Here is a 144,179-nt window from a genome sequence, read left to right as displayed (position 1 = left end):
AATGGGAATCTACAATGATCTCAGAATAAAAAGTAAATGAAATACACACAAACAATTTGGAAGCACCCTAGGTTTTGTCCTTTTAGCATCACATAAATATATTTCTTTGTAGCTAAATAGTTTATTTCATTAACAAGCAAATTTATTTAGTTTTGTCTAACCTGGTATTTTCAAAACATATCCTATTGAAGATTTCTTTCAACATTTATGGCACATTTTGCTAAACACTGTCTAGAATATTCCCAGCTGAAATGGTTATGTTTGAATTGCAAAATTTGGGACTCTCCAGTATAAATCAGATTTTTCCCATTTTTTTTTTCTTCTGCTACTTGAATCTTATATATTTGGGGATCACAGCTTATCCCAGTAACAACTAAGAATTTCTAGTTTGTCTGTTTAAGGATAAGAATGATTATATATTTTTTTTTGTGCCCCCAATGCCTAATACAAAGCTATGCACAGGATTGGGAATGAGCTAAGGATGCCTGTGCTGGTAGTTTCTGTTTTCCTTCCCACTATAGGGCATAGGAAGGGTGTAATGTTAGTGACCAGGGTGATTTACTAATGTAAATATCACCTAGTCCATTAGAGTCAACACTGGTTTTCAAATGAGGTTTAAGAAAAGTTACCATGTAGTTTTTGCTAGGGACCTGAAGCTTAAGAAAAAAGATATTAGGGAAATATTTCAATTATTACTTTTGATTCTGTGTCTGAAGATTAAAAAAATAGGACAACTAGATTAATGGAACACAATTTCAGATACAAAGTGAAATATATGAATAGTAATCCAGAAAATCAGAAGATAGAGGAAAGAAAGATGTGCTCTGAAAACTCATGATCTTTAATACTGAGAAGTATATGTATTTTAGTCCAAAAACTCATGTATAAGAACTATCAGGTTTTTTTTCCCCCTTCAAATCAATTTCATTGAATTTCTTTTTCACTTATCCTAAGGAAAAATAAATCTATTTTTTTTGAGGGATCACACCTTCTTTAATATTGTGCAACTTTTCTCACATAGCATGAAGACTGAGTGAATCACACCTTTCTTCTGTTCCCATATCTCTCTTATACATTGTTATTAATATTGGTGTTTCAAATGCTATTTTCATACCTTTGTATATTGCTTTTATTAACAACCTCAGGACAAGGACTATTTCTTAGTTATCTCTTATTTGATGATTTTTGGACATATCCCATTATACGATAGGCACTGAATATATGATCGATCTCACGTGAAGAGTGCTCAAATGATAATAATTGAGTTGTCACATATGTAAATGTTTTCTAAAGAAACTAAAATTTTTCAAAAGGGAGAATATTGTCCTGTGGAACTCAACATCTTGTTATTGGTGATATCATTATTTATATTTCAAATTTAATGCAACATAAATGAATTTATAGAATAGTGAAAAATAAAGCACTTCATTGAATTTATCTAATTGTGTCTGAGGCTGGAAAGGGTTAAATGCCCAGTCTAAAAGAAGAATGTTTCCAATTAAGGAGATTGAAAAAAAAAATTTAAAAAAGAGGCCACTAGAACACTGGAAAAATGTATCAGCTACAATTTGCCAGTAGGTTTTATAAGAACAAAAAAAAAAAAAAAAAAAAAAAGAAAAGAAAAAGAAGAAAGAAAGAATGGGAAAGAAAAGCAAAAGCAAAAGAAAGAACCTACTTTTCTGACTATGGGATACTATTTCTCTGCTTTATCTATTAAAGGCAAATGAAAGTAGAAAATATCATCTTTGCAAACCAGGAAACAGATTCTTCACTATAGAGAACACTTATGGGAGTGGGGGTGGGGATGGGTGAAATAGGTGATGGGTATTAAGGAGGGCAGTTTTTGATGAACACCAGGTGTTGTATGGAAATTGTATATCTGAAGCTACTATTACACTATGTGAACTAACTAACTGGAATTTAAATAAAAGCAAACAAATAAATGCCATCTTTAAACTGTTTCTCCATCTGCTTCCAAGAACAAAATGTCTCCTCATTCTCATTTCCATATAGTCAGCTTAAAATTGTTCTTCTTCACTCTTTGAGGTATTTACCTATCTCATCATCAAACTCTCTAAGCTAACCTTTCTCCCATTCTTGGAAAGCTCACTCTTATTTGAGTTCTCCAACAAGTTTCTCCACCTGCCTGTCATCATCTGACTTTTTCTTGTTTTTCAGTCACACCCTCAACATTACCTCACTGGGGACCTGGACAGTATCAGACATAGTACCAACCTAAAATCACATTTTCCAAAAACATTTCACTGTCAGTTTACAAGCTTCTGATTCATATACTTGCTTAAAATATATAATCAGACAAATACCAGAATTGTCAACCCCATAAAAGCAACTCTATTGATTTCCTAGGACTGCTGTAACAAATTACCACAAACTGGATGATGGATATAACAGAAATTTATTCTCTCTCATTCTCGGAGCTGCAAGTCTGAAACCACTGTGCTGACCTGGCCACATTCCAGTGGTAAAGTCTGTTGATTAGCTGCAATGCTTTGAATATCATCTTTCCTCCCTAAAATTTATGTTTACTCTATCCTCAGAATACAACATTATTGGGAAATACGATCTTTTTAGATTTCATTAGTTACAATAAGGAGATTCTTGTTTAGAGTGGGCCCTATATCTAGTAACTTAGGGTCCTCATAAGAAGAGCACAGTACATAGCCACAAGGAAGGCCATGAGCTATACGGGTAGAGATGGAGTGATGTTGCCACAAGCCAAGGAAACACAAGAAGTCATCAGAATCTGGAAGCTCCCTTCCTTTACTTTCTCCACGCCAAAAAAAATCCCACCAGGTTGTCTAAACCTTTGATTTTATTACCTTTTTGCTATTCTTCTCCTCATGTTCTCCTTTCTAACTTTAATTACTTAGAGTCTATGGTCCATTGATTTCATCCCTCTAGCATGTATGCTCAATGCTCTTCCTCCCCTTCAAAGGAAAATGTGTGAAATTAATCTTAGAAATATCATCTCACATTATTTGATACTCATCTTTTTAAATATGAAAGCAGTCATATATATGTGTCTTATGTTTATATGTGCATATTCACTTATAAAATAATCTGATCATAAGTCTAAGTCTCTTGAAAAATTCCAAATTATAAAACTAGTTATATAATATTATATTAGTCATATACATAAATTTATTTTAAAATGTATTTTCTTCCTTTAATTTTTTTCTTTTATCACTTTCTATTTTAAATATTTTAGGCTTATTACTCACCTCTGAAACACTCATATTCTTGTTTTTATAATTCAGAGACATTATAGATATAACAATCATACAGTGGATTTTAGAATTCTTTACTATTTATTTTATTTAGGTACAATAAATACACTTTTCCTTTTTCATGGTACAGTTTGTCTTGATGAGTAAGTTCCTTAGTAAGACTTTTATCTCACATTAATTTTTCTGACAGCAATACGTAGAAAAATATTCCAATTTTTAAAATGGAAAGTACTTGAATTTGTAAGCCATTTGGTATTATTCCTGATTTTCAGCGTGAGATACAGATAGAAATTATGTTTTTCCCCCCCTGTGGCTACCAAGATATCCTACCTCATTTTATTGAATACCCCACTTTTCTTTTTATTCATTTTTTTAAAAAATTTATTTATTCATGAGAGAGAGAGAGAGAGAGAGAGGCAGAGACACAGGCAGAGGGAGAAGTAGGCTCCATGCAGGGAACCGAATACCCCATTTTTTCCTGGCAATTTCATATTCTACTTTTACCATAATGTATATTGCCTTTTCCATTAATATGTTCTTTAATTAATGAAAATGTTTATAATATAAATTATTGTCAAGTCAATTTAGATTCTACCATCCTTTACTTTTTTCTGACATTTTCTGTTTCTACTTTTTTATTGTTCCATATGAATTTTATAATGAACTTGGTAATATTTCCTTTATATCTCAACAAATAAAGCACTATTGGGTTTTTGCAGGAGATATAGAACAATAAACAAATATCTCACTTATTTTCTGTTATCATAAATAGGCTCCTTTCTACAAATCTGTAGCTATTGGGCGATTCTTTTTTCAGCCTCCTTACTCTGATTACCTAAACCACTAAGTCAAGAACTTTGGCTAGGCCCTCTATCCATCCTAGTTCCCTCACACAATGTTGCAAAAACATGCTGGAAGAGAGTTTTGTTGGGACTCTTTGAAATCCATTACTCCCTTTGCCAGAAAGTCTCACCACTCATTTTTACTCTTTATGAGCTCCAGAGAAATTTAATTATTTAATTTTTCTGAATTTCCTATTTTAATTTTCTTGTAAATTATAGTTTCTTTTCCTAAAATCATTTTTGTGTTTCTTGGGATGGCTGCTAGTTAACATAATAATTTGCTTCCCCATTTTGTAGAAGAAAGGACAGTAAAAATAATTAGGTTTAGGGGCATTCGCCAAGTTATAATTAACTCATAACTATTATTAATAGCCTTTGTTTAACAAAATAAGATAAAAATGATAAAAAATTACATATTGAAAATCTAGTGTTCATACTTTCATCATATATTTGTGTACAAGCTCTCTATGTTTATATATATATGTATTATACATATATATAATGCCACTTTCTAAATTAAAGATATATACTTATATTAAAGTAACAAATAGTTGTCTACAAATACAATAACTGCACATTGTTTCTTTGTTTCTGGATTTTAATGCATCTGTCAGTTAATAAGACATAATTGTGGTATGTTTTATGGTATAAATTAAATGTCACTGAAAAATTGCTAATATCCTCACTGGGTAATCATGAAATCACCTTCCACATTTACTGTGTTAGATCTCAAGAGGGTATTCCCTTGCATTCTAATAATTTTGGCTAACACAATTTATTACCCAAGACTGTTAGTTTTATCTTTATAGTAGAGATTAATTGACATTCAATTTAAAACCACATTGCTAGGCCTACTTTACTCAAAACCACTGAGGATGTTTCTGGATTAGGTCCCATATGCCAAACTTGTAACCCCAACCAAACTATAAAAGTGAGACTTGGGTAAGAACTAAAGCTTTAAAATCTATTTAAATATTTGCAGATGGATTTTTTATCAATTATCTCTTGAATGGATATGAATATGTTCTTGCTATTGTCTGTCTATATTTTTCACAGCTAGAAGATTTTCTTATCAAAAGACAGCTACACAGATGGTAGGAAAATAAATGAACAACCAAAGTATCAAACTTTTAAAAATTTTTTCTAGGACTTCTGTTCCCAACTTCTATTATAGCAACTACTTTATCAAGTCAAAGAATTGCCCATTGATAGAAACTATGATCAATAAGCTTTGTAAGACACTGCTCACCATAGAGAAATGAATTGCCCTTATCATTGTAGGTCATCAATGAAAATTAAGAGAAAATGAGTCCATGAAGTCAAACTTGTGAGTTTATTTGTAGAGTTATTATAAATTATTAAATCCATATACATAATTTTTTATTAAAGGTATAGACAGTTTATTCCATGTTTAAGTACAAAAACTCCTGCATTCCTGCATACCATCAGCTCTTAGACTGCTGTTGAGCCTTATTGGAATGACTCATATCAGGAACTCTCATCTACTAACCAGTAATTAATTTAAAAACAGAGATCTTTGAATTCACATTTCATAATTATAAAAACATGACCCAATGGCATGATGTCGTCATTTCTCACAAACTTCATTAGGCATAACTTGAAGATATTGTAGGTTTGATTCCAGACAACCACATAAAAGTAAGCCAAATGAATTTTTTGGTTTCTTAGTGGATATAAAAGTTATGTTTTCATGATCCTGTATTTTGTGTGCGATAGCATTATGTCTGAAAAATCCCAATGTACATAACTTTATTTAAAAATACTTTTTGTTGGGTGGCCTGGGTGGCTCAGCAGTTTAGCGCCGCCTTTAGCCCAGGGTGTGATCCTAGGTATCCTGAAACGAGTCCTGCACTGGGCTCCCTGCATGGACCCTGCTTCTCCCTCTGCCTATGTCTCTGCTTTTCTCTGTCTCTGTGTCTCTCATGAATCAATAAATAAAATATTAAAAAAATAATTCATTGTTAACAAATGTCAATCATCATCTGAAGTTTCAACAAATTACAATCTTTTTTTCTGATGGAGGGTGTTTCCTTGATGTTGATGGCTGCTGACTAATAAGGGTGGTGGTTGCTGAAGGTTGGAGTAGCTGAGGCAATTTCTTAAGATAAGGTTCACCACATTGATTCTGACTTTTATTAACAATCTGTCTGTAGCATGGGATGCTGTTTTTTAGCATTTTATCTATAGTAGAACTTTTTTCAAAATTGAAGTCGATCCTTTCAAACTCTGCCATTCTCAAACCCTCTCAAAACCCTGCTTTAACAACTGAATTTATGTAATATTCTGAATCCTTTGTTGTCATTTCAATGACCTTCACAGAATCTTCCCAAGTTGTAGATTCCATCTCAAGAAATCACTTTCTTTGATCATCCATAAAAAGCAACTCCTTCATCCATCAAAGTTTAATCATGCAATTCAGTCACGTCTTCAGGCTCCATTTCCAATTCTAGTTCTCTTGCTATTTCCACCACATCTGCCCTTACTTCCTCCACTGATGTCTTGAAACTTCATTTGTAAAAAATGCAATATCTGCGAAGTGCAATAAAATAAGGTATGACTGTACTGAAGATCTCTCAAGATTCTCTGGGAACAGATGGCATCATGAAGGAGAGAACTTTCTCCAAAACTTCAGATTAAGCAGCAGACTTCCATATGTAGAGAGCTTCCATTCAAGATTCCCAGACAAAGACACTTCAATGCCAAGAGCCACTATCAAACAATTTCTTTGTATCTACCTTCTTTTTATAGGTATCTTCTTAATTTCTTATAGTTCAGATTTCTAGATTATTAGTTATCAATGATATAAACTTTTAATTTTAATTATGTGATTTGATTTTCAAAGTCTAATTCTTGGTATTTTATCAACATCTGACAAATACGATAAAGACTAAAACAAAATGTAATTAAATTTATAAATTGATGACTATGTCAACTTCTGGGTCCTCCAGTTAATAAGTTCAGATGAAGGATGGAGTTGGTGTTCTTTGTTAGGAACACATAATATAGGTGGGTTGCTAAGGGAAACATTTTAAAGCCTTTTAGCAAATCAACTTGCTATCCTTGGCATCTTAGTCCTATGTTCATTGAGTTCTGTGTCTACACAACAGCAAACTCAATATATGATTGAAGTCAACACACATACACACACACACACAAATGAAATCATACAAGAATATAGGATCTCACTCAAAACTCAACTATTCCTAAGCTTATGGATCTCATCAGTTTTTCAAACATATATATTAAGTAGCAGAGAAAATCTGGACTCTGACTCTTTCTTAAGCATGTCGGCCCTGAACCCAATGCTAGATGAAAAGAAAGTCTGAGAAAGACCTTGAAGAACTAAAAATTTCCCCACTGAGCCTTGCAGGACTTTAGCCCTGTCTTAGTTCTGTCTGTTATCACAAAAATACCATAGATTGAATGGGTTAGATAATAGAAATTGATTTCTCACAGTTCTGGAAGCTGAGAAGTCCAAGATCAAGGTGCTGACATATCTGGTGTCTGATAAGAGCTTACTTTGTAGTTTTCACATGGCTCTCTTTTTGTTGTTTCCTCATATGGAAGAGAGCAGAGGGAGAAGCAAGCTCTCTAGTGTCTCTTTTTAAAACGGCAGTCATTCCATAATGAGGGCTCAACCTCAGACTTAATTACCCCACCTCCAAATACCATTTATTGGACATTAATTTTCAACATATGAATTTCGGGAGAGACACAAATATTTGGTCAATGGCCACCCTTAATTGTTCATTTATGATACTTTTGTTAACCTCATATTGTCCTAGCAATATCTGCTAAACTGAGGCTAGTCTTGCTACATTTTTATCTTGGCCCATGACTAATACAACTTCAATTTCCCCATATCTACTGAGGAATTCAATGGCAAACAATTTTCAGAACAAAGTGTACTCTGACCAAATTTCCCCTATCTGTGCTACAAAATCTTTAAATTCTTTGCTTTCTGCAAAACAGTTATTTTAGAGTTTTTCTCAGGTTTTAATAATTTAACAGAGATTTAGCTAGAGGCTTTTGGTCTGTGCATTTTCTTTTCCTGTACACATATATAATAATACATAAACTAAAATTTCATGAAGAATACTTTCAAGTCTTTTAAAAATTTCTTAATTTCATGGAGAATACTTTCAAGTCTTTTTAAAATTTCTTATTTTCTTATTTAATGGGACTAAAGATTAATGCTACTGGTTATTTAAAATAGATGTGGACATCACATTGCTTCAATGGAAATTACTCAACTTTTAGTTAAAGAATAAATCATCAACTAAAAAGCAAGAAAAAAATCACCTTGAGTTAATTTTTCACTAACCATTAACTCTGGTCAAAGGTAGTCTGTGACTGAAATAAATACAAAATAGAGTCCATGCACAGTCTTTGGATTGTACAATGAATATTGAATAGATGATTTAATTATGCTTTTCTTCATTTTTGTTGAAATTTCTTTTTTTTTTTTTTAATTTCCAAGTATCTTTAATGTTTGCAGCTGAAGAACCTGGCACATTTCTATGGAAATACAGAAGGAAGAAGATAAAATACAAAACAGGACACAGGAACATGAAAGTGTTCAGTCTTCACTTGTTTCCATGTCCTGTGCCCAGAACTTTATTAGATTTACCTCAACCCATATATTATTATTAAACAAACACTGGAATTCACATATCACTCTTTAGTGTGCATTTAGAGTAAATAACTGTAACGGGTATAGAATATACAAATATGATTAATATATATGGCTGCTGCTTGTGAGAAGCTATACATTTCAGAATAAATTAACATAACTTTCATTTCACATAGTAAAAGGAATCTAAAATCCTTTAGTAACTTGTTTTTAACAAGAGGAATAATAACAATAAAATCCTAGATGAAGTTGACCAAAATTAGCCTAACTGTGTCTATCTCAGATTAAACTGTAGAATTTGTAAGGTAAGTATTAAGATAGTATCATAATAAGATATACTTTTTAGGTATTTATTCTTTAGAAATTATATTTCATTATAATCATCATTATCTACTTATATTTTTGTAACACATCTGGGCCACTGTAATGTTTAAAGAAAAACAAAATATACAAGGTAAATAAAGAGAGAAATAACTGAGTTTGAAAAGCAAAAACCATAATAAAAACCTGAATGTGTTATATAATGTGGTAAACCACAGAATGTCAAAGATAGTTAATAATGTCATTGCTAATTGCAATTTAAAGCATAATCTAGTTTGCTACCTACTTCCACATCTGGCTTTTCTCTTCAATATGCCTTCACATAGCCTTCCAAATTTTGTCCTAGATCAATGAAGATGACTATCCAGAGGCAAAATCAACTTTTACCCACAGGTTGAGTTGGACAGAAAGAAAAGGTCTTTGGATTCTGCACAGCCCCTAAAGTCTTTTTATGATACTTTAAAATTACTTTTTAGAAATTTTGTAGAGAATATTTAATGCTATTTATGGAAATGAAATCCTCCACAACTAGAACTCATATGTCATTAAATAAATCATTGATAATATACACATTTTACTTGCAAATTGCAGTTCTCAAAATGTAATGATAAAGCTAATATTATTTACTCAGTCTATAAAGGTGGACTTTTTTTGTAGTAATGCTACTACAAAAGAACAAGAGAAATGGTAATTTGTTATGTATCAATGAGTAATGGAGTCTGGTAAGAATAACAAACACTTCCATAACATTTATAAGACTCTAAGTACCCGATGTATTATTTACTTAAGGCTCTTAATTAATCCCAATTTAAAGAAGAGAACATTGAGAGCAATGAAGTTTTATAATTTGCACAAGGAAACACATGTATTAAAGGGGAAGCTTAGGTTGAATCCTAGACCACCTAGTCAGAGTCTGTGCTCTTAACAATGATGTCATACAAAAGAGATATGAGGAAAAAGAGTAGAAAGAGAGAACTAGGATGGGAGAAAAGAGAAAGCAGATACAGATGATGATAATGATAGATGATAGATAGATAGATAGATAGATAGATATAGATAGTAAATAAGAGGGAGAGAATAAATAGACAAATGGTAGGGAAGCTTACAAATTACTTTGCTTTCTGAATAGTCTCTTGAGATGACACTGACAGGCATAGTTAATCTACATAAGAGTGATGATGACTGGTCCTATCCCTCTTCAGCAGCCTTCCTGTCTGTCTATTCAGAAACACTTGGAAAACATCTCAAGTACAGCATCAGTGAAGCAGTGCCTAGCCTTATAGCCACACATATCACAGGTGGTAAATCAAATGTCCTCATTGTTGATACAAGTAATTTTAACATCTATATTTTAGTTCTGATGGATGAACAGAGGGCATTGGCCTCTTCCTGAATGATTGCAACTGCATAAAAGAGCCATGGCTTTGGGTTATTTTATTATAGAAAGCATCTTTTGCCATGGGTCACTGCAGGTTTTATTTCAAGGAGATTAATCCTCTTGAAGGAGAAAGATAAATTTGTGGTATATTACATCTGAGTAGCTCTCACGGATGTGCAGAATTAACTGGTAATGATGCTTACTGATGCTATTGAGGACAAGGGATATTCAGTCCAGAGCTGCATTCATCATGCAGAGAATAACAGGGACTGTTCAAGGATCCCTTGCGCACTTCTTTCCCTATTTCTGTGCAACGTCAGCTATGGACTGTGGGACAAGACTTGACATAGGCTTTAACCAGGGAAAAGAAGTAGATCACTGCTAGTGCAGATATTGTTTAACCTTGCACATACTTATGGATTCTACACAACAATATTCTCTCAGTTGTTTCAGAACAAAAATGGAGTCAGCTTTACCAATCCAATTCCATACACCAGAAGATAGATTTTTTTTTTTTCTGGTATATTCTTCTGAAGAGATAGAATTAGATTGACAAAGTGGCACCTGGCCTTGCCTCCAGCTTTCTGCTTAGTGGGGAGTCTGCTTTTCCTTCTCCCTCTGCCTGCCACTCCCCCTACTTGTACTCTCTCTCTGTGATAAATAAATAAATAAATAAATAAATAAATAAATAAATAAATATTAAATAAATAAGAATTAGACTGAAAAAAATAACTTTTATCTAACATCGGATTGCAATGATTATAGTCTTTTAATTATTCGAATCCTTTAAAAACTGAGTTGAATACTTTTGTATTCTCTTCTCATGTGGGTTAACAAGGACTTAGACTACATTATATATCAAAATGTTAACATATAATTCTTTCTCTTTATATTCCTCTAAAACTTTGTATATTTTAACAATTTTATTTAAATATTTTTTAAACCAATCTTTTTCCATTAAGTATGTCCTCTTAAAATGTTGATAGTCCTTTTAATCTCACCCAACCTGTTTCATGTCCTGCTATGGATCTTTGTACCTGGACTACAACCCACACACTAGAGATGGAGTCATATACCACCTATCCTCAGCCATTTTAAAAGAATCCATTTTTTATCTCTCTCTGTTTTTCTGAGTTACACCTTTTTCTGATTTTCCTCATTTCTTTTTTTCACTAATGTTTCATCCCTCTTTCCTCTAGAGGCATTGCAAAAGTCTTAGTCTCCCTTATTTGCTGTCTAAAATTAAATCATAATTCCTTTTTAAGCTCATTCATTCTGGATGAGACAAGAAGTCACATGCGGTGTTAAGATATGAGACTACCTTCAACAACTATAGAAACAAGAAAGAAATTGACAGTCCTCTTAGTTACAACAAGTAGCTCCTTACATGACCAGAAATTTCTATGTGAGCTTGATACCACTGAATAAACAACGTCTTCTAAAATTAAAAACAACAATAACAGCTACAAAAACTCGATAATCTCTAATCACCTATGCTAAAGTTTGGTATAATAAGAAGGTCCATGACTCTCGAGGGCTGTTAACTCCCAGTCAACCAAAATTCTGAGAATGAGAATAAACATTTCCTGGTTTAATGATACTTACAGTAAATGAGTATTATGAGTGATTTTTCTTTTACAAACATTAAAGAGTTTTTTTTTTTTTTTGAAAGGAAGTGAAGAAGGGGGGGCAGAGGGAAAAGGAAAAAGAATCTTAAGCAGGCTCCACACCCAGCAGGGAGCCCCATGCAGAATTCCATCTCACAACCCTAAGATCATGACTTGAGTTGAAATCAAGTCAGACGTTTAAATGACTGAGCCACCCAGGTGCCCCAAAACTTTAAATATTTCAGTCTGCAATCTGTTTAGGTTTTTGGAAAAACTTAAAATGAAATGGAGAGGAAATCAACTACATAAGCAAAAATCAACATTTTGTTGAAAAATATTGGTTTTCAATGACATCATATTATTAGTCTGTCTGGAAAATGTTATCTCAGTCCAAATAAAATTACATTTTATCACACTTTTACTGCCACGTGCCACAACTTTTGCAATTCAAAGTATATTCTTTTCTCTCTACCATGTAGTTATATTTTTAAGGTACATATTAATTCTAATATTTCTATTGTCTTTTAATGACCATAACTCTTCAGTGAAATAGATACAAAATAAATGCTGAAAATTATATGTTTATGTCCTGTATATACATATAGGTGTTATTTTGTATTTTATATATGTTTAAGCAAACTTTAAAACACCTAAACTTTGATAAAATTGTATACTTTTTTCATTAATCTGCAAATGCCACTCATCATATTCTAATATGATTTATGCACAGACTTTGATAAAAAATATTATATTCTAACTAACCTTTAATTCCATTTTAGAGCCTCTGCTCTCCTGCTCTGGGACATAGTATTGAGGCTTCAGGGTAGCCAGAGATTAACATTCTTTCTAGAATGATTTCTTGAATAGTTTTTAGCTTTTCCCATTCATTTGTACATCATTATTGAGCTCTCATGTGCATAAGATGCCAATCTTAAGTAAATGGAAGACATAGCCATTTCATCAAAGGATGCTTAAGTCATTAAGGGATTTATTAAATTTGAAGGGGAAGTTTCATTATATTGACAGTTTCATTATATTGAACGTACATTATAACAGAAATTTTTACTTTGTGCTATAACCTTACAGAAAAGAAATATTGATGCAGAGGTGTGGAGAAAGCTACCTGTTCTTCAGCTATCCAGAAAAACTGAATCAGAGTTGGCTTATCCAACTATCATTTCTCTCTTCTTATTTTTTCTGAAACCCATTTACACAATATTCAAATTTTCATCTAACTTTACAGATGCATTTGATACATTTGTTCACTTCCATCTTCTTAGACACTTTCTTCACATGGCTACTAGGAACTAACCTTCTTTTTTTCTTTCTGCTACACTGGTGTTTCTTATTTTCCTTCTTCACTGGTGCATCATTTCCCAGACCTCTGATGTTGGACTTTCCCATGACTCAGTGAACTAATTTCTTTCTTCTATCTGTACCCACTTCTTTGGTATTTTTATACTGTTTCAGGACCTTACTTGTCATTTATAGCTAATGATTCATTAATTTAAATCTTCAATTTAGTCTTCTTTCCTGAACTCAGGCTTCTAGATTTTTCTTTTTAAAATTTTATTTATTTCTTCATGAAAGACACACAGAGAGAGGCAGAGACATAGGCATAGGGAGAAGCAGGCTCCATGCAGGAAGAGTGATGCAGGACTCAATCCTGGGACTCCAGGATTATGCCCTGAGCCAAAGACAGATACTGAACTGCTGAGCCAACCAGGTGTCCCTCTGGCTTCTAGATTTTATATTGAACTGCCTCTTCCACATTTCACGGTATCTCAGAATTAATGTGTTTCAAAACAAAATCCCAAGATTCCTTTCCAAATGATCTCTATCTACAATCACCCCAATCTCACTTAGTGGACCTTCTTTGGTGGACTTCCCACCTATTCCGTTGCTCAGGAAAAAATATCTCTTGAGTTAAAATCAATCCTCATATTCTATTGCTGTGCAGAAGCTTTTTATCTTGATTAAGTCCCAATAGTTCATTTTTGTTTTTGTTTCCTTTGCCTTCATAGATGTATCTTGAAAGAAGTTACTGTGGCCAAGTTCAAAAAGAGTGTTGTCTGTGTTCTCCTCTAGGATTTTGATGGATTCTTTTCTCACATTTAGATCTTTCATCCATTTTGAGTTTATCTTTGTGTATGGTGTAAGAGAATGGCCTAATTTCATTCTTCTGCATGTGGCTGTCCAATTTTCCCAGCACCATTTATTAAAGAGACTGTCTTTTTTCCAGTGGATAGTCTTTCCTGCTTCAAATATTAGTTGACCATAGAGTCGAGGGCCCATTTCTGGGTTCTCTATTCTGTTCCAGTGATCTAGGTGTCTGTTTTTTGCGCCAGTACCATACTGTTTGATGATCACAGCTTTGTAATACAGCTTGAAATTCGGCATTGTGATGCCCCCAGCTCTGGTTTTCTTTTTCAATATTCCTCTGGCTATTCAGGGTCTTTTCTGATTCCACACAAATCTTAAGATGGTTTGTTTCAACTCTCGTAAGAAAGTCCATGGTATTTTGATAGGGATTGCATTAAATGTGTAAATTTCCCTGGGTAGCATAGACATTTTCACTATATTAATTCTTCCAATCCATGAGCATGGAATACTTTCCCATCTCTTTGTGTCTTCCTCAATTTCTTTCAGAAGTGTTCTGTAGTTTTTAGGGTATGGATCCTTTACCTCTTTGGTTAGGTTTATTCCCAGGTATCTTATGCTTTTGGGTGCAATTGTAAATGGGATTGACTCCCTAATTTCTCTTTCTTCAGTCTCATTGTTAGTGTATAGAAAACCACTGATTTGGGGGCATTGATTTTGTATCCTGCCACATTGCTGAATTGCTGTATGAGTTCTAGCAATCTTGGGGTGGAGTCTTTTGGGTTTTCTTTATACAGTATCATGTCAATCTTCATATTCTAGAATATAAGCTCCAAGAGGGCAAAAATGTTCTCTTTTTATTCACTGATGTTTCTCCACGACTTAGAAAAATGCTTAATGTATTGTAGGTTCTCAAAAATGTTGAAGTGAAATGAAGATTTATCTTTTAAAGTTTTTTTTTTTTTATTTTTAATTCATAGAGACACACACAGAGAGAGAGGCAGAGACACAGGCAGAGGGAGAAGCTGGCTCCATGCAGAGAGCCTGATGTGGGACCCAATCCAGGGTCTCCAGGATCACACCCTGGGCTGCAGGTGGCGCTAAACCGCTGCACCACCAGGGCTGCCCGAAATGAATATTTATCTTAAAGTTACACCTAATTAATAAGGATATAAAGTCAGCTTTATTTATTTTTTGAATTACAAAATTGAAGCACATGCTATTATCTACATGGATACTCCTGTGGTCCAAGTTACCATTATCCTACGGCAAGATTATTGCTATAGCCTATTGTTCCTTTTGTTTTCCTCTATAGTTTATTCCACAAACTGGTAGTTAAAATGGATTAAAACACATATAGCTAATCCTTCTACTCAAACCTCTCCCTTTGTACATCGTATAGCTAACAATAAGACTTATATACTTAAAGCAACCAGTCTGTCTCTTTATAACCTTTCTGAATGCATCTATTATTCTTGGTTTACTGTTATCTGGAATCACATACTCCTCACTGTTTCTCAAACTTCAGGTATACTTCTATCTCTGGGCTTCTGCACTCTGTTTGCTGTATCTGGAATGATCTCCTTTTAGATATCTGTAGGATGTATCCCCTCGATACTTTATTACAATACTAATAAAGTATTTGAATACTTTACTCAAATATTATGGATGAGGTCTTCTTTAACCTTATCCTTCAAATTATTACCTCTCTCTAAACTCTGATACAACTTCCTTGATTTATAGTTTTCTTTTTTACTTCCTTTGTCTGAACAGCTATTTTGATTTGCTTATTTTTTTATTACCTTTTTTTCCCCACTGAAATGTAAGCTCCATGAGATTAGGAATTTTTTTTTTATTTAATAATAAATCATCAGTGCCAAGAATGGTGCCCAGTACATAGCATGAAACTGCTGTTTCCCCAAACCTCACTTTCTTCCTGAGATTGCCCTGACAATCATATCTGGATCATCTTATAACTAATCTTCCTGTCTCCATTTTTATATCTGTGTAGTAAAATGCCTACAGATACATCTTTTTTAATCATGGCTTCTTCCAATTGCTTTCCATCTTTATCTTCTCCTCATAGCTATTTCCTTCACAGCACTAAACAACATCTGAATTTATGTTGTTTATTATCTTTCTCTTTCATTCTCTTTTCTTTCATTTTCTTCTTTTTGTTCCTTCCCTACCTCTTCCTTCCTTCCTTTCTTCCTTCCTTCCTTCCTTCCTTCCTTCCTTCCTTCCTTCCTTTCCTTTTTTCACAAGAAGAAAAAAAAACTGCTTTTAGTTTGCTTTATCCCATTATCTTAACAAAATGACTGATGCATAAGTATCCCTCAAAAAGGACTTTTTGAATACATAATTAAAATCGTAACTATAGATACAACTGAAATGTTAAGATTATGATACTTCTGAAATAAAATGCATCTCTATTGTAATAACATGTTTTTCTTTAAATAAAGGAATCTTTAATAATAATTTAAGTTCTATTATCATATGATTAAAATAAATCAAACTACTATAGAAGTATAACACAAATTTGGAACAAAATGAATGTTTAAATGTGATAAACGTCATTTTCTCAAGCATTTAAATTAAATTAGAATTGAATATTACTATTAAAACTTTCACATCTTTGGTACATAACTTTGGAAAATATTGATATGGTAACTATAATTTGCATCATTCCAATCACCTTCTGATGCTAGAAGGGAGTTTTCTTTGTGGACATTGACATGTTCTACTTTAACACATCTTTCAAATTCCCATAATGATTTCTATAGGGCCATTTATGTTTCCTTTCTGTCTGACAATATGGTCAGGCCATTGACCACTTCTCATGAGTTTGTAAAAACAGAGACATCATGTCAAGAAGCATGCAAATTAGCCCATCTTCTTAGATTAGAATGGTAGTCTTCCAAACAGGTTGTTGTCCATTTACCTTGGAACTGACATCCACAAACCAAGCAGCTCCTTGTTGGTCAATTGAATGCTGTTCATAGGGTACAATCCATGTGATGATAGAATCTGGCAGTTCCTCCCACTGCTCCAAAGTCAGTCCTAAAGAAAAAAAGAGTCTTCCTACTCATAACTCTTTCCTCCTTGCATTCCCTTCGTACCATGATCCTGTATAAACCATTTTCATTTTATTATAGAACTATTCTAATCATTGTTTCCCCATGAGAATTTTTTTTCTAATATTACCCAAGACATCATATGTATTTTAGATTTCAAGACTGCTTAATGCCCTTTGGTCATAGCGGCGGTTTCAATTAGTGTTGGATAGCAAGCTAGTAATTGGCCCTCAAATGGACAATATTTAGTGCAAAGTTCCAGCTGATGTCTTTGAAGGTGCTATCAGGTTTTGTCCATAAGCACCAGTCTATACTCTACATGGAGGTATCAAACAGATAATTTGTCTGTGCCTAGGCTCTATTCTACACTGTAGGGACTCAGGAAACCTTATTTTTCTCCATATAGCATGTTTAATTAATATTGCTTGAAGGAAAAAAAATATTGCTTGAAGGGCAGCTTTACATGCCTTATGTTTTACAGGAATAGTTTCCCTGTCAGATACAATGTATATCCCTAAATATATCCAGGTAAGAGACACAGTCACTTTAAATGTATCAACTTTGTCCCAGCTTTCACCTTAATTTTATTTTTCTTGTACATTGAAATTAAATTCAGAAATGGAATCTTACTATCAAAACTTTCACATCATTGATACATGACTTTGGGAACTGTTTATATGGAAACTCTAATTTGTATCTTCGACAGGATTCATGAATGTAATTTGTTAGGAGATGAGAGGATGAAAGTTAAACATCTGTAAAATAAAATGAAATGGAAAAAAAAGTATGCAAAGTGCAATCTGCTTATAACATATTTTCATTTGTTTCTGTTTGCTTGACTTTCCATCCGTAAAGCGAATTAGATTTTGATCTCATATAAATCTCCATAAATTCAAAACTGTGTGAATTTAGTTACAAAGTTTTTAGAGTCAATATAGGTCAATATAGTTCTCATAAATAACTATTTGGATTAAGATGAGTTCTTTGGATTTATATTGTTCTAATTTAAACAGAAATGTAATTTAACTTATTCTCTTTCATTTCATGTAGTGTTAACTAGACCTCAGCTTCATAATTTGGATTGCTCTCTATAAAGAGTCAGAAACAATATATCCACAACAGGAAAAAAAAATGTCAGACTGTGTCATTGTGGCATTTGTAAGAAATAAAGATGAATGGATTTTTGACATCCTGGATGTTTGGATAACATTAAATTCAATAGTTTCTCTAATAAAACCATACACATTCAAGTATTTACTTCCCCTTTCAGTTGCCTCTTTTGGACCTGGAGTCTCCTTAACTAATTTCATAAAGATTTGACAAAAGATAAAAGTACTTTGTAAGAATTTAGACAAGAATAATTCACATTTTTTTTTCCCAGAATTGTCCCTTAATAATACTCTTTCTTCTATTTCTGTATTTTTAATTACTCTTTTTTTTTCATCTTACATAAGAATGAGGTAGAAGATGTAGTGAAATTCCTTTTCAAATGATAATTTTAAAAACAAAATCAATACACTATACAAAAAAAAAAAAAAAGAAATACCTTTCTATCCCATTGGTTCATGAACTTGTCCTTTTATAAAATATCATACTAATTTTCTAATCTTATAATATTTTGATCAATTTTATATAAGTATATTAAAGGCATTCTATGACATCCTTAATGATTATCCAGAATGATTCTATGTCCTTCTTGCCTTTGGAACCAGATGCAGCCTCTCTTACCACATAAATTGGATGTGAGGCCTCAGCAGGTCAACCTAAATGAGCTCAGTCTCTATTGTTCCTAGTGACATACCCAAACCCAGGGAGTCACAACAGGATAATCATTCTGCTTTATGGCTTTAAATCATTTGACAGCTTCTGCTTCCTGTGTGGCAGAAGAAAGTACTGAATATCTCTTTGAGTCCCTAGAATATGCCATTAACATAAATAGTATTTATTCTCTGTTGGATACAAAACTGATTGAAAACAACATGACCATCTTGTGTCTGATTCATCAAGAATTGTTTCAATTAAAGTGTTAATGCCATGATATTTTCTGTATAGCACTCAGATGGATCATCTTGTACTTCCCAACCTATTATTAACTAAAAATTTATATCTGTCTCCATGCAATTTCCCTTAGATAAAAGGATGGCCATGGACTCGATATACAGTTATACAAAAAGATCTAATTTAACTTATGGTTCTTTTTATTTCACATGCTTATATATTTTTTAAATATTGAGTTAAGGGAAAGGATGGCTACATAGCTCACAGGCCTCCAAAGAGATTTAGAATATTCTCTAAATCTCTAAATATGTGTTTACAATTCCAAAAGGGAAAAAAATCCTGAATGGTAAACTCAGAGATACAGTCTTATCTACCCCCTGGAGAAATATATTTACCCTCTGACACGTAAGGACGTAGATTTACCCTCTGACACGTAAGACCTTCCTCCACTCTTAGGAGAGTAGCTATTCCCAATTCTATATAATGGAGACATTGGTATTTCTAATTTCCTTTCCTGAAGGGGAATCCTTCTGAACATGTAGGGTAATGACATCTGGCTCTCAGTATATCACCTCTGGGATGTTATCATAGAGGTCCAAACCCACCAAGTTACTTTGCCTAGTGTCTTGGTTCTCATCTCTGAGCAAGGTGCCTCATGTTTCTGCTAGTTAGCTAATAATATCTTTCTATAAGTACAATGTGCACATGTGTGTGTATTAGGTATACTTTAGAATATTTAGTAATTTTGATTTAATTGAGTATAGATTCCCAGGTTTAGAACCTGTGGTGTTTGTTACTGGGCAGCAGAGTTGATTGATGCTTTCCACCTATACTGAAGAAAAACAGCTCTAAAATTGAGATTCTTAAATAAGTAAATCTTGAGGGAATGTCATTCTTAAAGGCTATTTAAGTCAAGTTTCTCTTGGAAACTTGAAGTGGAAGAAAGAAATCTAAATATGTGCCACATTTTTGTCTTTGGTACAATAATATCATTCATCATTTTCTTAGCTTCAGCTTCCTTATCTCTTGGAAGATAATGCATGATAATTGTCTGATTTCATTCACAGGACCATCACTAAAATTAAGTTGCAATATGATAGGAACATTTTGTATGCTTTGATGTGTTATCCCAAGAAGTTATTTGAGATAAACTTACCTTTCTATTCTCTACCTTTTTCATGTTCTACATTCATAAAGCTTTGAAGAACAAATATGCAATTTGAGAAATGCTGCATATTTTTCCATTGCTTGAAGGTTTACAACATTGTATAATATAGAGAGTTCTACAAATTCCAATACTGATTTTTTCCTACTTGGAGTTTTACCAAGTTATTTGACCATAGAAAGCTGTTTTCCTTAACAGCTTTCCATGGCATACATATCTTAGTGAACGACAGCAAACCAAGAACTCTCAATAAGTTTTCTTTAGACTCCTTAAGGAATGATGAATATTAATGGCTCCTAGGTCCTGTTGTCTAGTAACTACAAGAAATATTCTCCTTTTGAGGAATCATGTCGACCTTTATAGCTTTCTTTGCTCTTCTATGGGTGGAACTGCTCTTTTTTCATTCCCATATTATTTCTTCTGTCAGCTTGACAGAGGATGCATGAGTCCTGTGAGAGCAGGACTGGAAAAGTCTGAGGGAGGCCCAGTAGTTGTGAAGGAATGCCCTCAATGTCAGCAAATTTTCCAATCTTTATTATATAACATGATTTCTTATTTTCTGAAGGTTAAGATTTCACTTAAAAGAAACAGAAAGATGTTGACTTTGACCGTTCACAATTTTGTTACAATTTCAGGTGTTCTGTAATGAAAAGAAAAGAAAAATCTAACTTCGATACCACTTTTATTTCTGTTCTCTGTGCCTCGTTATTTGGCACCAGGAGATGTGCATTGATGCCAAGCTGTTAAATTTTTGACATTGCCAGGTCTGTTGGACTGGTGCTATACGTCCTTAGATTGAAGCTATTACAACTCTTGACTACTTTTCTCCATCTCTTCCTTTCTATGCTTAGCTCCCTAAGGGCTGTTCAATCAAGACTCAATAAAAATTGTTGAACTGTTCAGCTTTTTATTGAGAGTCTTGATGCTTCAGCCCCATAGGAGCCCACTGAAAAGAGGATTAGCCTCGTTACCATAAAGAGGCAAAGAGAATGCCAAGGACAAAGAAAGGCATAAAACTTAAGACTGTAATTGACCAACTTAGTTGATTTTAGAAAGGAGGAAGGTGTGCAAGATACCAACATCAGAGGAAAGCTGATACTCTAAAAAGACAAAGCATTTATTAAAAAGAGCTTTCATTTATAGCTTTCATTTATCCATATTTATTTGTATTGATACAAGTGGTACCTGTTAAGTATAATAATTTTCTTCTACTAAATAATTCAGTGTACCTTGATATGGAGGAGTTTAATTATGTGCTAGTGCATACATAAAGCCCCACTACTGAGAGAGGTCATCTTTTGATTCTCAGGTAATAGAAATATAAACACAAAAATAAGGAAATTAAATTTGATATATTATGATCTTCTAATTCATCCTCACCATTTATGATTCACCAAATATTTCAATGATGTCTTTTAGAGTAAAAATGATTCAATTCAAATAATATGTCACATTAGGTATGTCTCTAGCTTGCTTCAATCTTAAACAGCTCCATGGTCTTGCATTGACATTCATGACCTTAAAACTTCTGAAGATTATCAGCAGTTATTTTGAAGAATGGGCCTCTGTTTGGATTTATTTGATGTTTCCTAACTATTTAATTCTGGTAGTGCATCTTTGGCAAAATATCATAAAAATAGAAATAATGATGTATTTTTCTCATTCCATGAGAAAATGGCAGGCACACAATTTAATTTCCCCGATCACTGATGATATTAACATTGATCTCTTGACTGAGAAGATGTCTGATGACTCCACTGTAGAGTTACTATTTTTTCTTTTGTAATCAATAAGTATTTTGTGGAAATATTATATAAATATTTCATTATTTGTCAAACTTTCATCCATTAGTTTTAACATCCTTTGATTTGTTTTATTTGGCTGAATTAATTATGAAAATAATGGTTTTGCCTTTGTGATACCCTTTAGCAAGAGATATTAAATCACAGAGTTTGGAACGTGTAAAAATAGTTCATATTTACCTCACTTGGTGGAATATTCCCACTTAGAAGGCATTTCCTCTTTTCCTAGACTGGGATTTAATCTATTATTGTCCTGCTAGGCTCTGTTTTAGTATATTAAATATATTTTGTTGCTAAATTTAGAAGTTAAGAATGTGAGTTTCTAAGGAATGTATGCTCAGATCATTGCTGGAACTGCAATTTCACCCATAATAATTGTGCCACCTGGAAACTCATCTGTGATGTATTGATCATTTCATAATGATCCATGTAATCTTCCCTTCACCAATGTGTCCACATTTCTGGTATAAGCTAAGAGAAAATATTCTCAGAATATTTTCACATTTCAGCCTGCTTCAGAGTAAATTATAAATAGCAAGATAAAAAATAATGAATGTAATATCTATTATTGTTATTGTTGATATTATTATTATTATTAAAATTATTGCCTTAATTAAACAGTTCTTCATGGTTTCCTTGATTTAGGTTTCCTAAGTTGTATTCAGTCCAGTCTGGTCCTTAGAATCTAGTCTCTCTTAATCTATTAAATTTCTTTTATGAGGGTCATTCTTTTTTTTTTTCTTTTTTTTTTTCTTTTAAAGCAGGCTCCACTCCGGGAGCCCGACGTGGGACTCAATCTCGGGACTCCAGGATCACGCCCTGGGCCAAAGGCAGGCGCCAAACCGCTGAGCCACCCAGGGATCCCCCGAGGGTCATTCTTTTTGATCTAATAGAGGCTAATATATCAAAATGTTTACTTATATTTTAAAAATTCATAAATGTCAAAACGATGAAAAAAAGAAATATTCTAAAATAAGACAATAGGCAAAAAAAATAATGAATGTTATGAGAACTATCAGAAAAATGCATAAATAAGAATTGAGGAGAGTTCAGAAATCCTTGTAAACAATCATGAAAACCAGTTATAATTCCAAATATAGGTACAACAGAAAAACTAATCAGTATGGGGGAGTTTTCTACCACACCGATTAGTGTGAAAATGAAACTGCACATTCAAGGTCACTCTGGGTGTTTTCCTGCATCAAAGAAACAAGAAGTCTGAGGAATTTCATACACACACCCCTTTTCCGCCTCTCAGACTGAGTTCAGGGACCTTCATTTTGTTTTCCTTCATGATTTCTATTCCCTGACGTGTTCTCAGCTCTCAGGTAATGGAGGTTGCTTTTCTTAAAATCACTTTTATATAATTTCAGAAACTAATCATGTCTTAAAAATATGAAAAGTAAGCATAAGTTTGTAGTATTCATTTACACAAGTGTGCAGATATTGAGTTTTAACTTTTATGTCTAAGGGCAGAACAGAAAAGACAAAGGAACTTTACCAGAGTAGGTCAGGGGTGTGTGTGTGTCTGTGTGTGTGTGTGTGTGTGTGTGTGTGTATTAACTTTTTACCAGATTGTGGAAGTTAGGAAGGGACGAAATAATTTAAATGAGACACAAAGCACTAGTAAGAATTTCAATTGAAGGGATGTTCAGTTTCTAAGAACAGATCGTGTGTTTATATTGAATACAAAGAATTAAGACAGCACATGGTATATGTAGGATTTAAAACCAATAGTAAATCTGAGTTTAGAGTTAGAAAAAAAGATGTGCCTGGAGAGAAAAAGCAGAAACTGAATTAGAAAAAAATAAAAACAAAAACAACCCAAAACCTTTTATGGTCATCTGGAGGAAACTGGAACTTAACCCAAAAGTTTTGAAAAGGTCATAAACACAGTGAGATATAAGCTTTCAGAAAAGGACTCTGTTGGTCATGCAGTGATAGGACTGGGAAGAGGATGTATCAATACACTTGATCTTGAGGCCAGTTGCAAAGCTGTCACTTAATGAAGAATAGCAATTGTTGGGGTATTAATGCAAGTGATCATAGGGAATTTGGATTAGTAGAGTATAGAGATTCTAGAGAAATTTTGGAATGATGTTTATAGAGCAAGATCATTAAATATGGCTGGTGGTTGGTAAATGAAGAATACAAATGACTTGGAGAAGACATACAGTAATCCCTCCTTTCCTATTTCAGCTACTAAATGGATGACGGTAACTTTCACTAATAGAAGGAGCAATAGAGCAAAGGTAGATTTATAGCAAGTTGGGGAGAATTCAAGTTCTGAATTGTCTTTGTTGTAAGTGCCTATAGGGCATTTATGTGGAAAATTTCAGTGGGCATTTAAACCTACAGTGCTAGAACTTACAGGAGAGATTGGAATGGGGATATAGATTTGGAAGTCATAAACAAGAACAAGAACAGTAAAATCTCCCAGGGAGAGCAACTAGAAGGATAGGAAAATAACTGTGATAAATGCCAATATTATTAAGGCAAGTCAGAGGGGAGGATGTCACAAAGTCACCTGAAAAGGAACAAGTGAGATAGTAGAGAGCTAGGAGAGAGTAGTGGCACATTATTGAGTGCAAGGCACTTAGCAGAACACTTCAAAGTTACTTCTGATGTTTGAAACCTCAAAGCAAAACAATGTGGTTTGTGCCACAGGGAAGCAATTCTGTGTGGATGCAATTTTTAGTGTAAACAGCTCCAGAAGGATAACATATAAATACAAGAGTATACTTATGTCTGACTCAGGATAAATAACATTGATGGCATGGGAAAGAGAACAAATTGGTTTCAGAATATTTTAAGAAAAATCCAAAACACTAACAGTATATGTGTTTTTTTTAATTGTCAGAAAATGTCTTACTACCTACAATATTTCTTATAGCATAACTCATTAGTGTTTTCATCTTGATAGTATATTTTATCAGAAAAAATAAATATATTGGAAATGCTTCTATTTATGCCTGTGTGGAATTTATTACTCAGGTCTTAATTACCTTATTAAGAGACAGAGCTAAACAGGATAGCACTTCAGATTTCAGCCAGAAATCCTGGCGGAAAAATTCTCACATCTTTCAAAATGACAAGTAAAATGAGTCATCTTCATATACAGTTCCTCCAACATTTTCATTGCCAGCAATTCCATTCTAATTTCAGTGTTTGTAGCTGGCATCACATGACACAATGGCAACTACTGTATATTTCTGATACAGCATGACTATGGCATATTTGATCTCCTTTATTTCCCAGACACACTCAAAGGAAAGAATCCTACTTCTAAAGATGGTGTATTTCAAAAGCGAGAGTTCATATATTGCTATGTAAGCAATGGTCTTACTAAGACATGATATAATTATTGGCTTAATAATACATGTATTTTCAAAATAGATGAGCCAAAAATATTATACTAAATATTGATGTATAACAGTAGATCTTAGTATTCAGTTTCCATCTCCCCTGTCCAAAATCCACTTTTATATGGGCAGCAATATGAATAAATAAATAAATAAATAAATAAACAAACAAACAAATAAATAAATAAATAAATTCCAAGTCTTTTACACAGCTAGTCAGGACCATGAGACTGAGTTCTTGCCAGTGAGCAGTGACCTAAAGCTTTTCGTTAGAATTTCTAGAAAAGTTCTCCAAAGAGGAAGAGACAGCTAATTTATATGTTTTTGCTCTTCTGTCATTCATTCTTCCTAACCCGTGAAATACAGAAATAATAGCTAAAACTCTAGAAGCCATCATTCAGGCATTTGAAAGAGGGTCATATCCTAGGGATAGTGTAGAGATTTCTTGACAACACTGTAGTCCTGTCATTCTAGTCTTTATCTTCTATTCTGGACTTTTCTTTTTAGGATGCTAAAATACTCTTCTTTTTCATCTGAGTTACTGTTTTGGGGTGAATGGTAGGCAGAATATTGAGGTCTCAATCCCGTGAATCTGAATATCACCTTGTATAGCATAAGTGACTTTGCAGGTGTGATTAAATTAAAAAATTTGAAAAGGGAAGATAATCCTTGATTATCTGGGTGGACTCAATTAAGTTGAAAGAATCCTTTAAAAAGGAAGCAGTAGGAGATTTGATTACAGAGACATGCTATCCTGGAGCTGCTGGTTTAGAGATGAGGAAAGGGACATGAGCCAATAGGACATGAGGGAATGCAGCTCTAGAGGTGGGAAAAAAAAAAACAAGAAAACAGATTCTCCCCTAATTTCCAACAGTAGTGCTGCTCTGCCAACACCTTGATTTGAGTCTAGAGAAATTGATTCTGGATTTCTGACTTCCAGAAATAAACGAAAATTAATTGGCATTGTTTTAAATCCCAAGTTTGTAATAATTTGTTATGGCAGCAATAGGACACTAATACAGAGTTCTTGTTATTTGTAAGGGAGTATAATTCTTAAATAATGCAGTACACAATGATACTCTTAAGCACTAAGGATAAATTGTTTTAATTTGATGTTTTAACCCCTTAAAGAAAAGGAGGATTCTATTAATCTATGTGGCTGATGCTAATAAATAGTAGCTAGAGCATAGGAGGTATTGAATAAACATTTGATAAACTAAAATGGATTTCAGCTTTCTTATCATTGTATGTGTAAGGAAGCAGTGCTTTGAAAAAGAAAACAATTGGTTATTTTCTCCTCCATAATGTGAATATGACATTGGATCAGATTTTTCTGTTTTGTGGTTGTACAGGTGTACAATAGCTAACTGTTTAGATATAAATAATATTATAAAATGAAAATGCTTTTTGGAATTCATATGATTACATCAAATGATCAAATTTCTAACTTAAACACTTGTTTATTCAATCTGAATTATTACATCTTCCAATAATTTCCAAAATAAAGTATGTTGTTGATTTCAGTTTGACTTAGGTCAAAATCTATTGATATAAATATAGTAAATAAGGTGATATAAACTTCTTGCTGAAGATAAGTTATTTACTTTCTGACATTGTGTCTATGTAAAAATATATACACCACACATAACTACTATGTTTCTCAACAAAAACAGAGCAGATAATCGGAAGTTTAAAGTTTATTAAAAAGTTTAAAAGAGTTATTTTACTCAATTATATTTCTAAATATGTAGTTGATTCTGAAAGTTTTCTAGATTTTAAACTTATTTTGTCTAGTAGATTTTAAACTGTAGGGTAGATAAGAAACAGAATCCATTGTTACAATGGAAATTTGAGGCTTTCTTCCTGTGGATTCTAATCCAGTAGGTATGTATAAAATGGAGAAATCTGTATCTGAACAACCTCTCCAAATCATCTGTACACCGTTGGTCAGACATTTGCACCAATGTACTGAAATACAGTTTTGCAGTAACCTTTGCTTGACAATTAAGAGACAATTTGAGTTACATATCTTACTCCAGTACATTTTGTTTTAGTGCAAATATTTTTTCTGAAACTCATAATAAATAGTATTATAATTGGAGAATTTCCATCCTCTAAACAACTGGATCTATTCATAGTCTCCTGTGTAGACAGCTTTATTTGAGGGAGAATTCCCATGGTGAAACATTAAAGAACATCTGTCATCTTTGTAGAACCTCATAAAACAAGGGACCCTGCAAGTTTTAGTAAATGGATTATGCTACATAAAGCACTCTGAAAGTACCTTCATGCATTGAAACACCATGGAGTGCATTTTACAGTCTCCTAGTAGTCAAAGGTGGTTAATATTATACTGCAATCTGCATGATAAATTTTCAGAGACTTGCTGGGAAAAACAAAGTATCTAGGGACTACCATAAAAAAAATAGTAAAATTGAACATATTCTTTCAAGTATAAGAGAGTATATTTAATTTTAGATGAACTCTAAAATATTTAAGAATAATTAATATAAATCCAGTTTGTTTCATACACATATGATTCATTATTTTTATAGCTAAAATAATGCATTTATAATTTCTTGAGTTGCTAATAAATAGAAACCTCTGTAAACAATAGAAGCCATATTTACTGTGTCCCAAATATTTACCAGGCACTGTGCTGTACATTTAAGTCATATAATGGACCTGTGAGATATTGTATTAGTCAGCATTCTCCAGAGAAACAGAATCAATAGAATGTATACATATGAAGAGAGATTTATTTTAAGGAACTGGTTCACATAATTGTGGGGGCTGGCAAGTCTGTTATCTATAGGGCAGGACTACAGTCTGGAAATTACAGCAAGAGTTGATGCTACAGATTTGTCTGAAGATTTGAGTCTGAAGACAGACTGAGAACAAAATTCTTTTTAGATATTTTCTCTTAAGACCTTCAGTTGATTACATAAGACCCATTCACATTATGGAAGGTGAATTGTTTTACTCACAGTCTAGTGATTTAAATGTTAGTCACATCTAAAAAATAGCTTCTGACCAGTGTCTAGACTAGTGTTTGACCATAAGGTTGGATAGAGTCTCCTAGCTAGGTTAACACATTAAATTAACTATCATAGGTAGGTACTACTATTATTTCACTCTACAGAGGAATAAACTGAGGCAAGGAGAAATTTAAAATTTGTCCAAGATAATAAAATTTGTAAAAGTGAGGTCCAAAACTCAAACCCAGGCTGTGAAATATCTGGAAATATATAATTCAGTTCCCCTTCCAGGAAAGACTTGCAACCCAGCTGTGTGTTGGAGAAGAGACATGAAGTGTGTGGGTGGATAGGGAGAATTCAGTCAGTGAACAGATAGCCTTCAGTTTCCAATTTCTTTTGGGTCTGCTTCAATTACAGAAATCTACTCTTTCTGGGGAGGTTTTTATCTGAAGAGTAAAGCATGGATATAAAGGCCAGGCCATTTAGGCTCCATGTAGAACAATCCAATGGGCAATAATCATTCTAGAGTTCCCTTCCAAATTACTGTGGCTCTGTTGACACTACATTTGACTTTTATCAGCTACTCTGCCCAACTCTGCTTCTTCTCTTTCTTTCACAGTGGTTAGTTAATTCCTGGGTACCACAAACTTCATCTTAGTGTCTTCTTCCAAAATACTCAAACTGTAACACAGGCCATCTTATCCTGAGCATGAGTTGCTAAACCATTCTTGAAGCATTTTATATGGCATATAGTTATAGCCCTTCTTCTACAAATATAGAGATTCTTGGGCACAAATGTAAGAATTAAATCTTAACAGGCTGTGGAAATTTGGACTTTAGCTGGATAAAATAGAAAATACATTTATCAAAAGGTTTTTGAATCCTACTCTTTTTGACTATCCTACTTTCATGCCTCTTACAACTATAATGAACATGGCAACTATATCTAGTAAGGATCAAGGGCAATTAGAAAAACAGCCCATGGCAAGTAGTTCATTGCAGTGAGATTAATATGGGAAAATAATTGCAAAGGCCTGAAAGAGATGAAAGAGAAGTGTCAGTGAGAAACTCAGAGATTAGAAAATTTAGGAAACACCTTTAGAAATCAATGGTGTTCTTGAGCTCCAATGGGAGGCTGTATGGAGGCAACTAGAACCATAAGGAAGCTCTCTGACAAGAGCTGGGAACACAGAGGGAGATACTGAGAAGGAGCTGAAATATCAAGAAAATGTTTCCTAAAACATGGAGGGCTGGACACACAAATGCTGCCCGCCTCCCTGCCCCCACTCCTCTTTTTCTCCTTCCTTGCATTCCTCTACCAGTGCCACCTAATGGTGAGGAAGTCTGGCAAATGTAGTGGGGCTGACCAGCCCTCTGAAAGACTGGACAGAACCGGAGAAAGGGGAAAGGGAAAGGTCTTAAAAGAGATTAATGACAGATGCATCACCGAGATGTCTACTGAAGTCTGTGACAATGATTTTTAATTACAGAGACAAAGACCAAGTCCCATGATATGCTGCCATTCTTATCACTATTATCAGCCTGTGTCAGTGTGATTAACCAATTAATCCCAACACTTCTTCCATAACACATTTCTTCATCTTGCCCACAAGATCTCATGGTATAAGTTAAAAATTTGCAACAGAAATTAAGACATGTTCTCTGGAGCCATTCATTCATCAAGTAAGCCAGTGGTTGTTATGGAAGAAAGCAAGCTTCACTTGTTTTTCTGTTTTAATCTGCAAGAGTCACAAATTTCTTGCAAGCACTCTGGGAGAAAAAGTAGACACTTGGTTTCTGAGATTTTGTCAGAGTAGCAAAAGAAACTACATAATTTATGTAATAATAGTATAGGTAAATGCAAGGCTATTCAAATTCATTTACTAAAGTGGAAAAAAATCCCTTTCCTGACAACAAACTTCCTTTAGATCATTTGAACATTGTGATGTTTTACATGCTTTCAAGTTGAAGGTTGTTTACAAGATTTAAAAAAACATCATGTACTAAATAGCTCAGAACATTTTGTTATCACTTATGAATATCTCAGGAAATTTTTCTTCTGTTCCTTCCCAACAATCATGGTAAGAGAGAGTGAGTAAATAAATCTAAATTCCAATACATTCTTCTCCCACCCTTCTGCTCCCTTTGTTCCATAAGAGCCTGAAGTCATAGATACTCTTATCTTCAGACTCCTTTCTCTTATCAATAACCTAATTATTAACTTGTACATTAAAAATGAGAAGTAATCAATATGTGAGTTTTCTTACTACCTAATAGGTTACTAATACTAGTGTGACTTATAGATTTAAAAAAATTAAATCAGTGTTGTGCCCAAGATTGCGAATCTGAGAAACCACCAAGGAGCCGACACCAATGCAAGTACACGAGGGTTTATCTACAAGCTCGAGCTTGGGTCCAAGTGGACCCAACAGAGCAGAGCAGGGACTTGGACCCTGAAGTGGGTTACAGCTGGGTTTTTATAGGCTGGTCTAGGGGATTTTCAGAAGAGGTGGAGGAATTTCTCAAGTTCTGTTTACATTCTGATATGGGGCTTAAGGGCATTGAGCTCTGTTCTCATTCGAATATGGGACTTTCTACCACGGGCGGGCATGGGCTCTGTTTTCTTTCTGATATGGGATTCCCTGTCAAGGACTTTGAGGACATTCTGCAGTTTTTCCCGTAAAGTTCAGCTCTTATTCACAGGGGCCTAAGATGGCTGTACTTGTGCTAATGCTAAACTTTAGGTGGGATGGCCTTAATTTTTCTTGGCCTCCACATTTCCCCCTCTCAGAGGAACCTAAGGAAGTACCCAACCATGGGTCCAGGATGGTCTCAGAGTAAGTCAGTGGGTAAGATTAAATCATGATTCAAATCAACCTTGTTGCTGTTCTCGCTCCCGTTTACATCTAGCCAAACCTTTTCTGACTTTTTCCATAGATTCCCGGACTATTCCTGAGTGGTCAGTAAAGAAGCAACACTCCTCATTTGGGGCAACACATAACCCCCACCCCTTGCTTGCAAAAGCCTCTCTATAGTTAGGATGCTCCCATCTTTTTAACCCTTAAAAGACTTTAAAAGCAAGGCTGAATTGGGTGCATATTTAAAAATGGCTAACGGGGAAGCAACATTAGTGGGGTAAGTGAGAACGGCACAGTCTTAGCTTTAGGGGATTGTCCTTGTCTGGTTGGCCTTTCCATTCTGGAACAAAGTCCTTGAGAACAGCATGTGGATCAGCTGGCTGGACGTGGGTGTAGTGGACCCAGGGAGTAATCCCATTGACCTTGAGAGCAGTGGGAGTGGTCAGGATCACAATGTAGGGTCCCTTCCAGTGAGGTTGAAGTGTCTGGTGTTGGTATTTCCACACGTACACCCAGTCACCCAGCCGGTATCGATGGGGGCCCGGGGGTAGCCCAGTCTCGTAGAGGGCCCTCAGCTTAGGCCACACCTGCTCATGGGTTCATTTTAACATTTGGAGGGAGAAAAGGAGTTGGTGATCAAATTCAGCAAGCACCTCGGGTTTTAAATTGGGGATAATAGGTGGAGGAAAACTGTACATGATCTCATAGGGAGTCAGTCCCATCTTATATGGGGAGTTCCTCACCCTATATAGGGTGAAGGGGAGGAGAGTCACCCAGTCCCTGCCAGTCTCCAGGGCTAATTTAGTTAAGGTCTCCTTTAATGTTCTTTTCATCCCCTCTACCTGCCCTGAGCTTTGGGGCCTATATGCACAATGTAATTTCCAATCTGCCCCAAGTACGTAAGTGCCACTCCTCATGTTACCTTAGAAATGAATTCTGGGCCTTTGTCTGATCCAATCTTAACAGGAAAACCATACCTTGGTAAGATGTCTTCCAGCAGTTTCTTGGTCACGGTCTGTGCTGTTTCATGTTTGGTGGGAAAAGCCTCTGTCCATCCTGGTGGACAGTTTGCGGTTGTGGGATCCTCTGCTCTGCAGATCTGGGCTTTTTTAGCTGAGGCCCAGTATCCTAGAGCCGCTATGGTTTGTAGCAAATCCCTGGTGCTTTGCAAGCATGTGTCCTGGTCCTCCACTGCCAACAGGATATCAAATGAGGGTGCTCGGAACGGAACTCACCCAAGTCTTCATGTAAGGCCTCATGGAAGATGGTCTGTGAATTTTTGAATCCTTGTGGTAGTCGAATCCAGGTGAGCTGGCCATTGATGCCTTTCTCAGGGTCCGTCCATTCAAGGCGAAGAGATCTTGGCTTTTGGGTGCTAAAGGCAGGCTGAAAAAGGCATCTTTTAAATAGAAGAGGGTGTATGTGTTTGGGACCATAGGGTGCATATCCTCTACTCGCCGGTTAACTTCCCTTAAGTCCTGGACTGGCCCGTAATCATTAGAGTGGGGTTTTGAACTGGCAGCAAGGGAGTGTTCCATGCTGATTGGCAGGGCCTCAATAGGCCAGAGTCCAGTAGTCGCCGTATGTGGGGTGTGAGTCCCATACGTGTTGCGAGAGACATGGGGTATCGGTGGACCCTGACAGGGTCTGCCCCTGGCTTTAGTTCTATGTATATGGCCAGTCGGTGCCGAGCCAGCCCAATTCCTCCAGTTTCTGCCCATGCTTGGGAAAATTCCCTCAGCCAATGGTCAATGTCAGTCATTGGGGCCGAGGGCATTTGGTGGAGACTATATTCATCTTCTAAACTCAGGACAAGCACCTGAATAAGGTGCCCCTCCTTGTTTAGGATTTTTGCCCCTTTGGGGTGGAAGCAAATTTGTGCCCCCATCTTGGTGAGCAAATGCCGACCTAACAACAGGTAGGGACACTCAGGGATGACCATGAAGGAGTGGGATACCCAGCCCATGCCAAGATCCACAGTTCTTCAGGTAGTCCATGAGTATTGTTTGGTGCCCATGGCCCCTTGCACCCATGAAGTCTTGTTTGCCAATTTCCCTTGGGGTTGTAATAAAACCAAGTGTTGTGCCCCAGTGTCCACTAGGAATTTAATAGATTGCCCCTCCACTCTGAGAGTTGCCCTGGGCTTGGGGAGGGGTGCCAAACCCCAGTTCCCCTAGTTGTCCAGATCCTCCATCTCCAAGATCTTGGCAGGGGCCTTAGGTCTTTTGTTAAGACAGTCTTTCACCCAGTGGCCCTCTTCTTTGCAATAAGCACATTGGTTTTTGTTCAGCTTAGGGCGCTCCCGATGGGGACCAGGGCCATCCTCCTTACCTGTCCCTGAAGCCAGCTTCTTGAGGTGCCTCCGTCTTTCCTGGGGGTCATCCATGGTTGTGGCCAGCAGGATTTTGGCCAGGTTTCGGGTCTGCCAGTCACTTAGTTTGGTTTGTTGCTCTTCCAGACTTTCTTTATTATTATTGACTCTTTTTGCTACTGTAAGTCCTGCAAGCTCTTCTCTCCTAGTATTCTCTCTAAGAAGGCTGCTGGACTCTCAGTCTTACCCTGTCTTACAGAACCATACCTCAGCCAGATTGCTTGTGCCTGGTAGCCTGGAGACCTGCCATTAGAGTCTGGCAGTGGACCCGGAGTCTCTCCTTACCTTCAGCTGAGTGTTGCGCTTTGGGGAGTAAAAATGGTTTTAGCCAAGGAGAGGAATTCTCAATCATGTCCTGCCAGACCAGGATGTAGGGCACCTGGTCAGGGTGGCCATCCGGTTTGTCCCTGAAGATCACAGCCTTAACCTGTAAGATAGTAGGTAGGTGGAAAGTTCCTTCTCAGTGCCATCCCACGCCAAAGGTTGGCCATTCTGACATGCTGTAAGTTTGAAATTTCCCTCTCTTTATGTAAACAGTTATGACAGTTAACAAAGACACAGTAACACAGACAAATGCACAGTTAACAAGGACATAGTAACACAGACAAATATTCTCGTGGTCCGCAGAGACAAAACAGAAAGTAATCCGAAGGGCTGGCAGCCAGCCCTCCTTACAGATGAAGACTCCTGTCCTTACAGATGAGGACCCCATCCTCCTTACAGATGAGGACTCCCGTCCTCCTTACAGATGAGGACCCCGTCCTCCAGGTGGGGGCAAGGGACGTCTCCTCAAGACCCCTGGTTGACAGCCCACCAGTGCGTCTGCCTAAGCCAATGCTGACCCCATACAGATTGGAATTCCTACAGGTAAAAGTACAGTTTAGAGCTCTCAGAGAATATGTGTGCAAAAGGTGGAAAATTTGAGTGCACTCAACATGCGTGAAACCCTCTGGATAGGGTCCTGGAGGTCTCTCAGATACCGGATGAGCCCCCAAATGTTGTGCCCAAGATTGCAAAGCCGAGAAACAACCAAGGAGCCGACACCGATGCAAACACACGAGGGTTTATTTACAAGCTCGAACTTGGGTCCAAGTGCACCCAACACAGCAGAGCAGGGACTTGGACCCCGAGGTGGGTTATAGCTGGGTTTTTATAGGCTGGTCTAGGGGAATTTTCAGAAGAGATGGAGGAATTTCTCAAGTTCTGTTTACATTCTGATATGGGGCCTAAGGGCATTGAGCTCTGTTCTCATTCTAATATGGGACTTTCTACCATGGGCGGGCATGGGCTCTGTTGTCTTTCTGATACGGGATTCCCTGCCAAGGACTTTGAGGACATTCTGCAGTTCTTCCCATAAAGTTCAGCTCTTATTCACAGGGGCCTAAGATGGCTGTACTTGTGCTAATGCTAAACTTTAGGTGGGATGGCCTTAATTTTCCTTGGCCTCCACAATCAGGTTTAGGGTAATTTACAATTAAATGTACCCACTGGAGCTGTAGATTTTAGTGAGTTTATATAAATTCATATACTCATCTAACCACCACCATTATTGAAATATAGAACGTTTCCATCACTCTAAAATGGCCCCTCATGTTCCTTCTCAGCTTTACTCCTAGCCCCAGGCAATCACTGATCTTCAGAAGCCCCAGGCCTCTGTCACTGTAGATTTGAATTGTCTTTTCAGACTTCTATATAAATGGAATCATACAGTAAGTACTCTCTCCTGTCTGGGATCTTTCAATCAATATAATGTTTGTGAAATTCACCTATGTTTTTGCATGTGTCAGCAATCATTTCTATTTATTGTTGACCACTATACCCCTGTTTAGATAATAACACAATTCGTTATCCTTTCATTTGCTGATGGATATTTGGGTTGTTTCTAGTTTTGTCATAATGCAGTTTATATGGGAGAGCTTGGTTCTTGTCTCACAGAGTCAAAGAATGAACCTCGCGGACAAAGTAGAGTGAGTAAAGCTATAGAAGTTTATTATTATTTTTTTTTAATTTTTTTATTATTTTTTTAAATTTATTTATGATAGGCACACAGTGAGAGAGAGAGAGGCAGAGACACAGGCAGAGGGAGAAGCAGGCTCCATGCACCGGGAGCCCGATGTGGGATTTGATCCCGGGTCTCCAGGATCGTGCCCTGGGCCAAAGGCAGGCGCTAAACCACTGTGCCACCCAGGGGTCCCTATAGAAGTTTATTAAACAAAGATAATACAGAAAGCTCTCAGAAATGAGTCAGCTCCTGACAGGGTTGCCACTGGGGGCTTTTAGGGTTGATCTTTTATTGAAGGCCAACTAGGAACCTAAATTCTTTTTAACATATCTAGTGATAGCACCACTGAGTAAGGACTAGCATCTTTAATAGCTTACTTCTTTGGGATCTGGTTATTTTTTATTGGTTACAGATGACTGTCATGAAAAAAAGACACCCTCCTCACCCACACCCAGGGCAGGATGGTCTGGCTTGTTCCCTTATCTCTCTGGTTTCCTTACACCTTAGCATTTTGGGGATTTTTGTGAGCCTGATTTCATGGCCCCCTACCTAGCCTTGCCTAGTCCCATTTCTCTCTAACTCACAGTGGGAGTGCAAAATGGTACAACTATGTTGGAAAACAATTTGACAATTTTTTATAACTTAAATATAAATTTACTATTGACCAAGATGGCCTTGATATTTCTTTCAGCTTGACTAAACTTTAGACAAGTTTCTTTCTGATATAGGCCCTTAGCCTCTCTTAGAGCATTATTTTACAAAATCTAGAATAAATGATCAATTTTCCTCTGACCCTTTGAGATATTAGCATTCTCTGGTCTCTTGAAGTTTTAGAATCCTGGGAATGTCTTTCTCTAATACCTGGGAGAAATCTAATCATCATGAAAGATAGAGCCCCTGTCTTTCAGCTTGTGGGACAGGAGGGACCCAACTTTCATATATACCCTACCCATTAGCAATCACATTCACCAACCTTCTTCACTTATCTCTTCCAGGATTTTTACACTAGCTCATAGCAGTGCTCAAAAACCCTCTTGCTGGGATGCCTGGGTGGCTCAGCGGTTGAGCATCTGCCTTTGGCTTGGGGCATAATCCTGGGTTCCCACATCAGGCTCCTACCATGGAGTCTGCTTCTCTTCCCTCTGTGTCTCTGCCTCTCTTTCTATATCTCTCATGAATAAATAAGTAAAATCTCAAAACAAACAAACAAAACCCCCTCTTGCCTTTTGTTTCAGTGGAATTGGGTTTAATCTCTCTTCCCTATTGCAATAATCTCAAATAAGTTCTTCGGTTGCCCACTCATTTTGTCTGGTACAATTTTTCTTTGATACCATATGACTAAGAGATTCCATTTGTAGTTCATTTATCAGAGAAAAATAAAATACCAAGACATGTATTTGAAAATGTTAAATTTTACCAAGACTGTGATGCCTTTTAAACAAATATGTTTAAAAAATCCCTTTGAGTTGTAGGAAAAGACTTATTAGAACTACTCTTTCCCTTAAGTCTCACAGATTTCCTCCTTGCTTACCTATGAGAAGGCCAGACACAGATTATCCAAAATACTATAATGTGTCTCATAAATAATTTGCTAAACTATTCATTCATCTCCAGTGATCAGTTGGAACTGTTGTGCCCAAGATTACGTTTCTAAGAAACCACCAAGGAGCGGACACCGATGCAAACACAAGAGGGTTTATTTACAGCTCGAGCTTGGGTCCAAGTATACCTGACACAGCAGAGCAGGGGCTTGGACCCAGAGGTGAGTTTCAGCTTAGTTGTAAGGGCTGGTCTAGGGGACCTCCAGAAGGGGTGGAGGAATTTCTCAAGTTCTGTTTACATTCTGATATGGGGCTTTCAAGGGCATTGAGCTCTGTTCTCATTCTGATGTGCGACTTTCTGCCATGGGCATTGAGCTCTGTTCTTATTCTAATATGGGACTTCCTGCCCTGGCTTGGCCTCTGTTCTTATTCTGATATGGGGCTTTCTAGGATGTTAAGCTGTAAACTGTTTTCTTCCTGTAACTGAAGTAAGGTAAAGTTCAGCTCTTATTCACAGGGGCCTGGGATGGCTGTACTTGTGCTAACACTGAACTTAAAGTGGAATGGCCTTAATTTTCTCGGCCTCCACAGAACAAAATGCCTTTCAATCTGACTTAATCAAACTTTAGTCAAACTCACCTTCTGCCGTGCTCCTAATCTTTGACCCATCCTCCGCTTGAGCCAGCATGTAAACCCTTTTTAACAATCTCTCTGAGAGAGAAGAGACTGACCTCAGAGTAAAACATCCTCTGATCAACTCTTTTAGCACATTACCTGCATTCACTCTTTTCATTTCCTCATACTTCTCCCCCCCGCCCCCCAGCGTCATAGATTTGTCTTTATGAAAGAAAAGTCTTTTTTCTGTTTGGTGTTTAAGATTCTTTCAGGCCTCTCTGTTGGGAGCATTCTCCTCCCCATTGTCATGGTCCTCCCCCTCCATTGCAATAATCCATTCAAAGAAACTCTCTCTTTTCTTAAGTCCAGATTTGTTTTTATTTGACAATGCTAATGTTCACAGCTTCTTCTGTTTTTTTTATTTTAAATTATTTTTTGTATATTTTTTTATTGGAGTTTGATTTGCCAACATATAGTGTAACAGCTTCTTTTAATGTTAAACACATTTGATTTGAACACACAATAAAATGTGTTTTGTTTACAATGCCCTTGCCAACAACAGAATCACATTGTCATAGATTTATAAAATGTTCTAGTTAAAAGAGAACTCAAGCAGTGTCTAATATGATCTTTCACTTTTCAGGTGACAAAACAGAAATCAAGAAAATGAGGTATCTTGACTAAGATTACAGAATAAGGAATTTGAAAGATAAAGTTTAGAATCTTGACATTATGGCCCTTTGTCAATGACAAACTTGCTTACAAACCACCTGGTTTATATTTAATACTCAAATTTTGCCAAGGACAACATTTAGTGCATTTTGTCTGTAGATTCCAGAATACATCATTTTCTCATTTATAAAAAGTGCAGTACATTTGCCTGTTTTTAAATTCTGGCCCTCATCCTATTATTCATAATACTTCATAGATAGCCAGCAATGATTGCACAATCACACTCTAAATTATTTATCAAGTCATATTTATAATCTTCAGTGTCAGAGATTTTAATTCATTTAATGTTTTCCTTCACTTGTCACAGGCAAGAGGTCCCTCAACAATAAATCACTAACACTTTCTAGTTTGCAAATTGTTCTCTTTAACAAAGAGAAAAAGCAAACATTATTTTTAGTAGTCCTTTCATTTCTTTAAGATTTGCCTAAAATGGTGAGTATATTCATATTCATAAATGTTCTTGTTCTTTTTGATATATTTTGCAAATGCCAGCTTATTTTTGACAATAGACACAGTGGGACTATTATATTTTCATTCTATTGATGTATTTTTCTATAGTTAAGTATCCTTCTTTTACATAATTAAAAAACTGCATGTATCCTTATTAGAGAAATATCTGAGCTGATACATGGTTTCTTGTTGTTTTATTATTTCTCCTTCACTTATTGAAGTGATAGAATTTCATTATCAAAATCTCTCCATAAGATCCTTTGCCACGATCCTAAGCACTTTATGTATTTCAATTCCTTTAAACTTCACAACAAACCCTCAGGATATGTACTATTATTATTCTTATTTCACAAATAATGCAGATGATTATATCATTAATAAGTGGCAAATTAGCTGCTCTTCAGCACTCTACCATATTGCCTCCAATCTCTGCAGATCCTCCATATTATTACATTTTATTACCACAGGATTGTTCCATTATCTTGAAACTCTTTTAAAATCTCCTTTTTCGCAGAGCAAAATAGTAGAATAATGCTATTGCTATAGTAGTAGAATAGTTTAATGACTATACCCAGAAAGTTGATACTTTTCTCTCCAAATTTCTCATCACTACTCTTCAGTAGGCAGGACTTCTTTTTGCTAAAATTAAGTAAAAACTGAAGTTCCTTGGTTATGTTCCCAATCTTCTGGAAGATGACCCTGTCAGCAAGGCAAATAAAGAATTTATTACATGGTTTTATTAGACATACAGTTGGAAGAAAATGATCCCTTTCTAAAACCTCATCCAAATACATTTTATCATGCTTCCGCTATCATTTCATTGATTTAGAACCAAATCAAGATCATTGTTGAAAATTTTATCTGTAGAAATAAAAGCCATACATTTGAAGGTAAAAACTTCAAGTTGTTACTGGAGTCATAGCAGTTTAGATAAGCACTGCAATTCTGTCCTGAAAAGGTGCCTATACTGCCGGGGATGGACCATATTAAGCTTGTGACTGGTTGAGATAAGAAACCAGCCTACTCAGAAAAGAAGAGCGACGAGCTAGGAGTCATGTTCATTTCAGATGGGGAAGTGAGAAAGCAGTCCTTACAGATTCGCCTATTACCACATATGTATATTATTGTTCTGCCAGAATTATATGCTTTCTCATTTTGTTTATAAAGGACTCATCAGAGATTTTTATTTAGGTAAAGTGATGATAATTTACTAAGATCCAGATGACTTATGTAAAACATACTTTCTGAATTTAATTAAGAAGTATTTATATTGTTCCCACTAGTTGTATCAAAGTTTACTGACTCCAGATTACCCAACCCATAGATAAGGATACAAAGAAATATTTCAAAACTACCTACATACATGTCTGAATGAATGTATGCTCCCAGATCAGAACTTCTCTTCACCTGAAGTAATATCTAGAGTTTGGCAGAATGTGTATAGATTCAAAAAGTACAATTGACAAACATCCTTGCTACTTTGCATCCTCCATCTAAATTGTGGATTTTAGTGATTTTTTAAATATAATATTTAATGGAGAAACTGACAATCTGGAAAAAAACTCCAAGAAAGCAGAGAACACAGACGAGGTCTATGATATCATAATAAATGAAGAACAAGTGGAAATTTCACTCTGAATAAAATAATATTTAGAAGAACAGGATCAATTCCATAAAGTGAAAATTCCCATAAAAAGGAAGCAGAATATCTGTTCTATGCTTTTGCAAAGTACATATTTAGAACTGAAAATTAGGACATCATAAGAAAGAGTGCATAGGAATGTCTGGCAGCAACAGTGGGTAGCCACTGATTTGAAAGTGAGGTAAACAGAAATCTTTCTACTAGACCAAATATGAAGTTAACACATATGGGATCATTGCAGATATGGAAATTTGTATTAATAGGATAAAATATTTCCCATGATAGCATCAACTTTGATTGTAAACTAATTACCTATACCATTACATTGAAGAATCTAACTAATAGAGAGATGGTTAGTAAGCAATAGAAATCAAAGTGAAACACAAGTCACAAAAAACATTGGATTCTTATAGTTTAAACTGACATACTTGTAACTTAAACATAGAGAAAAAATAATTTGGGGCTCACTTTAATGGAAAGATTAGATATGGTTCTAGTTTTAAGAAATATAAGATCCTGGGTCTCAAAGAATAGTAGGAAGCCTCTGAATTCTCTACAAGCTCTGTTTATCTATGATTGCCTGTATTCTAAATGTGGTTTTTCAGTACTGTGAGCTCGTTTAATATCAGCAACCTATGTTCTCTAAGCTTAGAAACATCAGAATAAAGACAACGTTTTAATATTTTTTCTTCAGATATCAATCCCATAAATTAATCTGAGTGACCTTCATTAGATATCAACACCTGCCTTCCCTGAGACCAAGCACTGAGGAACAAAGAAATAATGCTAGGATGATATCCATTATATTGTACACCCGAACTAACATAACATTGTATGTTAATTATATTTCAATAAAAATATTTTGTAGGAAAAATGAGATAAATTATTAATATTATATATCAAAATCCTTCCAGACATGGAAAACAGCATTTATGATTCTTGCAAAAAATAAATAAATAAACTAATTGATCTTTTTTTAGTAAGCTTTAAGTAGTAAACTTTCTTGTGTTACAAGTTAGATCTTAATAATTTAGGTATTTTTTAAAAGATTTTATTTATTCATGAGAGACATACACACAGAGAGAGAGAGAGGCAGAGACATAGGCAGAGGGAGAAGCAGGCTCTCTGCAGGGAGCCTGATACAGTACTTGATCCTAGGACCCCGGGATCATACCCTAAGGCTAAGGCAAAAGGCATATATGCTCAACCTCTGAGCCACCCAGGTGTCCCTTAAAAATTTAAGTATTTTCTATAGCACTCACAAGTTATTCTTGGTCTGAATTAGGGAAGTCTGTGATAGATGTTGATTTTAGCCTAATATAGATTCCATCTATTTATATAAAATATCTTATAATTTTACTAATATTTTGTATACCACAAAATGATTTGGGTCTTGTTTGTTTGCTTTTTCATTTTGGCAACCCATATAAAAAAGAAACACATTTTCAGTTTGTAAACCAAAATATTTAGGCCATTTTATACCCTCCTCATTAACCACCTAGTGAAGAAAACCTGATCTGGGTAAACACAGTGAGTGGGTAAAAATCATAATTTTATTTATACATGAAAAAAGATAATACACAAAATCCTGATGTACAAAACTTGATAAATTTCATCCTCATTCATCTACTGAGTCATTTATTAAGGATTTATTGAGCACAAAGTATGTGCTATGCACAGAACAAATGAATTGATAACTAGAAAAAGCCCTTTCTTCAAGTTACTTATAATGATTAAGGAGTGAAGACAAACTAGAAACCATACAGATTCTGACCAATTGTGTAGAAATAAAGTTCATGCCTATTGGTTGAAAAATGACTAAGGAGACTTCAGAGATTTAGAAGATAACAAATCTCACTGACAAATTTCCTTCTCTGTGGTTTCATGAAATAATGCTTTTAATTCCACGCCTCAGAAAATAAAAATAAAATACGAATGTAAAAATGACACATTGTTAAGAAGAAACTAGAGTGGTTTGTGTTTTCTTGAATAGGGTTATTATTTTTTAATGTAATAGCTATAAACCCCCCCCCCCCAAAAAAAAAAAAAAAAAGAATTTTTTTCATTAGATTGTCCAGGCCTTGTGGCTGAAGGCCATACTGCAAAAACATTTCCTCAGGTAGTTTTACATTTAATTTTCATCAATTGTGATGAGCACCAGGTGTTGTATGGAAGGACTGAATCACTGAATTCTACACCTAAAACTAATACACAGTGTGTTAACTAACTGGAATTTAAATAAAGACTTGAAACTACAAAAAAAAAAATTTAAGACATCAGATATTTATCTTTAATTTTGTCTTTGCCAACCAAAGTTATGAGATTGTAGGCCTAATTGACACAAATAAATGTCTAAGATTATGTAATATTGAATACTACTTAAGATATATCTGTGGCAAAAAAAGCTGTAGCATATGCAATGACTAGATATAGAAGATAAAGGTATCTGAGAACATCGGTGTTATCTTAAAGCGTAACAATTTTCAAGGTCTCAAGTTCCAACAGAAAAAGAAATTAATATGAATCCAATACATGCAGTAACCAAATCAGGTATGTTCTGATAACATTAAAATATTGTTTCCTATCATTGTTAGAAAGATAAAATGACAGAATATTCAGAATATTCTAGTGATAAGTTAATATGTAATAATCATTTAAAAAGATTTAATATTTTATTCTAGAAAGAGCAAAATGGTGAATAAGAGACATGAATAGGTGTTATTATTACAATTTATTATTACATTTTTCTAAATTATATTTAAATTAATCTTAGTAGACATAATTCCACTAATACAATTCAACATTATAGAAAGCTCATAGGAATAGAGTGTCTTCTAAAGTTAGATTGCCATAACCTCAAGTATAAGACAACTCCCACTTTCCCAATGAGAATACCCTACCAAGCAGCTTTTTATTAAGTTTGATGATGGAAATTTTGAGGAACTTAAAATTTTTTTTTTTTTTTAATTTTTATTTATTTATGATAGTCACACACAGAGAGAGAGAGAGAGAGGCAGAGACACAGGCAGAGGGAGAAGCAGCCTCCATGCACCGGGAGCCTGACGTGGGATTCGATCCCGGGTCTCCAGGATCTTGCCCTGGGCCAAAGGCAGGCGCCAAACCGCTGCGCCACCCAGGGATCCCGAGGAACTTAAAATTTAACAGCAAACAGTTAAGGGATAATAGTTGATGTTACATATGCATATTTAAAATGACGTATAAATCAATGTTTAGAAATTTTGCCATTTTTAATACTAAAATTCATGTAAAGAAGGTTGTTGTTGTTGTTGTTGTTTAGATGACCAGAAGCATTGAAAAGCATGACTCTCTTTTTTAGCATTATAGCCACTTTCAAGTCATTTAACTTAGATTTCCAGACCAAGTTACCTTTCATTTACCTAAGCTGATTGTGACAATGCACTTCTTGAATATCTTAGGGATGCAGTCACTAGAAATTTTATTCCAATTGACTTTTTATAACACATAATACTTGTATAGTTTTAGAAATTATTATTCATTTTAGATGTACATATTTCTGATCTATAAAATTTAACAATTGTTTTGTTGATTTGTACCATCAGTTTTATTAATTTTTGAAAGCCTCGTATGTTTTAACTTCCAGCACTTGAAATTGTGAGGTCACACATTGAAAAGAGTTACCAAACAAAAAACACATTTTATTTAACCTGCTTTCTCCCTCTCTTCCTTCTGTCTCTTCTTTTTCCTCCGTCTTTCACTCTCCCTTTTCTCTCCTTATAACTCACCACCACTATAAGTATTTAAGACTATCATTCACTTAATAAAAATTTCTTCACTAATTATGATATGTACTATGTGCAAAGCTCTGTTCTAGGTCGGGTTATAAATGATTAAGACAAAACAGGAAAAATGCTACTGTCAAAATTATTTGAAAAGCACTACACCATAATTAAACTCAATAAATGTTTACTGATTTATATGATATTATATCTATTTTTACACATATGTACATATCCATATATACACACTCATATATACACATGTATACATGCACATATACAGACATACACATGCACATGCACACACATAGAAACAGACACTTACACACATATAATATTAAAAGTCTTGGGATGCCTGGGTGGCTCAACGGTTGACCCTCTGCCTTTGGCTCAGGGCATGATCCTGGAATCCCAGGATGGAGTCCCACATCTGGCTTCCTGCATGGAGCCTGCTTCCCCTTCTGCTTGTGTCTCTACCTCTCTCTCTCTGTGTGTGTCTCTCATGAATAAATAAAATCTTAAAAAAAAGTCTTGTCCTTATGGAACATACATTATATTTTTTTAAATAAAAAGGTAACACTTTATTTTATATACTGCATTTATAGTAGATTGATTAAGCTATGATTATATCTTTATGTAAAAATAAAAAAAGTATCAATTATTATTTTAATGTTGGCTAAAGTAATCATTTATGATTGGATTTTATACCCAAGAACAAAGATCTTACACTTTACTATATAGACAAAGCACTTTTTTATATGTCTGTGTGAAAAGAAGCCACCATCTCATGACGTTATCATGGACCATTTTGGACTTTTGGAAGAAACATTTCTAATATAACTGAGTATATTCTATTTATTTGCAGCTCTTTTATGTATAAACAGAATAAAGACATATTATAGTCTCTCATTTGAGAAGAGGTAATTTCAGTCTAATTTCATATGTTAAAACGCAAAGTGTTAACTAACAGGTGACAAAACAGAATTAGAAGCTTCAAACAAGCATCTCATTTAGTCTGCAAATTTTGAAGTAACTGTCAACTTAAGGAAGCTGAGACTTCTCTGTTTTCTCAAAAAGTTCAAATGACATTACAATAATGGTATAAAATGGTAGAAATAAATAAAAGCAGAGTGAACAAAGCATGGGAAGAAACCACAGCAACAAGAAAAGCCAACACAATTTTAGAAGATGAAGTATGGGTTGATAAATGCTAGCATTATCAAAGTAAGGGATGCTGAGATCTATCAGTACAGAATGTGAAGGAAATCGATTGAGATCAGGCAGGCCAAAAGTTTCATGAATCAGAATTACCTAATACTTGGATTATGAGGGCTGCAAGGCTTGGAAGGAAACAGAAGAACTGAGTGAAAATAAAGCACAAGAAATATTTAAACTTTCACCTCTCTCCCCAGACCAGGAAGGCAGACAACCATCTGTCTTCCACCCAAGCAGAAAAATGGAGTTTTACTTTCTGCAAAGCTGAATGTAAGGTTTCTAGACTCACTGACACCAAGAAGGGATGGGGTAGGGATGATATTTTACTGAGGCCAAGAGAATTCACTTTGAATCTTCATTCTGAAATATCACCAGATATTTTAACAGCAGTTATAGAAGTTAGGAAACAACAGATGAGTGTTTTCAACTTTAGAGGGAAAATTATCAGCAAAATTATAATCAACCCCCAAAAGTTGTGAAGACAATGCAGTATAATCTTCACCATAACAATAAGCAGGGTTCAAAAACTTAAACCTAGTAAGTGTATTATTGAAATTGTTATTATTGTAGTGTTAAGCCTTCACATCTCCCTGTCAAGAAGTACTGTGTTCTCACTACCCGCTCTAAATGTCACCAGGCCCAGTGCTGGCTAGATTCACATGATGGTGTTTGTCTGCTCTGGTTAGAAAGGTCGAAAGGGTTGGTTCTGTGTCCACTGGCTATTTAGACTGTTATAACTGAGGAGGAATTCCAGTAAATATAAGTTTATTTAGTACTAGTTTCATTCATTCCCAAATGCACCAGGAAAAATAAGGACAATGGACCATGATCTGTCTCCCTTCTATCCGTGAAAAAGTTACCTGCCCTTTCCACACACACCATTCTACCTTCCCTCCATTTAACTCCCTCTCTCCCAGCAGATAAGAATTCTAATGTGCTGCATTTTGAGAATAGAGTTGGGTTAAGGGTAGGATCTGCTATGTATCTAATTTTTTTTTTACAATGTCTTATTTCTGAAAATAACATATTTCAGCGTGAAAGTTTTCAAACCTAATATATCACCAAAACACACATGTTCAGGATACTACTGTGATTATGTGTTTTCTAAATAAGATAGTAAGCAGTCAACAAAGGGTCCAGAAATTGATGCTATATAAGAGGTCTAACACAAGAAAGACAGCTTTAAGGGACTCCCAAGGAGATATATATGAAGCTGATCTTGACAACATCCAATCCAGACTAGAGCAGCAGGGAAGAATGCTCAAGGAGGAAAGATACCACTAACAAAATAAAAGTTGTATTATCTGATGTGCTTTGTCACACTGAGTGGAGATTATGAGGCTCTCAGCCAGGCAGGAAAGAGATAAAAAAAATATTCATAGATATAAGGACAAACAAGAAAATAAAAGAATGTTATGATTATTTCTTCTAGAGAAAACTATGAGATATTCAAAAAATAGAACATAAATATACTGTATTTTCTTAGTGCAGATAACATTTACATGGTCCAAGTAATATATTGATTCAACTAGAAACTATAGTATAAATATGCTAGGATGTTGGGGAGAAAGAGGAGAAAGTTTGAAAGCACGGTTAAGAAGGGGTAGTTTTAAGAATATAACACTCTCATTGTCTATATTCGGAAATTAATAAATAATAAAAGACATGAAAACATAAAAGTCAGTAGATTATATTATTTCAAATATGGAAGCAAGTACAAGAAGAAACAATTGAATTAACTGAGAGTCACTTGACTTGTGAGTGTGATCCAGGAGTGAAAATAATTTAGAGAAGGGATTCTTGACTTTGGTTATAAGGCTTAAGGTAGCATTAATTTTTAAATTATGGACATGCATTTTAGAAAATAAAATGGAGGACTCATAGTCTTTAAACATTAGGTCCATCAGAAATAGTGGAATGAGATTCAAGAATGTTAGTTTTAGTCCACTGCTTCTTAATTCTTATGTTTTCCTCAATTTTTAAAGTATTTAATTTAAACATTGTAAGAAAGAAAAAAAGAGAAAATGATAATACTGATTAGAATTAGTTAGGAAAGTTACTGAGAAGAAATCCATATTCTAGAGCTACTCTGCCCAACATAGTAGCTACCTGTCCCTTTTGTTTATTGGAAGACTTGAAATATAGCTAGACATATTTTTGATATTTTAAGTAAAATCAAATATGAATTTGAAACAAAGTTTATCTGTTGAATTTTAATTGTTTAATGTGGCTAGTCTAAAATATAAACTTACATGTGTGGCTCTCAACTTACATGTGTGGCTCTCATTTGTGGCTTATCTTACATTTTTATTGATATATGTTATTGGGTAAAAGTTAGAAGTGAATAGACAGAAAATAAGGTTCTGGTAAGGAAATATAGGGACATTGTACACAAGAGCACAAATTATCAAAGATCATGTTTTATCTGGAGAATGACATCAGCCAGACTGAAACTGAAGATTTTTTTGTGTGAGAAGGGGAAAATGAACATAGTTTGATGCTCAGTTGGAAGTGACGATAAAACACTTAGGCTCTAACAACAACAAAAGACTTCAAGAGAGCATGGATCATAGAATGGACCCAATAAATACTGTATAGATATAAAAAGAGTAAAAGGGTGCCATGGTGTGTTAAAGGGACTATCCAAGCAGTGGTGTTGCTGATTGCAGTACATATAAGTATTAAGAGATGTAAGAGATCTAAGATGATGTTTAAGCATAAGGTCGTGTTTTCCAAATTAGCTAAGTTGAAAAGAAATTGAATACAAAAAAGGCTTTGGAAAAAAAACTCAGAACATATGATAGAGAAGAAAGAAAAATAATTGAAAGGACATAATCCTACTAATTTGAAGTTGTGGTTTTAAATAGACTAGAAAGTCTATAAATAATAAAGGAAAACTCTAAATAAGTATATGTTTAAATGGGAATTCATTTTTTTAAAAGATTTTATTTATTTGAGAGAGAGACAGAGCATGTGCACACAAATGGGGAGGAGGAAAGGGAGAGGGAGAAAGAAAATCTCAAGCAGACTCTCTGCTGAGAATGGAGCCCAACACGGGGCTGGATGTGGGGCTCAAGAAGGTGCTCCATCTCACAACCCTGAGACCATGACCTGAGCTGAAATCAAGAGTTGATTGCCTAATCAAGAGCCACCCAAAGGGGAATTCATTTTTTAATACATTAAAGTTTGATTGCAAACCAATTGTAAATAAAGCTAGAATATGACATTGAAGAAAAGATTAGGAACTATGATGTATGAAATGCATTTTGGAACTATTTACACAAAAATAAGAATTGCAACTGTAAAAGCCAATTATTTTCATAAGTAATAAGTGTGAAAAGCTCAATGAGCATTACCTAGAAATATGTCATAATGTGGTTATGTAGTGATAACATCAATACGTATGAACACACAAAATATGTTAGGCATATTATCACTATTAACAACAAAAATCCTGCACTGACATCCTAGTATTTTAAAATTTTTGGGAAATACCATCGTTGTAGATCAAAAGAAGAAAACAGAGTTTTCAAAGAGATCCTAGAATGACCAGACATCAGAGAACAAGACTGCAGAATGATTAATGATTGATCAGGAGCCATTAGTTGTCTTTGGATAACATGGTCACCATATTTTTAATTGTTACGACTTTATTGAGAAATAACTGACAAATATGGTCCCTGGCAACCTCCATTATATTTTGTGTTTCTATAAAATCAACTTTTTTTTTTTTTTTTTAGATTCCGCATATAAGTGATCACATAAAATAATACAATATTTGCCTTTCTTTTTCTGGTTATTTCCCTCAGCATAATATTCTCAGAGTTTTACATGTTTTGTTACAAAAGGCAGGATTTCTCTCTTTTTTATGGCTGAATAATATTCTAATATATATAAAACATCACATTTTCTTTAGTCATTCATCTTTAAAAGGACACTTAGGAAATGTCCACTTATTGGCTATTGTGAATAATGTTGCAATGAACAGGAAAATACAGATGTCTCCTCAAGATCCTGCTTTCATTTCTTTCAAATCTTTATCTATCTATCTATCTATCTATCTATCTATGAATTACATTGCTACATAATATGACAGTCCTATATTTAATTTTTTAAGGAGTAGTCATACTGTTTTCCATAATGACTGTACCAGCTTATATTGTTACCAATAGTGTACAAGTGTTCCTTTTTCTCCATATCCTCATCAACATTTATTATTTCTTATTTTTTTTATGATAGCCATCCTAGCAGGTATGAGGTGGTATCTTTTTTTTTTTTTTTTTTGAGGTGGTATCTCTTTGTGGCTTTGATTTATAATTTCATGTTATTTAGTGAGATTAAGCACCTTTCCATGAACTTGTTGGCCATTTGTATCTCTTCCTTGAAAAATGTCTATTCAGGTCCTTTACTGAATTTTTAAATTAATTTGCTTTTTGTTGCTATTCATTTGTATGAGTTTTTTTTTTCACACATTTTGTATATTAACCTCTTATCCAATATATAGTTTGAAAAAATATTCTTCAATTCTGTAGGTAACATTTTCAGTGTATTGAATTTTCTTTTTCTTTTTCTTTTTTTTTTTTTTTTTTTACTATGCAGGAGCTCTTTAGTTAGATGCAGTCTCAATTTTTTTTTTTTTAATTTTAGTTTTTGTTGCCTGCACTTTTAATGACTTATCCAAAAAAATCATTACCCATACATGTGTCAAGGAATTTTTCCCCCTATATTTTCTTCTAGGATCTTCATGATTTCAGGTCTTACATTTAAGTCTTTATTCCATTTTGAGTGATTTTTAATATGGGTCAAGTTTCATTCTTTTGCATTTGGCTGTCTAGTTTTCCCAACACCATTTATTAAAGAAACTATCTTTTTCTCATTACATATTCTTGGTTTCTTTGTTGTTAATTGACCTTATGTGTATGGGTTCATTTCTCTGCTATCTACTCATTTCCACTGATCTATGTGTGTTTTTATGCAAGTACCATGTTTTGATTATTATAGCTTTGTAATATAGTTTGAAATCCAGAAATATGATGTCTTCACCTTTGTTCCTCTTTCTCAAGATTGCTTTGGCTTTTCGGGATCCTTTTTGGTTCCATATAGATTTTAGGATTTTTTTTTCTATTTCTGTAAAAAATGGCCATTGGAATTTTGGTAGGGATTGCATTGACTCCATAGATATTTTTGCATGGAAATTTTCACAACATTAATCCTTGCAATCCAAGAACTTGGGATATCTTTCCATTTATTCATGTCTTCTTCAATTTCTTTCATCAATGTCTTATAGTTTGCATTGTCCAAGTCTCTTTCACCTTCTTCTTGGTTAAATTTATTCCTAAGTAGTTTATTGTTTTTGATGCTATTTTAAATAGGAATGCTTTCAAAAAATAAATAAATAAATAAATAAATAAATAAATAAATAAATAGGAATGCTTTCTTGATTTTTCTGAGATAGTTCATTGTCAGTGTACAAAAATATAGCTGATTTTCATATGTTGATTTTTGCATCCTGAAACTTTACCAAATTTATTTATTAGTTCTAATAGTTTTTCCTGTGGAATCTTGAGGATTGTCTATGTAAAAGATCGTATTGTCCACAAACAATTTTACTTCTTCCTTTCTAATTTGGGTGCCTTTATTTTCTCCTGGCCTAATTGATCTAGCTAGAACTTTCAGTGCTATGTTGAGTAGAAGTTAGGAGAGCAAGCATCCTTGTCTCATTTCAATCACTATATGCTTTTAAACAAGCTTTCAGTAAAATTCCACATAACACATTAACTTTCTATTATTTTCTATTTCTTTTACACTAAAAATATATGCTGCTTTATTAGTACTAAAATTAATAAAATCAAAAAAGTGGGTCAAAGGAGATACATAAAAGATAAATCGTTAAGCAAAATGACTTTTCAGGATATTAAAGTGATTTTTTAAACATCCAGAAAGGAAAAAGATATTCATGTCATTGGAGTAAGCTGATGACTTGACGTTCTATTTAATTCTACTCTTTAGATAATAACTTTATTATAACTTTATTAATATCTGGAGGAAAAATCACTTAAATCTTTTGCCAAAATAATAGTGCTTGCTTACCATTTAGCAATTTTCTCATTCCTATTTTTTTCCTTGAAGCTGTTTGCATATTCCACAGGCTCATTCGTTATGTTTATCTTTTTTACCATATCTAATTGAATGGAATAGGATGATTTAGCTCATTCTGTGCACAGTGTGGTCTCTGCAGGCATGCTTCTCAATTCATTTTAATATCCTAAAAGAAAACCCTATTACTGCAAGATAACTTTCAGATTAAAATGTAAACATGCCAGTCTATTGCCTTACCTTGTTTGAAATCACAGGAGTCATAAGACAGAAATTCTTAGGGTCTAATACAAATGTCTTTGAAATAAGGATAATGAACTTTGTATTACAGAGAATAAAGCTCCAGAAGAGTCTTGTACTTTATTCTGGTCGTGTAGAGATGCTATGTATCATATTCATCTAATTTACTTTCATATAGTAGCTGCAGTAAAGGAAATAGACTCTTTGGAAGTTATAAATTAATTTTAACAAAACTCAATAAATAAGAGGAAAGTAGAGACTAAATCAGTGAGTCAAAAAGGACTAAGTAATCAGACATTTATGAGTTTACTGTATCCATTTCTACCATCCAAAGGTCAATGTGTAATAGAGGATGATGGTTAAACAATTAGGGGATTAAATTTAAGGAAAAGGAAATGAGATGATGGATTATTATAAATGTTAAAAACTAATTTAATGTCATAAAATGTAGTAATCAGCTATTTATAATTTCAACTTAAAATAGCAAACATTGGAGCTAGACTAATGACAAGAAGAAGCTTCCTACTCATTTGGAGAAGTTTAAACTTGCTGTTACATATGTGTTTATCTTGCTTGTAGTGGTTGTCCCAAGGCTTTCTCTGTAAAGTATGTGAACATGTTTTCTACTATAATTTTGGTATATGCAAAACAAGAGGATGACAGAAAAAATTATAAATAGGTATAATAGAGGTACATTTTGAGGTAAAAGGCTGTGAAAAAACATAGAAGCAAAGAGATAAAAAATCTCTGTCAACAAAAGGAATGTCCACTTTTATGAGGCTCTATCAACAAGCTATGTCCTATTTCCATCTTAACTCATTTTGGCAGCTGTGTTTCAGAAGCCACTCAAGGTTAAAAAGAACCTTGATTCAAAAGAACTATCTGTCAATGTTATTCGAGAAAATAGTCACAGGATATTTAGTCATTGATTTAACTGTAATGATTGTGACTGAAAAACATTTCCCAGGAAAAATAAATTACCTTGTAGGAAATAATCCTTTGGCAATACTACCTTGAAATGTACATACTGTAGTTTTGTTGCATTTGTTCAAGACAGAGCATAAGGCCTTCTAGTATGCATTTCTGAGATCTCTCTGAGTATTCTGGCTAAGACCAGGGTTTAACTGATATTAAAATAAGCCCAGTAAATGGATAAAACACAGTTTTCAAATTTTAGTATGTGGCCCAGTTACCTGGAAGATTTGTGAAAATACAGGTTGTTAAGTCTAAATTCCAGAGTTTCTGAATCAATAAGTCTAGGGTGGAGCCTGATAATTTACATTTGTAATAATGTCTCAAGTGGTACTGATGCTCCTTGTCTGGAGATCACCTTTTGAGGATTAGTTTTCTAAGACACAGTATAATTATTGTTAGCATGATCATTATGAAAAAGATACTAACCACTTAGATCCTATTAGATGATCTTGATTCATATAATTTTATGTATTTGTATATTATGTGACATTTCTATTATTAATATATATTAAATGATATAAATTATTTAAACTGAACACAGACACATTTGTACTTTCAGGAAAATGAGCATTGGACATACCGTAAATAAAAAATTTGAGTATTATTCCCAATTGATTTGCAAATTTTATGTAATTTTATAAAATCTTCATCATTTGAAACCATATGGAACTCTGCAAAGAAAAATATATTGTTTAAGGTAACTTATATAATCTGTATAAACCTGACTTACTGAAAAATTGCAACATATTACACTGTCATTTGTGGCTAAGTAACCTTATCAGAAAAACTATATGGACTCTTAGGTCACCAGAGTACTTCATAAGAGCAACATTTTCACAAGATAAATAGGGTAATTAATATAACTTAGAAACAAATGGAATATATACACAATGGTGAGCTATGTTACAAGATAAAAATCAATATGATGATCTAATAGTCTTCCTGTGGAGATATTAATGTTTGACCACAGTTTTTAATGAAGCTGTAGTTGACGCTTACAAGCCAATTTTTGCAATGAATAAAATGACAAGGTGCTAAATATATTACAATGTAAACCTATAAATCTCTGTAGAAGTTATTGCTCAAATTTTATTTTTTCTTTTTGTTCAGACTGGATATTCACACTTTTTTAAGTTCCTATCTTGGTTTTATCATTTTCCTCTAAACAGTATTATATAAAAGATAAGATGAGCCACAGGAACAATATGATCTAAGTAACTTTTTAACTTCAAAGAGAGAGCAAGAAATTTAAAGTCACGTTGGATATTTCTAATTATGATTTTTTAATGATCCTTGCTAAGGTAGTTAATATTAACACTTCCTGTCCAAGATAAATCAGGATGGAATTAGAGAAATTAAGCAAGTTATATTCACAGCACCATGTACAAACACAAACACACTCTCCCACACATTATGCACTTCTGTAGAGTAAGTCAATATGAATTGAGGGATCAGACTCATGTTTAAGGAACATAAATCTCAAATGTCAAGCATATTGAAAACCATACAATGGCCATGCCATTATGTATTCTATTTCAGAAGCTTTTTTGCAAAAGGCTCTTCTGTGACATTGGTTTGCCTCCATGGAGAGATATCTATGTTCCCTCTGTCTGAACAGTGACGGACTTCGTAACTATCTTATCCAATGGAATACGGCAGAAAGGACACAATGGGAAATCTAAGAAAAGGTAATAAAAAGTACAAAGTACAGTTTCTACCTGTGACTCTCCTCTGTGTTTGTGTGTGTGTGTTTCATTTTTATCTCTAATGCTTCAAGCTTTTATCTCTAATGCTGCAATGTTTCACATTCTACATCCTTACATTTTTTTGTTCTTGTTAATTTCTGCCCGTTTTTGCTGATCTTTTTTTGATACTACAAGGTCAGGTGCACACAAGTTTATTAAAAAAAAAATGTTTTGGAGGCTCTTGTTTTCTTTCTTTTAAAACTATCATTCCCATTTGTCCTTCACAGCTTTTTTATGCTTTAAAAATCATTTGAAGTATACCAATATTATTGTACCAGCTGTCTTCATTTATCATTTAAAACATTTCTATTAGAGTCTGTTTGTAATAATTCTCTTCTAAGAGTGATATAGATCAATCATAGCATCTTTTAAATCTCAGTGTGTGCCTATTAATAAGTATTATTAATTTATTAAAGATAGCTATGATAATATAATATTTGAACTATTTCTAAATGTCACTTTGTATTTTGCTTACAATGTTCCCTGTGTATTATTTTCCCCTCATCTTTAACTGAAAGATATATGTTAATATATATATTTTTCCCATGATGGTTTTCTTCTTTAATAACTTACCTTAAATATTTTTATGCCCCAAAATGTTTATTGTTTCTGTCCTTTCCCAGATTACGACAAGGAACATAACATGTCTTAGTTTTCTCTGAAATGTGTTCCTGGATCTTATTTGTTATTGTTGTATAGTATTTTAGATGAGTCTTTCTTAATTCACCTGCAAACTGATCATTAGTATTTCAAATTAATTAGATGAAAAATCATATGTTATTAAGTATTTGCTAACCACTCTCCCTTTGATTATTTATGTTTTAGCTGATACATACTTTCAGCAAGTTTCAGAGGAGCTATACATTTGTATTGCTAGGCCTAAAAATATTTTTATTTATTTCTTTAAATCTTAGAAGATATATATTTATTTCCCCTAAGAATTGAAGTGGTATTCCAATGTCTTTTGGAAACTAATTTTAAATATAATATGTATTTAGGGGTGCCTGGGTGGCTCAGTTGGTTAAGTATCTGTCTTCAGTTCAGGTCAGGATTTCAGGCTCAGCAGGGAGTCTGCTTCTCCCTCTCCCTCTGACCCTTCCCACTGCTTGAGCTTTCTCTCTCTTTCTCTCTCATAAATAAATAAAATCTTAAAAAAAAAAAACTATTGTAAATGTTCATAAAAAAATCTAAATTTTCTCTCTCTAGTTGCCATTAATATTTTCTTATTTACTACATACTTTTTTGCTTCTTTATGTTTGTTTTTATTTATTCATACTTTCCTTCATGTGTCTTTTCAGTTTAAGGACTCATATCTTCTGTAACTTAAGAAACATTTCATATAATATGTATTTGGATATTGTCTTTTCATCATTTCTTATAGTCCTTTTTTTTTAAAGAAGATATTTATTTATTCATGAGAGACAGAGAGAGAGAGAGAGAAAGAGAGAGAGAGAGAGGCAGAGACACAGGCAGAGGGAGAAGTAGGCCTCATGCAGGGAACCTGATGTGGGACTCAATCCAGGACCCCAGGATCACAACCTGAGCCGAAGGCAGACGCTTAACCGCTGAGCCACCCAGGCATCCCTCTTATATTCTTTTCTCATAGAATGTTTATTAAATGCCCACTTGAAACTTTCTTTTCTGAATCCACTCTACACTTTATCTCTTATTAATTCATTTTTATTTCAATAACTGATTTTTATTTATATATTTTTCATGCTTATATGTCTTCTATTCATGTTCAGTTTTTTTTCCCTATAAGTTCTTGTCTTTGGTTATGGATGTAAGTATTTCCTTTAGATTTGAGAAACTTAAACACACTGATAAAGAGCCCTTTTCACATTGCATTACAATTGCAATTTCCTCAGGAACAAAATCTTTAATTTATTGATTTTGTTGGAATTGATAGAGATTTTTTCCTCTGGGTTTAACATTATAGCTTGTATGGGCACCTGGATGTTTAATGGTTGAGCATCTGCCTTTGGCTCAGGTCATGATCCTGGGGTCCTGGATGGAGTCCCGCAACAGGCTCCCCTCAGGGAGTGCTTGTCCCTCTGCCAATGTCTCTGCCTCTCTCTCTGTGTCTCTCATGAATAAATAAATAAAATCTTTAAAAAAAATTTATTCCTCAAGCCAGTGCCCTGTTACCCATCTTGTAGGACTGCGTATGATCTATCCTATCACTTTAAAAAAAAACTATTTGTTATGAATAACAGTCTTGAGTAGTGAGTAGTGGGCACGTTTTGTAAATCTTTAGTTCACACAGTGAGCCTGGGTCAAGTCCGAAGCCATTGTTGTCTATTTCCTATTCTAATTTCTACCTCCACAATCTGCTTTATTTGTTTCATTTAAGGTCCACAAAGAGAATTTTTTATAAGTATTATGTTTGGATTTGTCTATAATTTATTAATTTCATTATCTTGACCAGAATTATAAATATATATACACATGCATATATATGTATAAACATATCCACACATACACATATATGTATGTGCATATATGTGCTATGTGTGTATATATACATATATATGTGTATGTATGTATATATATGTCTTTTTGAGAGAGAGGAGAGAGAGAGAGAGCACTTGCAAGTGGGAGGAGGTGCAAAGGGAGAGAGAAAGAGAGAATCTTAAGCATTCTCTACATCCAGCATGGAGCCCAACTTGGGCTCTATCGCATGACATGACTTGAGCCAAAAACCAAGAGTCAGAGGCTTAGCTGACGAAGCCACCCATATATATGTCTTATTTTAAAGATTATGATATTCTCTTTTGAATTGGGGTGCAGGGTATAGATATTATATGAAAAGGGGATTAACTTTTGTAATGCCTTTTCTATATCTTTATTTCAGTGTTATACTTGTCATAGAATGATATAAAGACTATTCAGTGACTGTTTCCAAAAACTGTGATGCTGTCAGATACTCTTTTTTGCAAGACTGTCAGAGTTCCCAATTTATTCTAGTAATAAAACTTCTAATTTGTGAAATATGACTCCATTTAGGAAATACTTTTCTAAGATGTCTGTTTGCACCATATGCACAGAATTATTAAACATTTCTTCAATAGTTAGGATATGCTACAGTTTGAGAACTGACTAGATCTCAAAATAATGTGTCATCTGATATGTAGACTCATGAAATACTTGGTTTCTAAAAGGAAATATTCTAATGAGATTAAATGTACTTAACAGTGAAGTATATCTGTTGCTAACTGAAAATGTATTATCAAGAAAAATTAACAAATCTTTCCAAATGCCATATACATTCTTGAATATGGTGCATGTGTCTACTTCACCACTTTTTCATATTTTAGATAAATTAGTGGTTAATGTTAGTGTGTATATAAATAGTATATATGCTGTATATATAGTATATTATATACATATACATATCATACATCATAGGATGTATATATATTATATACACACCACAAACTTTCTCACACAAGAATTCTGCACCTTTTGTGCCCCTTCTAACACAACTTTACAGAAATGATCATCTTGTAATTGGATTCTTTATCAAGAATTGTTTGATATAGCAATCTGATTGCAAACATGTTTTGGAGAACTGTCAATCTGAAGAAAAGAAAGGAGAATCATAATAAAAAGTAGAAAACAATAGAGTTCTTCAAGGCAAAGAGAGTATCTGAATAGGGTCTACAAGGGAACCTTTTGTAATGCTGCTACTTAAAGGTTGGAATATTAATCAAAACTAAATATGAGGGATCCCTGGGTGGCGCAGCGGTTTGGCGCCTGCCTTTGACCCAGGGCGTGATCCTGGAGACCCGGGATCGAATCCCATGTCGGGCTCCTGGTGCATGGAGCCTGCTTCTCCCTCTGCCTGTGTCTCTGCCTCTCTCTCTCTCTCTGAGACTATCATAAATAAATAAAAATTTATAAAAAAAAAAAACCAAACCTAAATATGAATTCCCTTTCTTACCTTTACATCTGGAACTTTGATTTACTTTTTTAAGCAATCCATATTCACAAGCCTTATTTTTTTTAATTAATTAATTAATTTATTTATTTATTTATTTATGGTAGTCACACAGAGAGAGAGAGAGAGAGAGGCAGAGACACAGGCAGAGGGAGAAGCAGGCTGCATGCACTGGGAGCCCGACGTGGGATTCGATCCCGAGTCTCCAGGATCGCGCCCTGGGCCAAAGGCAGGTGCTAAACCGCTGCGCCACCCAGGGATCCCCCCTGCGCCACCCAGGGATCCATACAAGCCTTATTAAAATTAATTCTTCATTTCATTTTTAACATGGCTTCTCAAAAATTATGATTTCAAAACTATAACTTTCCTGTTTGCCATCATTATGAACAAAGACCATGAAGACTTTAGAGTGTAGTCAAAGAAAAATCACCTTAAAAAGAAAAATCTACTATAGCTTAAAACAAGGACAAATTAAAATAATCTATTTTTCTTTCTAATGTATTTCTTAAATATCTAGAGCTTAATGTTTTGTACTTAAAATTTGTTCATCTAAAATTATTAATAAGCAGCATTTTCTATGAGAGGGTTAACCTCTTGAAAATAAACAATTTACTTATGTTCTAATTCCATAAATTAATTCCATAAATCCATCTAATTCCATAAATTCCATTAAAGCTTTAATTCCATAAATTTGAATAAATTAACTCAGTTGAAGACTTGCCTTATTATTTGGAGGCCAATACACTGTCATAATTTCACAAGTAGGCTATGTGTGCCCTTAATCTCACATTCTTATCATAGATGTATCATGTCACCATCTACTAGGTACACACACAAACATCCTAGAGACATCTTAGACTATCTACTTCCCCTTTTCTCTACCTCCTACGGCTAGTCAATTACCAGCTCATATGCTCTACTCTCTAAACATACTTAAAATCCATCCCTCATCTCCACATTCTTTTTTTTTTAACATATTAATACTTTTTATTTAACATTTATATTTAAGTAAGAAGATAGGTACATTTAGATTTTTTTTTCATTTCCACACTCTTTAATAATTTCCAAAAAGGGGAACATTGTCAAATTTCTCCTTCAGATTCACCGATCCCATCTGGCATAAGTGATTGTTCAAACATTTTCAGATCTCATAATACATTGTTCTTAATAAAACCATTTGAACGGCCCCTCCATTTTCTTTAGAATAAAACTCACTTTCATATTAAGCCCATTTATGATTTTTTCCTCAATGATCTCTTCTGTTTCATTCCTTATCATATATTTACATAATAATTATTTTACATAAATTATTATTACATAAAACATATTTACAGTGCTTGCTAGGTATCATATACTGTTCCAAATGCTTTACAAAACCCTGCCCTGTAAGTTGATGTAGCTCTCATTTCCATTTAACAGATGAGGATGCTGAGGAATAGAGCAGTAAAGTCACTTGGCCATAGTTACAGCTACTAAGTGGCAGAGCCTGAATTTGAATCCAGGTTCCCCTCCAGTTCTAGAATCTTGGCTTTTAATCATCCTTCCTTCTGCCTATGTTCCTTCTACTTCGTGAAAAAATTAATCATACTGGAAAATCATAATTGTAGAGGGGTTTTTTTTTTTCTACTAGATGATTCATATTTCCTTTTGCCATGGTGTCTTCAAGTATTCTATACTCTGGAATGTGGGTGTGTGTGCATGTGTGTTTCTCTCTCTCTCTTCTCTCTCTCTCTCTCTCTCATATTTCTCATGTTACAAAATGAACTCAAATAGGAATTCTCTGAGACTTTAAATTTCAAACGTTTCTCTGATTCCTTTTTCCCTTGCCTTCCCACAGTTTAACAAGATATCAAGTGCACACATCTTTAACCTAAGGGGAAAAAAAGAGAAAAAAAAGCAAGCAAGCAAGCAAGCAAGAAAGAAAGATTAATATTATCACTTCTCTATTTCCACAAGTATCTGTGTAGTTCTAGTCATACATCCCTATTCACAGGCTGCAAAAAGGACAGTTTAACAGAAGCCAATTCATAGTATGGCTGGGGTAAAGAGAAACCACTTGTATTGATATTTTTATATCAATCATTAAACAAATTGTAATGTGACAAATTAGTTTTATTTGTAAGGTACACAAAGCAACTAGCTGGATATTTTTAGCAGCCCATTGTTATGGATGCCATTTTGGTACAGTTAAATAGATGATTAAGGTAACCAAAGGGGGAAAGATTAGTGTTTTTTAGTCAACTAAAGCAAACAAATGAAAAGAAAGGATATTAGGAGTGCAAATATAAGTTTAGTGACAGTTTCTTTTCTGATTCCTTAAGTAGTATAAGCTTCAAATATTTGTTGTTAGTACACTCAGTGGTTCCTGTATATTTGTTTTGAGAACTGAAATTTAAGCAGGCCTCTAATACTTACACTTTCTTTTGGAATGGATTTTAAAAATGACTATGTATACTGTTGAAGAGAAAGAAAAAAGAATAGTGCTATGAGGATTTATAATGATATAAAGTTTCATATAACAATATAAACTATAAGGTTATTTCTATTATTTCTATATATGGCATTATGTGAATCTAGATTTCTTGCACTTCTAATCTCGCATCCAAAAAACTAGATTAATTATATATGCATAGCTGAGTTGGCAAAAACTTAAGGGATCCCCAGAAATTAAATGCAAAGTGAAATTCCTAATCCTGAGTGATAAGGAAGCAGTCAAGCTGATTTTGATTTTGCTTTGGAGCAGATTTCAAATCCCAGCAAATTCAGTTTCTGTTTTAACTGCACCCTGAACAATGGACTGGAGAAAAACCTAGGGTTTCACCTTAAGTGAGAGTCTAATAGAAGTCTACATAAAATTGTTTCTACTCTTAGTGTTGGGTGGACCAGAAATAAACCTATTCCAGAGAAGGTGAAATCAAGAAAATTACTTGATTTAAATTTGGCTCTATGGAAAGAGAAAAACATCATCCCTTGAGAAATTACAAGAATAAATTAGATCTCATGAAGTTTTATAGCTGAAATTCTCATAATCTGGACTGAGAGAGTTTCACTTAATTATTTTTAAATAAAACAAAACAAAAGCAAAGGCAAAAGCTAAACAAAACCCTATAAATTGTTGACTAGCATTTCACCTCTCAGCAACAGGAAAAATAAGGGTAAGAAAAAAAATGGAAACATTTCAAAGAATAGGAGAGTGTAAAAAAATGGGCAGAAAATCATAATGAGGAGACTGTTTACATAAGGTGACTAGAATTAATCCATATATATCAGTAATTACATTTAATACAAGGAAGTTAAACTCCTCATTCAAAAGATAAAGATTGTGAGAGTATTTTTTTAAAGCTCATAAAAAGAAGTTACATGTTGTTTACTGTAGACACATCTAAAATGTAAGAACATAGAATGTTTAAGTAGTTGTAATTTGATTTGATAAGCTTTCTCCAAAAGAAAAACATGCCCTTAACTTATGTAAATCAGTAGGTTTAGCAATTTAATCATGTGTTAGGTATATACTGGAAATGTATTATGTGCTTAGAATTGTGCTAGCTTTCCTGAGTAATTTGGGGAAGAATTAGAAAAACAAGTTCTAAAAAAAAAAAAAAAAAAAAGAAAAGAAAAACATATACTAAGAATAAAGTCATATTTTTTCTGTTGTACCTATAGTGCCCAGACAAGATGAAGAATAAGGCTTGCTTACTTAGGTGAATTGCTTTATAAGAGACTGAGAATAATCATCAAAAATATCTGGGAATTAATCTTATGGAGCAAAGAAAGTTTGCTTATGTGTTTCTTAAATTTGAAAGTTTTTATAAGTTAACAGAAATGTATGACAAATGCATATTAAAGTCTGCATTAAAGATAAAATATACATTTCTTTAAAAAATTCTCAACCTATACATTGTAAACAAAATGTCAAGTGATTAGAAAGCAACAAAGAGATGAATAAGAGGGTTTTTGCTTGTTTATTTTGTTTGTTTAATATATGGCAATATTGTCTATACCTGGAATGCTTTTGAGGGGAAAATATATGCATCGGAATTCATCCAAAACTTAATGCAAGTCCCTATGATAGGGAGAATAATAGTCCCTCAAAGATAACCACATCCTAATCCCCAGAGTTTACAGATATGTTAGTTTATAGGACAAAGTGGAATTAAGGTTGCAGTTGGAATTGAAGTTTCTAATCAGCTGAATTTAAGATAGGAAGTTTATCCTTTGTTACTTGAGTGGATTTAATATAATCATAAGTGTCCTTAAAAGTGAAGGAAGGGGGTCTTGAAACAAGGAATTCAATCATCCACTAGAATCTGGTAAAAGCAAGGAAACACATACTCCCCGAGTGTAGCTAGAAAAATATGCATCCCTACCAACACCTTGATTTTAGTCCCATGAGATTCAGACTTCTGATTCCCAGAACAGTAAAGTAATAAGGTTGTGTTGTTTTAAACTGCTATGTTGGGAATTTGTTACAACAGTAATAAAGGGAATATAGTTCCTAAAAAGAAGATCAGATAATGTGTGACAACTATTACTTCTATTCTAGCATCAGAAAGGTTTAACAAGATCTAAATTATTCAAGTCAATCAAACCTTATTAGAGCACTGCTATGTATTTAACATTTTGCAGCGGCAACAAAAATTAGGTTTAGTCATTTAAAGTCTGTTTAAAGGATTGGAGGAAAGAGAATATACATGCATTAAAATATTAAAGCACCTGTTAAACTAGAGTCAAATATGGCTCAAAGCAATGAGAGTCTGGATGTTCATACAAGGGTGAGAGAGTAAGAACCAGCTCTGGGACTAGTCTGAATGGAATAGGAAAACAGCCACAGTTTACCAATTTATGAATCTCTCTCACACATAACTTCTCACAGGCTATTGCTAGGTGGCTCCATTTCTCATGGTCCCAAAACACAATCTTTCTATCTTTCTTTCTTTTTTCTTTCTTTCTTTCTTTCTTTCTTTCTTTCTTTCTTTCTTTCTTTCTTTCTTTCTTTCTTTCTTCTTTCTTTCTTTCTTTCTTTCTTTCTTTCTTTCTTTCTTTCTTTTTCTTTCTTTCTCTTTCTTTCTTTCTTTCTTTCTTTCTTCTTTCTTTCTTTCTTTTCTTTCTTTCTTTCTTTCTTTCTTTCTTTCTTTCTTCTTTCTTTCTTTTCTTTCTTTCTTTCTTTCTTTCTTTCTTTCTTTCTTTCTTTCTTCTTCTTTTTCTTCTTTCTTTCTTTCCTCTCTCTTTCTTTTTCTTTCTTTCTTTCTTTCTTTCTTTCTTTCTTTCTTTCTTTCTTTCTTCTTTCTTTCTTTCTTTCTTTCTTTCTTTCTTTCTTTCTTTCTTTCTTTCTTTCTTTCTTTCGAGAGAAGCAGGCTCCAAAAGCAGGCGCTAAACCTCTGAGCCACCAAGGTGTCCCATCCTATGGCTTTTCTTAAAACCATCCACTGCTGCTTGGCATGCCTTTTCACCTCTTTCAAAATGTAGCAAAAGGATATTTTCTTTTTTTTTTTCAAGGATACTTTTTATATGTATCTCTCTCTTGTATGACTGTTTTGCCTTTTTGTCATAGGACTCAAAACTGGTTTATTAACAAGCCTCTTTTTTCCTATTATCAGTTCTTCAGTGATTCCTCACAAAGTGATTTCTATGAAACCATTCCTTGTATTTCAAAGAAGTAGTGTGTGGCTCAGAGTAGGCATTACAAAAAAGTAGGGAGTGAAGTAAGCATGTGATTCTTTTTATGCCAACACATCAAATTTTCAAAAAAAATCATAAATTTTAAAGAATATGTTTAAACTTCAGAGAAAGGCACTAGCTTATTAAAACTTTTTCTTTATTATTTTGGTCAAGTAAATCTTTTGTCAGGAATTCTTTATAAAAGACAGAATTAGGGATGCCAGGGTGGCTCAGTGGTTGAGATCTGTCTTCGGCTCAGGGTATGATCCCAAGCTCCTGAGATCGAGTCCCACATCAGGCTCCTTGCATGGAACCTGCTCCCTCTGCCTATGTCTCTGCCTCTCTCTCTGTGTGTCTCTCATGAATAAATAAATACAATCTTAAAAAAAAAACACAGAATAAGTCTCTGAAATACAATTTGAATTATGTTTTCTGTCAGTCAAATTATTTGCTGCTGCTTAATTAAGATAAAAGCTTATTTTCAAGCTAAAGGAAAATAAATGGGTCCTTCATAATAATACCTAGAACCCTAAATAAGCCAGATGGGTTTTTTTTTAGAATTTAGTAAGAAAAATGAAAAATTGAAATTAAAAAAATGATTCCATATTCCAATGAGCTTAATTTCATTTCCTATTGCTTTCGCTTCCTGCAAATATTAGTATAAGTGAATAAAGCATACTTTGTTAAAAAAAATAACATTTTATGTAAATTTAAAAAAGGGAAAGGCAGAAGTATTTTTTGGCTGATTTGAATCATATTTCAGTGAGTAGTGAATCTGTTGGAAGTATGTTTTAGGGAGGTGAAAGTTACAATACTGCCTTTATTTAAATTCCTGTAAGTCCTACAGAAAAATACGTAAAATTATCATGAGACATTTAAAACAAAAACAAGGGCAGCGCAGGAGGCTCAGTGGGTTAGCGCCACCTTTGGCCCAGGGCATGGTCCTGGAGTCCCAGATCGAGTCCCACATCATGCTCCTTGCATGGAGCCTGCCTCTCCCTCTGCCTGTGTCTCTGCCTCTCTCTCTCTGTGTGTCTCTCATGAATAAATAAATAAAATCTTAAAAAAATAAAATAAAATTAATACAACAAAAACAAAACCTTTGGGCATTTAGAGGAAATAGTAGGAAACCATAATGTTTGAAAAACAGACTGTCCCAAGAGCTACACAAGACAGGGCCAGTAAGGGGGAAAAATAATAATCCCAACATGTTTAAGAATTTTTGACTTTTCTTCCCTCCAGAGAATTGCATTAACACACACACACACATTACTGATTCAGTAGTATTTGCTAGAGCTGTTCCTCTATTTCTTGTTGTACTTCTTTTGCAGTAACACTTTCCCTGTCAAAATGTTTCTAGGGAACAAAGAATAGGAAATTATATGCTTGAGGAAATGTTAAATGTAAAAGCAACATAGGTTTTACTGCCTAACTAAAATAAAAGTCTCAAAAAAACTTAAATTTTCTATAGAACAAAGTAAAAAAATGGGAAGAGTCTCTGCTCTCCATGTTTAATCCTCTTTATTTTTTAAGTTAAAGGACAAGTTCCAATGGCTACTAGAGTAATCATTTCAGTGAGTTAGATTGTCTATTCATTGTGAACAGAGCTGGCTCTTGAATTATAAATCAGATTTTCCATCTTAATTACAGCAGATCTTAGCAAAAACTATAAACTAAATGCATTTGAAACCTATTTCTTTATCACCAACCAACACATAATCAACCATACTTTCATAAAAATGTGAGCATCATAGTAAAAAAATCATTTTGTGTTCCTTTTATCCTATGATCAATAAAAGTTTGTTTTAATTGAATATTTGTCTAGCTCCTAAAATAAGACAATGTTTTGTTAGGTAGCAAGGATGTGGAAAATTGGTGGATTAAGCAATTTTTTTTACAGTGGGGTCACTGTCCTTTTAGAAGAAGCTGAGTATATTGTATCTGTAGAAGGAAGAGTAAAATGGATTTTTGATTATTGGAAGGCAAAATGGATTTTTGATTATTGGAAGGCAACTGGCTCTCTCTTCAATTGTTTTATCTTCTTCCTGGGCAGAGAGCTAGACCTCATTTCCCACTCTCCTTTTTAGTTTAATGTCACTTATGGCTGAGTTGTGGCCTGTGGAACATGAGAAGATAGAAGTTCCACTTTTAGACTCCTTTCATGATTGAGGCAAGAAAACCTAGGGGAGGAAAAACAAAACAAAACCTTGGAAGCTGCATATTGAAGTGAGCCATGCCCCAAATGGAAAAAGTCTTAATGCTGAATGAGCATTTGGAAAAGGACTGCTTCCAGATATGAAGGGGGCTACTCCATTGAGATGTGGAGTTTTAATCAGCAACTTATGATTACACTAATTAGTGCAAGGATTTACTACTATAGCAGATCACACTTTTTGAGTAAATACTTTCTGATATGCATTTTCCAGATAGAGATAAAAAAGATGAATAGGGGAGTGCCTGGGTGGCTCAGCGGTTGAGTGTCTGCCTTCAGCTTAGGGTGTGGGACCAGAGTCCCGAGATGGAGTCCCACATCGGGCTCCCCTCAAGGAGCCTACTTCTCCCTCTGCCTATATGTCTCTACCTCTCTTTCTCTCTGTGTCTCTCATGAATAAATAAATAAAATATTAAAAAAATGAATAAAATATTTAAGAGTTATTCAGTAAACAGAATATAAAATTAAACTTGGTATATATTTTAATCCTACCACAACTATTTATGACCATTAGTTATTTAAACTTAAGAATATTCATCAGTTAATTGTTAATTGAGGCATCTTCTTTTGGGGAGTGTTTTGCAGATGAAAGAAATTTTTTAAATTTCTAGTTCCATATTGTTAATACTAAGAGAGAGCTCAAATGCTGGCCTCAAATATAAGAGGATACAGTTACTATTCATAAATAGCTCTGTTTTAGTTTCTGTCTACAGACTTGATTTATAGTAAGTTACAAGAAGATATGTATTATATGGTAAAAAATTAAATTAACAAATATATTAAAATTAATTATTATTTTTGCTATTATATGTTATATTTTAATCTTTTGATTTTATGGCTTTAGTCTTTTGGATACATTTTTTTTTCCTTTTCTTTTTCTCTTTCCTCAAAGATATCCCCTGTAGGACCACCTCTTGACATTGTAACACTGTGGTTTAATATCAGAACAACTTCTAAAGAAAAGGCCTCATAGTTTAAGGTTACAATTTGAACAGCACATTTTTTCTTAAATTACATTGAAAAAGAAAATGAACCGTTTTGGAAAGCTGTATCCTGTACCTGGTTATGAAACTCAATATCTGAAAAGATGTGAGTACACATTTGAAAACTTGACTAAGTGTATGTCTATTAAGACTTTTGAATTAAAATAAAGGGTTTCTGTTATATCTGTGTGCTTTAGGAGAATCATCTTTGGTAAGCAAATAAGTATTTGAAATAAATACTTGGAATTCATTATATAAATGAAATAAATACTCAGAAATTATATATAAATGAAATAAATACTCAGAAATTATTCCAATAAATGGAATAAATTAACAATTTAGCTTATAAGTGACACAGGTAAATGAAATTTTAACTACAGGGAGATAAAAATTTGAATACTAATTATAGTACATATAATCTATCCATGCTTACTTTAGAATATTAACATCTCTCCTCCCTTATGAAAAAACAAAGATTGAAAGCTCCTAACATGTGTTTAGCACATTTATTTTTCCAACAAGTTAGAGGTGAAATGAGAGACCACGGTTCTAGTTTTTAATAGATCTAGTTGTAGTGTACGAAGGAGTTTTTACCTGAGAGCAAGTTATTCAGATTTGGAAAAGAGATACTAGTTTGTATGTTACAGAGATGAAGGGAAGCAATTTTCATGTACCTCTGACTTGCACATGGCATAGTATTTTGCTACCTCCAACTGAAACCTGCAGACTAAAGGAAGAGTCCTTTAGGGAGACACATTAGGAAATACATGGAAAGCATGTATTTACTTACTGTAATTGTAGTCTCTGAAGATCATTCAATTTAAATGGGAAGAACAGAAACCTGGGGTAGGAAGAATGGAAAATTCATGTAAGATTCTATTCCAATTTTAAACTCTTGCCCCTTAGTAGTTTTATTATCAATTTCAAACACTTTTTGGGGGCTGTTATACACATTTTTAAAAAACAAAATAAGCTCTCTGTGGATTTTTCTGAATTTGTTTTCCAACATTGGAAAAGCAACATGATTACTTGGTAATATGCTGTGACCTGCAAAGCTGCCTCGTGGCCATTTTTTTCATATTCTGACATCATCTTTCTCTGAGTAAATATTTTACTCCTTGGATTTAGTTAAACAATTCAAAACAGCATAAAGTAATCCAGTGCAACAGTTAGTATTTTATGTTCCTTTTATTCAGAGGTTAATGTATTATTTTGTTCATTTATTGAATACATATTTTGAGAGCACTAGAAATTCACCACCTACTGTTCCAAGCCCTGGAAATGCGATGATAAACAAGTTAGATCTGATGATAGTGTGGCAAAATGGTCAGGAAGTTCTTACCAATAAATAGAAGCAAGTGATTTTCAAAAGTAATAACTGTGTTTCAAATAAAATAATATAAAATAAAATAAAAAAACGATTATAGGAGACTGACTTGAGGAAGGGAGGGTTTCCTTAAATAGAAGTGTAATGAAGGAGTACTGGAAAATGATATATTTTAATTAGATCAGAATGAAAAAAAAGCAGCTAGACATATAAACTTCCTTATATAGATTACATTTAGCATAGGAAAAAACAGTTTAAAGTACTAAGATGAAAAGGATTCTGGAAAATTGTGGAAGAGAAAAAGGAAAGAGCATGGAGCATGTGAGAACAGGCACAGTCAAAGACATTGACAAGAGGTCTGAGTTTTAAGGCTGGTCACCTTCTCAGTGGAATGTAAAGACTCTGAGTGAGAGCTGGATACTCATTTAATACCTTTTGAAATACACCTGCCAGTCCTTTGTGGTCCAGAGGTGAATCAGGGAAACCAGTTAGGTGATAATTTAGAAGTTTAGGGAAGAAGAAAGAGTATATTGGACTAGGGTGGTGGCAGAAGTGTTGAGAGGTAAAGGATGATCCTTTGAGATAAGATCAATAGTATTGCAGTTAACTTGGATGAGGAGAGATCTGGGAAATGCAATTATTAAGGGTGACTGCTATGTTTTGGGGAAATAGCTATAAGTATTTATAAATATGATACTGGGAAGGTTGGAGGACAAATTAGTGTAGGGAAGTAGAAGGGCATATTTTCCAATTGTAGATGTGAAGTTTGAGATGTTTTATAGGAAATCTAACTGAAGATTAAAGGTGCTATACCAGGTAGGGTATCTGTATTAATCTAGACCTCTAGCACACATAGGGAATAAGGATATATAATGATTTGGCAGTATGTAGATGGAATTGTCATGAGAGATTTAAATGGGTTCACTTGGAGAGAAATTGAAAATAAAATGTTGGGGAAGGACAAAGAAAAGGAAAAGAGAGGAGCTAAAACCTGAGACTCAGAATGTCCTTTAGAGGAAGAAGGTCCAGCAAAAGGAATTGAGAAGGAGGATTTATTCATGAGAGACACACAGAGAGAGAGAGAGGTAAAATCATAGGCAGAGGGAGAAGCAGGCTCCTCACAGGGAGTCCGAGTCCAATGTGGGAGTTCCGGGATCACACCCTGAGCCAAAGGCAGATGCTCAACCACCGAGCCACCCAGGCATCCCAAGAAGGAGGATACTTTTAAAAAGATTATTTAGTATATTTCTGATCCTTAGACCAAATATTAAGACCAACATATTAAGTGGTAGTGTGATGATTATATGAAAGAATAAGAATGACATTTCTAGATTGAAGAACATCTGAATTAATCATTCTTTCTGAGTCTCTCTCATTCTCTCTCCCCTCGTCTTTTCTCCCTCTCTCATTCCCTAAAGAGTAGAAATGAACCAATATAATTGTAATTACTGATTGAATTAATAACAAATTTTTCCTTAATGTTTGTTCATGAAAAATGTTATTTCTTTTAATTCATTTTTACCTTTAAAGAAGCTCTGAAAAATTTAAGAGTAAGTTGTATGTTGAATTGCTCTTTGCTTTCACAAGACAATGTATAGAAATATGCATGTGTGAGACACAAAGGGAGACAGAGAAAGGGAAGGGATGAGGGAAAGAGAAAGAGAGAGAGATGGAATTATTTCTCTTCCCCTGGGGGGTTTAGGCTTATTTGTTGTCATTTCTCCAGCTCCTTTAGGTGTAACATTAGGTTGTGTATCTGAGAACTTTCTTGATTCTTGAGAAAGCCTTGTATTGCTATATACCTCCTTCTTAGGACCACCTTTGCAGCATCCCAAAAGTTTTGAACAGTTGTGTTTTCATTTACTTGACTTTTTAAAAATTCTTTTAAACTTACTTGTTAACCCATTCATTCTTTAGTAGGATGCTCTATAGCTCCATGTATTTGAGTTCATTCCAAATTTCCTCTTGTGATTGAGTTCAAGTTTCAAAGCATTGTGATCCAAAAATATGCAGGGAATTATCCCAATCTTTTGGTATTGGTTGAAATCTAATTTGTGGCCCAATATGTGATCTATTCTGGAGAACGTTCCGTGTCTATTCAAGAAGAATGTGTATTCTGTTGCTTTAGGATGGAATGTTCTGAATATATTTGTGAAGTCCATATGGTCCAGTGTGTCATTCAAAGCCCTTGTTTCCTTGTTGATCTTCTGCTTAGATGATCTGTTCATTGTATTGAAAGGGGTATTAAAATCTCCTACTATTATTGTATTATGTGTTTCTTTACTTTTGTTATTAATTGGCTTATATAGTTGGCTGCTCCCATGTTAGGAGCATAAATATTTACAACTGTTAGATTGGATAGACACCTTAATTATGATATAGTTTCCTTCCTCATCTCTTATTACAGTCTGGTTTAAAATCTAATTTGTCTGATGTAAGAATTGCCACCCCAGCTTTCTTTTGATGTCCATTAGCATGATAAGTGGTTATCCACCCCCTCATTGTCAATCTGAAGGTGACTTTGGGTCTAAAATGAGTCTCCTGCAAGGAGCATTTCAATGGGTCTTGCTTTTTTATTCAATCTGATACCCTGTGCCTTTTAATTGGGGCATTTACCCATTTACAATCAGAGTAACTATTGAAAGCTATGAATTTAGTCATTGCATTGCCTGTGAGGTCACAGTTTCTGTATATTGTCTCTTCCTTTCTGGCCCACGTTACTTTTGGGCTCTCTCTTCTCTTAAAAGATCCCTTTTAATATTTCTTATGGTCAGGTTTGATGATCACAAATTCTTTCAGTTTCTGTTTGTCCTGGAAGCTTTTTATCTCCCCTTCTATTTTGAATAACATCTTAGCTGCATAAGGTATTCTTGGCTGTATACTTTCTCATTTAGCACCCTGAAAATTTCACGCCAGTCCTTTCATGCCTGCCAATTCTCTGTGGGTAGGTCTGCTGCCTGTCTAAAATTTCTACCCTTATTGGTTACAGAACTCTTGTCCTAAGTTTCTTTCAGGATTTTTTCTTTGTCTGAGATTTGCAAGTTTCACTGTAATATGTTGGGGTGTTGACCTATTTTTATTGATTTTGAGGGGGATTATCTGTGCTTCTTGGACTTGGATGCCTGTTTCCTTCTTCAGATTAGGGAATTTCTCTGCTATAATTTGCTGCAATATACCTTCTGCCCCTCTCTCTTTCCTCTTCTTCTGTGATCACAATTATTCTAATATTGTTTTGCTTTATGGTATCACTATCCCTTGAATTCTCCCCTGGTGACCCAGTAGCTGTTTTTCTCTCTTTTTCTCAGCTTCTTTATTCTCCATTATTTTGTCTTCTATATCTCTAGTTATCTCTTCTTCCTCCTTTATCCTAGTTGTTAGAGCCTCCATTTTTAATTGCATCTCATTAATATCCTTTTTTATTTTGACTTGATTAAATTTAGTTCTTTAATTTCTACAGAAAGGGATTCTCTAGTGTCTTCTATGCTTTTTTCAAACCCAACTAGTATCTTTATATCATTATTCTGAACTCTAGGTTGGACATCTTACTTATGTTCATACAGATTAGGTCCCTGGCAGGCAGTGCTGCCTCTTGTTCTCTTTTTTGAGATAAGTTTTTCCATCTTGTCATTCTCTCCAGAGAAGAATAGATGAACAACCAAAAAATTGTAAAATGGTAAAAATAACCCCAGAGAAATATACACTAAACAAATCAGAAGAGATCAAAAAATGAAAAAAAAAAAAAAAAAGAGAGAGAGAATATAATTTGACGGGTGAAAATAATAGAGCCATACACTTGATCCTGTATATATTTTGGTCCACTTGCTAGAAAACTAGATCCCAAAATTGTAAGGAAAGAGATACTTAAATATGTACAAAAAACATCAAATACAATGAAAGTATAGAATGTAACTGTAAAAATGAAAATTAGAAGACAAAAAAGAAGGAATATAAACAGGTGAACAGAACAGAGCAATACACTATATACTGAGTGTATTTTGGTTGGTTTGCTGGAAGATACTACATCTCAAAATTGTAAAGAAAGTGTATATATATATATATATATATATATATATATATATATAAAACTAAATGCATTGAAAGGGTAAAATGTAACTGTAAAGATGAAAATTTAAAAAGACATCAATAAAACAAAAAGAAGAAGAAGAAAAGTGCAAATATGATCAGACATGTGAAGAGAACAGAGCCATACACTAGATTCTGGGTGTATTTTGGTCTGTTAGAAGAAACTGTATGTAAAGAAAGAAAAACTTACATATATACAAAACTGAAATATAATGAAGTGCTAGAATTTAACTATGAAAATGAAAACATCAAAGATTTTTTTAAAAGGTGATAAAATAAGAAATTGGTTGAGAAAGGAAGGAGAAAAAATTAAAAATGAAAGACTAAAGAATCCTGGTTAAAAAAAAAAAAAAAGTACATGAATTCTATATGCTGTATTCCCTTAGCGCTGGAGTTTTGCAGTTCTCCATGATCAATAAACTTGTTCTTGGCTGGGTGTTCTTGATGTTCTTCTGTGGGAGGGGCCTGTTGCATTGATTCTCTGGTATCTGTGCCTTGGGTGGAAATACATTACACATGCTGGGGGCCTGGCTCAATTTGTCTCAGGATTGCCCTAAGTGTCTTTTGTTTCTTAAAGGCTTTCTGCATAGCCTTAGGGATTGAGGGTGAAAATGGCAGCCTCCCAATCTCTAGCCCTGGAGCTGAAATTTTGAGGCCCCACTTCCCAGTGTGCCCACAGGAAAAATCACTCCTGTCTCCCTGGTCTCCATCCACATTCAACGCTCACCCAGCTTGTGACAGAGCACTTCTATCTCAGGCATGTGACGCCCTTTTGAGTCCCCAAACGCTGCAGACTCCTGTGGCACCGCCAAGCTGCCCTTTCTGGGGGAGGAGAGGGAGTCTCACTGGTTCTACTGCTTGCTGGGCCCCTGCTCAGAGATGAGTCATGCCAACTATGCCCTGGTTAGAGGTTTATGGCAACCCCCAGCTGAGAGCCCACTTTTGTGTGCAAACTGATTGCAGCCAATTTCCCTGTTGGGCCTGGAAACTCTGCTACACTACACTCAGGCACCCCTATATTCCTATGAGCCTGAGGATCCCGGGACCACATTGTCCCACTTAGGATTCCACCCCACTTCACCACCTGAGCACCTTTCAGGCAGGGACATCCCTCATTAGAGCACACTTCTAAAAATTCAGATTTTGCACTGGACAACTATATCACTTTCTGGTGCTGGCTGTCAGAGTCTTCCCCATCCCCTGCAGTTTATCTTCCTTATTTTGCCTTAGATTCATTTCTCTGTGCCTCCTACTTTGCAGAAAGTGGTCACTTTTCTATTTGTAAAGTTATAGCTATTCTTTTCTTAGATCTCTAATTGAGTTCTAGGTGTCCAGAATGACTTAATAGCTATCTAGTTGAATCCTGGAACCAGATGAAACTAAGGTGTCCTACTCCTCCATCATCTTGGACTCTCTCTAGAATTTCATTAAATTTAAACGGATATTTTATTAATTATATAGTCCATATAAAATCTGCATATGAATCCCACTTTTAACTAATTTATTCAACACATATTAAAAATACTAGTCTCAAAGCTTAATCAGTAAATGTTATGGATAGTTGAACTTCCAGAAATGAAAATTAGACAAACTAATCCTGTGAGATATTTTATACCAGGGATACCTTTCTTGTATTTTGAAACACATTATTTTGACAAAATCTCACTGGTGTGCCCTGGAATGATGGGTCCCTGGTTGATGAGTTCTTATGCGGGTACTGCTTTATACATGCTGAATGATGCATGGTTCTCAACGCTCTTGTTTTCCATTTTTCTGAGAATTATTTTGCTTTCTTTATGATTCCTCCTCCTTCTGCATCTGCACACTTCTCCACAAAATGCCCTTGTATATTTATAGTTTAAGTGTTCTAAAGCCAACTCTGGCAGAAAAGTTAAAATTTTCTGATGATTAATATAGAAAGGAATATTTTGCCAACAACTAAATGGACCAATAAGGAAAACAAATGAGGCCACTTTTATCATTCATATAAGCTACTCAGAATTAATTTGACATCTGATTAAAGATACAGAAAAGTATATATTTTGCCAAAGCATAAGGATAAAAGTCATGTAATATTAATGCTAAGTGATTAGTTGGAAATGCAAAACAAGATTTGTTTGATTAACTCTAGGTGGTGCAGTTCTTTAACAAAGAAACATTTTCATTGTTTGAATAATCAACATGGTCAAATTAATTGCACATAGTTTTCTAGTTCAACGACTTAATTAAGCTTATATTGACAGTCCACTTTCACAAACTACTATGGCCATTACTTTTAAATGTTGACAGTATTACTTAATTCTGCTTAACAGACACAATGAGAGTATCAACCCTTTTTACTGGCTATCATTTCATTCAAAATTGCATCTCTTATATTTTTTAATAAGAACTTTATTCAAGCACCCATTATTGTTAAAAATTCATATGGGTGAGTGAAATATATGATTATTAACAATAGGCACTGATTGTTCAATATCTGCATGATAAAATCTGAGATTATTTAGGGTAGGTGACTGTATAGTTCTCTTGCCAGATGAAAGCTCTTTATTCAAACTGATGTCAGTTCTAAGTAAAGCCTCCATGGAATAATCAATAGTGATTTTACAAAACTTTTTTTTCTTTTTAACAATACAATGTCATAATTTTTTTGACTTTAGAAGACATAACACATCACTAATAAAACAAAAATATTGAACTGAGAACTCATCCAAAGTGCCTAAGGCCTTAACAAGAATGTTGGTTTACTAACAAATGCAAAAAGAAGAGACAAAAGAGTTTATAATATATAGAGAAATGGAGTAACAGTGGGTAGTTAAGCAGATAAAATCGAAGAAAGAAGCCAACCAAAAAGTACACTGTTAACAAATCTTAGTAGAAGAACATGATGAAAACAAATGCAAAGACTTGGAAAGTGAGCTTGAGAATATCAGGCAAGGTCGGATATAACTAAATGACAGCACCAGTTTTATCTCTTTCTCTGCCTTTGAAAAAAATATTATTTGAAATGGCCAAGTATTTGTTAGTCAATTACTTAAACAAGGATTAAACTAAAATATCCTTAAAGTCCCATAAAGCTTGAAATTATATGAGTATTATATGTATAGCACATTCTATTACATTATTATATAATATCCATATAAACTATGCACAATGTAGAATCACCAGGCCAACTTCTGTAAGTGTCAAATAAATATTTTTTGAATGTGTAAATAAATCACTGTATTCATCACTTCTTGTTCTATGGAAGGTGGAAGGAATCTTCCAAAGAAGTTTCTTGGTAATAGTGAAGATCAATTTTTCCAGTTTTCTAAACAAGTGTCAAAATTTCTTTACTCATCACCTGCAGATATTTATTAACAAAACTTGGATTTTCCTGCTGAGCTGCTGACCAAAATAAGGGTGGTAAAAGAATGTACTCAACTCTGACATTTTCTCAATAAGGACATGATATTAACCTCCCACTCAATAAAATAGTTCCACCCAATTTCCCAGAATGAGTTCTTAATTTAATTGGTCATTTGAAGTGCACTTATGTATAAAGAGAGTATAGCCTTATATGAAAGGAGGAAACCAATTACAGATTAAAATTTTTAATGTCAAACAGAAATGAAAGAAGAATATTGATGAAACTAGTGAAGGTTAAGAAGAAGATATTATCTAAAGTAAAGATGGTTGAAAATCATCAGAGAAACCAAATGTACAGAATTTAATGATACATTTAAAATTATATCCTTAAAGGATGTGGACCAACATATTTAAATATTTAAATATTTGGAAGAACTTCTTGGGAAGAAAGTTCCAAAGACCTAGAATATATTTTAAAAGAGTGGTTACAGCTCCTTCTTTAGGAAATAAATTACAGGCCAGCCCGGGTGGCCCAGAGGTTTAGCACTGCCTTCAGCCCAGGGCCTGATCCTGGAGACCCAGGATCGAGTCCCACGTCGGGCTCCCTGCATGGAGCCTGCTTCTTCCTCTGCCTGTATCTCTGCCTCTCTCTCTCCTCTCTGTGTATTCTCATGAATAAATAAATAAAATCTTTAAAAAAAAAAGGGAAATAAAGTACCCTGAAATACTGTAATGTAATTGTATCATGTATGTTCTTAGTAGAAAGCAAAACTAAATATTAAATCACAAAAATCTAGATCTATAGCAATACTTGACAGCATTAATAACCATTTTATACATTGCATCAAGAAGATTGTATTATGTCTAAATTTGATTCTAATTTATAGGTTGAGATCCTATGAATCAGAGAAAAAAACTTTCTTCAAGATTTAGGAACTGATTTGAAAAAAAAAATCCTTTCCTTGCTATCATTTTGCATGAACGTTTATTATGATATTATATGGTCAATTTTAACTTTTTCATATTGAAGATTGCATTTTAAAATAAAACTTGAAGTATCTGATTGCTTGAACTTACATTCCTTGAATCAGTAGTGAAATTAACTTACACTGAAACAACTGTATATAAGCCACCTTTATTCTGTGTACTTACCTGTTAATAATTTGAGATAAAACATGACAATTTAAAGAAGTTTCCTTGGGAATCCATAAGAGACTCTTAACTATAGTGAATAATCTGAGGGTGGCTGATGGCGAGTGGGCGGGAGGCCTGGACTAAATGGATGATGGGTATTAAGGAGGCCATTTATGTGGAGAACCAGGTGTTACACCTAAATGATGAATCACTAAATACTACCCAGGAAGCCAATATTACATTATATGTTAACTAAAATTTAAACAAAAACTTGAAACATTAAAAAAGTTCTCCTTTATCTGCTTATTTCTTAAATAATTATATGTGAAAATATAAGTCTTGAGTCTACTCAATGTTTCCTTTAAAGAAATATATGTATTTAAAGTTTTTAAAATTTAATGTAGCCAGTACCTAAAACTTAGTGATAAAGCTCAAATACTGCAAGGATCAGCATGATAAACAGTGAACTTTAAAAATAAACTATCTGGAATAAAAGTTTTAAAAATCAAAATTCCTTTATCCAAGAGGTTTTTTTTTTCCCCCAAGAGCACAGCATTCTAAATCAAATAATAAGATTTTTGAGAGTCTAAATTTACACTAAAACTTTATTTTCATTGTACTGTTTTCTATTAAGAAAAAAGAAAAATATTTTACCCTGAAAAAAAGTTTTGCTGGCAACCTTGTTCCTTTTTTTATTTCATTGCAGGGTGGCTACTGCTATTCTAGAAATGTTCAGACTTTTCAAACCTGATTACACAGCTTACTTGTCCTTCCCTCTTTGTTTCTACACAGGTTTCCACATAAATACATACTTCATGATGATTTGGCAGACTCTTCTTACCCAGAATAGACATGTAGTGATGCAGGGGAAATGACAGAAGAGTCAAGTTCCCCCGTTTCTCATATAACCCACCATTTGGAGTGCTTTTCTTGTTTTTAAGATTTTGTTTATTTATTCATGAGAGACACCGAGAGAGGCAGAGACACAGGCAGAGGGAGAAGCAGCCTCCTTGCAGGGAGCTCCCCACAGGGAGCCTGTGAGGCTTGATCCAGGGACCCTGGGATCATGACTTGAGCCGAAGGCAGATGCTCAACCACTGAACCATCCAGGTGCCCCTGGGCTGTTTGCCTAATAAAGCCATAACATAGAGTATTGTCTATAAAAGCATGACAGTCACTTTGAGTGTGTCTTATAATTCTGGTGATCCAGACCAATGAACTAATTTCAATTTTTTTTCTGTAATTAGGTGGGAAAAACAGCACCAATCAGACATTTTTAGACTTCCTAATTTAATTCTATTTTGTTCTTCTTTGGGGTATTCTTTTATTTGGTCTCTGAAGACTTGTTCATTGCCCTCTTGCATAGTCGCTTTAATTTTTATAACAACTTAGATCCTTCATAAACCATTTTCTTGAATTAGTAGAATAAGAATTCGTCAGAAACCACCCTAAATCCTAGTACATAGAAATAGTAAAGTTTGATACAGCTCCCTCTGTGTTCAGATAACTCCTGATAGGCATTTCTGGCCCAGCACAGATATTTATTTAATCCATCACTGTCTCATGTTTTAACATTGTTCTTTTGGGGGCAGCCTAGGTGGCCCAGCAGTTTAGCACTGCCTTCAACCCAGGGTGTGAACCTGGAGACCCAGGATCGAGTCCCACATTAGGCTCCCTGCATGGAGCCTGCTTCTTCCTCTGCTTGTGCCTCTGCCTCTCTCTCTCCGTGTCTCTCATGAATAAAAAAATAAAATCTTAAAAAAAAAATAAAATAAAATTGTTCTTTTTGTTACTACACAGTGAATATGTCTACAAGACAATTTTATGTTGTTTACAAATATAAATATCAGTATGCATTTTTAAGTATTATGTATCTTGTTATTAAATACAATATCAAAGCATAGACATTGAATACAAATTGGCTGAATAACTACCTTTGTAAATGAGGAGAAATCAATTAGTATTCAAGATTTTAAAATATGTATCAAAATTTAAAATTATATTAAACTGCTGAAGTGTACAATGTTTTTCTACTTTTAAACATAAGAGAAAGTTGTTCAAGTCTATGCTGTGGACAGGTCCTGAGATTGGCTACATCAAGGATAATACTTCCCTCGATAAATGAATTCTTAATATATGCCACAGTTTTAACTTGTTTGAATTTTTACCTGCCAGAATGACATAGAGTAAAATAGCAAAATGACTAGCAAGGTATTCCTCTTAGATTGTGATCTTGATTAAACCAGATAACATTCCTGAGCCTCATTTTCTTAATCTGTAAAATAAGAATTATAATAATAGATTTAAAATATTCACAACAGTTCTGGGAGAATTAGATGAGAGGAGAGTCTTAAAATCTTTATAATCTCTAATATATTTTACAATGAAATTATATTATTGGTGCAAATTAAATCCATTAATAAATAATTCTTATCATCTAACATCTATGTTATTCAAAATGTGAGTTTATAAACTAACTGCTTAACATCACCTGGAGGTTCTAAAAATTGCAAAATCTCAGGCTATTCCTCAGAAACACTGACTCAAATCTGTTTTTTAACGGTATACCCAAGCAATTCACGTATATGTTAAAGGTTTGGAAATGGTGGTTTAAAATATGCTTGAAATTGGGGGTGCCTGGGTGGCTCAGTTGGTTAAGCATATGACTCTTGAGTTGGACTCAGATCATGACCTCAGGGTCCTGGGATTGATTCCCCTATGGGGTCTGCTTGAGATTATATCCCTCTCCTTTTGCTCCTTCCCCCACTATTGCACTCACACACACACATACACACTCTCTTTCTCTCTCTCAAATAAATCAATCTTTAAAAAAATAAAATAAATAAAATATATTTGAAATTTAGATAAATGCAGGGGAAGCATTACACAATTTTTGCGATAAAACACATGTTCTTATTCAAGATAACAAACATTCACACTTCATAATAGCTATATGAACACTTTTTGGCCTTTTGACAAATAAACAGAGTTGGTTTTCATTTCTAATTTGAGCTTAAAAGCACAAGATATTTTCTATGCTGTTTCAGAGATGCTATAGAATATGTAGGAAAGAGGGACTAATTTCTCAAGGTAGTGTTTCTTGCTACCAACATTCAAAGAGTACTCTTGCGGGAGGTGAATGGGATTAAATGTATGTGTGAGGTTTTCTTTTCCCTCCATCAGATTTCTATTTTGACTGCTTCCAATAACTAGTTTTTTGGGGACTATTATATTTAGTTGTCTGTCTCCCTATTTGAATCCTATTTTTTCTCAGACTCTTGGCAGTTTGTGAAGTTTCAGTAATGAGGAGAAAGTCAAAGCTTAGCAAGTCTGAGTCAGGGAATTATAAAAGCTCCAAAGAACAAAATAACAATGTGGATGCAGACTTTTTTTTTCCCCTTTAATTTTTGGTGGCAAAAAGTCTTTTACAGCTTTCTATTACTCCGGTTGCAGTTTGAAACCTATAATCTAGGTGTATAAGAATATAGATGCTTCTTTGTTAATAGTGTTGAGTTCCCGGTATTTTACCAGAATACTTAAAAGGCAGAAAGATAATTTTGTGTAGGTCTGGGAGCTCATAAAAAAAAAAAAAAAAAAAAAAAAAAAAAAAAAAAAAACAAAAAAAAAAACCTTATAACAACTTCTAACAAAATATTATTTTGAATGTAGTAATTGATCAAGGGAGCAGGATTTTGTCTGAATGTGGTGCAACTCAAAACAGTATAACTAAGGGGCATCTGAAGGGAGCAGTTAAGCCTCTGACTTTTGGTTTTGGCTCAGGTTGTAATCTCAGGGTCATGAGAGCCAGCCCTGAACTGTGCTCTGTGCTTAGTGCAAAGTCTGCTTGAGAGCCTCTCTCTCCTTCTGCCCCTCAAATTGATGCTCTCTCACATTCTCTCTCTCAAAGACATAATTAAACAAGTAATAAACAAACCTTTTAAGAAAATAAATAAAATAAAATTTAAAAAAAACAGTATAAGTAAAACTATCTCACTCATTTAGCAAATACTTATTGAGTACTTATTCAGTGAGTCACTGGGCTCCACGTTGAGTATATTGTGTTGAAGGAAGTAGATAGGGTCAGTGATCCTATCAATATCAGTTGAAAACAAATAATTAAATATAATTTTTTGGTAACACAAATTTACTAATTGATCTGAATATGTTTCACATAACCATGTAATAAGAGGGGGATCCCTGGGTGGCTCAGCAGTTTAGCGCCTGCCTTTGGCCCAGGGCCGGTTCCTGGAGGCCCCAGATTGAGTCCGGCGTCGGGCTCCTGGCATGGAGCTTGCTTATCTCTGCCTCTCTCTCTCTCTCTCTCTGTCTATCATAAGTAAATAAATAAATATTAAAAAAACACAAAATCAAACAAAAAAAACATGTAATAAGAAAACTTACTGGGAAGTACTTATTGTATTAATTGTTTAGGAAATATCTTTCTGAATAAGTGAGTTTTAAATATAAATATCTTAAAATTAAGCAGCAGTCAGTCTCATAAAGAGTGGGTCAGAAGTAAGGACAGCTGTGGGTATAACATATGGAAAGACTAAACTGGGAGCTTGACAAAAGGCTGTTAGTAATAACTGTCAGAAAATTAGCAGAAAAAATATACAAAATGTTTGAACAAATCAGATGAATGATTTCTTACCATCAACATCATCGCTGGGAGAAGAGTGCTCCAAAATTAGGAATAACCAAAAAGATATACTCATTTAAAATATGTTTCTTAAAAAGAAAATTTTCATGAAAATTAGAAAAAACAGTTTGGACTGTGGGAGTTCATCCATTAATTATTAGTTAAACAATTATGGGATATCTGGGTGACTCAGTGGCTGAGCCTCTGCCTTCAGCTCAGGGCGTGATCTAAGAGTCCTGGAATTGAGTCCCATATCAGGCTCCTTACAGGGAGTCTGCTCCTGCCTCTGCCAATGTCTTTGCCTCTCTGTGTCTCTCATGAATCAATAAATTAATCTTTAAAAAAAATAAGTGAATAAATAATTATAATAAACTAAATGTTGAATATCTACTATTTCCTGATACTGTATTAACACCTATATGTATATTTCTGATTTTAATTAAAGTATCCTGTTTTATGCATTAATTTTTATATGAAAAATTAAACTCAGTTATGCATTACCTTTTTAACTAAACAGTCCTTTCTTGAATTGATTTAAAAACGTATTAAATAATCATCTGTATTTATTGAAATATCAGAAGTTATGAATGACCTCTAGGACTTCAATTACATATTACACATATCTATCTCCTTTTCCATGTTTAATTAGATATTAAAAGAGTAAAATTATTTTTGATCCTGCTAATTATAATAGCTCCTAATTCAGTCATTTAAATACCCTATCATTTTGTGTTGAGTAGAATTCTTATTTCTGGCTAGTTGTCTCAGTCAAATAATCAGAGCAGATTCTAGCAGTCGTCAATACACCAATATCATCTAAAATTATAATATATAGGAAATAAAAATCGATATGTGTAGACCTACATCTTTACCTAATTCTATATGTATACCTATCTGTATCTCACCCTCTAGTCATGTCCTCTGTTTTTTTTATATGTGTCTTCCCAGGAGTTTTTAATGCATGGACTTAAATGTTATTACACATATACATCCATAAATGTGTCCTTGTATCAAAATAAAATTTTAAATTTTATGTTTTCATTTCAAGAAATTATTTTGAATATGCTTAATGTAAAAGATATAGCACATAATTGTGCTGGTGAACCATAATTTACTTAAAGATTCTCATTTGCTTATTTTCTGCCTTTTTAATATTCCAAATAATACTGATATGAATATTCTTTTTCATAGTAATTGAAATAGGGAAATGATATGTGAATATTTTGCTGGGATAAATACCTAATGTGGAATTGCTGATCAATAGATGTTTATGTAATTGTGCTAGATATGACCACACCACCCTTGAAAGTGTTGAAAATTTCCTTCCTAACCTGTAAGAACAATCAATACTGAATATTGTCAATATTTACATTTTGTTAAATTGAAGTCATGTTAACAGTATTTTAATTTATATCACTTTGATTGTTTGTCTAAATAATACTGTCCAGATTTTTTAATCATTATCCTAGAATTTCAAAATGGTGTTTCTTTATGAGATTTTATTCCATATAAAACTATCTTCTCAGTGTATAGCATAATTTAGGGAGCCTGATTTAAATTTGTAACTAATGATATTTAAGAAATGTAATCATGACTAGTAGCAATCATCCAAAGATTTGTAGTAATGAATTAAATTTAAAATTAGGGGATCCCTGGGTGGCTCAGGGGTTTAAGCGCCTGCCTTCTGCCCAGAATGTGATCCTGGAGACCCGGGATCGAGTCCCACGTCAGGCTCCCTGCATGGAGCCTGCTTCTCCCTCTGCTGGTGTCTCTGCCTCTCTCTCTCTCTGTGGGTCTCTCATGAATAAATAAAATCTTAAAAAAATTAAAATTAATATTTTAGTTATATTTTTCCTTAAAGAAATTTCAAAAACTTAGCAAACCACTTTGTTTCATTTTAGATAAGTAGTATATGATGATGCTGATGATAATGATACAATTAAAGACCCCTTGAAAATTTAAGATCTTTATGCCAGTTTGATCTTTGTAGGAAATAAAAATGGTAAGAATCTTTGTCTTTTAATCTCCCTTGACTTGGATTTTTTTTTTTCAGTAAACTATCTCCTAAGCCCAATCCAAAGATTTAGGTACATTTCTGAAAGCTAAATAAGACATTAAATCTAGATTTTAAAAAGAAATCATTGAAGAAATTAAAGAAGGACATTTTTTGTAAAATTAAAATGATCATTTTACTAAATTAAATCAGCCTATGTTTTAAGGGAAAACATTACTTTTTAAGTGACCAATTAAAGAATATATATATATATATATATATATATATATATATATAATCAGTATACTTTATTTTTCAATGTATTAAGCACATTTTCAAATATGCAGTGTTAGGCTTGGTATAATAATTTTTATTGTGATATACAAGCTATAGTTGCAGGCCTCAGAAAGCATACAAGTTAGTAAAAAAATGTATAAAATGATACCTATGTGTAGGTTTATAAACCTATATATATCTATTTAATTTCATCAGCACTATATGGGGGTTACAAACTCATTGTTTTGCAAGAGGAAGCTGATAGCTGTCATTTCTAAGGAGAATGAATAGAGATTTTCTCATGGATTTACTCCTTTAAGAAAGGTTGGATTTTTAACAGATAGATGGATATGCCTTTTAAACCCAGAAAGAACCATCGACAAAGACTTTAATAACACTGATATGCTCTTGTATATTTTTTGTTTATGAAATTGATGGGGGACTATTGAAGATAATAGATATATATACCTGAAAGAAACAAGAACACAGAATTTAACTTTGTTATACAGAAATACATTACACAGAGTAGAAGGAAGATGATGATATACCAATTATCTTGCTTTTTAGAAGGTCAAGACAGAAGCTGAGATGGTTGAAATGAATCAGTATGATTTTATTTACTTTTTTATTTTATTTATTTTATTTTTATTTATTTTTTATTTTGAATCAGTATGATTTTAAGAGATAAACTGGAAGAAGAGAAATTATCCACCACAAAAAAAAAAAAAAAGAAAAGAAAGAACAAGGGTACAATTACCATCATGAACATAGTCCAGAAAAATCTTTTTTAAATTAAACTTAGATATAATTGACATATAATATTAGTTTCAGATATGCAACATAATAATTCAATATTTACATATATTGCAAAATGATCACTACAATAAGTCTAGATAATATCTACCACCATAAAAAGTTACCAAGGACTTTTCCTTGTAATCCCTATAGCAACCGTAATTTACACCTGTTTACATTTCATATACACATTTTCTTATATTGTTGCTATTCGTCCCTGTGCATTAGTCTTTTTCACAGAGTCTCTAAATACTTTGAGGTTAGAATTAGGTCGTTTTCTTTTCTAGATCTTCTATTGTTATCACAATGCTGAGAATGTGTTTGGTGAGCTCCAACCTTCAAATAAGAGATTGAAATAATTTACCTCATGGTTCATTTACATCCTTCAAAGTAACACTAACAATGAGGGCATCAAATGTTCAGTAAACTTGATGTTCAGTGATTGATCTCATAACACATATTCAATTTCTTCACAATAATAAACATCAAAGAAATTTTAAATCTGAAATATATTCCCTTTGACATTTTATATGTATAAGTGAAAATGCAAAGTAGATATAAATTTTTGACACTTCTATTAAAGAGGTACTCTTTATAAAGATGCTGTATTTGGGCAGCCCGCGTGGCCCAGTGGTTTAGCACCTGCCTTCAGACCAAGGTGTGATCCTGGAGACCTGGGATCGAGTCCCACGTCGGGCTCCCTGCATCAAGCCTGCTTCTCCCTCTGCCTATGTTTCTGCCTCTCTATCTCTGTGTCTCTCATGAATAAATAAATAATTAAAAAAAAGACAATGCATTTGAATCTGTAAAATATTCTCATCCTGTGTTATAATTCAGAATGCTTTAGCTGTCCTTCATGATATGATATTATAGGTAGTTGTTTAACTTTAAAGTTGCTGTTATTTCTAGCCTACAGATTGCAACCTTAGTAAGGAATAAGGTAAGAAGTAAAAGCTAATGGTAGCTCTTCCAGAAAATTCTATTTCTTGACATGGCTTGATTTATTTATAAAAATATGCAATAAGTCTCTTCATTAATACAGAAATCTATGTACAGTTAGATGGTTTAATGATGTCTGGCTTTTAAATATACATAAAAAAAGTATGGGCCTTGTGGAAAATGGAGTTGTATACCATAATAATGTCCAAAAATAGTTTTCAAACTATTTTATCATTTAAATTATTAAGGAATCAATAATTATACTTAATTAAAATTATGGTATACTCTTTATTATGATTTTAGATCTTGACTAAAAATGATTTGGAAATGGTATTATTTCCCTTTAAATGCCACATAAAACATAGATTATAAGTATTTATATTACATATTAATTTACAAACTGGAGCATTTAGTTTCAACTTTGTAGACTTCATTTGCTTTTTATTTTAAGTAATATAAATAATAAATGAGCATATGGGTTACTATGAAAAATGTCCATTTTCTAAAAAGGAAAAAGTTTTAATTCATGTAATCAACAAATGCTTTTCAAAGTCTTTACTGGCTGGTTTCAGTCTTACATCTCATCTCCTGAAAGACGCTTGGAACTCATGTTGGCAGGCTCTGTAGCATGGTGTTAAGAGCTCATGATTTGGATTCAGGCTGCTAAGAACTGAAGCCCGAAATACTCTAACTGTGATCCTGGACAATTTATTCACTTTTTCTCTGTATCTAGGTTTCTCCTTTACAAAAGAAGGATAATGATAGTAGCTATGCTGGTGAAATGCTTATTTTTTTTTAATAATGTAGTAAATACCCAGCAAATACTTATTGTTCTAATGTTTATTTGGATTTTTAAATTTTCAATAAGCTCTAATATTTGAACAAATAATAACTTGTCATTCATAACTTAAATTTTCAGAGCACATTCTTATGAACTAATATTTAATGAGAAAACTATTTTAGAGCATGTAGTGTTTATCACATTGACATTTATATGAACCTGTCATTTTACAATTTTGTAAATTTTACTGGACCTTATTGATAATTTTTTTCTGGAAAAAAGTAAATGTATTTTTTCTTTGTCCTAATTGTCTCATATAAATGAAATTTTGTCGCTTCTTTAGTAACATATTTTTTCTTGAAGACTATTTAACAAAAACTCTGAGTAACTATGAATTATTAAGGTAAAACTACTATTCAACGAGTATCCTGACCAAATCGTTATGATCAGTGTGGATGCTTTTTCTCTATTTTGTTTATAACTAGCAATAATTATAATCAAGAGGTTTAGACATTTTTACAAATGCTGACAGAGTGCTCACTTAGAAAACGCATGACATCTGAAGATTTATGAATACATGTGTACACCCAAAAGGTAGTTTGATCTGAAATAGATGACACTCAACTACTTCCTGTTAGAAGTAAGAAAATGTGTTAATTGCATTTAATATAGTTTATTACACTGTAGTCAACATGGGCCATCTGTCCACACAGCTGCCTCTTAGTGGTTTCAGCAAAGTGAGTGTATGTATTTTAAGGGGAAGCACAATTGAAAAAGCAAAATAGTCCACATTGATTGACTTTGTGTTACATGAATATGTGCTATTTTTTTTTTTAATTTATACCAAGTAAATATAACGTATACCAGATTTTCTCTTGGGATAAGAATTGACTTTGTTAGGAATGTGTCTTGATAAATTTCTTGATTGAGAAATAACTGTGAGGATTTGCATTGACTAAAGAAAAAAAATATAAAACCTCAAACTACTGTGCTTAATATATATAAGTAAAAATGTGGGTCTGGAATTGAGGAGAGGGGAGAAAAGCAGAGAGAGAAGGACCAGAGGAGGATGAGACAACATGGCAGGGACCTAGAAATTTGTGTTGGGGAAATGAGTTGGAGTACCTTTTTTTTCTTCCCATGTACCAGTCTCTTTTATTGCGTATTAATACTCAATTAGGATATGAAAGGATTCGTGGATGGATGAGAGGCAAAAGTCAAGGTCAGGGTTGCAAAATGTGCCCCCTTCACACTAGGCCCTCATCAATGGTACGGTAGTATCTGCTTATGTTTAAGTTCCTTTTAAGAATGAGAGTAGTTGAAAAGTCCATAAACTGCCAGCATCGTAGGAATCCCAGTGATTTATTCAGATTGACATACTTGTAATACCAGAAGTAACCTCTTTGAATTGTTCCAGCAATGCCTTTGGGATGAAATCCCGCATCAATATCCAGCTTGACAGCTCTCCTAGTTTGTCATCCAGGAGCTTCTTCTTCATTGGTACAGATGATCTGATCTTGGAGTCCTGGGTGTCCCCTATGTCAGATTCAGGAGAACTTGAGTTGAGGTACTTTTAGGAACAAGAATGTTAACTATGCAATCAATTATTAGCATTTCTGTGATGTATTCCAAGTCATTTAAAGTTTAGTAAGGTCTATTTACACACACAAAAAATTGTCATGTCTAAAAAATTATCATGAATATTATGTTTTTGCTTGGTAAAGATCAAAGACAAAGCTGTATTGATTTCATGATGTGTTCAGGTAAAGATCAAAGGGAGAGCATTGGGTGATGAAGTCAATCCTATACTGGATAAACTTGAGTGAACACTTCTAGAAAGATAGACATAATAATGCAAACCTATTACCCCCTCTAAGTTCACAGATATCTTGAGATGAAGATGCAACTTCCCCAAGCAGATTAGCCTTAATTAATTATAATTGAATTTAATATAATTAATTTTACTGTAATTGGTATATCCTCATTGTATGGGGAAAAGTGGCCTCAGCAGGTAACTCTGTTGTGTTGCTTTTTGAAGAATGACACTAAAAGGTAAAATCATTAATTTCAATCAAAATATAATGAGTGCTTTTCTGTGCAAGATGATTTTAAGTCATTGCATATATCACAGTGAATAAAAGAAACAGAAATCCTTGTCCATGTGATAATTACATTCTAATGGAGAGAAGAGCCAAAGAAAAAAAAATATGAGTCAAATAGATATTATGTTAGTTGATAACAAGTATTATGAAGTAAATAAAGTTGGCAAGGGAGTATTAGAGAGAGGATGCAATTTTAATTTGAGCAAAGACTAAAGGAAGTGAAAACACAAATCAGACAGAGATCTGTGTAAAGAGTTCCAGACTCAGGAATGTGTAGTAAAGACTCTGAGGCTCAATTTGACCTGGCTATTCAAGAAAGAACAAGGAGAGTGGCTGGGTGGCTCAGTGGTTGAGCATCTACCTTTGGCTCAGGGTGTGATCCTGGAGTCCCGTGATCGAGTCCCACATCAGGCCCCCTACGAGGAGCCTGCCTCTCCCTCTGTCTATGTCTCTGCCTCTCTCTGTATGTCTTTCATGAATAAATAAATAAAACCTTAAAAATAAAGAAAGAATAAGGAGATCTGGAATCACATATTATGATAGTGCCTTGATGTCAATTTTTTCTTTGATGAAAGTATCACCAAATTTGTAAGCACTAGCTTAACTAATCCATGTGGTTTTATTTCATAAACAGAAATACTGGATATTTCAAATTGTTCTGTCTGAAACATTTATAACCCGTAATCTATATAAAATCATATACTATCCTGCAATGTTATTTTAGTATTACTTTTTTATCTCTACTCCATAAGCAAAGTAGGTATTATTTTGGATTTCTGTTATCTGATGTCATGGTTAGACAGGAGAATGAACAAAAGTATGTGAAGTATTTCTGGAGCTCTTTATTCTCTTTTATCAGAATAAAACAGATAGAATGTCAGAAGTACCAGAGAAAAGAAACAGAAAATATCTTACAAAAATATTTATGCATTCATTTCTTCATTTCAGCATATTTATTGAGAAATTACTGTATGCCAGCAGTATGTTAAGCACTGAAATTAATGGTAATATAAACAGACATAATTTTATTAAGAAGATGGTAGAAAATTCATATAGTTTGTAGATGATACCGAGAGAATCTGAGGAAAAAAATATATTTTATGGAGGATTATAGTGTCAGGGAACTTCTCTTGTCTTGGAGATCAGAGAAGGCCTCACAAAATAAGATGTCAAAACTCTTATGAGATAAAAAATTATTTTGGTCAAAGACAGTGATCGAAGATACTAAATGATACTGATAATGGCAGTTTTTCCATTTCTAAAAATTAGCCACAAGATTGGGCAAAGTGGATACAATATCCACTACGTACAGTTTGGACACTGTAGTAAAAATGCAGATTGAGGTTCATAAGAGAATGAAGGAGAAGAAATAGAGACCATAGAGACCAGACCTATACCTAAAGCCAAGACCCACTGACAACCCCTTAAGGAATTCTGTGTTGGGTGATGATTATTATTAAAATAATATTGGGGTTATATAACATGTTTCTTTATTTATAACCACTTTTTTAAATTGATGCTAGAACATAAAGTTGATGTCAATCACCCTGTGGATTTTCTTTCGTAGAGAGGAGAGAAAAGGATTTAATATAGATGTGAAAGAGATGGCCTTCAATAATACCCATTCATCCAGAAGGCGAAGTATGTGTTTTCATGCAAGGAAATTCATACACTCAGGAGATAAAGAATTTCTCTTCTTGTGTCTTCAATTTTCTCAGTGGGGATGGGGGGAGCAAGATTACCAGTAAACTGGCAATTATATTAGAGGCTGAGTTAAGGAGAGAATATATGAAATAGTTACTGAGTCGAATAGTCTCCTTGAGGATAATAGTAATTAATTTAAATTAAAACCTTCAGGCAGCCATGTTCAGAGACTGGGTTTACAAGTAGATATGGGTGGGGGTTAGGTGAAACTAAATGTTGGAGTTTCATCAAGTGCATGTGATGAAGGGAGAGAGTTGTAGGGAAGTTGAGGGTGTATACAAGGGAGAAGGCAAATGATGGGACATAGAATTTACTTGTGTGAAGGGAAGAGTAAGCCATCAGAGGTTCTGGACATTACAAATGTAAATAGATCAATGCATAAAACATTTCAGTCATGTTCAAGAGTTATTAGAGATGGGGTAATAAAAAGAGTGAGCTGTAAAGATGGAGTGGTGTCCAGAGAATAGTGTTGATACTGAGATTATAGTAGCCAGCTATTGATATTGACAAGGGTAGGTAAGGAGCAAGGGATTAAATAATGGGCACTGGAGGAGAGGGGGTAAAAGAATTGTAAAGCCAGAGTATCAGATACATTATCTACCTAGATTTTGAAATTAACTATGACTTAGCATAGAACTAATGTTACAGAAAGTTTAAATGTTTCTGCCATAATCCACATCCAGCACCTTGACTGTGGACCAAAATTATCACACATTTAAAATTTGAATATCAGGGCTCCTGGGTGGCTCAGTTGGTTAAGCAGATGATTTTGACTCAGGTCATGATTTCAGGTTCCTGGGATGGAGTCCCATAGGGCTCCATGCTCAGCATAAAGGCTACATGTCTCTCTCCCTCGCCCTCTGCTCCTCTCCCTCTGCTCCAAAACCACCATCAACACCACCCCCACCACCCCCCAGGCACCCTTGCACTCTGTCTGCCAAATGAATAAATAAAATATGTTTAAAAAACTAAATAGAATTTGACAATCATTTCAGATCATTTTGTCTCCAAAATTGCTAAAATCTGAGGTGGTCATGAGGTATTTCAGGAATATGTATCTCAGTAGGTGTGACATAGTCTCACTCCTCATACATAAACAGCACTTTCCCTTAGTGAATGTTCAGAAAATCATTTGATTAGCAATTTCCCTCCATATGCAGAACAGTAAATTGATGTGCACTTCAAATTTATTAAACTGTTGCATTCTGACTCTGGCTTTTGTTTTACCCAGAGTTCAGCATTTGTTTAAAGCGTATCAACTCTCACCACTGGCAGAACAGGCAAGAGGGCCCAGTGGTACATTCTGTGCAGCCAAGAAGTGACCTGGTGATGGTGATCCCATTTGGCAGATAGATAGTGGCCTAAATTTAGGATGCCAAAATGTCTTCCAGGAGCCATCAGTAACTCTAAATCTTTCCAATGCTCACTTTATAAGAGCTGTGATAATCTGTAAACTTTGCATCATTGGAGAAAGGTAGAATTTAAGGTAACTCATCTTTAACATTCAGTGTGTTTAGACCTCTGAAGATGGAAATAATTTTATAGCACTGTTTATATCTATGCATGAGAAATGCATTACTAAGAAATCTTCTTAGTAAAAACTTATATTAGTTTACAGGAGTCCTATATAATGTGTGGTATCAACAAATTACAAAGAAATGGGCTTCACACTCATTCTCTAACTAGTCTTAGGGTAATATGAAACTAATCAGATTTTCTACATATTATTTACCCATCATGTCCCTCATTGGTTATCTAGGTACCGAAGTAAATAAAGCAGAGTGAAAACCAGGAGATACTTTCTGCATAATCATTATGACTTCTCCTAGATGGCTTTGTTTGCAATAAAAAATATTCTGATAGGACCAACAACAATGCATTTTTGAAAGTAGTGAAATGGAATTAAATAAAACAAACTGAGGCATGAGAATGTTTCTTCTGTTATAAAGGCAGAATTAGTTCTGCCTATTCAATAATTAGAATTATTTCATGTTAGGTTAATCCTAACATGAAATAAACTCTTCTATTAAATTCACACTATCTTTTATTTGCTAGAGACAGGTTTTCTAGGTATATACATTGTAGCTGTTTTATTGCTCTAAAATATTTTCTATTAAAAACAGTCCTACAAAAAATATTTTATATATAGGGACACCTGGATGGCTCAGTAGTTGAGCATCTTCCTTCGAGTCAGTGTGTAAACCCAGAGTCATGGGATTGAGTCCCACATCAGGCTCCCTGTGGGGAGCCTGCTTCTCCTCTTGCCTTTTTTTTTTTATTTTAAGATTAAAAGCCTTTTATGCACCTGATATCATCTGATTTTTCTCAGTGACTCCCCAGCAACTCCTAGGATGGCTCCGAAGCCATGAGACCACCAGCTGTCTGCTTTTCTGGAGGTTGGGAGAGCCAGAGCTGGTCTGAGGACCACTGGGACTCTCTTAGAGCTCAACCTACCAACCTCACAGCTGGTGTCGGGTCCCACAGAGGCTCTGGACAAGAGGGGGCTGATTCTCCCTCTTCCAGGGGCACACATCACCTGCACAAGCACACAGTGTGCCAGGAGCGACGGCTTTGTGTGGTCTCTGAATGCCTCTCCCTCTCTCATGAATAAATAAATAAAATCTTTAAAATTTTTTCATATATTAATAATTCTGCAAGTGAATATATCTGCATATAGATACCACATACTTCTCAAATGGAATTGATAGATTAAACATATGATTTTTCATGTTGATAAATACTGATACAAAGTTTTCTGGTGGTTTGTGTCAATGTGTATTCCTAATAATAATGTGTAACAACAAAGAGTTTCTCACAAATTATCAAAGATTTATATTAATTATTCTAAGTCATTGCCAATCTGAGTTCTGAAAATGATATAGGATTGATTGTTACATACATATATTTTGTTATGCTAGAGGTCAGATATTTCTTTTTTTTTTTCTTTTCTGTGCTCTCCTGTTAATGACTGTCACTATTTGTTGTTCTGTTAATATTTTATTTATCAGGGCAGCCCAGGTGGCTCAGTGGTTTGGCGCCGCCTTCAGTCCAGGGTGCAGTCCTGGAGACCTGGGATCGAATCCCACGTCAGGCTCCCAGCATGGAGCCTGCTTCTCTCTCTGCTTGTGTCCCTGACTCTCTCTCTCGTTCTCTCTCAAGAATATATAAAAATATATATATATATATATATATATATATATATATATATATATCTTTTATTTATCAAAGAAATATGTATATTGCAGGACTTACCCCTTTGTCATTTATTGCAAATATACTTTTGCCAGTTTTTTTGTTGAGTTTATTTACGGAAAAATTTAGTCTTGCTACTAGTTAAAAAATAATATTAATATATTTATCTGTCATTTTCATCTTGATTGTCAAATTCCAATCATGCTAATAAAGGCCTTCTCTAGTCTAATATATCATATTTCAAGATTTTCATAATTTTTGTAGTACCTTTACAGTAAGCTCTTTTAAAAAAATATGTAAATATTGATTATCCCTGTCTCTTACCTTACTTGTAATGGACAATGTAAAATTTTTTAAAAATTTTAAATGACTATACAATTGTGAGAAAAAATTTAGTATATAATTAATCATTTCCTTACTAATATGAAGAACTGCATTTGTCAGTTGACACAAGGCTTTATTTGCTATTTCCTCTTGATTTGTGTGTTCCTGTTGTGACATACAGATAGACATAAATACAGATATTTTACTATTATAAATTTGAAATGGTTAATATTTGGGAGCTCCTTGTTTGTTCAATTTTCTAGTCACTCGGAATATTTTTTCTCTAATATGAAATTTGGGGAAATTTCACTGAGTTGCAGAAATATTCCTTTGGTATTTGTTTTAGATTTTATTTATCTATTCATGAGAGACACAGAGAGAGAGAGGCAGAGACATAGGCAGGGGGAGAAGCAGGTTCCTCACAGGGAAACCCATGCGACTGGATTCCTGGATCCCGGGATCACACCCAGAGCTAAAGTCAGATGCTCAACTTCTGAGCCACCCAGAAGTCCCCTCCGTTGGTATTTTGATTGAACTGTTTTTGAACTTTAGACTTACTGAGTGAGACTTGGCATATTTATTCCTATCCAAGGTAAGCTTGGGGCTCCATTTGTGAAACTCTCCTTTGTGTCACTACCTAGAAACATAAACTTTTTTTTTTTTTTCATATTGGCCATTTACAACTTTTATTAATGAATTTTCCAATGTTCTTTTCATTTATTTGGCAAATGAGATTGCTATCTACTCTTAATATTATGTTATCTAGTCAGTTGCTGTCTTTACATGGTTACAGTATCCATACCTATAGTTTTGTGACCAGCCATTTAACTGAATTTTAATATTGTGCCCATAGTATTTTGGTATTAAATTATCTTTAAATTTTCCACAACTCTAACACCTGTTGATATGAACATTTTTTTTTTCTTTTCAAAATACATTACTACTTTTTTTTTTTTTTCCTTTTGTCAAATTTCTTTAGACAAACTGACAGGGTAAACTTTAATGAGAGTGGTGTGTGCTTACTTCTATTGCTCATAAATAGGTTTGGAACATTTTTCGTGGATAAATATTAAGCACACTCTTAGAATAGCCTTGCTAAAAGATTAAGATTCACAGGCAATGGGGTAATATAAATTATATGTTTGAGAAAAACGTCCAACATCAAAACTTAGTGTTTTATTTGTTTTATGACTAGCCTTGTTTTTGACTGAAACAACTTTCTCTGGAACTAACTGATAAAATTTAGCTTCTAAATTCCAACAAACCCCATTCTGGTAGTAGAAACTACACTGTGAGACTTGTGATGCACAGTCTATGTGGCAACACCTCTGCTCCCTGCCTCATTGCCATATAAAGAGGGAATTACATAGGAAAGTATCTTTTTCGTTGCAGACAAATGTGGCGAACTTTAATAATGTCCTTCCACATTTATCTGCATGGTATAGTTTCTATTACAGAGCTTCAAGATCCTATGGGCACCCATGGAAACAGACTGTTTTAGCCATCCATCTGAAACTTGGTCTAGAGCGCTCCCAGGATTTCATAACACGAAGTGGAGGAAAGGCAAGGCCAGGGTGAGAGATGTCAGGGACAGCTTGCACTCTCTGCTTGCATGGATAGGGTTCTGGCTTACATCTGGGCAATGCAAAGTATAGCTGAAGTAGGCATGACTGCAGCCTGTTTGTCAGCACCCTTCATTCATTCAGCAGCCTTGCTGCTATGGGGTGAGGGGAACAATGGCAGGCAACTTCTATGAGAAAAGCAGACAAAGTTCCAAGGGATGTCAGGGAGCTACAGATGCAGAAGCATAATGGTGCTACCAGCACGCAGTCTCAGGACAGATCCACACTCATTAGCAAATGTTGGTAGTTAACCACCTTCATAAACTTATCACCCACCTTCTTCTTCCCTCCCATCTTCCACAGTTGAGTTGAGACTCAGCTGAATACAGTGCCTGAAAAGTAGGACCAGGAGTAAGAGGAAGGGAAATACCCCAATGAAGCAAGGAAATTCTAATATTATATTGAGATCAGAAATGATGTAGTGACAAAAATTTTCATAATTGAATTGTATTACAAAATCACCAGATAAAGTAAATTTACCACAAAGGATGAGCTATGTTAATTGGTAACATAAAAATTTCTCTACAACTATCAAGCCATATGGTGCTAGCACATGATGTTGATATCATTTATTAACAAAAACAAAAATATTTTAGTTTACACACAATTCATACCTGATACATATGCCAAAGTCTTGTTCTCCAACTTAGTACAATATATTTTTTAAAATTGTTATTGCCTAGGAGCTACTCCACACTGATTTCATTATAATCATAGGTTTCAGGGCCACAGCCTAACCTTTTTTTCTTTTCTTTTCTTTTCTTTTCTTTTCTTTTCTTTTCTTTTCTTTTCTTTTCTTTTTTGTTTGTTTGTTTGTTATACAGCTTTCTGGATGATTCCCAGGTATAAAGGATGTTAAGAACCATTGCTCTCACACAGGACTTACACTTTCATGTGCATGTGAATTACCAAGATGTCTTGTCAAAATTGCAGATTCTGTTTAAGTTGGTCTGTCAAGTTGCCTACTGATGCTAAAGCAAGGCTACACCTTTTATAGAAGACTCCCTAGCACCTTTTAAATGAGTTATTGGAATAATCGATTTTGAGAAATTTTATTTAAATTCACTTTTGAAATATCTATATCTTGTGTTATGTGGGTGTGTGGATGTGGGGAGTGTTGGGGTGAGTATGAGAAAGCGATCATGCATTGTATTGAGAACTTATTGTCCTTTCTACAGGTCAATTTTCTTGTAAATTATCATCTCTTTACAGACTACATTTCACTTATATTTGTGTTTCCTTTTTTTTTTTTTTTCATTTGTAATGTTTCAATTTGGTGTATTCGGGGTATTTTTTCCTTAATTAGGTTAGCTAATGGCAGATGTGTGTTATATTTTTAATGAACAATTTATGCAGTTCTCTGTAAAATATACATTTTATCATTTTATTGTTTTTCTAACTTATTAATTTTATCTTTATGACATTATTTCTTATGCTTTCCTTACATTAATTTTATTATTTTCTATCATTTTATTTAATACACAAAATTTTCCTTATTTAGGAATATGTCTTTAAGTCTTTAAATATATCTCTAGCGATTGGTGGACAAACAACTATCTTTATCCATCTTTTGCTATAACCAGGAATTGGAGGAAATTACCATGCTCATTGCAGTTATTCTCTGTGTTTTGCAATTTGTGTTTACATTTTTCTCTTAATTCAGTTGCTATCTTTTTCTTAAATTTCTTTTTTTTTTCTATTAACTAGTAAGGAAATTTTTTTCCATTTTAATAAGGAAATGTGATTTTACTTTCTGTAAAAGCTGACATTTTTCTATTTGTTCTAATGTTTGGGTAATTATTACAATATTTCTATGCACACTTAAAAATATTTTTTTTTCTGTTTTCAAATATAGTTTCTGTTTTCAAATCATACAGATTTAGATGAATCTATTAGATCAGAACTTAACATTTTAATGATTGGGTTTAGAGAACCCAATACACTTTAAAATTTTTTATCCAATTGATCTGTTATCTCACTTGTATTTTACTCTATTTCTCCATTTATTTCTTACAGGGTTTTAGTGTTCATGTGATACTTTATGGTTATGGTATATTCATGATTATTATATTTTAGTGCCCCCTTTCTTTTTATTATTTATTGCTTTTGCTTTGAAATCAAACTTTGCTTTGTTCTCTTTCCATGCAGTTGTGATATATTTGGCTAAACATTTAATTTCTATCATTTTGAGTCACTTTGTGTTATGTATCTGTAATATTACAAATATTATTATTCTATTTTTAAAATTTAACTGTACCGAGACACCTGCACCCCGATGTTTATAGCAGCAATGTCCACAATAGCCCAACTGTGGAAGGAGCCTCAGTGTCCATCAAAAGATGAATGGATAAAGAAGGTGTGGTCTATGTATACAATGGAATATTACTCAGCCATTAGAAACGACAAATATCCTCCATTTGCTCCAACGTGGATGGAACTGGAGGGTATTATGCTGAGTGAAATAAGTCAATCGGAGAAGGACAAACATTATATGGTGTCATTTATATGGAGAATATAAAAAATAGTGAAAGGGAGAGGCGGGGCAAGATGGCAGAAGAGTAGGGTTCCCAAGTCACCTGTCCCCACCAAATTACCTAGATAACTTTCAAATCATCCTGAAAACCTACGAATTTGGCTTGAGATTTAAAGAGAGAACAGCTGGAACCCTACAGTGAGAAGAGTTCACGCATCTATCAAGGTAGGAAGATGGGGAAAAAAGAAATAAAGAAACAAAAGGCATCCAAGGGGGAGGGGCCCCACAAGGAGCCGGGCTAAGGCCGCGGCGAGAGCCCTCAGGACAGGGAAGCCTCAGGAAAGCCCCTCCCGGAGAAGCAGGGGCTTCACCAATCTTCCCTGACCAAAAGGTGCTTGCAGGAAGCTCAGACAGGATCCCAGGAAGGGCGGAGATGCCCTCAGGCTCCCAGGGACACTAACAGAACACCTGCACCCCGGGGAGAGCACGCCACACCCCACGGCCGAGCTCCCTAAAGGGCTGCAGAGCGCCAGGTGGACCTGGGAGCAGCTCGGAGGGGCTCGTGCGGAGGCTCCCTGCGAGGGGGCTGCATGGCCAGGAGAGTGATTCCAACAGCACAGGCTCTGGAGCACAGTGTGCCGGGGACACAGCCCAAGATCCGGTGCTCCTCCAGGACAGGCAGAGGCTGAGAGGGCCCAGGACAGCAAGGACACTCCCGCTTCCCTGCCCGGGCTGAGTAGATCAGTCGCCCCCCCAGAGCATACAGGCCCCTGCAGACTGAGAGCTCCGGTAGTTACTTCAGGAACTGACTCCAGAGCTGGGGAGCTGACAGCTGCTACTATTGTTTCTCCTGGGGACTCACAGGATAAAAAACCCCCATTGAGCTTCACAGTGGCTTCACAGGATAAACAGGTTAAACAACTTTCACTGAGCCCTGCACCAGACTGGGGGCTGAGCAGCTCCCCCAAGTGCTAACACCTGAAAATCAGCACAGCAGGCCTCTCCCCCAGAAGACCAGCTAGACAGACAGGGGAAAAACAAATTATTGACTAAGCAGCACTGGAAAGTTCCAGGGTAAGTCGAGGGATTTACAGTATACAGAATCAGAGGATACTCCCCCTTGTTTTTTGTTTTCTGTTTGCTTCTCCCGCCTCCCTTTTTCTTTTCTTCTCTTCTCTTTCCTTTTTTTTTATTTTTCTTTTTATTTTCTTCTTTCTCTTCTCTCTTTTTCTCAACTTGTTTTTGGCCACTCTGCAGTGAGCAAAATGACTACAAGGAAAAACTCACCTCAAAAGAAAGAATCAGAAACAGTCCCCTCTCCCACAGAGCTACAAAATTTGGATTACAATTCAATGTCAGAAAGCCAATTCAGAAGCACAATTGTAAAGCTACTGGTGGCTCTAGAAAAAAAGCATAAAGGACTCAAGAGACCTCATGACTACAGAATTTAGATCTAATCAGGAAGAAATTAAAAATCAATGAAATGAGATGCAATCAAAACTAGAGGTCCTAGTGAGGAGGGTTAACGAGGCAGTAGAACGAGTTAGTGACATAGAAGAGAAGAGGATGGGAAAGAGGGAAACTGAGGAAAAAAGAGAAAGACAGCTAAAAGATCATGAGGATAGATTAAGGGAAATAAATGACAGCCTGAGGAAGAAAAATCTACATTTAATTGGGGTTCCAGAGGGTGCTGAAAGGGACAGAGGTCCAGAATATGTATTTGAACATATCATAGCTGAAAACTTTCCTAATCTGGGAAGGGAAACAGGCATTCAGATCCAGGAAATAGATCCCCCCCCCCCTTAAATCAATAAAGCTGCTCAACATTTCGACATTTAATAGTGAAGCTTGCAAATTCCAAAGATAAAGAGAGGATCCTTAAAGGAGCAAGAGACAAGAAATCTCTAAATTTATGGGGAGAAATATTAGATTAACAGCAGACCTCTCCACAGAGACCTGGCAGGCCAGAAAGGGCTGGCAGGATATATTCAGGGTCCTAAATGAGAAGAACATGCAACCAAGAATCCTTTATCCAGCAAGGCTCTCATTCAGAACACAAGGAGAGATAAAGAGCTTCCAAGATAGGCAGGAACTGAAAAAATATGTGACCATCAAACCAGCTCTGCAAGAAATTTTAAGGGGGACTCTGTAAAAGAAAGAGGAAGTCCAATGGAACAATCCACAAAAACAGGGACTGAATAGGTATCATGATGACACTAAACTCATATCTTTCAATAGTAACTCTGAACGTGAATGGGCTTAATGACCCCATCAAAAGGCGCAGGGTCTCAGACTGGATAAAAGAGCAGGACCCATCTATTTGCTGTCTACAAGAGACTCATTTTAGACATAAGGACACCTACAGCCTGAAAATAAAAGGTTGGAGAACCATGTACCATTCAAATGGTCCTCAAAAGAAAGCAGGGGTAGCCATCCTTATATTAGATAAACTAAAGTTTATCCCAAAGACTGTAGTGAGAGACGAAGAGGGACACTATATCATACTTAAAGGATCTATCCAAGAAGAGGACTTAACAATCATCAATATATATGCTCCGAATGTGGGAGCTGCCAAATATATCAATCAATTAATAACCAAAGTTAAGACATACTTAGATAATAATACATTCATACTTGGTGACTTCAATGTAGTGCTTTCTACAATCGATAGGTTTTCTAAGCACAACATCTCCAAAGAAACAAGAGCTTTAAATGATATACTGGACCAGATGGATTTCACAGATATCTACAGAACGTTACATTCAAATGCAACTGAATACACATTCTTCTCAAGTGCACATGGAACTTTCTCCAGAAGAGACCACATACTGGGTCACAAATCAGGTCTTAACCAATACCAAAAGATTGAGACTGTCAGACCTGCGTATTCTCAGACCATAATGCTTTGAAATTAGAACTAAATCACAAGAAGAAGTTTGGAAGGATTTCAAACACGTGGAGGTTAAGGACCATCCTGCTAAAAGATGAAAGGGTCGACCAGGAAATTAAGGAAGAATTAAAAAGCTTCATGGAAACTAATGAGAATGAAGATACAACCATTCAACATCTTTGGGATACAGCAAAAGCAGTCATGAGGGGGAAATACATCACAATACAAGCATCCATCCAAAAACTGGAAGGAACTCAAATACCAAAGTGAACCTTACACCTAAAGGAGCTAGAGAAAAAACAGCAAATATATCCTACACCCAGCAGAAGAAGAGAGTTAATAAAGATTCGAGCAGAACCAACGAAATCAAGACCAGAAGAACTGTGGAACAGATCAACAAAACCAGGAATTGGTTCTTTGAAAGAATTAGTAAGACAGATAAACCATTAGCCAGCCTTATTAAAAAGAAGAGAAAGAAGACTCAAATTAATAAAATCATGAATGAGAAAGGAGAGATCACTACCAACACCAAGGAAATACAAACGATTTTAAAAACATATAATGAGCAGCTATACGCCAATAAATTAGGCAATCTAGAAGAAATGAACGCATTTCTGGAAAGCCACAAACTACCAAAACTGGAACTGGAAGAAATAGAAAACCTGAACAGGCCAATAACCAGGGAGGAAATTGAAGCAGTCATCAAAAACCTCCCAAGACACAAAAGTCCAGGGCCAGATGGCTTTCCTGTGGAATTCTATCAAACGTTTAAAGACGAAACCATACCTATTCTACTAAAACTTTTCAGAAAGATAGAAAGAGATGGAATACTTCCAAACTCATTCTATGAGGCCAGCATCACCTTAATTCCAAAACCAGGCAAATACCCCATCAGAAAGGAGAATTATAGACCAATATCCCTGATGAACATGGATGCAAAAATTCTCAACAAGATACTAGCCAATAGAATACAACAATACATTAAGAAGATTATTCATCATGACCAGGTAGGATTTATCCCTGGGTTGCAAGGCTGGTCCAACACTCATAAAACAATCAATGTGATTAATCATATCAGGAAGAGAAAAAACAAGAACCATATGATCCTCTCAATAGATGCAGAGAAAGCATTTGACAAAATACAGCATCCATTCCAGATCAAAACTCTTCAGAGTGTAGGGATAGCGGGAACATTCCTCAGCATCTTAAAAGCCATCTACGAAAAGCCCACAGCAAATGTCATTCTCAATGGGGAAACACTGGGAGCCTTTCCCCTAAGATCAGGAACAAGACAGGGATGTCCACTCTCACCACTGCTGTTCAACATAGTACTGGAAGTCCTAGCCTCAGCAATCAGACAACAAAAAGACATTAAAGGCATTCAAATTGGCAAAGAAGAAGTCAAACTCTCCCTCTTCGCCGATGACATGATACTCTACATAGAAAACCCAAAAGCCTCCATCCCAAGATTGCTAGAACTCATACAGCAATTCGGCAGTGTGGCAGGATACAAAATCAATGTCCAGAAGTCAGTGGCATTTCTATACACTAACAATGAGACTGAAGAAAGAGAAATTAAGGAGTCAATCCCATTTACAGTTGCACCCAAAAGCATAAGATACCTGGGAATAAACCTAACCAAAGAGGTAAAGGATCTATACCCTAAAAACTACAGAACATTTCTGAAAGAAATGGAGGAAGACACAAAGAGATGGAAAAATATTCCATGCTCATGGATGGGCAGAATTAATATTGTGAAAATGTCAATGTTACCCAGGGCAATTTACACGTTTAATGCAATCCCTATCAAAATACCATGGACTTTCTTCAGAGAGTTGGAACAAATTATTTTAAGATTTGTATGGAATCAGAAAAGACCCTGAATAACCAGGAGAATATTAAAAAAGAAAACCATCGCTGGGGGCATCACAATGCCAGATTTCAGGTTGTACTACAAAGCTGTGGTCATCAAGATAGTGTGGTACTGGCACAAAAACAGACATATAGATCAGTGGAATAGAATGGAGAATCCAGAAGTGGACCCTCAACTTTATCAACTAATATTTGACAAAGGAGGAAAAACTATCCACTGGAAAAAAGACAGTGTCTTCAATAAATGCTGCTGGGAAAATTGGACATCCACGTGCAGAAGAATGAAACTAGACCACTCTCTTGCACCATACATGAAGATAAACTCAAAATGGATGAAAGATCTAAATGTGAGACAAGAATCCATCAAAACCCTAGAGGAGAACACAGGCAACACCCTTTTTGAACTTGGCCACAGTAATTTCTTGCAAGATACATACATGAAGGCAAGAGAAACAAAAGTGAAAATGAACTATTGGGACTTCATCAAGATAAGAAGCTTCTGCACAGCAAAATAAACAGTCAACAAAACTAAAAGACAACCTACAGAATGGGAGAAGATATTTGCAAATGACCTATCAGATAAAGGGCTAGTATTCAAGATCTATAAAGAACTTATGAAACTCAACACCAAAGAAACAAACAATCCATTCAATCATGAAATGGGCAGAAGACATGAACAGAAATTTCACCAAAGAAGACATACACATGGCCAACAAGTACATGAGAAAATGTCCCACATCACTTGCCATCAAGGAAATACAAATAAAACCAACAATGAGATACCACCTCACACCAGTGGGAATGGCAAATATTAACAACACAGGAAGCCACAAATGCTGGAGAGAATGTGGAGAAAGGGGAACCCTCTTACACCGTTGGTGGGAATGTGAACTGGTACAGCCACTCTGGAAAACTCTGTGGAGGTTCCTCAAAGAGTTAAGAATAAAGCTACCCTACAACCCATCAACTGCACTGCTGGGCATTTACCCCAAAGATGCAGATGCAGTGAAATTCTGGGACACCTGTATCCCAATGTTTATAGCAGCAATGTCCACAATAGCCAAATTGTGGAAAGAGTCTCGATGTCCTTCGACAGATAACTGGATCAAGAAGATGTGGTATATATAATATTCCACACAATGGAATATTACTCAGCCATCAGAAAAGATGAATACCCATCATCTGCTTTGATGTGGATGGAACTGGAGGGTATCATGCTGAGTGAAGTAAGTCTATCGGTTATTTACATATCAACTGAGGCCAACCCACTCTTTTACATTGGACAAAAGGAGGAATCCATAATATTTACAGCTTGACCTTACATAAGATAAAGTTTCCATCTGGACCATCATGTACATGGTCCCTTGGTGTTCCAAGGAGACTCTAATCTCTGTTAGAAGAGTTTCCTGTACAGACAGTTTCTTCTGGAAACCTTCCCATACAGTCATTCCCCAACATTTGAACATATTGCAATTTATTCTTCTGCTCTGTTGTTTGATGATGTTTGGGTTGTTTCTAGTTATGAGCTATTATGAAGCAAATGCAGCTTTAAATATTATTTTATATACTTTTCACTGTGTAAGCTCACACAATTCACTGTGGTATAAATTACAATATTTTTTATCATAAGGTAAGTATAGTTTTTATTTTACTAATGAATGATTTATTGCCTAAAATATTTTCATCAGTTTATGATAGTCCAGAGTTCTTGTAGCTCCCTATTTTGCACACAATTGATATAGTCAAAAGTAATTTTAGACATTCCGGTAGGCATAGTTTCAAATAACTAATATTTATTAACTATAATTTTAAGCATATTATAATATACTTATTGGAAATGTAAATAAATATTTTAGCAAACTTTCAACTCTCTCCTTGTCTTTCTTCTTCTTCTTCTTCCTCCTTCTCCTCTTCTTCTTCTTTTATTTATTTTTGCAATGTCTATCTTTATCCACAATTTAAAAGAATTTTTTTTTTTTTTTGTATTTCTGTATACAAGTTCTTGGATGCTGATCAGAATTATAAATATAAACCTACATATTGTGGCTTATTTCTCATGTTCTTAAAGGTGACTTTCAATAGGTACAACTTCTTAGTTTTTACTATTCTATTTTCTTTAATGGTTGGTATGATTTATACATTGTTTTAAAATCTGTTTATACTCTGTGGTTATGATAATATTCTCAAGGATTACATTTTCAAAGTTTCACTTTATATTAATTTACCCATTTATTCAATTTGCTTTTTCACTTAGTTTTATAACCTATCTACACTTAACATTTTATTTATTTATTTATTTATTTATTTATTTATTTATTTATGAGAGACACACACAGAGAGAAAGAGAGAGAGAGAGAGGCAGAGACACAGGCAGAGGGAGAAGCAGGCTCCATGCAGGGAGCCCAATGTGAGACTTGATCCCAGGACTTCAGGATCACACCCTGGGCTGAAGGCAGGCTCTAAACCGCTGAGCCACCCAGGCGTCCCTACACTTAATATTTTAATATACTGGAAGAAGGCATCCATATTTCATCATTTATACACTCTTATTTTCCAATACCATTGGTGGAAAGGACAGTGTTTTCCACTTTATTAAAGATCTTTCTTGCTATAAATAACTTATCAAATATCATTATGTAATGGTTATATGTATATTTTAATTCCATTTCTCTATTTGCTAGGCATGCACCAATACCAGGATGACTGACTTACTATAGCTGTATTATAAATATTGATAACATAAAGCTTTCTACCTTATTGTTCATATCTTGACTATAAGAGGCTGTTTTATTTTTCTTATGCATCTTAAAATCAATTTGTGGAGATTTCAAAAATGTTATTGGGATTTCGAGTATAAATGCAGAAAACAATATAGAGATAGTTGACAAATTTAACAATGTTGAGACATAATCATCTATGACAATGATATAAGCTTCATTTATTTAGGACTCTTTAATGTCTTTCAATGAAATATTTAGGTCTTTTGTAATCCCTCTTAATAAAATAATCTGAAGCAATGTTATAAATTTTTCATACATGCCTTGAATATATATTTTTATATTAATCTTAAACATTTTTTGTTAGGTGCTATTTTATTTAATGTTTCTTTTTCTGTTTTAGTTGGTATGTGAAAATGAAATATTGGGTATATTTATTTGCATTAATAAACCTTAATAAACTCTTAGTAATTCCTCAAAATTTATCTTTTGCTCCTTTGAATCTTCTACATGAATAATCATATTCCCTTCTTTTATAATCATTATGATATATACCTTTTTCTTTTCTTTTGCATTAAAACTTCTCACTTAGTATTGAGAGAAGATGTAATCATAGTGAATCTCTTTATCTTCTTCTGAATTTCAGAGGGAAAGGATTTATTACCTGTATTGATTGAATACAACGTGATAATGATTTAATAGATTTCTACATTGTGAAAAGATTACCACAATTAATTAATATACCATTACCTCCTTTAATAGCTCACTTTAAGTATGATGGTGACCCAATGTTTTTGTTATATATCTTTATAAGTTTAACTAAGTTTATTTCTATTTTTAGTTAACTAATAAAGTATATTTTTTTCTAAAGGTATTAAATTTGTATTCATGAAGGATGTTAGATTTTAATTTTTCTACTGTATAGTATCCTTACTGATTTTTTTTTTTGTCAAAGTTTTATGGGCCTCGTAAAATGAGTTGGAGAGCATAACATGTATTTTATTTTCTCTAGGCTTTTATGTACTAATAGAATTTTTTTTGGTTGAGTTTTCAGTGAAATTCACTAGTAAAGAGAAGTAAATTTGGATATTTTTTCTCAAAATTTTTTTTTTTCATTTCTCACTGCTCTGTTTAGACATGATATTTATTTTACAAATAGTTTTGGTAGTGATATTAATTTAAATATGTTAAAGTACATTAGTGGGCAGCCTGGGTGGCTCAGAGGTTTAGCGCCGCCTTCAGCCCAGGGCATGATCCTGGAGACCTGCGATCGAGTCCCATGTCGGGCTCCCTGCATGGTGCCTGGTTCTCTCTCTGCTTGTGTCTCTGCCTCTCTCTCTCTCTCTCTCTGTGTATGTCTTTCATGAGTAAATAAGTAAAATCTTAAAAAAACCAAGTACATTAGTTAAGATATCACAGCTATTTAAGAATTAAATATCATAAAACCAATATATTAATAAAATGCAAGTTAATTTCATGTTTATGTAAAATTGTGAGTGGACATCATTTGTTGCCAGATATTTCTATTCTAATCAGTGACTTCATAGACCCAGGCCCCTATTCCTATGGCTTTGCTATCTACAATGTATGGAGCTGAAGTGTGTGAAACTATAAAAGACTGAACATAGGAACTTTATGAGATCAACTTGGAAATGAAATACTTGCATCATATTTAATTTACTGGGACTCAGTCACATAGCCCTTCCACACTGCATATATGGTCTATCTCTTTGTCAAGAAAAAGAGATTGATTAGGAAAATTAACATTGGCACAGTATATTGTTTCTAGTAATTTACATATTTATTTTATATATTTAGATGATACTTCTTAAAAGTATTCATAATTTAGCATCATTATCTTGCTAAGTACTCAGTTACAAAGTTATTTCCACTTTCAAATCATTCTATTCATTATTTGTGTCATATATTTTTTGTTTGTTTCTTGGTCAATACAACCAGACTATTAGCTGTGTGTTTCTCTTTTGAAAGAACTAACTCATGGTTTTCTTGAACCACCTGATAGATATCTATGCGTGTGATTGATTTCTGCTCTTCCTATTTTTTGTTATCTGTTTTATTTCATGCTTCATGTGTGTGCGCAATGCATGTGTGTGTTAGTATTTATTAATATTGGTCATTACACTTGATATTCAAGTGTACTTTTACAACTTTTTAATCTGAAAAAATCTAATTGAATATTATTTCATTTGCCAATAAACCAACTAATTTGCACATCTTTTTGTTTCTCAGATATTTAATTCTGAGAATGCTAATATCTCTTCCATCAACACATTTTGGAATCTATCCAATCCAATTTCCCAACTAAGAAAATACTTATCATGATGATTTTTATAATATATATGGCAATGAGAGTGAGACTGTAGGAAGTAACAGATAATCCTAAACAGTTTGTTATTCTCTGAAAAACAATTCACAATAACTAGTGTTGCTTACAGGGTTTCTATGCTCTGATTTACAGTTATGTCCATCCCCAATTGCCCCAGTACACATTACAGAGTAGGTAAAATTGGTTCCTGTATCAAAGGATATACTTACTCTCCTAGGAAAAATTACCATACTTGAATTGGTACACTTAAATTTAGATGTCTTTTGCTCCTAAATATTTGAATTCTATTTAATGTTTGAGATAAGGCTACTCATAGAAGAAAATCACAGATTGTAACTGTTCAATAAATCTTTTAACCATTAACTTCTCAAGATTCCAAATTCCCATGATCTAACATTCTGTTGAATATTACAAATCTTACTTCTATTATATATCCTTCCCAGAAAATTAATGAGATTTGTATATCCCCCAAACATTTTAACACACTGAAGACTCTTGGCCAAATCACCCAACCCTGGATGACATCCCATCTCAGATCTTACTTCAACAATTAATACATCTAAATCACTGCATAAAAACTAAATGCTGTGTTGTGAGTTCATAGATCATTCAAAGGCAGATTTTTTTTTTTTTTTTTTTTGGCATGCAGCTAAAAATTTGTACAGGTGGAGAGTACAGAGGATGTGAGATGAACAAGGGAAAGTAGGAAAGAGACACACTCAAGTTTGGAAGATAAGTGAAAACATGTGTGAGTGGCAGATTGGCGTAGGAGGCAAGAAAGAGGTGTAATTATCTTGGTAGTAGATTAAATGCAGTGCCTAGGTTTTAAGTTTATCTACCATGTGTTTACACATGTATTTCTAGCCCATTTTAAAGAACTGTGAGTGGGATGAAAGACTCAAGTCATACAATTAAATACTTATGTAATTTCTTTGTCCACAATTTCTGAGTTTCACTCATAATTCATTTATTATTCAAAGTATTTACAAGTCCTTCAATTTGGGACACAGATGTAGGGTGCACAATGCTTGCCTTCATGAAGCTCACAGAAAAATAAATGAATAGATCTGAATATGATGAACCTATTACAAAAATAATAGTATGTATTTAAGTGGAGAAAGAGAGGAACATATGATCTGGTCACATTGAATGTTGGACAAATTGGGGGACTTTTCCTTGAATCCTGTAGAATAAGCAAGATTTCTTACTTATACATGCTAGAAGAGATCAGTGACTTGTAGCAATTAATATGTTCTGGGGGAAAAAAATACCTGCAAAGACAAGAAATCTGAATGAGCATGATGTAATAAATCAAATTTAAGTGATGAAGTGAAACTGGAAAGGTCTTTTATGACACTTCAAGGTTTAAGTAATTAGATTGAAGTGAGGTCAAATTACTTTTAAGAAATATAAATTATATGGACATGGAAAAGGAGAAACATGGATGATAGACTGGAGAGGAAGAAATAGTACGAAGATAAATTCAGAAAATTCATTAATAGTACTTTTTGACCAATACTATGAGGAGCAGTGAGAGTAAAGGAATGATATGTCATTCAATAGAGCATGGGAATCTCGGGTGATTCCCCGATTTCAGGTATAATTGGCTAGACAATTGATGCAGAAAGTAGGAGAACAGACGATAGTGTAGGGGGTGCCAAAAGGTGGATGATAGTTGAATGTTAGCCTTCATAATTACAGATATACATGAGATACCTAAGTGAAACTCCTTGATATAGATGCTTAAAGAATGACTTGGTATCATTAGTCTCTTGTGTTAGCTGAACATGATGATATGAGTGACAAAACCAAGTAAGATTTAGGAGAGGAAGATGCGTGTGGGTCTGTATGGCCATCTTTAAGGATAGAACCTGAGAAAACTATCATTTCGTGGGAAGGCCAGGAAAAAGAGCCTAAAAGAATGGAAGAGAGACTTTCAGTAGTGAGAAGAGGGGTTGGAGGAAAAATAAACTTTTTGCTTAGAACCCAAGAAAAGTGAATTTCAAAATGGAGGAAGTACAAATAATGTCACAGAAAGGAATGTAAAATACATAATGGTCTATGATGTATCTCATATACTTATCCTCAGAACAATTATTAGACATCTAGGGAAGTGTAGTGCCAACAGCAAGTTATCAACAGAAATGTAAATGGAGGGGCACAAGGGTGGCTCAGGGGTTGAACCTCTGCCTTTGGCTCAGGTCATAATCCTGGATTCTGGGATCAAGTCCTGCATCTGGCTCCCCACAGGGAGCCTGCTTCTCCCTCTGTCTATGTCTCTGCCTCTCTCTGTCTCTGTGTGTCTGTCATGAATAAATAAACTCTTTTTTTTTTTTTAAAAAAAAGAAAGAAATGTAAATGGAGGAAGAGTAAATAAGAAATTGGGAAGTGGAAGTGTAACCATAATCTACTACTTCCATTAAGAGTAGATTGGAACTTAAGGACAGGCTGGACAGAAGGAGACATTTTAAATAGAGGAGGAAAATTCTTATTTCAAAGATGAAGAAAAAGAAGTAAATGTATCACCCACTATCTAATAAAATGTAAAATAAAGATAAAAAGCTATGCAAAACAACTAAGCTGGTTGATTTTTAAAAAGTTTATGAATCAACAAATGTATTGTTGAATTTAAAAATAGAAATGATTTATGTCAGTAGGATGAGGCCAGTTTATGGATGGCATTGAAAGTCATCAAGAGATTAGACCTGACCTCCTTTTTTGGAAAAGTTAAATGGATGTTACTTGTACCTTTCCAGGCAGAAGGTTATCTTCTCTCTTTGGCAAATGTTCAAAAGAGAAAACTATTATTATTATTTTTTAAAGATTTTATTTTATTTATTCATGAGAGACATAGAGAGAGAGAGAGAGAGAGAGAGAGAGAGGCAGAGACATAGGCAGAGAGAGAGAGGCAGAGACACAGGCAGAGAGAGAGATTGGCAGAGACATAGGCAGTGGGACTCAATCCCGGGTCTCCAGGCTCACACCCTGGGCCGAAGGCAGGTGCCAAACCGCTGAGCCACCAGGGATGCCCAACTAAGCTATTATAATTTTTAAAATATTTTCTAATATTTTGAATATCATTGTCTAACAGTTTACCTATATTCAGTCTGATTGTATTATCAGCAAAATTAGATACCATATGCTCACTGGCTATGTTATAGTAGCTTCTGGTATGTATACTAGCCACCTATAAATTACTTTACATCTTTTGATAATGTGAAAATTATCTTCTATTTTATCTCATCAGATAAAATCAAGGAAAAAAAACAAATAAAAAATATTAATCTAATCATACCTTTTAGTTTCACAGAAGAGACATGAGGAGATATTTAATGTATCAGGAGATAAATATTACCTTTTTATTCCAATTTTTGTTTTCTTAGAACATTAATAGTCATGAAGACTCAACCATCATCACTGCCTCAATTTTTGTTACCTCCTAATAAAGTCTCATCCCTTGATACCATCACATTGGGGGATAGGGTTTCAGCATGTGTTTTTGAGGGAACACAAATATTCAGTCTAAAACAAAACTTTCCATGTCTTTTTAGATTTTTTAATACAGAAAATAGTTTGAAATCATTTAGGAGAGGTGAAGTCAAACTACCCAACTCATTTTGAGAGTTCATATTCCTGAGGTTTTCTAAGACACCAGTGCCTCAATGTGGCAACTTGGCTGTATGAGTGGGTCACTCCTTACACAAACACAACACCTTTAAGAATAAATGGAAGGAGTATTATGAATATGCCACCAGCAACAAAGTTACAATGGTGGCTGGGTTTACGCCAAATGACCCCTCTCACCATCGCTCCGTGGTTCCCTGTTTCTACAGGCGCAGGACTCAAGATAGCCTATGATTAAAACACATCAGTACAAACTTAAAAAGATCAGATGATGAAAATCGGTGCAGAGTGAAAGTTTTTAAATAGTCTTCCAAGTAACCTTTATATTGATTTTCATGTAAATCTCCACTTTAAATTAGCTCAATGTGTCACTTTGGCAGGTAGTTTTTTTCTTTTTTCTTTTCCTGCTCTTATTTTCTAGTGATCACTGAATAAATTTTTCTAGCCAGATCAACCGAACTAAGCAGAACAAAGGATTGCAGATTAAAACAACCTTGGACTTTTTGTAATCCTTAGCTGTTACTTTAAAAACAACGTATCTCAAAAGTCTGTGTGTCTGGGTCCTATTTCGATTGCCTTAAATTGATATTATTTTTCCCTTTTTGCTGACTTACCTGCTTTGATTGTAGTATGAACCCTTCTAAACTTATACCCACAGTATTTTAAATGTTATATTTTGAGTAATTTGTGAATATCATTTATCAAGGTGATAATTGTTTAATGAATATAGTATAATAATGAACAAAGCTGTACATCTTTTCTAAATAAATGGTGCAGAAACAATGGAACAATGCATTTTTAAGCAATTCTAGTTGCATTTTAGACTCAGATGCATGTGATTTCTTTGATTTCCTGCCTATGAATGTCAAACATGTTTCTATCTGTCCTCACACATGCTACTATGTTTTTGTTTTGTTTTGTCTTGTTTTTTAGCTGTCATCACACCCATCCTAACATCCTAACGTATGGTATGTAAGACTAAGTTCACATTCTCTGCAGTCTGTCTCAGTCCCATTCTGTTGGGGATTACTGGGTATTCATATCTGTATATTGTTACTATGATCCAGTCTCAACCTTGTTTAGAAAGGATTCTGTTTCAGTATTTGCTTGAATGCCTTTTTGGTGCCTTCTGGTCTTTGCATCCTGATTCCAAGCCAGCAACCTGGATAGCTAACCATGGAGACACATTTTAGCTTTTAATGTTGCACCAGGTAGGTTTATTTCTTGCATGTGATTTTTAACCTGCCGTTTTTTGTTTTCAAGACCATTTGCATTAAAACTATGCCCTTCATTCTTAAATGCCCATCTGTTCCTGCTGTTTATTTCTAGACTTAAATAGTGAGTGACATCATTATAATTTCTATGGCAACCAACTGCATTGACATTAAAAGATGATACAGCCTTCAGATAGTATAAAAACAGCAGAAGCTTGTGAACTGTTAAAAACAATGTCTTCTGTTCATGCAAATGTCTTTAATAAAAATGGAAGGATTTGCTGTAACTCTTTGAAGGCACATATACTATGAGGCTCCAAAATTCTGAGGAGCCCAAGAAAATATTTTATGTACTAAATTTTCTTTTTTTCAACTTTAATATTCTTCCAGATTCCATACAAACACTCCATTTTTTCTAATTTTGGAATGGGAAATCATGAAGGGATAAAAGATATAAAAATGTCATTGTGAAATTGTAATATAATAGTGCATGGCTTTGCTCAAATATCCTCTAAGTCTTAAAATCTAAGATCATATAGAGCTAGGCCTTTATGTTTATGCCAAAAATGGAGATTGTGCTAGCAGGAAGTATCAGGAACCTAACTGAATAAAATAAGTAATGAAAATGAAAGGATAGAGATTCAGAAGCAGGTAGTCAGAGACACACACAGTCAATTATATGGTGTGCTTAGGTCATAGTCAAGGCCAGTGTGTGTGTGTGTGTGTGTACGCACACGCACAAGAAAGAGACAGTATATTGCACAACATGATGAATAATCTAAATAAGAATGTTGGAATATTGGAATGGAAGTTATGATGTACTACACAGATATCTACCCAGGCTCACAACCCCCAGCTGCTGAGAATGTTGTCAGACAACCATTCTCAAATGAGAAGCTAACCAAAAATTACCTTCAGCCAAATAAAGCTGTCATATCTAATGTCACTGGGTACCCCATGTTCAGCCTGTGTTCTATGGCACAAATATAGAGGCCACTCTATATGGAAGAATATAGAGGCCCAGCTACCTTTCTTCAGGGTTGGACAATTCCAAAGGGCAGGCCTAGCTCCAGATTTCCCTGAAGGTAGACTGAGACTTTTGTGCTATGACTGTTTCACAGTTTAATTCCTCTTTCTACCTAATCATACTTGCTTTATCTTCCCATAGGTGATGATTACTAGGGTACCCCTAATAATTTCCTGCATAGAAATCTCTATCTCAGAGTTTAATCCCTAGAAACTTGCCCTAAGATAATTGATGTCTGAAGTAGTCCAAAGAAGTAGAGTCTAAAATTAGATTTTTGAGGTTTATCATCTAATGGCTAACTGGCAATAAAAAGATCAACACAGCTGGTAGGTGGTTATTATCCCTGTGGTGATCTTGATAGGGAACAAGTGGGAGATAATGCATTGGTGGGATCAATACCACATCATTTGAGAAGTTCAGAGGAAGTCTTTATTGTAGGACTATGGAATTGGTTGGGTATTGCTGGGTCAATGGATGTACTAGAGAAAGAAAATGAAAGGCTGAGGGTGTGAAATTAAAGCCAAATCTGAAAGCAAGTAGTCTCTTTTGGCAACACAAAGAGTCTCATTTTCTGCAGCCAGGGGCCAGAAAAAAATTGAAGGCTTAGAACTTAATTAATAGGGAAACCAAAGTTCCAAAGGAAGTTGAATTCTTAACTTCAGCAAGTTGGCTACATAGAGATTAGGATCCTGATTAGGAAGGAATGATCCCCTCAGGAATGGCATCAGGACACTGGAAAACCATAAGTTCCCATATCCTTGTGAGCTCTCCAGGTGGGCAGGAGTGCCCATCACTTTTTTTTTTTTTTTCATTTTTTTTAAGATTTTTTTTTCTTTTTTTTTTGGAAGGGAGGAGAGAGAAAGAGAATGGACATGGGTGTGTGTCAGGAGGGGCAGAGGGAGAGAATCTTCTGAGCAGAATCCATGCTGAGTACACAGCCTAATGCAAGGCTTGATCTCACAACCTATGGGATCATGATCTGAGCTGAAACCAGGCATCAGTTGCCTAACAGACTGAGCCATCCAGGTACCCCCACACACACACATACACACAGTTTCTTTTAAAGCCTAATACTACCCTACTTGAGGGAAATGTTACTAGAGCTTCTGCCTGTAAGAAATAAGCAGCCCATTCACCATCTATTCCCACTTCCCCTTGAGGATATCAGAATAACTATATTAATTAACCATACGGTTTTGCTAAGGAAATGCTGGACCTGTTAAAAGAGGAGCTATGCTTCAAATGAATTGTGGGAACTAACCAATATGTATCAACAGGAGCCTGGAGAGTTTGTAGTGGATTGGATTCTGAAGTGCTGGATCATGAGGGAGCAGAATATAAAGTTATAATATAATATAAAGTTATAGCAGAAGTTTATTGATATGGGATTATTCTCCTTGATATAGGTATTAACACTATGGTAAGACCTTCAAGAAACTGCTTACATATTACTAGAATGATCTTTGGAAGCCTGGAAAGTGTGATGACTAACACTAAGATAGTAGAAATGAGAGAAGTATCTTGGTAAACAGGGAAAGAAAAGATCAAAAGACTCAGAGAAGAAGGTGGATATTTTAAATAAGACCTGAACACCCAGTAACTGACTGTGTTACCTGGATGCTGAAAGTGATCTGAAAACACCGTATCTATTAAACCAGTAAGCACTCTGCTGGAGAAAGAGGCAACAACATCACAGAGAAGCTCAATGTTGGGTTTTCTCTGCAAACCAGAGCTGAGAGTACATGATGCTGCCACAGAACTGAGGTTTTAGAGAGCAGTGGAGATGAGAAGTTCCCAAAATATTTCATGCTGATGCTTAATTATTAAAGGAGTTGGAGTATAATTAATATAATGAGTGCCAAATTATAGCAGCAAGATTACAATGGCAATTCCATACTTGGGGATATAGATTTAACACATTTTTTTTTTTCCGAGTGATATGGAAGGCTGCCAGCTTTGAGTGAGTCTAAGAACAAAGAAGGACCTTATAGCAGATTGAAGTCATTTGAATTAAACCTAGTTAAAAACAGCCACTGGAGTGCTTCTGAGTTTTAGGAGAGGAAAAGTGGACTATGGGACATCAGGTGACTATGCAGCTGGAAATCTTCTATGGCTTGGATTCTGTTAAACCAACCAAATCTTCTGCCCAGCAGCAATCAGTCTTAAAATAGAAGTTATATCTTAAAGATTATGAATGATATCTCAAGGATATCTTAATTATTGAAAATGAGAATGTCCTGACCTTCCCTTAATTCACACTTATGGCTGGATAACGGAGTGGTCATCCCTTATGACCAATAGATTGAGGGGGAAATAGGTCACCCTTAGTTAGAAGGTGGTTTGACTTAGTCATTGCAAACTAAGAATGGAAGTCTGCTGCGCTGAACGATAATGGCTAGAGAGAGTGCTTCAAGTGGTCAGATCTTTAGGTAATGTTCCTTGTCATTGACTTTTTATTAAAAGAGAAATGACCAGAGCTAAGAATATATACTTACAGACTCATGAATAATTTGGCTAGTTTATTGGAGGCCTAGGAGCAAACTGTAATGTTAGGGACAAAGAAATCTGGAGAAAAGACACATGGATAAGTTTCACAAATTTTGATGACTTTGTATTGTACGTTAATTAAGAGCCACTATGGGAGAGGCACAAAAATATTACAAAAACAGAAGGAATCTACTGGTCAGCCTTTCTTATCAGTCTTCAGGACTGGCATAATGACATCAAGACTAGAGTGACCGAACTAGCAGGAATGTAGACTACACATAGACTCTGTTAATGTAGGCCTTCCTCAACAAAGCTGATCTAGTTATTGTTGTTGCTGAATATCATAATTGCCTATAGCAGAGACCAAAATGTAAGTCCCTATGGCACTTCCCTCAAGGAGACCAGTCAAACACATGGACCTCCCAAACCCTCCTATCTGAACTGGAATCCATATATGTTCCTGGTCTGGGTTTATGTATCCTGGTCTCAAGTCCTTACCCAGCACCAGTATCTGAGTGCTTACAAAATGTTTAATTTTCTGGCAAAGCACCTATTGTAACAGCTGATCATCCCAAGAGATACAATTCATATCAAAGGAAATGGGCACATTGCAGTGAGATGCACTAGTCATGGTATAACTTGTGTTACCCAGAAGCTTCTGACCTGGTAGCTAGAGCAGAGCATGGCTTCTGACGGTGGAATTGAAGTTGGAGCCTATAATAAATCAATGGTTATAATATGATGCTTTGTGCCCAAGAGGTAGAAAACTTGAGTCTGGGAATCCAGTGGTGAAAGTAGGACAACCTTGCTTACCATCACATCTAGTTACCTACTGAGGGAATTTATACTTCTTATATCAATTCTCTGGGTTTAGAAGTGGTTACTATTAAAGAGGAATGATACCACTAGGAGACATGGCGATAGTTCTAATAACTTTAGTTAATGACTGCTACTTGCTTAGTTCAGGCTTCCTGTGCAAAGACACCCTGAGGCAAGAAAAGATATTATTCTTTTCTCCTCAATAATTTTCCATAGTTATTAATAGAAGATTGAGCTATAATGTTGGGGACATGGAAGAAGATATGTGGCTGTTCAGGTTACCTTTTCGAAGTATCTCCTGGTATCCTTTGGTGAAACTTTGGCAGTAAATGGACTGTTGTATTTGTCCTGATCCAAAAAATCCTTCTGAGGACTTATACCATTAGGAATGACATTGTTGATCATCCCTCTGCAGAGGTACCAGCTTGGGTTAAGAAAAATTTTGAATGAAAAGTAGTTGAGAGAATAGGTAAATATCAGTTGAGATTCTTGCATTCATAGTCACCACAGAATGTCTCAACCATTAAACTATCTTCTTCCTTAAAAAGAAAACAAAAGAAAACACAACAAAACAAAACAACACCAAACCCATGGAGATGGCATCACCAGACAGCAACGAGGAGAATTGGTGAAATGGGGAGGTCAGTTGTGTAGTTCATTCCATTAACCTTATTAAAAGTTTTCTTGGTAAAGGAGATCAAACAGAATGCTATAGCACTGTTTAAACATTTTATTATTAAAAGAAAATTGGCCTGAGTGTAACAAAGGTTGAGCTGAGTAAAATCTTTGGTAGGTCACACAGATCCATTCTTTATGATTGAAGCATTCATCTCCCAGGCTGCTGAATGTGTTAAAAGGAACAGCTCACAGCCAAGCTGTTTTGCAAGAAATGCTACCTGTTTGAGGTCATAGGCTTTCCCCAGGACTCCCTAAATTCAATGACTGGTTTATACAGTGGTATAAAAAAAATGAGCCTTACAGTTTAAAGGCAGGATAGCTTTGAAAGGCCATCCTAGTTCCAGAGCTCTCCATCATGTTGGCTGGGCCTTTGTGCAATTGCATTCCAGTTTAATTCTTTCATCTGTGTAATCCTTCTTCCTTCACTCCCTCACAAATGTTGATTTCAAAGACACTCCCATTCTACATTGAGTAAACCTCCTACATGGGCTCCTAGGCAGCCCAATCTAAGAAAAATGTCTATGAAGTTGAAGTCATTAGAGGTGAATGTCATTATATAGTGAATTTTCTTTTACTGGAAGCAAGTAAGACTAACTCAGCTAACTCCAAGAAATGTACTATAGATGGAAAATTGATTCTAACAGATGAATTCATAATTTGAAAATTATTTAGATGATATGTAATTCAAACTCTCATCGACTATAAGAATCCCCATCCATAATACATTTCTTAGAGTTAGCTAAGTTTATGCTTACTTGCTTCCAGTAAAAGAAAATACACTACATCATGACATACACCTCTATTGACTTTAACATTCATAGGCATTTTTAATATATGTATATAACAAATATTTATATATAAATACATAAATATATATTATAAATATGTACATATTTATAAATATGCATTATATATGACATAAAATTAATGCATCCTTATGGGTGTTAAGTACATTCCTATGGGTGTTAAATTGAGAATGACATATTCCTACAGGCTGAGCATATTCCCTTTTTTTTTCTGACATTAAGCTTAAATCAATTTAAGTAGGATTATATAGCTGTGAATCTGGATTAAATAAATGACTATATAATTAAAGGAAGGAGAAATTCTGATTAAAAGTAAATTGATATGTCATCACCCCCAAAATTAAAATTTGGTAAATTATAATTACTTGCATTTTTAGAAAAATATTTCATTAGCATTTTAAATGGAAATTTACATTTTTTAAATCCCTCTCTCCTTATATTGGTGCTACTATCAGCACTTTTCTTTCCTAGAATTGTCAGGCCTCTATAAATATGGTTAACTGCTTGACTAAGAAAATAAATTAAACTTTGAAGATGGTAATTTAAACTTCAGTTTATTTGATAGAGGGAACTAATGAAAGGAAGTGAATCAGGACAACACAGCCATGTGGCCTGTTTGCTGACTCAAGTCCATTTGCTCTACATGCTGTTTCCAACTAAATAGAGGTTTTTTCCACAGTGTGATTGACTTGTGATTAAAAGAGCTGTATTACATAACTATAGATACATTCCTACTTATAACAATTGTTGTTACTTTTCTAGCACTTTCAAAGACGTTGTTCTGCAAAAATAATTATCATATCATTTGGTTCAAATCAATTAATAAGAAAATAGTGTGCATTTCTGATTATTAAAAACACATATTAGAAAATTATTAGTGTTTAAATGAAATTTAATTTTACTCATTTTTCTTTATTCTTTTAATTTTGCTTGCCTTATTTTTCAAATCACACTGTCCTAAATTAAATTTGGCATACACATGCATTTTATATATTATATATGCTATCTATATGTTTTATATACATATCATAATTTTTAAAACTTCTGAAACAAAGAAAAATTCATGTTCTCCTCTTATAACAACATTTCCCTTCTGCTCATTTAAGAAAATTTTTTGTGAGGGCACACCATGCCCTATGTTCTTTGACTCTTTTTTGTTTGTTTTTGTTTTAGGATTTTATCTATTTATTTGACAGAAAGAGCAAAAGAGCACAAACGAGGGGAGCAGTAGAGGGAAAGGGAGAAACAGGCTTCCCATTGAGCAGGCAGCCTGATGCAGGGCTTGATCCCAGAACCCTAGGATCATGACCTGAGCCAAAGGCAAACACTTAACCAACAGAGCTACCCAGGTATCCCTGTTCTATGACTCTTGAATTGGCTTTTTCATTTTTCATGAACTTCCATTTAATGAAAATAAATAAAAGATGTCATGAAAAAAGTGCAACAATGGTGAAGATATTATTAGTTAAATATTCATATATTTCCATAACTTTTTTCTTTAAATAATGTATTTCATTAACATAGCATATGCAAAACTTGAAAACATTCATTTTTGCTATGAACACGCATATTTTCATTATGGTTATACAAGTAAAGGAATAAAATCAAATTCACATGCCTCTTGAGGTTGTGCTATGTGGAACGTATCAGAGAAGAAATCCTGGATGATCCTGTAATTGTCTCCTTTAGAATGAGGAATTATCCTCACTTGCTTCTGAGTAGACTAACTGTTTTTCTTAGTTTATTCCTTTTTTTTCCCAAAATAGAATTGTTCTCTTACATTGTGGTATGTTTTATCAGATGGTTTGAAAATATGATTGTGAAATCCCTTATAAAAAAGTTTACAAGGATTGGAAATTTATCATCACATAATAGTGCCTATGTTGGAAATACTACTGTATCTCATTTCAAATTTCTCTTGTATGGACATAGAGAACAGTCACCTTCAGCCTTCTTATTGTTTCATGTAAATGTGTACTAACTCGACTCAATAATAAGTGAGCTAAAGTGATATATTTTACACGTTGGATGAGACAAAGTCTTCAGCATTGTTTTCTAGTCTCCTTTTACCTCTTCTGAGTGAAGAGAAGGGACTCATGTTTCAAGGGGTGGATCTCAAAAATGATAGAGCCCCCATTATACGAAGCTCTGAGAGCTATATGGCACAGATACCTACACCAGCTTGTAGTGGATATATAGTTGAAACAATATCAACATTTATCACATTATATTATAAAACTTTGGAGGTTGTTACTTTACCCTAAACTAACCTATCTGGACCAATAATATATCTGCATTAAGAGATATGATGTAGAAAATTAATATTTGATTAAGATTTGAGATGGCAATATCAAGCAATTGGTGTAGTGAAATATTATTTTAGAAATCTTAACAGACTTTTATTTTTTCCCAGTTTTATTTTTTTCCTTTCATCTTTATTTAAATTGACATGAAAAAAATAAATTGACATGATATTTGGGCTTCTTGCTTTCGCAGAGAGATGTGGCAAGATATATTGATATGTGTTCATCTTTTAAGCTTCTTTTTATAGACCATAGCCTCCTCTCACAGGAGAAGACCACTGGGCATAAATAAATGTATTGGAAAAATGGGATTTGAGAAATGGAGGGCTTCCACAGAATGGTGGGAGACAGAGTGGGAATGATGAAGCATTGATATATTCTAGAAAAGGGCTGCTGCTCCTTATGCTCAGTCACAGCCATAGGAGGCTGCACGAAAATCCGGATGAAAAAGATATAGAGTAAGAATAGATATGTGGAGCCAATGGGCATTTCTCTCTAAAGAAGATTATAGGAAGAGCAAGATGTGTCACAAGTCCCCAGAAAATGGCTTTGAAATAGAAGTAGATCCAATAAACATTAAAAGACCCAGAGGGTAGACTAATGTCTCATGATGAATTGTTTAGATTGCGATGAGCAAATGCCATAGAGGATATTGGAGAGCTCTGGAATCACATATGTGTATTAATGACTAAAATCAGGTAAGAACAATGATCAAATTAGAGAATAGTCAAAGTTCATAACCAATCTTCCCAATACTTCTGTAGCTCAAGAAGACATGGAAATTGTGAAATAAGGAAAATTTACAAATTGAAACACTGAGTTTAAATTTTTACTACCCTGGAAGACTTTGATATATATATATATATATAAAATATAACATATTATATAATATTTTGATATATATTATATATAATATTTTTAATATTTATATATAAATATATATACTTTGGTATATATATTATACACTATATATAATAAAAATTATATATAATAAAAAACAGAGAGAAAGTGGAAACATATAATATATAATTATATATAATATAAATTATATATATAATAAAAAACAAAGTGAAAACAAGAGTTAGAAGAGAGATTATAAATCACTCAGTGATTTACTCATAAATATTTAAAGGTGTTCCAAAGCCAAAGTTAGAAATGCTAGTTTTGTGGGCTTTCCAGCCAAAGAAATATTCCTTCTATCTGTATACCATTTTATAAGTCAAATAGCATACATCTGAACATAAATTTAAAAATTATGTGTCTAATCAGGGATCAACAAAATAGTAAAACCCAAAAGTAAATATTTTAGGCTTTATGGGCCATATGGTTTATTTTGCAACTACTCCATTCTACTTTTATAGCATGAAAGCAGCCATAGATAATTCCAAAATGAATGAGTGTGGCTGTGTTTCAATAAAACTTTACAGAAACAGGTAATGGACTAGATTTGGCTCATGGACCATCATTTCTTTATCTCCAGTCAGGCTCAAAACAGTGATGTGGGTATTTTTTACAACTTTGGGATCATCACTTCTCAGTCTTTTGGCTAACATCAAGTGTAGTATCTGTTTTTATCAGTTTAATATCTGATATATTCTCTACCTGAGGACAGTGTATCAAATAGATGTTTTTTTTTTTTTTTTTTTTGATCAAGGAGTTGGAATAGGAGCTTGCTCTGTCTACTCCATGCAGTGATCTGATATAGTACTGCACCCCCTTGGGGAATACCAGACAGCTGCCATTGTGTTAACCAAATATGATGATCCCGGAGCCTCCACTTGGCAGACCTTAGACTATCTACCTGCTGTGTGCTTTTGCCATTCAGGTACAAAAGACAGTCAAGAATATGTGTAATGTGTATTTATACACACACTATGGCCGGCCTTCTTACCTACTACTAACATGAATACAAGTCTAAGTCAACAGTGGAAGTGGTTTTGCTCTTTTTTTCCTTCTTTGTTTTTGTTTCTGTCTTTAGATTTCTTCTCCTAGTTTTTACTTTCTTATACTTAAGTTTTTGTTTTTCAAAAACAAACAAACAAACAAAAAAAACATTGGGGTCATATTTTTCTTTCCTTTTAAAAATATTTTAATAATCTTCTTTTCATGTGTTTATTCATAAATGTGATTTGGCTTTGTCCATTCACAAATCATTCGAAATCTCTAAAGTTTATATAAAATGATCTTAGAATATTGGAATGAATGATAACTGCATGTGTTTTGAAGGGAAATGGAGATTGACAGGCAGCTTCTATAAATTGACAGTCAAAGGAAAAGTGGCAGAAAGTATGTCACACTGGAATATTTTGTGAAATATATTGAAACTTATGGCATCCTCCCCCTCATTTTAACCCTGCATGTGTGCACTTTTTCATTACTGCTAGGCAGAAATGTTTATTCTCCCTGAAATGCTGAATCTGACTTAAACTTCAATACATTTCACAAGTAAGTATTTACTATGGAGAGTATCTTCCTTTTGCACAGTTAACAGCATTCCTAATGAGCTGTTAATGAGCTGTCAATTTCTAATATGAGCTAAAGAGCTAAAGTAGTCACCGAGGAATTCTAGAAGCAAAAATGTTGAATCCCAAAAACATAATCAAATGAATTATTCCAAGATTTTAATTACCCTTAAGTTATACTGGCTTTATGTGTCATTTCTAAATTACAAGTGGTGTTTTTGAAGATTAATTTATGATCTTAAATATTATCTACTGCACAATGTTACTATTTTTACATGAGTTATTATTTTAATTACTAAATACTGTTTGTTATGGAACTACTCTGTAAAGTTACAATCTATTGGGGAATATTCTGAGATGTGTAATTATTTTAATAATAATAAATAATAATATGATAATACCGGGAGTAATAGGCAAACCTGTCTTAAGGTAAACACCTTGAATTATCTAAGATATTCATAGTAAACTATTTGAAACAGGTCTAGTGTGGAATTTATTTTACCGAATTCAGACTTTGAAACAAAACACGATTATTTTATCTTATTTCATTTTATTTTATTTAAACATGATCACCCCCCAGTATAGAGAAAGAATCAAAGGAAGAACATGGTGGTTAAGGTAATAGTCTCTTTATGGGGGTGGTCATTCTTGAAGTGAAGCTATTCATTCCATTAATTGCCCACCCCCAAGGATAACCAAATTGGTTGATTGAAATGTTCTTCCAATGTATAAAGCCAAAAATGTAGAACAAAAGGCAAGAGATAAATTGTAGAATTTTCTTGCCACTGAGTACTATTGCATTTCTATAGTGTAGGTCTGCATATACAGGTAAATTTCCCTGAGCCATAAATCAAAAAGACACAATATTGACCTGTCTTTCTAGCACCTCATTCAAGAGGTTCATCTTCTGGTGACCAATAGAAAGTTACTTGTTCTTTGTTTTTTATATTGATTGATTGATTGATTGATTGATTGATTTTTATTTATTTATTCATGAGAGAGAGACAGAGAGAGGCAGAAAGAGACATAGAGAAAGAGAGAAGCAGAGACACAGGCAGAGAGAGAAGCAGGCTCCATTGCAGGTAGGCCGACATGGGATTCAACCCTGGGACTCCACGATCACGTCCTGGGTTGAAGCCAGGTGCTAAACCACCGAGCCACTCAGGGATCCTCTTGTTCTTTGTTTTTTTTTTAGATTACAATATGATTCTCAAGAGTTAAATATAAAATGCTTATACAGTTCTTGGCACACTTTTAATTTACAATGATAGCTGTTGTTATTATTTTGTATTGTTCTTATCAAAATTTGTTGCAAAAGATAAAAGGATGATGGGGGAATAGAATAAGGTGCTGCATCAATCTATCATGAGTTCTGTTAGGACACAATAGAAAAAAATGAAGGCAAGATTATATTAGAAGTTATATGGCTGAAAATTTTTTTAGAATGGATGATACAATCCTAAAGTTGAAGAAGAACTAAATTAGACAATTTTTTGTGTTACTGCAAAATATCAAAAATAAATTGAAAAGAGATGCTATACGATATGGAGATACTAAATACAAGGAAATTACAATAAGAGATTACATGGGTTTTATGAATGTCAAAAGATGGAATATTTTAATTGCTGAAAGAAAATAGAATTAATTATATTAAATTTATCCATTTTGTTCTAAATTTTGTCTATTTTTTTAAAGTTTATAAAAGTGTTTACTTTTTAGTCAGATAGGTCAATTTTTTATAGTTTTCATTTCCCTGAGAAAAATTTTCAGACTTGGCTTAGTTATTTTATAATCCTTATTTCCTAATTCCATGGATGGATCTCTTTCTGTTGGTTTTTGTTTCTGCTAGTTTCTCCTCAGTTTTTCTTATCTCCTCAGGTATTTGAAAAATTATATGTAGAAAAAAATTGAACCTGAGGATTTTATCTCATTCCATTTGCTTTTCATTTGCTCCTACCCAGGTATTAGCATTTCTGGATCAACTTGATAGTATACTCGCAAGTCTAGTTTGCCTGAGGAAAGCCTGTTTCATCTCTATTTATCTGGAATTCTATCTGGTTTAGTATTTACACAACTTAAACAAAATTTGATGAATAATTATCAAAAATTGCTGTATCGAAATAAGCCAAGGTAGTTTGGGTAAATCTCTGCTTTTGTTGATGGATGCTCTGTGAGGACATAATGGTTTCAAATACTGAGTTTAGGTACATTCTCCAGAGTGTGGTAGAGTTAAATGAGCATGACTTGTTTGCCTACCTGAGCTCTGTTGGAAACACAGAAGGAGACTTAGGAACTATCTAGTTCAGTGCCAAAAGCATCCTTAGCCCTGGGCAGCAGCAGAGCTAAGATAACTGAATCAAATGAATGTTTATTCACAATGAATTGCATAAGTAGAATTCACAACATTGTCAGGACAATTATGCAAAATCTGAGAGCACTGAATAAAAAGCATTGGGTTTCTGATAGTAGCAAGCAGCATGATATATGAAATGGAAATATGTGAGATGAACAAGGGGGACCTGGGTAAATGGAGTCTCCTTGATAGGGGGACCTGTTGCTCCCCACTTTTACATTGAATCCATTAATGCTTTTCCTGAGCATCTTACCTGAGGATGTTACCCAGAGAGGTGAAGCCAATTCAACTCAGGCCTCACTCATGACTGACCTCGTTTTCCCAAATTTGTAGAGTCAGATCCCAACATACTTGGGGATATGGATGCTCTCATCTCAGGTTTATTTATATCATCTCTCCCTCTCTGCTATGATTTAGGCCTCAGAATTCTTCCATCTGACCCTGCAACATACACATCACTGGCCTTTTGGAGTGATGACCATATATTGACATGTCCCAAAGTCCCAAAGAGATAATAGGCAATCTAAATGTCTAAGACACATGTGTGCCAAAGTATGGGACAGAAACCTCACAAAAATGCAGAAGCTTATTTCCTCAATGAAATTTCTGTTAACCCAGTGGTTTCTTGAGATATCTCCTATACAAATGTAAGGGAAAAATACTATAGTTTGCCTAATCTTGCTTTATACGTGAATGTTAGAACCTGTTCAGTTGACATTTTGATATGCTGCTGTTCTGATAAGGATTTAAAGTTATAAAAGCTTCCCTAGGATGCAGGGCAAGGAATTCTGCTTGACAATTTACATTAAGATCCAGAAAACCAAAGCAGATTGGTATGCCTTATAGAGGCTGTAGGGATGAATCAATATAAAATGACTCCCTATGATTTTTTTGAAAACAAAACAAAAAAAAAAAAAAAATCCACTTTTTAATGACTGTTTTTAGTTGTCTACCCAAGTGCATGTGCAAAGATCTGAATTAAATTTTATTACTGACTTCACATATGAAACATCTTAAGTATATAAACTATCTATATAACTGTATTATAAAGCACTAGTATATAACAAATCCATATCTATTATCTATATCTGTCTATATATCTCAAATCTTATTAAATCATATGGGATACTAGCCCTGAATTTTAAGAGAAAAACATCACATAGCAATATCATGTATAGTATAATATCAAATTTATGTAATACGTAGTACATATTAGGTATTCCTTATTTATGAATAAAACAACAAAACCTTTATTGTACTACAACAATAAAAAGATACACTCTTTCTCCAACCTAACCGTTCCCCCCACCCATGTCACCCTAGTTTTCCTTTCCTGAGAACAAGTTTTATGGTGTATGTGTGTGATTTTTTTTTAACATGAGAGCATATTTCCTGTCTTATGTTCCTCACACCATATTTGCTCTTTCCACCCACTGCAATCTGGTTTTCAATTCTATATTCCACTAAAATATAAAAAAGATGTAAAAGAATCTTTCAATGGCAACATTGAGGATAAAGCTAACTGCAGTGGCTTCTGCTCCATTCACTCTGTGGATCCCCCTCAGCTCCTAATCATCTCTTTCCTTGAAGGTCACTGATCCACCATTTGTTTTTGTTCCTCTTCCTTAATGTTGGTAACTTTTGTCCTTTACTAACTCTTTTATTTTCTCCCTCCAGGGATTATCCTGTAACTACCACATAATTCTCAAATTACATTTCCACTGAGCTCTGTCTTCAAAGAGTTCTGATCTAACCAATCACTTCATGATCCTTCTCCCTACTTTCAATCTTGCTCCATTTTCTCATCCCCAATCTTAATGACACCTTTTTCCTTGACATGTAAATCAGAAACAACAGAATAACCTCACATCCTCTAATAACACACAAGTATTTTTATTTCACTTCAGTAACATTTCTCTTACCTATACCACACTCCCCATTTTCATGGCTCTTTCCTTAAATTTAAGCCCCATTATTCTTTCTCTAGATTATGCAGTTACCTTCTATTTTACTATTCTGGAATTCATATTACAATTGCTAGTGTAGAAAAATTGCAAATACTAAATGGCTTTGGCATTCTTTGATGTTAATCTGAGAATGTTACTAATTTTTTAAAGGCTTTCGACTATTTTTTTTTGCCAGAATTTATAAGAATATCTGTCCACCTTTCCAGATTTAATTTTGCAATGCTCTTTTCCAAACTGCTTGTAGTATTCCTCATGCAGAATTGTCTTTCACACTGTCTTGCCTCCATATTGCTAAAACTTCTGCTTGAAAAACATACTGTATCCTGCTCTCTTTCTTTACTTTGTCATTTTAATGACACTTTTCCCATGTCACAGGGAACTGCTTTTCTCATTATTTTATATGTGCTATTTATATGGATGCTTGGGGTTGAATGTTTCCTTATGATATTTAAAAAGTATCTTAATTTCTCGGAAAAAATATCCTCAAATCACATGCAGAATAAATTTTTAGGTACTATTCTCATCTATAATACATAGATTAGTTGATCTCAAGAAGTATATATGTGTCTTCCTCTTGTCTCTCTACATGTTTTTTTTTTTTTTTTGACTTATTTATTTATTCATTAGAGACACAGAGATAGAGAGAGGCAGAGACATAGGCAGAAGGGAGAAGCAGGGATCCCTGGGTGGCGCAGCGGTTTGGTGCCTGCCTTTGGCCCAGGGTGCAATCCTGGAGACCCAGGATCGAATCCCGCATCAGGCTCCCGGTGCATGGAGCCTGCTTCTTCCTCTGCCTGTGTCTCTGCCTCTCTCTCTCTCTCTCTCTGTGACTATCATAAATAAATAAAAATTAAAAAAAAAAAAAAAAAAGAAGGGAGAAGCAGGCTTCTCGCAGGGAGCCAGATGTGGAACTTGATCCCAGATCCCAGGATCACACCCTGAATGGAAGGCAGGTGCTCAACCACTGAGCCACTCAGGCATCCCTTTACTTGTTTCTTTTAATGAAGTTAATCTTGATACAGTTTTAAGTTAGTACTTCCCTTTTCCTCCTAGAATTTATAGTAGAAATTAGCCCTCCTGGAACCAGAAGATTATCAGAGCTCAGTAATGATAAGGATAAAATATTTCCTCTTTTATGCAAATATGTACACAAACACCACCCCCCATCCCCATCCACACACAAATAATCAATAGAAAACTATGTAGCTTAAAAACTCTATCATACTAGAGCAAAAAGATCATGTTAAAGCATGCTGAGAAGGATCTGGTTTTCTTATTTATCAATGTTCTTATTAGAAACTCAGAGTCGGGCAGCCCGGGTGGCTCAGCGGTTTAGCGCCACCTTTAGCCCAGGGCGTGATCCTGGAGTCCCAGGATCGAGTCCCACATCAGGCTCCCTGCATGGAGCCTGCTTGTGTCTCTGCCTCTCTTTCTTTTTCTCTCTGTTTCTCTCATGAATAAACACATAAAATCTTAAAAAGAAAAGAAAAGAAACTCAGAGTCTATCCATCCCTGCCTATATGTATATGGACCTTAGAAAGTATATTTTTTAAATACTAAACCTTATATAGAGACATAGCAAGGCTTTTTGTAGAACACTGAACACACCCTCAAATAAAATGATGTCTTTTATTTTATTATATAAGCTTATGAGGTTAAAAGGTTCTAGAGCTGACAGCTCAAAATTGGACCATAACATTCCCTACTGAATATAACATAACAAAAATTTCACAGAATGTCAAATACTTTTGGACACATTCAAAAACAGGATCAATCTGGCCTCATTTCTAAACAAAAGCCAAAGAAAAGGACACTGTGCTACCATAAAATCATCTAATATGTTCCTTTCTCTTGGCTCACCGAGGGGCTCCTTACACTTACAAATGACGTGTCTAGTACTTTTGTTTCTTCCACTTTATATATAAAAATTATTAAGCCCAATCATCAAATTGCCCCTGCTTCCTGAGAGCACCCAACTCAGAACACACCCTTCCTTCATCAAACCCTCTCTCGAAATACCCAGGACAATCTCGAACATTATAGCAAGTCTTTCTTAAGTCTCTCTTACTGTGAAACTCCAGAGCTCTTCATAGAATGTGATATTTTTGATGAAGAAATTATTAAATATCCTTTTGTTAAAGATTATAGATACATTATGCTTGGTGCTTTTTTTCACTGGAATTTACCAGTTAAGTAATTAAGTAGTAATGACAATAAAATGTGGTCTGATATAACTATCCAGATTTATCTCAAAATACTATAATGATAAATGCTAGCCACTTCATGGAGCAGTGATCCATTAGAATCACCTAGAATTTGTAATTTTGTGTTAGGCAAGGCTTGATTATGGTCACTTTTTAAAATTTTCTCAAATGATACTATCAGACAGAAAAGATTGAGTAACTTTGGTTTAAGAAAATGATTCTGTTTAGTTTGCATTAATCCTCTTCTAAGATTTGCATTCCAGTCCTGTATATTCCATAGCATCTTGTCCTGGAATTAAAGGTTTTTGCTGTTAGCATTCTTCAGTAAAGGTAGCAAGTTCTTTGCCTATGAAATTGCTCAAAATCTTTTAAAGAAGTTTAAAACTGAGTCTCTATCAGATGGTTTCTATAGAAGGCTTGGCTGCCTTTCAATATTTTCTTTGAAATTCTGAAGGCCAACTTTAGTTAAATAACAAAATTTTCTCTTCATCTTAATCAATTGGTCTTTTCAGTATTGGCTGCATTATTTCTGATCCCCTCAGCATTCTCTGTGCCCTCTAGGCATAGGAGGAGCAATTTTACCCCAATTTGTGTGAAGAGTAATTTCCTGAAAATATTTCTCTTCCTGTTTGGGCCCATTTAACTCTCCTCTGTTCAGCCATTAAACATCTCCCAGTCTCAGCAACTCAAAGGCCTTGCTGTTTAATGAGCTGGTGCCTGATGAATTTTACTCGGTGGATGTTCTTCAGTTTACCATTACCAGGGATATTGCAGCAGCCTCAAACTTCTTCTTTCTGCCTTTCTGGAACCAGTATAATCCTGGGGAAAAAATAGAAAACTGACAACTTACTTCCTTTTTAAATATAGTTATGTTTTTCATTAAAAAGTATACTCCAACTTTTTGGTTGTTTTTCTCTTTCCCTGACCCATCCCAACTTGTAAATACTTTACAACAAGTTAATATTGACTAGTGTTTAGAACCCACATATATTTTGATAGTAGAATGTCAACTTGAAATTTAGAGAAATTAAACATATGTATGGAAAATGAGTTAATGAGTTCAGTTAGCTCATTAACTGAACTTTTTATTATTCAGCTGATTGCACTAGCATAATTCTATTACACTTATAGGAAAGATGTAAAAATGATATTTAGATGTCAAACAAATTTATTTTAAATGAAAAATATTTATAGGCTAACATTATACCCACCATATGTTTGAATCTCAAAATTAATAGTATATTTTACTTTAATGGATAACCAAATCCTTTTTTCCATGCTATTTTTTGATATCAATGTCATCCAAGGTGTCAGACAGAAAGTTAGTAAATTCCTATAGTAGTTTGATTTTCTCACCCAATGGATCACATGATATTCTATGTAGAAAACCTGAAAGACCCCACCAAAAAATTGCTAGAACTGATAATGCATTCAGTAAAGTCATAGGATACAAAATCAAAATACAGAAATCTGTTGCATTTCTATACACCAATAATGCAGCAGAAGGAACAATCGGACAATTGATCCCATTTAGAATTGTACCAAAAACCATAAGGTACCTAGTAATAAACCTAACCAAAGAAGTAAAAGATCTGCACTCTGAAAACTATAGAACACTGATGAAAGAAATTGAAGATGACACAAAGAAATGAAAAACATTCCATCCTCCTGGATTGAAAGAACAAATATTGTTAAAATGTCTACACTACCCAATGCAATTTATTCATTCTATGCAATCCCTATCAAAATACCATTAGCGGGATCCCTGGGTGGCGCAGCGGTTTGGCGCCTGCCTTTGGCCCAGGGCGCGATCCTGGAGACCCCGGATCGAATCCCACGTCGGGCTCCCGGTGCATGGAGCCTGCTTCTCCCTCTGCCTATGTCTCTGCCTCTCTCTCTCTCTCTATGTGACTATCATAAATAAATAAAATTAAAAAAAAATTAAAAAAAAAATACCATTAGCATTTTTCACAGAACTAGAACAAAGAATCCTAAAATTTGTATGGAACCACAAAAGACCTGAGTAGCCAAAGCAATCTTGAAAAAGCAAAGCAAAGCTGGAGGCATTACAATTCTGGACTTCAGGCTGTAGTACAAAGCTGTAGTCAGCAAGAATCTAAATCTTTTGGAAGTTTATTTGCTGAAGGCGAAATGTCAAACATTATTGTCAATGCTATTATAAATATAGTTCAAAAATTCAATTTTGAGGATAAAATCATTTGTTTTTGCAGAGATAATGTTAACAAAAATTCTGATGGAGCATCTTGAAAAAAAATAATGTTCTTACCAATTTAAAGAACTTATAGACAGAAATGTACTTAAAATTTGCAAATCAGAAATTTTTAACACTTAGAGCATTAAAATTTATCTTTGTAAAAGGAATGATATAGAATTAAAAGTTGAGAATTAGTAGCATACAAGGTTTAATTTTGAAATCCAATATTTCAAATATTTCAATGTATTAGAACATTTATTTTATGAATATTATATTTTTAATTAGATGAATACATATTAAATATTGATGAACTCAAATTGAAAAGCCCTATAATTTTGCAAAATTAGCAAAATATTCAATAATCATAAAAATAACTTACTGATAAATTCTGGCTTGTAAAATTATTTATTGAAGAAAGGCTTTCTGAATGGAGGCAAACACAGTTATTTGTGAAAATATTTTGGCTGAACTCCCATGTGTCAGTGAATATATATATATATTTTCATAAATATATTTGAGACTAATATCCAGTTTGCAGAATTTGTTCTGAGCTTAGTAAGTATTGACAGTTCTAGAAAAACAAGAACAACAACTAATTTCTTAATTCAAAACCTCATGTACTTTAGGGAAAATTTATATGACAGGAAAGTGATTTAGAAAAAGTTTGAACTTTCTTTTAATCGTAACATGCAACTTAGAAGAAAATGAATTAAAAATATTAAAACTATTAAAGAAAATATTCAGAAAAAATCTTGAGAAAAATTTTATTTGACTGAATATTAAAGTACATGTGTGTATCAAGAATAACTTGTTCATGCTATTTTAAGTTTATTTAATCAATGTATTCCATTTTGCTTCAATGTAGATGAATATGGTATTTTGATTTTAATAATGATTTTATGTTTTTAGAATAGGTTTTGAGGGAACTATAATTGGTATTCCGTGAAGAATGAAAAACAAATTTATTTGCCAATAGCATATTTTACCATTTTACCATTGTTACCTTGTTGGTGAAGACTAGTTTATTTCCGGGCACTGTAACTCCTTCAGATTACTAAACCCAAATGGCAATGCATTAACAAAAGCAGAGCACCCAATGTCATCTCATCTGCCTGAGGAGGGATCATCTTGCTTTATTGTAGTTTCATAGAGTCTGGTGATCTTAGATTCTCACTATCTTGCTAGTTTAGTGACACTTTCTAAAAGATATATTTTAGACATTTTTTAAAAAAACTCTTCAACAGCATTTTGTTTGAAGATCCTAATCTGTCTTTATGAGATATCAACAAAAGCTATTAAAACATACACACACATGCACACACACACACACCACACAATATTTTTTTCTATCTCTTGAGTAATACTTTGCTATAATTTAAACCAGGACTCAGATTTTTTTTTGGGGGGGGACTCAGATTTTTTTACTTTTGCTTTCTGATATTATTTTTTAGTCACTATTACTCTTATGTTTAATTAAGCATTGTTTAGAAAGTATAGCAACTGGGGCACCTGAGAGGCTCAGTGGTTGAGCGTCTGCCTTTGGCTCAGGGTGTGATCTGGGAATCCTGGGATCGAGTCCCACATCAGGCTCCCTGCATGGAGCCTGCTTCTCCCTCTGCCGATGCCTCTGCCTCTCTCTCTCTGTGTCTCTCATGAAGAAGTAAATAAGATCTTAAAAAAAAGAAAGAAAGAAAGAAAGAAAGAAAGAAAGAAAGAAAGAAAGAAAGAAAAGTATAGCAATCAGATATTTCTACTCACCTTTAATTTTACATAAATCTCACTCATGCTAATTTTTTTTTAATTTTTATTTATTTATGATAGTCACACAGAGAGAGAGAGAGAGGCAGAGACACAGGCAAAGGGAGAAGCAGGATCCATGCACCGGGAGCCCGATGTGGGATTCGATCCTGGGTCTCCAGGATCGCGCCCTGGGCCAAAGGCAGGCGCCAAACCGCTGCGCCACCCAGGGATCCCTCATTCATGCTAATTAATATTTTTGAAGGTTGCAGACATGAGTAAAAAGGACATTTTTAAGCAAAAAATATATGTTTTGTGGAGAAATATTATTTCTATTTAGACATTTCTTACAAATTAACTCAATTTAATTTAAATCATCTAGCAGCATAATAAGTAAAATGTCTTTTATGTGGTCACTTAAAACTTTACGTAATGACTAATTTGTCAAAGTAATAAATATGTAACTTAGAACTGTTTTATTAATTTCAAACATGCTGCTATTCTTACCTATTCAAACTTGTTTCAATGAAGTAATTAATCTACAACAACAAAGTCCTTTTAAAAACCTTTTTAAAAGTAACAAGCACCACCAAAACAAACAAACAAACAAACAAAACAAAACAAAAGAAACAAAAAACTTGGTTATTTTTCTTTCTGTCTTTCAATAACCTGATTTAGCATTTACCAAACAAAAGTTGAGCAAGATGTAACAAGCTATTTATCTTCCTCAAGTTCTGTGTCACATAAGACTGGAACAGCCTTTGCTTGAAGATAAATATTTTGCTGTGTGGTGGAATGATTTAAACCCTTCAATGTAACCACATGCAGTGTTAATCTCCAAAGGGAAGAAATAAGTTGGGACTAGTACCCAAATCTATTTAATCAGAATCAATTCTTTGATCTTTTCTAGGATAAGAATTGCTTATTTTAGTCTCTACTTATAACATCTGGCATGCAATAAATAACTATGAGACTTAGAGAAAAGCTAGAATTTGACCTATGTCAAAAAAGAGTACTCAGTTAGTGGAATCAAACCCAGAGATAGTCCAGATGTTGGAACTGTAATAATCACACAAGAGCAATGAAATATCTAGTAAAATACTTTAAAATATTTAAAAGGAAAAAAATAAAAATGGAAAAGTATGGATAATTAGATGGGAAATTTGAGTAGAGAGACAAAAAACATATAAACATTGAATTCAAGGAGATTGCAAAGGAAATTATTCAAATTGAAGCCTAAACAGAAATAAGTACCAAAACAACAACAACAACAACAACAACAACAACATCAACAACAACAATCAAATAAAGGCTTCTAGGAACCTATGTTATGTGATTATAAGTTTAGTAGAGTCTCAGAAGTAAAGAAGTGAGTAATATGGCAGAAGAAACTAGTTAAGAGATGATGCTAAGCATTTTCTAAAATTGACCAAAGACAAACTTCAAGATGAGAAAATCTCAGAGAAACTTAAAGATAAATACACAGTAAACCACACCCAAGCATTTCAGAATAAAACAGTTGAAAGAAAATGAGAAAATCTTAAGAGCTATCAGAGAAAAAGACATTACACAGAGGAACAATCATCAGAAAAATAGCTTCCAAAAGACAGTAGGATGATGTCTTCAAAGTGTTGAAAGGAAACAAAAATTACTGACAATTTGGAATTTAATAAGGAGTAAAAATTAAGCCCAAAATATATACAAAAAACCCTACCTTTTCAAGCAGGCAAAAACTGAGACTATTTATCTCTAGAAGACCTGCCCTGTAACAAATAGTAAAAGAAGTAGTTTAAATGGAAAAGAAATTATATCAGCTGAAAGTGTTTATCTACAGAAAGGAATGAAGAACATCAAAAAGTAAAATATGGGCAAAAGAAATTTTTTTTTCCTTTTCTTTCTCTAAGAGAAAGAACCTGATGGAAAAAGTCACTTATTTTATTATTCTATTCATCTAAAATATCCAGAATAAACCACACACAGGTCATTCTTTGCTAGGGGATAAGGGAAGAGGGAGAATGAAGGAAAAACTGCTTGAGTAGAGTTTTACTTTAAAGCAAATGAAATATTTTGGAACTAGATAGAGATGGTGGTTTACACAGCATTGGGAATATTATTTATATCACTTATTGTACACTTTAATTTGTTAAAATGGAAAATTTTAAATTATATATGTGTAATCACCTTGAAAATTTTAAAAATACTTTAAATATAAAAAAAGGTAAATGTAAAAAGATGGGGAAAAATGCCATCGAAACACTAAATATAAAAAGGGTGTGGCTCTATTAATATCAGAAAAATCGATTTTAAGACAGCATTATTAGACATAAAGAAGGGCATTTCATAGTAATCAGTGAAGGTATTGAGGAGATAATGCAGTCCTAAACCCAGATGCACACAACAATTCTTTAAACATATAACAGAAAAATATACATAACAGAAAAATACAAATAAAATATGTCATTGAAAAACATAAAATATTTGGATCTTTTAATGTCATTACCTTAGAAGTTGATAAATTAAGTGAAACAATCTTTAAGGTTATAGAAGACTAAGACAGTACAATGAGGGAAAACACTACAGTGAACGACAGATTACATATTCTATTTTTTTAAGGTTTTCTTGTTGTTTGTTTTTTTTAGAGAGAGAGAGCAAGTGGATGTGGGGGGACAGAGAGAAAGGAAGATAAGCAGACGCCCTACCCAGCATGGAGCCCAATGCAGGCCTTGATCTCATGACCATGCAATCATGACCTGAGCCAAAACCAAGAGCCAGACCCTTAATTGGCTGAGCCACCCAGGTCCCCCATAAGAATACACACTGTTTTCAAGTAGGCACAGATGCACAAATATAATTTAAAAATTGGACCATAAAATAACTGTAATGAATTTCAAAGGACTAAAATCCTAGAATAGGTTTTCTTACCACAGTAGTTTAATATGGGAATAATGAAAATTATTTAAAAACCAAAAATAGTTGGAAACTATGCAATCTTATTCCTCTCTCTTAATCATCCTCAGGTCTTCCAACAAATTAAAAGTGAAATTAAAAAATATTTTTCATTGAATGGAAATAAAAACAAAGCATATCAAAGTTTGTTATTGGCATTTATACTATTGTTTATGGGATACTTTTAGATTAAGTGCCTACACTGCAAAGAAGAAAAATGAAAAATCAATGTTCTAAACTTCCACCTTAAGAAATAGATGATAAGCTGATTAAATACAAGTGAGTAAAAGGAAGAAATTAGTAAACATAAAATTTCACATTAATAATATAGAAAAAAGTAATTGAGAGATAAAAATCAACAGTCAAAAGCCTCTTTGAGAAGTTTAATGAAGTTGATAGGCCCTGGCAAAGCTAATCCGAGGGAAAAGGAAAAATGTAAATATCAATTTTACTTTTTATTTTTAATTTTTTTTTTTTTTTCAGAGAGAGAGAGAGAGAGAGAGAGAGAGAGGCAGAGACAAGGCAGAGGAAGAAGCAGGCTCCATGAAGGGAACCCCATGCGGTACTTGATCTCAGGTATCCAAGATCACACCCTGGGCCAAAGGAAGGTGCTAAACCTCTGAACCACCCAGGGATCCCCCTAATTAATTATTATTATTTTTTAAAGATTTGTTTATTTATTTATTCAGAGAGAGAGAGAGAGAGGCAGAGACAGGCAGAGGGAGAAGCAGGCTCCAAGCAGGGAGCCCGAAGTGGGACTGGATCCTCAGTCTCCAGGATCACACCCCGGGCTGCAGGCAGCGCTAAACTGCTGCCCGGGATCCCCCAAATTAAAGTTAATATTAAAACATATTAAAAACACAAGTATGTAAATAATTCTGCAAGTGAAATTAAGCTGACTTTTTTTAAAAAAGATTTTATTTATTTATTCATCAGAGACACACAGAGAGAGGCAGAGACACAGGCGGAGGGAGAAGCCGACTCCCTGAAAGGAGTCCGATGTGGGACTCCAGGATCACGCTCTGGGCTGAAGGTAAGCACTAAACCGCTGAGCCACCCAGGTGTCCCTAGGCTGACATTTTTAAAAAGCATAATCTGTAAAATAATTTATTCTCCTTAAGAAAACAAAAGTACAAATGATTCCACCCCTTAACGCTATCAAATATTTAAAGAAGACATGATACTAATTATGACAGGTGATATTATGTGTTGATTTGACCAGGTTAAATTACCCAGATTAAAACATTATTGCTGCTAGGGTATTTCTGCATGAGATTAGCATTTGAATTGGTGAACTCAGCCTATTCCCTAAAATAGATTGCCCTCCATTGGGGTTGTGCATGATTCAATCCACGGAGGCCCTGAAGAGAATAAAAGGCAGAGGAAGGAGGATTCCACTGACTTTCTTTTATTTCTTTCTTTACTATTTGTACTGGGACTTTTTATCTTATTTTAATTGACCGTCATACTGAGGTTTACACCACTGGCTCCCCTCTTTCTCAAGCCTTCAGACAGCCTAAATTCTATCATTGGCTTTCTTGGGTTTTCAGGTTCCAGATGACAGAATGTGGGGCTCCTCAACTGCTATAACCATAGGAGCCAATTCCTTATAAATCAATCTCATTCTCCATAGATAGATGGGCAGACAGGTGGGTGGATGGATAGATAGGTGATAGATACAGACAGAGAAACAAAAGTGTGTTTATATGGGAAAAAGATGAATTGCAAAACCTTTTTCCTCTGTGCACAAAAACTCATTCCAAGTCGATCATTAATATAATAGATGAAATTGTAAATGCAAAAACAATGTATTTCTAGAAACATAAGGAGAATATCTTTGCATTTTTTAAATAAATGGCCAATAAATGCATGAAATATTGCTCAGAATCACAATATCAGAGAAATACCAATTAAACCCCACTGAAATATTTTACACTGTGGTAAAGGAGGGAGGTAGCAAAACAAAACATATGTACACACACACAAATCCAAAATAATACTCACAGGATATAGCAAGAAGAATCCTGGGAAATATTTTACTAAAATATTGTGATAAATAGAGGGAACATACTAGAGCACAATCATTTTTTTGGGTATCATTGTTACATGTTGGGCAAAAATGAAAATGTGAAAAAAAGGAAAGTCAAGCTATTCCATCCAGTAGTCATATATATGACTTCTTATTCTTCAGAGTCCCTAAAAGTTTTAAAAGATGTTAAATCTAGACTGTCTACTAAAAGATGAGAATTTCCAATTACAAAAAAAATAAAGGAGGTGGAATAACTAGATTCTCAATCAAATCTTCAGAGCATTTGCATGGCAGAGGGGTAGGAGAAGAATGACTTTGTGAGTCATTGGAATTCCAAATATTACTCTTTTAAACTCAGAGGAGAGGATGGCATATAATTTAATAAGCACAGAACTGTCATTCAAAAATGCCAATTAAATTGAAATATGTAAAAAAACTTGTCTCACTCATGTCAAGTCATATATTCATGCCTTAGGACAATATGTTTATAGATTGATATTTGATTTACATATCCTACAGAAATTATTAATAAGGAAAGGGACATTCCAAGTGGACCCATGAAATTTAGGTATGGAGCAAATGAGAAAGTGAGGAAGTACTTTATCGTAGACTTTTTTGATTTTTGTTTTTCAAAAAGAAATGTAAAAATACAGTGATTTTCTGTTAGATAAGACTACTGCCTTAGTAAAAATGGTTTTAATCAGTGCTGCATACTATTTTTGCTCTTATTTGTAGGGCAATGGCAGCAGTTACAAAAGTACTATTAGAAGTTGTAACTCATGAATTTATGGCTGATTTAATTATTTCAAATGTAACTGAACACATGGCATGGCAGCACCTCTACTCTTTCTGCTAGATGAAAGCTGTACATCATAAAAATGTAGACACTTAGAAATCAATATATAGGCAATCATTATTAGTTACTTTAAAGGAATTTTTTTTCTATGAAATTGGCAATTAGGTGATAAATGGATGACAGAGTTATGATGTCTTTTTTTATTTTTTGCTCAAATTCCCTTTCTCCTTTTCTTATTCCCCAAATTTATGTTCCCCTCTTAATTTTCATCCTACTTTTCTTTTTTTTATATATTTAAAACTATGTCCCTGTTATGTTCCATTTAGTTACTTTTTTATCTTTATTTTCCATTTTGATCATTGGTCACTACTTAAAATTGTAAGCATTTCACCCAGGGGGAACTGGTGTCAGTTCTGAAGATGCATCCTAGAGAAGAAAATAATCAAATACGGTACAGAAATCTATGAGGATTAACTAAGATTTAACAAGTTTTGAGATTCTGCATCTCCAAAACCCATTCTCCTGTAGAGGGAACAAGCATAAAATCAAATAGTGCTGAAGTTAATGACTTAACCTTAGTTAGGAAAACAGTGTAACTAACATTTTGAAATGCAATTGAACATGATTTCCCTCCAATAATCATGGTTTTATGATGAATTTTAGCTCTGCTCTTCTGTACAAGTTTGACTTTAGAGAGTTTTCTTAATCTCTCAGAGCCTGAAAATATTATCTATATAACTGGGAATATGGTATTCCCCTATTCACCTTAGAAGATTATTTTTGTAAGGATAAGGAGAGAGATAATGCATAGGAAAGTACTTTGTAATCTACAAAGCATTCTACCAATGCACAAAATAAGGTAAAAAGAAATGAAATTGTATTAGGTTCTTTGGTTCTTTGCATATATATATTTTTTTTCAAATAAACATGAAGTAACATGTTACTCTAGGTGCAATGTATCTTGTTGGACTAGAATTTTTAAAGTTGGGTCAATATTTTTTTAAGATTTTATTTATTTATTTATTCATGAGAGACAGAGAGAGAGAGGCAGAGGGAGAGGCGGGCTCCCTATGGGGAGCCCAATGTGGGACTTGATCCTAGGACCCCAAGATCACAACCTGAGGAGAAGACAGATGCTCAACCACTGAGCCACCCAGGAGCCCCAAAGCTGGGTCAATTCCATGTTCAATAAATGGTGGAGTTTTTAACTATAGAATAACATTTTACTGGTGTTTTAGTGTATTTTACTTAACATGAAGTACTTATTTTCCATAATTGAATTTGTTTTAAATTTGAGAATCTATCTTTTCAATAGCACATTGAACTGCACTTCAGATATTTTGAAAATCCAAATTATGTGTATACTTACTACACACCCAGACATGCATAGGCATACACAATTTGTACAATGTATCTTAATAATCATACTAGTTATATAAATGACATGTAACACTGGGGTGCACTAGAAGAAATGCATTATTAATATACAGGTTTCTTTTTTGTTGTTGTTCAGTAGTAGTATTAAGTGTAAAAAAACTCACTCATTTTGTTTTACCTAATGCTTTACACATTTGCAAAGTGATAACCTAGTCTGTGGAGTAGGACAGAATTTTTCTCTTTTTGATGATAGCTGTTTTGTTTGTGTGTTGAAATCATGAACTTTGAGACACAAAGTTGCCAGTATTATAAACAACTGAGGTAAATGATCACTTTGGAATTGTGAATATGGGAGATAGGTAGATGACAGAAAGATAGACGATAGATAGACGATAGATAGATAGGTGATAGATAGATGATAGATGATAGATAGATAGATAGTAGATAGATAGATGATAGATAGATAGATAATAGATCATAGATAGATAACAAACAGAAATAGATATATATTTTTTGTAGTTATTCAAAATTTTAGCTTTTTCCATGGTGACCATACCCTTTCTGTGCAGGTAAGGAGACTGGTCACTTGTCTTTTAGAAGAACACATAACTGCAATCTTCATTTGCTTTTTCTCAGTGGCTTTTCTCATCCTTTGCTGTGACTTACTGTCCCCTTCAAGCATGTGATGTAATAATGACTTCTTTGCCCATGAGAATGATGATGCAATGCTAGGCAGTTGCACATTTTGAAATGAAATTTCATAATTGTTTTAAAAAATTAAGAGTATGAAAATTGTCAAAATTCTCTCTGGTCTCTACTATTTGTATACAGAAAATCTTTCTATGACCAGATCCTGAAAATCTTTGATATACCTCATGAGAGAGTTCTAATCTCCTTTTCCATACTACTAACACTAATAATAAGTGACAGGGATAATACTTACATTAGTATCAGTATGTTCAGCTCAATACTCAAGCAATTTTAGACCAGAGTAATTTTCTTTATAAATCCACCCATCTACGTGTGTATGTATAATAGCTTTCTTCCAAGGAATTCAAAGTCCCATACTTAATTCCCTCATTGATTTCCAAAATGTGCTTTAAAAAATATCATGATTAGAAGTGAAAATAAAAATAGAAAGTATTTATATATCAGCTAAGTGAAATGTATTGTGTCCACACACTAGAGACTGTAGCCACTGACCTGCTTTTCTGTAGCAGGAATAAGAGAAGAATTATATATTCTTCTCTTATTTGTCCTCCAATCTTGTTAATTTTTGCATTGCTACACAATTATGTATTTAGATCCTGCACACTAAGTATTAGGTGACAAAAAAAGAATAACATACCATTAGTAATCCATAAGATTAAAAATTGTATTTTGATATTTTAACACAGGAAATCAATGTGGTGATGCTACTATTCCTTTTGCTAATTTAATATATATCTCTTTTTATATAAAATCAGTAAAATCTCAAAAAAATATATATGACTTTTAATAGTATTTAATTTCTTCAGTATGTGAATGGTCAGGAGTCTTTAGAGAACTGATCAAGGACAAAGTTGATGGCAGGGTTTTATCTGATACGGAGCTTTTGAATTATTTTTTCTTGTATGCATTCAATAAAAAATAGATTAAGCTATTGAACTTCCAGAGGTTTTTATATAGAATTGAAATAGGTTCCTGACTTCCTCCCAGATCCTTTTGTGGTCAGTCGAGTCTCCCTTGCTAATATATCTAGATATTGGCTGATATCTGCCAGGAGAGTAGTTAAACTCTAGGAGCAGCTTCTCAGTGGGGCTATGATTTTTAAGTTACTGTGTAATGGAGTGTATTACCATTTACCATATGATGAGATAGCCTGTCTGTCAGCCAGGGAGCTATTTAAAGTTATATATAGGTCAAATGAGCCAAAAAGAGCAAAGGAAGATCAAGAATATTGAGTATCTCAAAAAGAAAGATCAAAATATTTTAGGTACCAGGTGATTTCTTTCAATGTTTGTTTTTAATCTATTGATGAAATTGTGAATCATTGAATGCATTAAGAAAAATGTATTTCAAGGGCATACATTTTCCCTCTTGAATCAACCATATGGTATACAGATCCTATTTCTACAAATGGTTTTATATATTACTATTCCTACTTACTAATGAAAGGTATCTTAAAATTTCTAATTTACCCTTCTAGGATCAAATTATATTTTCATCTCATTAAGAATCATATAATGTAATTTTCTGAGTTATATTTTGTAGCTAAAACTACCATTCATTTACCATTCACTGTTTAAAGATACTAAATAAATTATGTTAAATGATAAAAAGAAATATATATCATTTATCTTTCCAAAGTCACCTTCACTATCAGAAGCTCTGCACTAGCTTGTAAAACATAGCAGTGTTTACTGTGTAAATGATTGGAGGATTGAAACAAGAAATACATTATTTTCTTATTCTATAGTTAAGTAGTTGAAAATGAGAAACAGGAAATTATATTTTTTAATTATTTAAATATCTCTGACTCCAGGTGAGATGAACATTGGTTTTTAAGATATTTTAAGTTTACTTTTAATTAGAGATTTTCTATTTACCTTTCTATAATTTAACAAAATAAATAGTATTCAATGTTCTTTTCATTTTTGGTTATATGACTTATTTTATTGATAATAATTCTGTTAAAATAATTTACAAGAGTGTTTTAATGGTAAATATTTTACATACACATATAAATAGTCCATAAAAGTAAATAAATAATATATGTAATATGTAATACATATAAGTAAATAAATAATATATGTAATATATGTATAACATATGTAATATGTAATATATGTATATAATTTAGTCCATATATATGAACTAAATATATATATTAGTCCATATATATATGTATGTATATGTATATATGTGTATATATATGTATCATATAAGAAAGACAGAATCCTGAGCCAATGTTAGGGAAAATCTGTTCCTCTGAGGATAAGATCCTTTTTCAGTAAAGAGTGCCAAATGCTATATTAG

The 144,179-nt window shown here is 34.2% G+C and overlaps 1 long non-coding RNA gene and 1 other non-coding gene across 3 annotated transcripts; both read left to right on the top strand.

Moving 5' to 3' along the window:
* The first annotated feature begins 23,409 nt into the window (after positions 1-23,409).
* LOC144316831 (uncharacterized) lies at positions 23,410-137,993 on the top strand. 2 transcript variants are annotated; one of them, XR_013382671.1, is made up of 4 exons: positions 23,410-23,517; positions 37,375-37,522; positions 54,564-54,712; positions 137,896-137,993. It is a non-coding gene; the product is annotated as an uncharacterized LOC144316831 (long non-coding RNA). The 2 variants fall into 2 exon arrangements; XR_013382672.1 differs by lacking the exon at positions 137,896-137,993 and adding an exon at positions 67,472-67,691.
* On the top strand, positions 122,602-122,793 carry LOC144317901 (U2 spliceosomal RNA). The gene has a single exon (XR_013383788.1). It is a non-coding gene; the product is annotated as a U2 spliceosomal RNA (small nuclear RNA).
* Positions 137,994-144,179: the final 6,186 nt, after the last annotated feature.

Source organism: Canis aureus, chromosome 7, assembly GCF_053574225.1.
Source record: "Canis aureus isolate CA01 chromosome 7, VMU_Caureus_v.1.0, whole genome shotgun sequence".
In the NCBI taxonomy this organism is placed as follows: Eukaryota; Metazoa; Chordata; class Mammalia; order Carnivora; family Canidae; genus Canis; species Canis aureus.
The sequence above is the reverse complement of the archived record's forward strand: the minus strand, read 5'-3'. Positions and strand labels throughout refer to the sequence as shown.